Here is a 133,710-nt window from a genome sequence, read left to right on the forward strand (position 1 = left end):
GTAGGTAAAAAGACCTTTTTAAAAAACTGTTTCAGGAATATTACATAAAAGTACAGACAGCTAAGTGCCCGTCTCACCTTCCTGATCATGCAGGGGTCCTCTCCAAGTATGTGTTGCAGCGTGTCTTTCAGATGTCATCTTTTTTTTTTTTTTAAGATTTTATTTTTAAGTAATCTCTACACCCAGCGTGGCGCTCAAACCTACAATCTCAAGATCAGGAGTCACATGCTGTACTGAGCCAGCCAGGGGACCTCAGATGCAAATTTTGGATCACGATATTTTGTTCGTATTTTGGCTGGCTTTTACCTTGATTACTATGGTCTTCACATTGGCCTTCCTACGTTTTCCTGAACAAAATGCCACCTGAGCTTCTCCTTCCCTAAGAGTCCTTACCATGCCCGCATCTCTCCTTGTCTTGACTGCTTCCTAAAACCTGTCTTTAATGTATTCAGCTTCTTCAGTTGAGATCTGAAGGTCTCCAGTGAATCTACCTTTGCCTCTATCATAATTCTTGGTTCTTGACAAATAAATTTTTGTGCCTTTTGTCTTATACTTACTCATTTGTGGCTTTCTTGATTTTTTTTTTTTTACCCTTTTTCAATATATAGGATTTTGTGGCCCTGCTTTGTAGGTTGGAGCCTAATGACTCTCTCTAGAATCCCTTACTGGACCAATTTTCAGCTTTCTAGAATAGAAAATCCGATTGTTCTAAATTGATCAGAAATCTACTGTTGGGTTAGTCAGTCATGACTAGTTGGTTGGGCACCAGAATCTCATAGTACAGACACGGCTGCAGGGATTCCCATAGTCCCGTTCCTAGAAAAGGCAGGGTGTTTACTAGCCAGGCACTCACCTGGGGGTGCCTGCTACACTCTGGAGACCAATGTGTTGCAAAAAGTCATGACATCCTTATAAACAAGATGGAGAAACGAGCTGAAGCCTGGGGAGTTGAGCGAGATTATAAGCAATTGAATAATCAGATCCAAACGGTGGACTGATGTTTGCCTGGAGGAATGTCATTAGTGATAATCTCAGGGCTCTGCTCACCCTGTCCTAATTTTAGCATTTCTCTGGATGAGTCAAATGAGTTATCCTTTGGGTCCAAGTGTCCACATGAACAAAGACCATGTCCTGGCTTCCTTGGTGCTATTAGGGCCACATTAAGAAAGTAGTAGAGAGCTGCCTGGGTGGCTCAGTGGGTTAAGCATCTGTCTTCGGCTCGGGTCATAATCCTGGGGTCCTGGGATCAAACCCCATGATGGCCTTCCTGCTCAGTGGGGAGTCTGCTTCTCCCTCTCCTTCCCCCCCACACACCCCCCTCTCTTGACCTCTCTCTCTTTCTCAAATAAATAAAATCTTTTTTTAAAAAAAAGAAAAGAAAGTAGTAGACATTTGTCATTTTTGGCTTCCCTCAAGTCCCCTTCCTGAATATACCATCCCCCAGTCTTGATGGGACTGATGATGGTCCAAGAGGCCCCCCTGGGAAACAGGTAACGCTAGGATGTGGAGGGAGCTGGGCTTCATTCAGCCCTCCCCTCTCACTCCCACCTTTTCTCTATTTCCTTCTGGGATTCCATTTGGTTAACATTGGACTTCTGCATTTTATCTGTTCTTTCACATTTCCTCTCTTTATCTTAATTCTCTGGAAGATATCCTTTATGTTGTCTTATGATTTTAATTCGGAACATTTTATTTTAGCTGTTGCATTTTAAATCTCTAATCACTTTTCTGATTTGTTTTTCAAATCAACACATTCTCTGTTTTGTTTTTTTTTTTGTTTTGTTTTGTTTTTGTTTTTGTTTTGTTTTGTTTTGTTTTTGCAAGTGCATGAGGGTTTATTTGCAAGCTCGAGGTTGGGTCCAAGTATACCTGACACAGCGGAGCAGGGACTTGGACCTGTTTTTGTTTGTTTTTTTTTAAGATTTTACTTTTTTATTCATGAGAGACAGAGAGAGAAAGGCAGAGACACAGGCAGAGGGAGAAGGGAGCCCGATGCGGGACTCGATCCCAGGACCCGGGGATCATGACCTGAGCCGAAGGCAGACGCCCAACCACGGAGCTACCCAGGTGCTCCATCCTCTTCTGGTTTTATAAAATCTTTGTTAAATCTCTTTGAGCCAAGTTTTCCTCTATTCCATGATTATGTTTGATTCTACCAGAGTTTGTCTTGGTCCCTCTCAAGTTTCTGGATCTGCTAATATCTCAACGACATTTGTGTGTCTTGTCGTATTTCAGAAAGAAGATCCGTGAGCTGGGTTCTGTAGACCCCAGTGAGAAGTCTGACTGGGGGCTCTGGGCGTGAGGCCGGGTGGGGGCAGGGCGGGGCTCATTTTGAGTCTGAGGGCACCCGCCCGCCAGCCAGGATGAGGACTTTCCTGGGGGCCGTCAAGCTGAGGACCCAAAACCTTAGGCCCTACCACGAACTGTCTGACGTCCCTGGAGAAGAGGACTTGTTTGCACTCGCCTGAGGCTGAATGCCAGCTGCTTGTCCTGGCTGGGTGGGGGCGAGGGGCTGGGAAGTGCAGGGGTGGGTGGAGGAAAGCAGGTGAGGCCCCTCAGGCTGTGGCGCCCTCCTCTGCGGCCGGGCCTCCCCCAGTCACCCTCTCCCTCAGCTTCCTGCGCCTACCTCTTCCCTACCTGGTCCTCCCCTACCTGGTCCTCCCTTACCTGGTCCTCCCCTACCTGATCCTCCCTTACCTGGTCCTCCCCTACCTGCTCCTCCCTTACTTGACCCTCCCTTACCTGGTCCTCCCCTACCTGCTCCTCCCTTACTTGACCCTCCCTTACCTGGTCCTCCCCTACCTGGTCCTCCCCTACCTGGTCCTCCCCTACCGGGTCCTCCCCTTACCTGGTCCTCACCTACCTGGTCCTCTGCAGGGCTGCTCTCCCTCTAGCCTCCCTCACCTCATGCACTTCCGTTGCTTTAATACAGAGTCAAGGCCGAGAGCATGTCGGGTTCATTAACAAAAGTCAGAAGAAGCCACACATTTACTATTTGTTACTCCACAGGTAATGTTTCCAGCTAAACCCCCAAATATTAATGAAATATTTCCATTAAAATAAATACTTTGTCTTTTATTGCTTAAAAGAGTAAACAAGTAATGTACAAAAACATGCTCCTTATAAAAATGCAAACACAAAAGCACGTAGACTATAAAGGGAAATTGGCTTTTCCCTTCTTTTTCCCTAACCCAATTCTGCTCTTTGCCCAGGAATTAACCGCTGTTAATAATTGGGTGTACGTCTTACACGATTGCTAATGGATCCACATACCTCCGTCTGTCTGGTTGTCAGAGGATTTATCTTTGTCATTCAGATAGGATCCAGTTGTACGTGTTGTTCTGTGAATTTTAACTTGGCTGTATGTCTTTTTATGGCAGTGGATGTAAAGCTATGCTTCTTCCCCCTACTGGTTGACATTTAAGTCGTTTACGGCCTTTCTTTTTCCTAAAAATGGCAAAATCTATTACATTCCTGTAATAGAGACCCTAATGGAGAGACCTGTGTCATATCTGCAAAGAATCCCAGTAAATTGAACTAAAAAGCCTAATTGGAGGGACTACAGCAAGCGAACGCATCATAATATACGACAACGTTTGGAAGCGCAGTGCATGTTGCCCTGTCCCAGCTAAAACAAGTGGAACACAGTCAAATCACATTTATTTTGCTCAGAGTCCAGGAAGCGAGCCAGCGTGCAGGTCATCTCTCAAACATACTAATAACAAACACCCAGATTCAAGTGTTCTTGTTCCCCCTCTACAGTTCTCTTCCTACTATTTTATGCCTGTTTTTCTTAGTTTATTCTCTATGCTCCAAACTCTTAATTTACTATGTTTTTTATTTTTTATTTTTTTGCTATAGGTCTTGAAATTGGAATCACTTTAACCTCAAGAGGCCCATCAGGGTGTAATTCCCAGATGAATCCTATTTATAACAACGTGGCAGGAATATCTATCGACAAAAATACACCTTTTGGGGACCCAGGTCCCCACTTGTCCTGGAGAAAGATCACATTGTCCACTTTCGAAGAGCAGAAACCCTTGGCACGGCAAGTTCCGGCAGGACTTTATGGTTTTGAAAGTTCTACCACTTTTGCTCAGCACTGACTTCCCTCGGCTCTGCAGTAGAATTTCCTTTTCTTCCCATTTTCGTATTTCTTTGTCCTTAGAAGCCTGGTGCTTGCTCACTGACCTCCGTCTGCTAAGTCGGGTCCGGCTCCAGCTTTAACAGAAAGGACCTCACTTGCTCCCCTGGCTCTGACACCCCACGAAGCCTCCACTCCCCTCCCACTCCTGCATCTCCCGCTCCGCGTGTCCTGCATCCTGCGGTCTGGCGCGTGGCTTGCGGTCCCGCGGGAGCAGGTGGTGGGACTGGCCTTCGACTCCCGGCTCGTCGGCCTGAGCCTGTGCTCTTACTTGTGAGGCTCCGGCACCCGCTTCACCCCGTGCAGGGAAACCTGGGGGCTCTACCTCCTGGGGGGCCTCACGGGCTGGACTGGGCCCCAGGACGTGTGTCCCCGGCTCCCCACACTCCCGGGGGTGGCGCCAGGTAGCAGCAGGAGGACTTCACGGAAATGCCTACACGAAGGACCTTGAGATGCCGAGATCACGCTGGGTCACCGAGTGGGAGCCACGTGTGATGTCCCGACCGTCCCGCGCGGGATGAGGTGTGACACAGAGACCAGCAGCGAGCTCGGGGGGGGGGGGGGGCACGCTGAGCAGGTGGCCCGAAGCCCAGAAGCGCAGCAGCTGCCACCAGCTGGAAGATGCAAGGGACAGATTCTCCCAGGACCTTCCGCAGGCAGCACAGCCGAGGGTCCTGGCTGTGGGCCTCCGCCCCCCGAATCTGTGACAGGGTGGACTTCTGTTGCTTTAAGTGACTAAATCCATGAGAGTCTGTGACGCGGGCAAGTAGCCCCGGGATGTTGTGGCTCCTTTAGGCCACTTGGCTCCGCTGAGCGTGAGGTCATTAGTGGTAACACCGAGGGCCTGAAAGAGCTGGTGGCCGTGACGCGTGTGCCGGGGCTCCTGGTACGGAGCTCGGGTGTCCTCGCTGCCGCGGGCCCGGCGGGGACCGAAGGCCCCAGAGCACGTCTGCAGCCCGCTCCCCGAGGCCCGACCCCACCCAAGGGGCTCGCCCCGCCACCCTCGCCCTGCTTCCCGGCTCGGACCCCAGCGTTCGTCCCAGGACACGCGCGGCAGCTGGGCGGCCGGGGCGTGGTGCCGTCACCTGCGAAGGGACGCGTCCCCAGCCCCCCCGCGGGGCGCCCGGGCGAGTGACAGCTGGACACGCGCCCCGGGCCCGGGGAGCCAAGCCTCCCGCTCACGCAGGCTGAGGCGCCTGTGGCTGGTCGCGCTGCCCTGGGCCAGCTGCCAAAGCCAGAGCAGGAAGCAGGAGGCCACCCCCGGCACCAGGGAGACGCGGTGTGTGCGTGAGACCCAGGCCAGGCCAGCGAGGGGCTCGCAGGGGCCAGGGGAGGCAGGGAGGCAGGGAGGCCGGGGGCGGCTCGTGGGGATGTTGTCTTGGGTTGTAGCCGTTGACGGGCCACCTAACTGCCCACGTGTCCAAGTGTGTCCGAGTCCGGGATGGAGGCGAGGACACTGACGCGTGTCGCCGGGACTTAGGGAGCCGGTGTTCCCGACAGAGCCGTGGCCCATGGATGGAAGGTGGTATGTAAGTGCACCCGGCGACCGGGTGGGGTTTGGGCTTCCGTAGGCGCCTTAGGGGCACGGAGAGCCTCCAGGAGACGCTTTGAGGTCCCAGCAAACCAACCAGCAGCCGTGAAGGCCTGGGCTGCAGGTGTCTGGGGCGCTCCCTGCTTTTGTGCAGGTGGGGGGCTGCGTGTGTGACCCACACTCCAGAGCCGCCTTTCTCTGCGGGTTGGGAGTCGCACGTGGAGTGGGGGGCGCTTGCTTCCCAGCCGTGATGGGCCAAAAACCTGCTTGGAGAGACAAGTGCAGGGAGGGCTCGTTGCTCCTCCTGCCTGGGGTCTGCTCCTTGCGGGGAGGCCTCGGGCCGGTTCAGCCCCCCTGCTCCCCGCTCTCCGCTCCCCGGGGGCTGATGCTGCTTCTGCCACTGAAGCCCCGAGACAGTCCTGCTCCGTCCCAGGTTCATTCAACCTCTCCGGGCTGCATATTGTCTCTAGTGATGCCCGCGGGTCTGTGTAAATGGGGACTATTCTAGAAAAACAAAAAAAACCAACTTGTGGGATCCCTGGGTGGCGCAGCGGTTTGGCGCCTGCCTTTGGCCCAGGGCGCGATCCTGGAGACCCGGGATCGAATCCCACGTCAGGCTCCTGGTGCATGGAGCCTGCTTCTCCCTCGGCCTGTGTCTCTGCTTCTCTCTCTCTCTCTCTCTGTGAGACTATCATAAATAAAAATTAAAAAAAAAAAAAAAAAAAAAAAAAAAAAAAAAACCAACTTGTTTAATAACAGAAATAATCCACGTTTAAGATTTTGGAATAATTCTATAAAAGCAGTACGGCACATACAGATCATGTGCAAGTGTCACGCAGACGCACGCGGATTGCACCGTGCGTACCTGCTGGGTTATGACCTGCTTTGTGGTGGGGCCTCCACCTGTTGGATCCCGGGGCGGGGGTGGGGGTGGGGTGGGGGTGGGGAACAGCTCAAATCGCTGTGTTTCTGCAGCAGCAGGGGGTGCGGGTGCGGGGGGGGTGGGGGGGGGTGGGGGGGGGGTGGGGGCTCTTGCGTCTGTCCTGGGCTCCAGCTGGGGCGGGGGTGGGGCTGAGGACCTGAGGAGTTCAGCCTGCTCTTGCTTTCAAAGACTGTCAAAGACCTGCTCTCTCAGAGGTCACCCCACTTCCTTAGCGCGCCCGTGTTTTGGCAACAGCCGCGGCCCGGTAAACACTCGCTGGCTTTGGCTTCTGTGTGGCGGTGACCCTGTGCCTCCGACCCATCTGCGCTGCTGTCGGGCCCTGGGCTCCCCCTCCCCCCGTCTTTCCCCGCCAGCCTAACTCAGGCTTCAAAGCACAGCGACCTGTGGGCAGCACTCGGCCTCACAGCGCTCCCACACCCCCAAGGTGGCTCTGCGTCCTCTCTGATTCACTAACCGCCCCCCGTAACTTATTCCATACATTTTTTTAATATTTATTTATTTATTTATTTGAACCACAGGCAAGGGGGCGGGGGGCAGAGGGAGGAGCAGACCCCCCACGAGGCAGGGGGCCCCGACCCGGGCCCCTGGGATCCTGACCTGAGCTGAAGGCAGACTGAGCCACCCGGCGCCCCTACTCCACATGTGCCATCATGTCGTTTCCCAGCATCCCGTAGGATGGCCGTCCCGTATCCTGCTGCTTTGGGTCTGAACGTCTCTGCCCGATTCTCGGGTCCACCCTCCTCGGGGCCCTGCCTGCAGAGCCCTTGGGCCTCCGCGACCCCCCCGTCACCCGAGGCCAGCCTGTGCGCCGTCCCTCCCGCCGCCAGGCTCCTTCTGAGTCCTCCCAGGAGCGGCCCTGTCTTCAGCTTCCCCGGATCTCCTCCGTCCACCAAGGCTCAGCTCAGGCCCCCTTTCCTCTTCGCCGATTTTCCCCCAATGTCTCTGCCTCCTCCGCCACCTGCCCCAGGTAACTCGGGGGGGTTTCTGCGGAAACCTGGAGCCTCACAGCCTTGCCATCCGGGCAGCCATCGGGCCTGGAGCCGTGTCCCGCCCTCCGGGCCACTGCGCCCACTGCGCCCTCGCATCCAGCGGCTGCCCCCGTCTGCCACCCTGCGGCCCCAGACCCCGCTCGGTATGTGTCCCCCTTCTCTCTTGTCTGCTCTTGGCGCCTGCCCCCCAGGTCAGCCGCACCCTCTCTTCCGGGCCCCACGGTGCATCTTGTGCTCGGGCTTCAGACTCGACGCCCAAAAGCTTGACACCAGGCTTTCCTGAGAGGCTCAGGCTGGGCTGGACACGGAGAACTTGAGCAGGCCACGACGGGGTTCTTCTCGTCACATCGTGGGGACGTTGCCCATCACAGCCACGTCCCTCGAGCCTAGCAGTTGGCGAGCAGCGCCCGTTCTCTGTTGCTCCAAGGCGTTGATTTTGGCGCCACGCAGGCCACGTGAGTCAGGGTCCCGGGGTGACGCAGGCACGTAGGCGCCCGGGCCCCAAACCCCTGCCACCGTGGCCAGCACAGGGCCTGCAGCTGTAGAGCCAGGGCCAAGGTCCAGGTTGGCGGCAACTCCCGCGGGGAGGACGGGGACCACCATGCGCCCACCTCAAATGTGCTCGAGTGTAAGCAGGTGTGGACGCATCTTGCGGCCGTGGTGTCTGACCCATGGGAGCAGGTGGGAGGCCTGCAGGGTGGTGCAACTGTTGGCCGATTCGCGTGCAAACCATGTCCCTGCGCTGGTGGTGAATGCAGCCCGCGTCGAAGTCAGGCTCTAGGTGGGAGATGTGTAGGAGACACTCCTTTCAGCTGACGCCGACCCACCGTGTGGCCGCCAGAAAGTGGCTTCCCCTCCCTGGGCTTCAAATCCCGTGTCTACAAAATAAGGGGTGAGCCATGTGGCCTCTGGGGTCCCTCCTGTCCCTACAAGTGGCAGCATCGCAGGAGCTATAACCGTGGGTTTGGATCCGGCCCCGTGGCTTCCTCTGCGGCTTCGGGTGAAGCTGGGTGAAGGTCGTAAGCTTAGGTTAATGTCCCTCTGCACTTGGGGGAGCACGAGTCCTAATCTGTCCTGCGGGATGCAGAGACGGGTCCCTAAGATCCACAGCTACGGGTGCTCAGCACCGGCCGCCCGTGGTCAAACAGAAACGGGCAAACAGCAGCAGCTTTTCCTTTGCTGGGGGGGCGGTGCTCAGCATCCCCAGGCCGCGGGGCGACCTGGACAGAGAGGTCCCCTGGACCTCGGGCTGTGGGGTCACCTGGACAGAGAGGTCCCTGCGGGCCAGAGCCGGGGCAAGCGACCCGCAGGAGCCGCAGGTCCTGTTTTGCCCTCCAGCCACCTGCTCCAGCCTTGGGGCTGCAGGTCCTGTTGCTTCCTGAATAGTTGTCCTTAAGGGGCAGCAGCTGGGCCCCTGCCTGGAGATGACCAGGCCGTCGGCCAGTGTCCGAGCAGCGCCCCACCCCCCAGAAGAGCAGGGCCCTCGCCTTCCAGCCGCAGCCTGGAGGGCTCCCCGAGGGCGGCGGCATCTCCCAGCCCCGCGATCCTGGGGTTGACCTGAGGCCCGTTGTGCCCTGGGCTTGCGTCCCAAGGGGACACTTCCCTGAGCGCTGCAGGAAGCGGCCCGGGAAGCAGATAGCGCCTCGCAAACCAGATAAGCGCGTGCAGCCCCAGAGGCCCCTGGGGCCCAGCGGGGGCAGAGATAAGCGGAAATGCCAGGCTTATCGCGGCACCGAGCTCTGGACACGTCAGCGCGGCCCCTCGGCCCGGCCCACGGCCTCGGCACCTCGGGCTCCTGGGGCACCTGGGGCACCTGCGGGGGGGGTGGGGTCCTCGCAGTAAGGGCAGCTCAGGCCCCGCACCTGCAAGTCGGAGCCAGGACTCGGGGTCTTGGTGACAAGCGGCCCCAAGAGCAGGTCCTCCTGGGCCAGGAAGGCCGTGGGCAGCTCTGCTTGACGGGGGGCGGGGGGTGAGGAGGGGGAGGAAGGGAGGAGGGGAGTGGGACCTCGATGGAGGGGGGCCCCCCGGGGTGACCTGAGGGGGGCAGAGGCTCCTGCGGGCTGAGGCCTCGGCAGGGGAGGGAGCTGCGCTCTGGGCTTCCCCAGGGGGTCGTGGGGGTCCCGGGCGCAGCTGACCCTCCGCACGTCCTGGAAGAGGAAAGGCCTCCCTGTCCTCACCTACCGGCCTCCGCCTCCCGGGTAATCGCCACGTGTGATTTTGTTACAACCAGACCGTCGTCCGCAGAAGACCCCGACCCCCCCACTACGGCCTGTACCCCGACCCTGCAGGCCCCCCCCCGCGTCCCAGTGGCCACACGGGGTCATCCGGCTGTGCCCCCCCACCCCATGGCCCCTCCCCACTCCGCCGACTCCGCACAGGTCGATGCAAACCCCCGTCACTGAGACTGAGTCTCGCACTTGAACGTCCTTGTGCCCCCTGACACCGCTGCTGTCCCCAAACCTCTCCCCGACCCTCTACACCCAGCGCCCCATTGGGTTTTTGCTTTTGGGCTTTTCTTGGGTATTTTTAAAAGATTTTATTTATTTATTCATGAGATACAGAGAGAGAAAGACTCAGGCAGAGGCAAACGCAGGCTCCATGCAGGGAGCCCGACGCGGGACTCGATCCCGGGACCCTGGGGTCACGCCCTGGGCCGCAGGCGGGTGTTCAGCCGCTGAGCCCCCTGGGATCCCTCCACTTGCTTTTAGGGCCAGAAGTGTGATGTCATTCTGATTCTAGTTCTTCCTTGTTGATTTTTTTCTTTCTCATTTTGGAGAGTTTGGGATCTTCTCCTTACCCCCTTGTTCTAAAGTCGCACGACAACTCTACTATTTCCTTAATAAAGTCCTGCCCCCATTGTCTCTCCTCCTGGAATGCCGGACAAGCAGACCGGGGGGGGGGGGGGGGGGGGGGGGGGGGGGGGGGGGGGGGGGGTAGGGGGGATCCACTGTCTGACCTCTTACCTCCTCTCTCCCTCCGTGGGCCTCCTCATCTTTTAATTTTACTTTCTGGGATATTATCTTGACTGCATTTTCTCATATTTTTAATTTCCAAGACCTCTCCTGTACTCTAGGCCGCACCACCTTCTTCTTTTGTAGTGGCTGCCATAGCCCTTTTGCACTTTGCTGTAGCAACTAAGGAGAGCCTTTCCAGAATGTTCTTCTGTTTCCTCCGCTGTTATGTTTCTGTTTGGGGGGCCCCCCTTTTCATCCCGGGGGCTTTGGATACCCGGCGATCCCTTTTTATCTGTGCATATAGATAGAAGTGGGTGAGTGACTGAGGCACAGAGAAGTGCTGAGTGATTGAGGCTGGCAGACGGGCTGGCTTGCCGGAGACCATCGGACGAGGGGATCGCCGACACCGGTAACAGGCGGCCCGCACCCCGGCCCCACAGGACCTCCACCTCCAGGCAGGCCTCTGCTCTCCAGGGACGAGGGCTCCCCCGGCCGGGCCGCGCCCACTGTGAGCACAGGTGGGAGGAGGAGACTCACTGCCTGCCCCGGACTCCTTAGCCTTGCGTGGCCGCTCCCCTCTTACTCTGCCTGGGGTCTCGGGGTCCATGTGCCCCTGGGGCTGCACGGGGGACACTGGCTGTCCCCAGGAACACCAGGCCAGAGTCTGGGGTCCAGCGCACGCTGGTTGGCTGCGCCGTCCTCCCCAGGAAAGAGGAGGCGTCATGGGGCTCGCGTCTGCGCCCCCTGACTCGCCTGCCTCTGCCGCGGTCTGTGCCCACTGGACGCAGGCGGTGCCCTGCTTGTGGGGAGAGCCGCAGAGAAGCCTCAGCCCTGCCAGGACCCTCGTGTCCTCAGGGCAGAGAGATGAAGGGGATCGGGCAGTGCCAGGCCTGCACGGGTGGGGGGCACCCCAGAAGCTGGCTGGCACTGTGGGGGACCCGAACCCACTGTTGGGCTGTGCCCTGCGCCCCGGAGAATCCTCTAGGCTTCCCTAGAGTGCAATCCGACCGTCGATCCCAGAGGCTCTGGCCATGCGCTGGTCCCCTCCGCGGGGTGCGGTCCTGGGCGCATGGCCCTCCTGGGGGACAGCAGCTGCAGCCCGGGGGTCCCCGAATCTCTTTTTCCAAGAAGAGTCTGTTTACTCTTGTGTGTTTCACGGCACGTGTGCTCTGAGTTCCAGGCCGTCGTTCCGCGACGCCCTGGCCGCTCCCACCGATGGGTCCAGATAGTGCGTGGCTGCCTGGGGACCGAGCTGGCCCCATGGAGACCCGCGAGCTGGGGCCTGTGGTCGCCGCCCCCGGTGTGTTCTGTGATTGCTTCTGTGGAGGAGGCGGCTGCAGGGACATGGGAGGGGGGCAGCCGGGACACCGTGTCTCCCTCGGCTCCCCAGCACGGCGGCTCCCCGTGCCTCCTGGCAGCACCTGCGGGTCGGGTGGGCTGCGGCCTGTCTGCTCTGGGCTCGTCCCCTCAGAACCGGGCTTCGGAGGCTGCAGTGGGTGGAACCTGCGAGAAGCCGGGTCCCCTGCCCTCTGGGCTGCTGCAGCGGCCGTTTCGGCCTCTAGACATTGATGCCCGGTGCCTGCGTGGTCGGTGCCGGGGGGGGTGGGGACCCTGGAGATGTGCCCGGGGGGCTCCGTGGGGAGCACGGCCGAGGGGTGGCACCTGGCGAGGAGCCTGAGCTGCTTCCCTCACGTCTATTATTAGGCCCAGGCGCCCAGTGACCGAGGCCGTGGAGGGGACGGCCCACAGACCCACAGGCAGTCCAAGCACATACACGGGCCGCTGCAAGGTAGCCGCACCCAAAATTTGTTTTTAATTTGCAAAAGCATCAAACGCTTTGTCACGGGAAAACTCGGAACGGCCCCACATTTACTTCTGCTCTTGCTTTTCATTGTGAACGCGGCGTGTCTGTGGCAGGTGGGATCCGGCCGCGCGGCTCGGCGCTTTGGGCCTCTGGAGGCCTTATACGTTTCTTTTTTTTAAAGATTTTATTTATTTATTCATGAGAGACACACAGAGAGGCAGAGACCCAGGCGGAGGGAGGAGCAGGCTCCATGCAGGGAGCCCAACGCGGGACTCGATCCCGGGACCCGGGGTCACGGCCTGAGCTGGCAGAAGCTCACTCCGGAGCCCCCGGGCGCCCCTGGAGGCCTCGTGCTGCGCGGGGATCCCCGAGGCCCCCCGTAAAGCCCAGCTTTGTAGCTCATTCCTGAGGGGCCCCATGCCTCCAAGCTCCGGTCCAAGCACCCGAAGCCCTGCCGGCCTGGGCAGATTGTTAGAATATTTGCCCGTCAGCACCCTCTCAGGGAGGAATGCTAGATGCTGCCACCATGTCAAGGGGCCCCAAGGGGAAGGGCCCTGCCAAGCTGTCACTCACGCCGCGGCCGACCCAGAGATAAGCGGAGGCGAGGGCTCGCAGACGCCGGGCCCCGCGCAACCGTGCGGGCTGGGCTGCGGACTGTGGACGGCAATGAGCTGCCGGGGCCCCTCGCCCGCGTGAACGCCCGAGGCCGTGGCTTCCGTGACTCATCGTCCTCGCGCAGCCGCCTCAGGATGTCGGGAGCCCCCCAGGAGGGTTTGGAGCCCCGGGGGCCACCGGCGGCCGGCAAGGCCTGCCTGACCACCATGGACACGAAGCTCAACGTGCTGAACGAGAAGGTCGACAAGCTCTTGCACTTCCAAGAAGACGTCACGGAGAAACTGCAGTGTGTGTGCCAGGGCCTGGGCCACCTGGAGCAAGGTCTACACCGGCTGGAGGCCCGTCAGGTCCCGGGCCCCGCTGGGGCCGCCCGCACCCCCGCAGCCGCCGCGCAGGCCGGGTGGCCCGAGGTCCTGGAGCTGGTGAGGGCCGTGCGGCAGGAGGCGGCCCAGCACGGCGCCAGGCTGGAGGCCCTGCTCGGGATGCTGGTGGCCGTGGACAAGGTGGTGGCCGTGGTGGGGGCCGTGTTCCAGAACTCGAAGGTCGTGGACTTCATCATGCAGGGGAGCGTGCCCTGGAGGAAAGGCAGCCTGGCCGACGGCCCCGTGGAGGTTGGTGTCCCCCGCCCTAGCCCGCTGTCCCCCCCCTCCCCCGGGGCTGCAGGAACAGCTGGCCTGCCGGGGACACCTGGGACAGCCGGGCTGAGATGCGGGGGAGTGCTGTGCCCTCCTGGGCCACCTGCCCCAGCTGCCCGTGGGGTCCCCGGGCAGGTCCCCGGCCGGCCGCTCTTCCCGGGAAGGGAGAGGCAGTGGCCATGGGGCCCGTGGGCCTTGGGCCGCTTCAGGAGTGGGAGGACACGGGCCGCTCGGGAGGGGAGCACAGTGAAGCATACACATTCCAGGGACTTCTGTTGGTTCCTCTGTCCCTTCACACCTGGAGGAGGAAGCAGCGGGAGCCCATCGGCCCAGCGGAGCCCCCTCCCCGTCCCCGTCCCCCTCCCGTCCCCAACCTTGGGCTGTGTCCCCGAGTGGGCGAGAAGGCGGACGTGCAGCTGCCGGTTGGAAGCTGAGTGTTGACAGTGAGCCCTGGGGACAGGCTGAGGGAGCCGGAGCCCGGGGGTGGACGGTGGCATTCCTGGGGGCGGCTGTTCCCGAGGATTGCACAACCAGGGCTGCTGTTGTGAGAGAGGAGGCGGCGGCCGGGCCACACTCTGTTTGGGAACAGCTAAGAGTCGGCCACTTAGCAACCCTTGGGCCGCCCGGGGCCACCAGGGCCACCCAGGGCCACCCTTCAGACCCCGCGCTCGTCCACCAGGCGAGGGGGTGGGGCCTGCAGGTGGCTGGCTCCCCGAGGCTCCTGGGAGCGGGGTGCGGGGGCTCCCCCCTACCCGGCTGGGCCTCCCAGGCCTGCAGACTCCCCAGTTCCCTGCGCGTCGGGCCGCGGGCCAGGCGACCTGCTGCTTTTCCCCCCATAAGCAAACTTATCTGTATTTTTATTTACTTATTAAGGCTGCAGAATGAGGGCGGTGCAGAGGGACAGGGAGGAGCTCGGGCAGGCGCGGCGCAGGGCCTGAGACCCAGGCCGAGGCTTCCCTGACGGGGCCCCCGGCGCCCCAACAACCTCAGATGGCAGAGAAACTTCTGTAACGTTAAGGCGCTCAGGTAAAGCGGTCACGGGGCGCCTGGCGGCTCGGCCGGGAAGGGGTGAGCGTCTGCCTCCTGGCCTCCGCTCAGGTCTTGATCTCAGGGCGCTGAGTTCGAGCTGGCGCTGGGCCGCCCACTGGGCCTGGAGTTCACTTAAACAGGGCGGCCTGGGGCTCAGTCAGCTCAGTGTCCGCCCTCGGCCAGGTCGGCCCAGGTCGGCCCAGGTCGGCCCAGGTCGGCCCAGGTCATGGTCCCAGGTCCCGGGGTCGAGCCCCGCATCGGGCACCCTGCTCAGCGGGCTCTGCTCCTCCCTCGGCCCCTCCTCCCCTCCCTGCTCGTGCTCTCTCTCTTGCTTCCTCTTTCTCTCTCCCAAATAAATAAAATCTTTAAAATACGAACAGACCAACAGAACAACATCCACGTGGTATCAGAGCACCAGGTCCCTGCGGCTCCGGCCCCCGGAGTCGTGGGCACCAGGTTCCTACAAAGCCTCCCAGAGTCTGTTTATCCATAAGCATCACCTCTTTGGTGGAACTCAATATTATTCATGTTATGCTGGCCTTGATTTTTTTTTTAAATTAATGTGTTTTGGGCACTGTTTTGTGTTCTTACATAGGAAAAGCTTCCTCGTTCTTAAAGTCGCGCGGTCTGCAGCTCGGGGATGAGTCTTATTTGTTCACTGGCTCCACATCGTGGTTTGTTTATATCATTTCTCACTTTTAGTTGCTATAAATAGCCAGGTGGTGAATGCCCGTAGACGTGCGAGCTTATCTCCCCGATACCCTCCTGGAAGGGGCAAGGCCAAGCCAAAGGGTAGAGTTGTGGACATAAGGCCACACTGACCTTCAGAGGAGTTGCTGCAGCCCGGCGTCCCGTCAACGGCTTACGGGAGACTTGTTGCCTCCCCTTTGCTAACAAAGCATATTATCCCATTTCATCCTTTGCTCGTGTGGTAAATTGAAAACTGAGACCTGATCGCGCATGGGGGGTTTCCTTTAACATTTTCAAGAATGTTTGCAAAAAGTACAAAAATTTTTATATGAAGATTCTCAAACGTTTATAAACACAGAGATCAGTCTCGTGACCCTGTGAACCCATGACGGGGGCCAACGTGGCTGCATCTGCTCCCCACCTACTTCCCTGTCTCAGCATCATTTTGAAGCCAATCTGGGACAGCGGATCGCTTCCTCCATAAACGTTAGCATTCATCTAGAAGATAAGGCCTCTTTTAAAAAATGTAATTATCGGGGATCCCTGGGTGGCTCAGTGGTTTGGCGCCTGCCTTTGGCCCAGGGTGCGATCCTGGAGTCCCGGGATCGAGTCCCACGTCGGGCTCCCCACATGGAGCCTGCTTCTCCCTCTGCCTGTGTCTCTGCCTCTCTCTCTCTATGTCTATCATGAATAAATAAATAAATCTTTTAAAAAAATGTAATTATGATGCCATTTTCACGACTAAAAAGTAGACAGTAATTTAACATTACCAAAGTTAGTGTTTGGATTTTCCTGATTGTCTTTATGCTCGTTTCCCCTTACGTATGTTATATGCCTCTTAGTGTTAATTCTTTTTCTTTAATTCATAAAAAAATTGAAAACACTCCATTATGGAAAATTTTAGACATAACCAGAAGTAGATGGGATGATATACCTCATTGTAGTTTTAATTTGTATTTCTTTTACCAGAAGTTTGAGCATCTTGCACAGATTTAAAACCTGTATTTTTCTGTGAACGCTGCTCATGTCCTTTTCCTGCTTTACTTTTTTTTTTTTTTTAAGATTTTATTTATTCAGGAGAAACACAGAGAGAGAGGCAGAGACACAGGCAAAGGGAGAAACAGGCTCCCTGCCGGGAGCCCGATGGTGGGACTCGATCCCAGGACCCTGGGGTCACGCCCTGGGCCAAAGGCAGATGTTCAACCGCTGAGCCACCCGGGCATCCCTTTTCCTGCTTTTCTACTTAAGTTTTTTTCCTTATTGATTTGTAAGAGCTCCTTATATATTGTGAAATTAGTTACCAAACACTTTGCAGATATGTAGGCATTCGCAAGTAGGGGGAAATCGTAGAGTACCCGGAGTTCTTGCCCCCCGTCTTGTCTGTGCTGCTCAGCTGGCATGTGGCTGGCCTCTCCTCTGGTCTCCGTGTGGAGTACACCTGTTGGTAACCATCTACAGCTTTGAGTCTAGGCCCTGGTCAGCTCCTGGTCTGTCCTCCACACCAGGCCTCTACCTCCGGCTGCAGACGGGGCGGGCGGGTCTCACGGGAGGATCCGGAGAATGGGTATAGTAGCCCCGCTATTTAACCCTTTGTTAGTGCTGAAAACAGAGACTTTCTGGAGACCCTCTTCAAACTTCCTAAGAGGGTGGGGGCATAGTCATGATCGGTGGAATTGAAGCAGATCCTAGCATTGGCTCCTAAATTTGAAAATTGTGCCAGGACTATGGAATTTCAGAAACAAACAAGCCGAAGGGAAAAAAGAGAGAGAGACACAAACCAAGAAACAGACTCTTAACGTTAGAGAACAAATCGATGGTTATCAGAGGGGAGGGGGTGGGAAAGGGAGAGCACTTGTGATGAGCCCTGGGTGTCGTGTGGAAGAGCTGAATATTGGTTTATTTTTTATTTTTAAAATAAATTGTGTTTGAGAGAGAAAGAGTGAGAGCAGGAGCATGAGTGGGGGAGAGAGGGAGGGGGAGAAGCAGGGAGCCTGATGTGGGGCCCATCCCAGGACCCCGGGATCGTGAGCTGAGCTGAGCCCCCAGGCGCCCCTTGAATCCATATATTGTACATCTGGAACTAATATCACACTATATGTTAACTCTACTGGAATTAAAATTTTTAAAGATGTCTTAAAAAAAAAAGTCCAAAAGAAAAAAAAGAAAGAAAATGGTGCCAAGACTTCGTGAAGGTCCTCCTGGGTTTTCTGCACCCGGTGGTGCTCGTGTTGGTAACGATGAGTTAGATCATTACCGATACAGCTGCTCCCCTCGAAGGACAGGGTCAGGCCGGCCGAGGTGCTCAGAAGACGCCCTTCCTCTAGGATGCTGTGCAGCGCTCTTCTTCCTCTGAAGAAGATTTGGACAACACGCGACCCGGCTGTGTGTGTGGGTGTGTGTCTGCGTGTGTGGGGGCGTGTGTACGCATGTGTGTAAGTGTGTGTGTCTGCATGCATGTGCCTGCATGTGTGTCTGCATCTGCGTGTGTGCCTACATGTGTGTATGTGTACATGTGCATTGCCTGCATGCGCATGTGCCTGTATGTGTGTGCGTGTGCCTGTGTGTGCGTGTGCCTGTGTGTGTGCCTGCGTGCGTGTGTACATGTGCCTGCACGTGTATGTGTGCCTGCATGTGTGTGTGCCTGTGCCTGTGTGTGTGCGCGTGCGCGTGCCTGCATGAGCGTGTGCACCTGCGCCTGTGTGTGCCTGCGTGTGCGTATGCATGTGTGCCCATGAGCCTTTGTGCCTGAATGCGTGTGCCTATGTGTGTGTGCCTGCATGTGTGCGTGTGCGTGCGTGTGTGCGCGTGAACCTGCGTGTGCCTGCGTGTGTGCATGCCTGCATGTGTGCGTGTGTGTGCGTGAGCCTGTGTGTGCCTGAATGCATGTGCCTACGTGTGTGTGCCTGCATGTGTGTGTGCATGTGTATGCATGAGCCTGTGTGTGCCTACGTGTGTGCCTGCATGTGTGCGTGTGCGTGCGTGTGTGCGTGTGAACCTGCATGTGTGTGTGCGTGCGTGCCTGTGTGCCTACATGCGGGTGTGTGTGCCCGGGTGTGCCTGCATGTGTGTATGCCTACATGTGCGTGTGCGTGTGTACGTGCGCGTGTGTGTGCCCACAGCGACAGTGGGTGGGGGATGGCTGTGAGCCCAGCAAGGTCTGCCAGGGGACCGCACCTTTGCATCGCTGCCCACCGGGGTGAAAGCGGGAGGCATGGGTGACACGGCTTCCTGTCCCTGGCTCCGGGGGTGGCAGGAGCGAGTGTGCGCAGAGGCCCCGGAGCGGCCCGTGCTGAGTATGGGGATGCGGGGCACACGGCGGTAGCTGCGTGGCAGCACGTGGCTGGTGCCGGGCTAGGGGATCCATGTGTCGAACCCCCAGGGACGGACCTGCCGCCTTGGGTCCCACAGGCCGGGCAGGCGGTGGCTGGAGGCCCAGGCCCGTGAGGGGAGCTGCCCCGGGACCCCCACCGCTTGGGCCTACTGGTGCCGGGTCATCCGGTTTTCTTGAGGTGACTCTGGGAACCAGGGTTGTACCCAGGGGCATTAAGGCATAATTTGCACACGGTAAGCGGCCCGTTCGCACACTCGGTCCGTCCGTTTTAGGTACACGGCTCCGCACGCGGTTACACCCCATCAGCACCCACACAGTCCAAACACGGAGCGATCCTGAGCCCCCTGCAGGAACTTAGACATTTAATGTAGGGGTTCCCGGGGGGCTCTGAGGTGAGCGTCTGCCTCCGGCCCAGGGCGTGACCCCGGGTCCCGGGATCGGATCCCCATGGAGCTCCCTGCAGGGAGCCTGCTTCTCCTCTGCCTGGGTCTCTGCCTCTCTCTGTGTCTCTCATGAATAAATAAATAAAATCTTTAAAAAAAACTTAATGTAAAAGCCTTCTAGCAGGGCGATGCGAAGCTGTCGGTGGGCAGCTGCCTTTGGCTTGGGTTGTGGGATCGAGCCCCGCATCGGGCTCCGGGCGCAGGGGCAGCCTGCTTCTCCCTCTCTCTGCTGCTCCCCGTGCTTGTGCGCTCTCTCTCTCTCTTTCAAGGAAATAAATAAAACCTTCAAACACAGTCTACTAGATTCAAAGTGTTAATAACAAATTTAAAAATGTAAAACGCTGTGCAGGCCAGACACAATGTGTCTGCAGCTCCTTTTGGCTCCGTGTCAGGGCCTCTGTGCCAGGGCAAGGGCCTTCAGTGGCAGGTGCCTGTGGCCAGGGCCTCGGGGCTGGGACAGACCTGCCACGGTGTTAAGGACCAGGCGGAGTCAAAGTCTGGAAACCTCTAGAAGCACCAGAGGGCCCAGCAAGGGGTCAGGTCATGTAGGAATGGCCAGGCTTAGGGATCCTGGGTGCTCCCGCCGGTCAGGAGTGGGAGCACTGGCCCGGACGGACCCCTGCGTCAAAACCAGAGCCGCCCGGGCCCCTGGCGCCTGCACATGCAGCTGCCCACACAGTCCTGCCACGGGCGACCCCTGGCTCAGGCGGGATGTGATCCCAGAGCTATGGGGCACTTGGTGCGGGGCACACGCTTGTTAGGATTCCACAATTCACTCCCCCAGGCCCCTCCCTGACTCCGCAAGGCAGGTAGTATTATCCTTCCTGTTTCACAGATGGGGAAGGGGAGACACGCAGAAGTCATGGATCGTGGCCAAGGGGTCAAGGTGGGGTCTGAACCCCGCAGGTCTGGCCAAGGGTCGGAGAGGCGGCTTGGGATGCCCCCCATCCCTGGCCTGCACTGAGCTGACCGTGGCACTCCCCCGCCCCCAGCCGCCCCTTTACCCCCAAACCAGGGCACATCTGACGTCAGGGGCCACGTCAAGCCAAGCCTGTAAAGGCCGTGACTCACCAACCTGAATTGTCACCGTAAGACTGGATTTATTCTGCTTCCTTGGCCTAAGTTCCTGGAGGCCCGCTCTGTAGAGGAGCCCCGTCGGGTCTGCGCCGTAGCGGGATGTGACGACACATTAGAAAGGACTTGGCGTTGGCGACCTTGGGGAGGGGTCTTTATTGCTAGAACAACAGTAGCAATATCTCCCCTCGAGTATTCCCGCGAGACCACGTGAGGCCACCTGAGTCCTACCCGAGGCCCGCGGTGGGTGCTCAGCAAACGTCGGTGGCCGCACGAGTGATGATGATGGTTATGACGTTGCTCTTTCAGAACAAAGATCGAGTAGAAGAGAAAGGAGCCAAACCAAAGCATGCGCTGAGCACCAGAGCCGTGCAGGCCGAGATCAGGGGGCCCTGGGAAGGTGAGTGGCCCCACGGCTGCGATCATTATTGTCCGTCTCACAATAAAAATGCCAACGCCGCCGCCGCCGACAGTGTGGTCACTAGCAAACCACTGAGGCTCCTTTATCTTTTTCATGTTTTAACCCTTCGTGTGTGTCTCACTGTATTTCTATTTTATTTATTTATTTATTTATTTATTTATTTATTTATTTATTTATTTATTTATTTATTTATTTTTGTATTTCTATTTTAAAGTCACTCGGACGAGCTCCCTTCCATGTAAGCTGTGCCACCAGCCTGACCTCGGGCCTATTTCACTTTGCTTTAAATGTTCCTGCATCGCTTGTGTTCACGTTTCATCCTCTTTCACAATTTGGTGTAGTATTGACACGGTTCTAGAATTAAATCGACAAAACAAGGGATATATTAAGAGAAGCCCAGCTTCTATCCTCGTTCCTCCTTTATGTATGGAACCGCTCACAACATTTTTTGTCTTCTCTGTGTGTTTAGACCACGTTCCACGTGGTTCTACACACGCACCTGCACACGCGCACACGTGTCCTCCCTTCCTAGGGAGACAGAAGCACAGCACGGTCCCGTCACCCACGGCGCGTCCTGAGATCGGCCTGTAGCACATCTGGACATAGTCGCGTCTGTTTACGGCCGTGCAGCCGCCCGTGTGATAGGCCATGGCTCGGCCACGCGGCCTCCTGCTGAGGGTCACTTGGGTTGTTACAGACGCGCCGGCCGCGTGGCCTTTGCACGTCCCCGCAGTAGCTTCGGGACAGGCCCTCGGCCTGGGATGCGTTTTCATGGGCCTGTCTTCCCGCAGAGAGCCGGAGGGCGGCCCCGCCGGAGGGCCCAGCGGCCAGGCCGGCGCCCGTCAGCGCCTCGGGGCCAGGAGCAGACGTGTCCACGCAGGCGGAGGCCCTGCGGCGGCAGGAAGATGCGGTTCCTGGCCCGGGCCCTGAGCCCCCCGGCCTCCTGCCGCTGCCTGAGAGCCCGGGCACCGGCCGGGGATGGTCTGCAGCATCCCCTAGGCTCGGGGAGGCCCCCCGCACAGACCAGGGAGCAGCATTCGGGGGGCCTGACCTGCCACCAGGGCTGCCCAGCCCGGCCCCGGCCACGCAGGCCGCCGGAGAGCCGCCTCCCAGGTAAGGGGCGCAGGTCCTCGCTGCGCAGAGCCCCGGGGGAGGCCGTCGGGGGGCGGGGGGGGGGTGCTGTGGGCAGCTGAGAGCGCTGCTCCCGCCCGGCGCCCATTAGATTTACCCAAAGGAAGTTTTAAAATCCCAACATCTGAAAGTCTGACCTACTCCGTGTAGAGCGAGGCGCAGGTCTCCCTCCCCCTTTGCGGTCTCCCAAGCTCCTGGGGGGATCCTGGGGGAATCGGTGGGGAGCTCTCAGGACAGCCAGGCACACAGAGGCCCTGCCCAGGTGCCCCAGACCGCGCCCCCAGAGTGTGGGAAGCAGGGGAGAGGCAGAGATGTCCAGGGCCACACAGCGGGGGGCTCACAAAGCTGAAAGCCGAATCCGGGGTTCAGATCCGGAATCTGCTTCTACCCACTGCACCATCCTGCCTCCACCGATCAGCCTTTAATTAAGCCCCAGAGGGGATCCCTGGGTGGCTCAGCCGTTTAGCTCCTGCCTTTGGCTCAGGGCGTGATCCTGGAGTTCCAGGATCGAGTCCCGCATCGGGCTCCCTGCATGGAGCCTGCTTCTCCCTCCTCCTGTGTCTCTGCCTCTCTCTCTCTCTGTCTATCATGAATAAGTAAATAAGTAAATCTTTAAAAAAAAAAATAATAAAATAAAATAATTAAGCCCCAGATACCGAGGTGGGAGACAGGGACGGGGATTCAGAGGGAGGGGGTAGAGGCTCAGTCGGTCCAGGGGGGCTTTGGGGACGATTACACCGGGGCCTGGCGGTGGGGTCGTGCCCTCAGGTCCAGCCCTTGGCCCCCCGCAGGCCCCGTGCTGACGGCCAGGCCCCCCAGCTCCGTGCGACTGTGCATCCCAGGCCCCTGGATGTGCTGCTTCCCCCTCTGGAGGGGGCCTGTGGCCCTCCTGCCCCTGCCCTGGGTTGTCCTTACCTGTAACACAGCCCGTCCCTTCCTGAGACGGGGCAGGGGGTGGGAGGGGTGGGGGGAGGGCTGCTGACCCGCAGAGGAGCCCAGACCGGCTGTCTGCTTCTGTTCTAGAAGGAAGTGAGTGTCTGTGGGGCCTCAGCCAGCTCAGGGGAGGGGCTCCCGGCAGGCATCCCTGGATCCTGGCCAGGGCTGTAACTAGGGAACCTAGGGGTGCGGGTGGACACGGTGGGGGCCCCAGAGGATGCTGCGCGAGGGGCAAGGTCTCCCTTCAGCCCTGAGCTGGATGCATAGGCACCTGCCTCGGCCCGGACGTGAGCGAGCACCAGCGGCCCTTCCTCGGGGTGGAGGGGGGTTGCCAGGCCTGAGCCCTGCCCCCCACCCCCGGGCTGGGCGGATGTGGTGCCCTTGGCAGTGCTCTAACCCCGCCGTGCGGCCTCGGGGCCTGGGGTACCCGGCAGCATCTGGGCCCTCGCTCAGCCTGTGGGCGTGAAGCCTGAGGGGCAGCAGTGACCTTGGCCACCTGACCCCCCGCGCCCCTCCAGCCCTGGCCTTCCTGCCGCCTCCCACGTCCCTCAGCCAGACGCCCGACCCCGTGGTCCCCGCCGCTGGGGCTGCTCCTGTCCCGCCGAGGCCAGCGGAGGGCAGGTTCCTGGGCAGGTTCCCGGGCAGGGGCAGCCAGCGCGGGCGCAGCTCCCACGGGGCCTGCGGGCTCGGACGGGCCCTTCCTGCCACGGAGGAGCCTCACTTCTTTCCCGCGTGGTTCAAAACCACCTCACATAACCTTACCCACGCGACCACGTTTAAGTGTCCGGTTCGGAAGTCTTAAGTATATTCAGGTTGTTGTTGTGATCTCCAGAGCATTTTTTTTTTCTTTTTAAAAACTTAAGAAAGATTTTAGTACGTATTTGAGGGAGACACAGAGAGCTCTAGGGGGGAAGGAGAAGCAGGTTCCCCCGGAGCCGGGAGCCTGGTGCGGGGAATGAGGACCGAGGACTCTGTGAGCCTGATTTTTTAACAAGATTTTGCTTGTTGGGGGGGGGGGGGGGGGGGAGAGCGGAGGAGGGGCAGAGGGAGAGTACTTGAAGCGGATTCCATCCCACGACCCTGGGATGTGACCTGAGATGTGACCTGAGCTGACACCAAGAGGCGGATGTTTGACGCACCAAGCCACCCAGGCGGCCCACAGTTGCCTGGTTTTAATAAAATATGTGGCACCTGGGGTTCCAGGGGGATATTTGACTTGGTTCACCTTTACTCACTTAACTGAGAGGAAGACCGAGGCCTACGGGAGGGAGGGGGGCGCCCAGTGTGCTGCCTCTGGGCTCGGGCCTCCTGGGCAGAAGAGGTTTCAGGGACTCGGGAGGGTTTGGTGCCTCCAGGCGTCCCTCCAGGTCACTTCGGGCCTCCAGGCCCCCGAGGGCAACCGGGATCCCATCCGGGGCAGTCTTTCCCTGAGGCCTGGGTCACGGGTGGGCTCTGCCGGGTCTAAGCACAATCTACGTTACTCCACCACGACCCATGGAGCCCTCGTCTGGGTGAGGAACTGAGGCCAGTGGGCCCGTGATCGCGGGGGCGGCTTGACCGGGTCACGGCGACTGCAAGTCCGTGCTCTCAAGGCCGCGGGTTCCCCTGCCCCAGGCTCGCCATCCACGTGCAGGAGACGGACACGCCCGGGGAGCTGCTTGTGACACGCGCGGCCGGCCTCAGCCCCGCACCCCCCGTGGAGGCCCCGGCTGCGGCCCGTCGGGGGGAGCAGGACCCACCTGGGCCCCCCCTGCGGGCCCCCGCCACCAAGTCAGCAGGCCAGACCCCGAGAGGAGCCGGCGGGAGGCCCCCACCGCGGGAGCGCAGCGACGCCGAGGGGGAGCAGGTGCCCGGGGCCGAGGCCACCGGGGGTCCGAGCGGGGCCGGCGCGGCCAGAGGAGGCGACGCGGGGGCCCCGGACGGGCCGCAGGACCAGGGCTCGGCAGCAGGACAGCCCGAGCCCGGGGAGGACCGCGCAGCTGGAGACCTGGGCAGCCGAGCAGGACGGGGGCCCTCTGGGGCCCAGGCTGGCGCCGTGGTTCTGGGTAAGTGAACCCCCGCTGTGCGCCCCAGGTCAGCGGGCTGGGGGGGCTGCTCCCCGGGGGCCTTCCCGCAGCTTCCAGGGACCGAGGACACGGGTCTGGGGGAGTCCCCGACCTGGAGCCACCCGCCAGGCCTCTGGAGGTGGAGAGGGAGGCCCCGAGACGCCGCGGGCTGAGCTGGGGTGACACGTGGACGGAGGGGGAAGCCCTGGGGCTCGACGGGTGGATGCTCTCCGCCACCCGTGTCGCTCCGGGTGCAGCCAGGGAAGGCCCCGTTAGAAGGAGCACCAAGTGCCGGGCGGGGTGTTGGCCGCGCCGTGAGCCGCGCAAACGCCGTCCATCCCTCCAGCGCCGGGGGCCGCCTCCCTCCGGTCTGAGCCCCCTTCCCACGTGCGGCGCGAAGGCCACCTTTGCTGGAATTTCGGGAAGTCCCTGAGCAAGGGCTGCGCAGTCCGCAGGTAACCTGGGCCCCTGCCCCTCCTGGGCTCTGTGGTGGCCCCATCCTGGTGGCATCTCCCGCTGTTCCCTCGCCGCCTGTGACTGGTCCCAATGTGGACCAAGACCAACCTCGATTCCTGAAACCAGCCTGAGACTCCGGAGTCTCTTCTGGGGCCTAGGGCGGTGATGAAGCCACCGTGAACTGAGGGTGGCCTATGGCCCGAGCCGGGGGCTTTGTGCCGGCCTTGCCCCTCGCAGGCTTGGGGGGCAGCAGGAATGGAAACAGGAGAGGCTAAGGAACCCGCCCAGGGCCGCGGAGGCAGTGTGGACACGGCTAGATCCGACCCGGGCTGTCTGGCTCCAGAAGCCTGCGTGCAAACCTCGTGGCTCGTCAGCCACTCGGGACAGAAGGCACCGAGGGGGCAGAAAAGCAAACTTCAAGCCCAACTCTAGATTTGGAATCTTTGAGACACACTCACAATCCTGGAGACACACTGACCTTTCCAGGCTCCCAGAAAAACAGCAGCATCAGCAGCCCAGACGTGTCACCCTTGGGGCCCGGGGCCCAGGTCCGCCCTCGCAGACACGAGAAAAGAATGAGCCATATTCTCTCAAGGCAAATTCAAACTTCGACTTTGGGGAGCAACGAGCTGCTCTTCTTAAGATGAACTTAGAGAAAATAGCAGTGTTTTCACCGCACCTGCTGGTGGAGCGCCAAGTGACCATGACAAGCCCAGAAAAACCCAACCAAGCCACCGACTTCCCGCCAGAGTCTCCCAGGCCCTAATACATAGAGCAGTTTCGGTCGTTGTGGCTGTTTTATTCCTTTACTCTGTTTTGTGCACCATTTCTAGGCTCATACACCTCTGGACAGCAAGATTTTTCCAAAATACTTAGACTATTTTTATCTTTCCAAGTGCTGGTGTCCTGCCCCCTCCAGGCCAGCGTCCCCAAGCTGACCCTCTAGGGCTACCTCACGGGCTGCTCGCCCCGTCAGGACGTGAGAGGGTGCAAAGCAGAGCGGGGGGGGCACTCGATCCTCCAGCCGTCGCCCTGCACCCAGCCCTGGCGGGGTCGCAGCCCTGCCCCTACCTGCAAACAGAGTCCCATCACGAAGTTCTGCTTGATGGCCCTGCTCGAGCGAGCCTCATGTTTCCTGTGGGCTGCACGGATCCACCTGGGTCCCCTCTTAACTTTAGGGAACAGACTGGGTATAATTGTCCATCTTGCCAAGAGCACCATTGGAGGTGATGGGACACGTGGGTTTGTCCGTCTGTCACTGCCTCGCTGTGGCCGTTGGGCCAGGGACCTCACTTCTCTGAATTCAGCTTGCCCCCCTGCCGCGTGGGTGACTCCCGTGAGGTGACCCTTGGGGAGGACCAAGCGGGTGGCTGAGAGTGGCGGGCTGTGCTCAGGGGGCTCACAGGCTACTGTCTCCGAACAGATGACAGCCCAGCCCCACCAGCCCCTTTCGAACACCGGGTGGTGAGCGTCAAGGAGACGTCGACAGCGGCCGGTTACACAGTGTGCCAGCATGACGTCCTGGGAGGGTAGGTGGGCTTCCACCTCGATAAGGGGCAGGGGCGGCGGGGGGGGGCAGAGACCCCTGGAGACCTGACCTGGCATGCTGCTGGAAGCTCTTGGGAAGGGGTCGATCAGGAGCCAAGGCCAGGAGTGGGACACACGGCACGGCGTGCAGGTGACGGGATAGTCCACAGAGAGTGGGTGAGTGCAGGAGGCCCACACAGTGTGGGCATGGGACTGCGCCCTGGAGGTGGTAGGGCCATCTGGGTGGTGTGGAGTGAGGGAGACAGTCCCTGGGGTGCAGGATAGACCACTTATGATAGGGTGAAGAAGGTCCTCTCTAGGTATCAGGATAACCCATGTGGTGTGAGTCATGACTATAGCACCTCCAGGGTGCAGGGTACTCTCCACGGTGTTTAGGAACCAAGGGCAGGACCAGGAAGCCCAGGGTGCAGGACGGCCCACCATGTATGGAGGGGGCCTGCGGGGGCTCTCAGCCTGCCGTACCGTCGTGTCTCTGCAGGGGCCGGTTTGGCCAGGTGCACAGGTGCACGGAGAAGTCCACAGGCCTCTCGCTGGCAGCCAAGATCATCAAAGTGAAGAGTGCCAAGGACCGGGTGAGGCATCTGCCCTGGGCCAGCCGGGATCTCAGGCCAAGTTCAGGGCTCCTGTACTTGCCTCCTGGCCCCAAGCCACCCCAGGCCCCTGCATGCTGCTCAGGAACCCTGCCAGCTTCCCTGCCTCTTTTCCATGACTCCCACACTCTGGGCAGCAGGGTCCCTCTGTACCTCCAGCCTTCCTTCTTTGGGCCTGAGGTTCCCTATCTGTAGGAGGGTGGGTTGACCTACGGTCCCTTCTGTTGTGAGAATTTGGTTTGGGTGATGAGTTGGAGACTGAGGTGAGAGCAGGGAAGGAGGATGTGGGCATGCACGTGTCTTGGGGGACATGGCTGGCTCATCTTCCTGACCCATTTCTTGGAAACTCCTGTCCCGTCTGACTCCGCAAGGAGGACGTGAAGAATGAGGTCAACATCATGAACCAGCTCAGCCATGTGAACCTGATCCAGCTCTATGACGCCTTTGAGAGCAAGAACAGCTTTACCCTCGTCATGGAGTAGTGAGTGTCTTGGGAGGTGGAGCGGTGACTTGTCTGCGGGCCAGGACTTAGGGCCCGGGGCCGGGGCCTGTGGTTCTAGGCAACACTCTCCCTTTCCCTTCCCCTCTCCGCGACATCTAGGAAATGTCATCGCCTCCAGTATGGAGCATGGAGGACAAAGCCATTTGTCATAAACCAGCAGTGGACCTGACTGACCTATACATGTGTGTCAGTTTGGCCTACACAATTTTTAATGATTTTGATTTAGGTGTTAAGAATTGGAAATTGGGAGATTTCCACACTGAAACCCAGATATCTTGCTTTAAAAAAAAAAAAGTGAAAGATCTAGTAATGCTGGAGCTGCATTTCCAGCTGGAAACGGTGCTGGAGCTCCTACTGGCTGATTTTGTAGACCAGGCAACCAGTCTCCCATTTGCCACAGTCCCCACCATTCCCAACTACCCCGAAGCTGAGGCCGGAGGCCCAGAGGCCATTTATTTACTTATTTTTGTGCTTGTGTTGCTATTTTCCTTCTGGTAAGATTTGTCCTGTCGTGTCGCAACCAAGACTGGAAAAACAAGAGATAGACGAAGGGCTGTATTTCACAAAAACGTTTGTCTCACATCTGGTCTTATTTCCCCATTTTGAATTCCTGCCATGTAGGTGCTAATTGGCCCCTGTAGACAAATGAGTTTATAATCTTGGCCCAGAGTATCCAGAGTGAGCCTGGATTGTCAACACTGAAAACAATCCCCAGTCGTCCCTTTGGCCCATCGATTCCTTTTTACCACCTGCACTCTGAACTGAGCTGAGAACAGACCAGAACAAAGATCTCCATAAGACCTGGAGGGCAGTGGCACCCTCAGGTTTCCTGGGTTGGCCTCCCTAGACTCTTGGTGATAAGAGTGGACAAGTCCTCCGAGAGCCTCACTTAGGTCAGTGCCTGCCTCTCTTTGCCCTGGCAGCGTGGACGGGGGTGAACTCTTTGACCGGATCACAGAGGAGAAATACCAGCTGACCGAACTGGATGTGATCTTGTTCACCAAGCAGATCTGTGAGGGTGTGCATTACCTCCATCAACACTACATCCTGCACCTGGACCTCAAGGTCAGGCTCCACCTGGGCACGTGGTGGGTTGGCCCCCAGGGCTCCTGAGCGTCTGCTACTCTCTTACCTTAAGAGCTCTATCAACAGACGATCTTGGCTTCCATTCCTGGCTCTCTGCCATCTCCTAGTTCCGGAATAAATGAGTCATGCTGGCTCTCTGAGCCTCAGTTCTCTCATCTGTAAAATGTGGATAATCGTACCTCTTTCAGTGTTATTTGAAGATTAAATGATACGATGACCTTCTTTTCTTTAAAAATATCTTGAGCGAGAGAGAGAAACCAAGAAACAGATGCTTTAATTATGGAGAATGAACTGATGGTTACCAGAGGGGAGGGGAGGTGGGGGGTGCAGTGAGGTAAATAGATGATAGGAATTAAGGAGGGCACTTGTATGAGCGCTGGGTATTGTATGTAAGCGCTGAATCACTAAATCGTATACCTGAAACTAATCTTACACTGTATGTTAGCTAGCTAGAATTTAAATTAAAAAATTTTAAGATTCATTTAAAAAATTAAAATAGAAACATAACAAATATATATAAAGTACAGAGTGAAAGTTCCTCCCATCCAGTCTCCATGCTAAGAGGTCTTCTCTATTAGCAGTTTGACATGATACATACACAGGTGCTCATGCTACACATCTTGTTTTTAAACTTACCTTTTTTTAGTTAACAGTACATCGTGGACATCTTTTCTCATTCTCTTTAAGGGCCATGTGATATTGCATTGAATGAATGCATTACATTCTCTTTCGTCTACTAGGATGGTCTTAGGAGTGCCATGTGCTGGGTGCAGTGCCTGGCTGGTAGTCAGGACTTGGTACATGGTGCCTGTTTCTGTGGTTTCCCACTCTGCTGGGCCAACAGGAAGGTGTTTCTCTATAACACCTTCCAGGAATTTCAGTGGCTTCCCACAGGAGGTGTGCAGTAAGTTGGACAGACCTGTGTGGGTGTCCATCACTTCTTCTGAGCATCTTTTCTGATTGACTTCAGACTGTAAGGTTGGAGTACTGGGAAAAAATGATGGAGATGGTAGGGAATTGGCCTCAGGCTTCCTAGATCACTAGAACTGATTTCAGAGCTTCTGGACAAGCTGCTCTGTGAGCTTGGCTGTTAGGGAAAACTCAGGCTTCTGCTCTGTGGTCCTGGGTCAAAGACCAGCCTTTGGGGCAATACTTGTGTCTCTGCAGCAAGAGATAATCATTACTAAGGCCCATTTCCCAGCCAGGAACAGGGCATGTGGTGGTTTAGTCCCTTTCTGGCCATGAGATCTTGGGTAAATTCCTTGATCTTACTGATTGATCTTACATAAGCTCATCGATTGCAAAATGGGGAATCAGCATCTACCTCTTAGAAGTGTTATATGATTTAAACATGGAGAAAGAGCCCCAGAGCTACTGTTTAATACAATAACCACAAGCCCACGTGTGGCTATTAAACACCTGAAATGTGGCTAGTGTGACTGAGGAACTGAATTTTAAATCTTATTAATTTTAATTTATTTAAATTTAAAAACTGACACTCTGGTTATTATCATACTTTTAAGTATATTTGGAATGACTTCAATATGTGAATTTACTTTTCAACTATAAATTTCATGAAATCTAAATACATCTAAAATATTTCTGATGAAAATTTAGTATCTGAGTTGAGATGTGTTGTAAATATAAAATACATGCTAGATTTCTAAGTCTTAATATAAAAAAAGAATGGAAAATATCTCAATGTTTTTCATATTGATAACCTATTGAAATGATAAAATATTGGGCATATTGGGTTACATGAAATATATTATGGAGTTAAGTTTTAGAAAATACTTTAAGATGAATGAAAATGAGAACACAATATACTAGAACTTATGGGATGCATTTAACCCAGGAGGAAATTTGTTGCAAACCCCAGTATTAAACAAGAAGAAATATCTCGAATCAGTAATCTAAGATCCCACAAAGAAGAGCAAGTTAAACTCAATGCAGAAGAAGAAAGGAAATAATAAAGAGTAGAGCATAAATAAATGAAACAGAGAATAAACAATAGAGAAAATCAGTGAAACCAAAACTTGATTGGTTGGAAAGATCAATAATCTTTGTGATTATTCTCAATAAGATATGAGCAAACTGAATACAACAACATGTAAAAAGGATTATACATATGACAAAGTAGGATTTATCCTAAGAATGCAAGGTTGGCTTAACATATGAAAAATCAATCAATGTAATATGCCATATCAATAGAATATAGAACAAAATCACATGATCATTTCAATAGATGCAGAAAAAAGACTTGACGATGTCAGACAACTTTTCATGATGAAAACAGTAAACAAAGTAAGTGCAGAAGAAACTTCTTTAACTTGATAAAGGCCATGTATGGAAAACCCACAGCTAACATTATACATAATGGCAAAAAGTTGAGTGCTCTCTCCTTAAGATCAGGGACAAAACAAGGATGCCTGCTCTTGCCGCTGCTATTAAACACTGTACTTCATGTTCTAATCAGGACAGTTAGACAAGAAAATAAGTAAAAGGCATACAGATTGGAAAGGCAGAAGTAAAACTCCGTTCTCAGATGACATGATCTTGCATATAGAAAATGTTGAGGAGTTGGAGGGAAAACTATTAGAACAAATAAGTGAGTTCAGCAAGGTTAAAGGATATAAGACAAATGTGTATCACTTGTAGTTCTATACCTAGTAATTAATAATCTGTAAATAAAATTAAGAAGAATCCATTTACAATAGAAGAGTCCTCCCTCTTGGTTTCCTTTTCCATGGTTTCAGTAACTTGTGGTTGGCCACAGTTCAGAAACAGATGATCCGCCTTCTGATGTACGGTTAGAAGGTCAGTAGTAGCCTAACACTAAAGCACGATTCCTACATTATTCACCTCACTCCGCATCACTGGGCATTTTGTCATTTCCTGTCATCCCAAGTAGAAGCCTGAACGTAGTAGAATAAAATATTTTGAGAGAGAGGCCACATCCCCATAATTTTTATTATAGTATATTTTATTTTATTTTTTATATACATTTATTTTTATTGGTGTTCAATTTGAACATATATTGCCAACATATAGAATAACACCCAGTGCTCATCCCATCAAGTGCCCCCCTCAGTGCCCATCACCCAGTCACCCCCACCCCCTGCCCACCTCCCCTTCCACCCACCCACCCCCAGTCGTTTCCCAGAGTTAGGAGTCTCTCATGTTCCGTCTCCCTTTCTGATATTTCCCACTCATTTTTCCTCCTTTCCCCTTTATTCCCTTTCACTATTTTTTTATATTCCCTAAATGAATGAGACCATATAATGTTTGTCCTTCTCCGATTGACTTACTTCACTCAGCATAATACCCTCTAGTTCCATCCACGTTGAAGCAAATGGTGGGTATTTGTCGTTTCTAATGGCTGAGGAATATTCCATTGTATACATAAACCACAGCTTCTTTATCCATCATCTTTCAATGGACACTGAGGCTCCTTCCACAGTTTGGCTATTGTGGACATTGCTGTATACATATTTTATAATTGTTTTGTTATTAGTTGTTAATCTCTTACTGTGCCTAATTTATAAGTTATTTATAAGTTAATCATAGGAATGTATATATAGGAAGAAACATAGCATATATAAGGTTTGGTACTATCTGTGGTTTCAGGCATCTACTAGGGGTCTTGGAATGTATCTCCCATGAATAGGGGGGTGCTACTGAAATATCAAAAAGAATAAAATATGCAGGAATAAATTTAACAGATGAAGTGCAAGACTTGTGTTCTTAAAGCCACAGAACATTATTAAAAGAATCTAAAGAAGACCTATAAATGGAAGCATAGCCCATAGTCATGGATTGGAAGACTTAATTTTGTTAAGATGGCAATAATTGATCTACAGATTGAACACAATCTCCATCAATATTGCAGCTAGCTTCTTTACAGAAATTAATGCATTGATCCTAAAATCCAGATGGAAATTTAGGGGATGCAGAATAGCAAAAACAATCTTGAAAAAGAAGAGCAGGGCAGCCGCAGTGGCTTAGTGGTTTAGTGCCACCTTCAGCCCAGGGCGTGATACTGGAGGCCTGGAATCAAGTCCCACGTTGGACTTCCTGCATGAAGCCGGCTTCTCTCCCTGCTTCTCTCTTTCTCTCTCTGTGTCTTTCATGAATAAATAAATTTTAAAAAAAGAAAGAAAGAAAAAGAAGAGCAAAGCTGAAGGACACACATCTCCTAATTTCAAAATTTACAACTAAGCTACAGAAATCAAAACAATGAGTTATGTGTATGAGGATGAATAGATAGCTCGATGGCATACAGTTGACAGTCCAAAACCAAACCCTTATATTTGTAGGATGTTGATTTTTTGATAACTGTGCCATGACAATTCAATGAAGAGAGAATAATCTTTTCAATGGACACCAAGCTTGATACCCACATGCAAAAGCATATACTCATACTATAACCAAAAATTAACTCGAAATGGAGTGTAGACTTAAATGTAAGACCTAAAATTATAAAATTCTTAGAAGAAAACATAGGAGTAAATCTTTGTGACCTTGGATTACTAGGCAATGATTTCTTGGGCATGACTCAAAGCAAAAGCTAGAAAAGAAAAATAGATAAATTAGACTTTATCAAAATTAAAAACCTTTAGGCTTCAAAGGATATCATTGTGAAAATGAAATGATAGCCCATAGGATGGGAGAAATATTTCCAAACAATATATCTGATAAGGGACTTATGTCTATAATATGTAAAGAAATCTTACAACTCAAAAATTGAAAGACAAATTTTTGAATAGGCGAAGGATTTGAAAAGACATTTATCCAATAAAGATATACAAATGGGCAATAAGCATATGAAAAGATTAGCAACATCATTAGTCATTGGAGAAATGCAAATAAAAACTGCAGTGAGATACTATTTCACACGCATTAGACAAAGTTAAAATAAATAAAAATGACGGGGACACCTGAGGGGCTCAGCAGTTGAGCATCTGCCTTTGGCCCAGGGTGTGACCCCAGGGTCCTGGGATCGAGTCCAGCTTCGGGCTCCCTGCAGGGAGCCTGCTTCTTCCTCTGTCTGTCTCTGCCTCTCTCTGTGTGTCTCTCATGAATAAATAAAATCTTCAAAAAATAAAACTGGAACTCATACATTGCTGATGGGATTGTAAAATTGAGCACCCACTTTATTTTTTTTAATCTTTTTTTTAAAGATTTTTATTTATTTATTCATGAGAGACACAGAGAGGGGCAGAGACACAGGCAGAGGGGGAAGCAGGCTCCATGCAGGGAGGACTCAATCCCGGGACTCCAGGATCGCGCCCTGGGCCAAAGGCAGGCGCTAAACCGCTGAGCCACCCAGGAATCCCCAGATCCTAAAATGTTAAATGCAGACTTACCTCATGACCCAGTGATTTAACCTCTAAGTATGTACTCAAGAGAATTGAAAACATAAGTCAACACTAAAACTTGTACGTAAGTGTTCTTAGCAGCATTGTGCATAATAGCTCCAAAGTGAAAACAACCTGAATATTCACTAACAGATGAATAGGTGCACAAAGATGGTATATCCATACAATGGAATAATTTTCAGCTGTGAAAAGGAATGAGGGAGGTACTGATACATAGTACAATATAGATAAACCCTAAGGATATTATGCTAAATTAAAGAAGGCAGATGCAAAAGGCTGGCATTTGTAGGATTCATTTATATGAAATGACCAGAACAGGTAAATTGAAAGAGACAGAAAATACATTATTGGTTACAAGATTTAGGGAAAGGATGGAGAGTGACTGAAAAATGTTCTAAAATTAGATAGTGATGATCATTACATAACTGTGAATATATTAAAATCCACAAAATTAAAAAATAAATAAAATCCACAGAATTATATACTTTAAAATGAATATTATATTATTTATTATTTATTTTCAATAATGCTATTATAAAAATTAAGTTCATTTATTTCTTTTTTTTCATTCCTTTTTACCGTTTTACTGTAGCTGCTAGAAAATTTTTAATTATAGATATAGTTCACATTATATTTCCATGGGACAGTGTTGCTCTAGACCTTAGAGAGAAGATATGGAGACTTCGAATCCCCATTCTCCTGCTCTTACCTGAGGAGCTGGATGACTCCATTATAACATAAATAACAATAAAGCCTCCTGTTGGGAGAATAGTACTGACATTTGCTTTGAAAGCTGTACAGTATTTAGCAGCATATGTGTGACTCGATCCTTATACCCTCCCAGGAGGAAGGCAGGAAGTCGTTATTACTCCCATTGCACAGGTGGAGATACTGAGGAAAGAGAAGGGACTGGCCCAGGGCCACGGATGCAGATAATAGACCCCTAGACCTCGGGCGCTAGGCCTCGGTCTCCAAGGCTTTTCTACCATAAACCCTCCATGTGCATCCACCCCAACCCCATCCAAATTTGTTTGGCTCGAGAAGCAAGCATCGTGCCAGGCTCCCCCCAGGCGTCCAAGCTAATCTGAAGAACTTAGAGGAGAAGCGTGTCAGGACCACCACCTCCATCCCTTGGGTCACCGCTGTCATCACAAAATGGGGGATTGACATTGAGAGCTCTGATCTCCTGACCAGATTCCTGCAGCATTGGTTCCCACCCCCGAGATTCTGCTGTCATGGGTCAGGGTTGGGCCTGGACATCAGGACCTTAGAGCTCCCCTGATCATTCTAATGCACAGCCGACTTTCAGAACCATGACCCCGAGCCGACAGTCTCCAACAAGAAGCTTGTGGGCCAAGTCTACATCACAGGGATGTTCTGTTTGACTCCTGCACATGGGACGTATGTTTACATTTGGTTGTCAATATTTAAAAGCATGGAATTTTACATAAAAATCTGTAGTCTGGCTTCTCTCGAACAACCGGGCCTGCATTCCGTGTGGTGACCACTGGCTGGAGCTGCTTTACACAGGCCAGAAGTGCCCCCATTCTCTACAAGCCATGCCACTCCCTGTTGTCTCAAGCCCCCCTTCCTCCCGTTTACGATCTACATATCCCTGTAGGACTGTCCTGTCCCCTTGGCTCTCCTGGAGGCTGGGAAACTGCGGCCTATTGACAGAAGTGTGGCAGGTGCACACCTTGGCTGCCGGTTGAGCTAAGCACATGTCTCTCTCTTTCCCAGCCGGAGAACATACTGTGTGTCAATCAGACAGGACATCAAATTAAGATCATTGACTTCGGGCTGGCCAGAAGGTAAGAGAATTGTATCTGGCACTTTGACAAAACTCCTCGGGGACTCCTTGTGACTGTCTTGGATGTGCCAATCCTTGGGTTTGCGACTGACACAGGACGCTCTGTCACGGAGCGGCTGGTAGCCTTTGCGTATGCAAACAGGCCTCAGAGGACCCTGGGGACTGGGGTGGCTTCACGCTGCAGACTCTGCAGGCTTCCAGGGGCAGGGACGGTGCTAGATGTCACATAGCTCGGCACACCCTGGCTCCAGGGCTGCGGTGGGGACAGACTGGGTCTGAGGATGCCCATGCAGTGGTGCTCTTTGAACTGTCACATCCTCCCTGCTCAGACGAGGTTTGAAATACAATTAATCCCACAGCCTGTCAAGGAGAAGCAAGGACTTCTGCCTTATAGCAACAGTCTACAAACAGGGGTAGTTGTATGTCCATCCTCCAGGCTTTCTCCAGAATTCTGTTTCCACCGAGAATGACATTTCTCTGAGAATCACATATTTTCTAGGTACAGCTGAATTTTCTGCTCTTCAAATTTTCTGTCGCCCTGGTGGTCATTTTCCCCAAAGAAGTTGTCTTTGTCGCCTTATAAGACTAATGGTGTCCTCCACTCCATCCACAAGGGGAAGAAAGCAAAACCTTGTCCCAGGGAGACAAAGCCACTCAGCCTCTGGTGTCCAGACCTGCCTCCCAGAAACAGTAATCAAAACCACAGAGCGTCTTCCTGGGTCCCTCTCCCATGGGGTGAAGTGGTAAATGTACTTACCTCTTTGTAGGGGTAAAAGATGCATTTCCAATGCCCACATTAAGGATGGGAGGCCAAAGGTGAGGTCATGAGAGTAATGGCAGAGGGAAGTGTATATAACCCTACTGAACTTCAGGGTCCCCATCACCCAGTGGCTGGTTTTTCAGGAACAATACCAAACCCCCCAACCCAAATGCTTCAAAATCACATTCAATCCATAATGTAAAAAATTGCTTAATGTTTTCCTAAATAATGTCTTATAAGGTTTGGCCACATCCTCTACACTTGCATGTCCTATATGCTAGAACGAGGTCTCTGTTATCACTTTCCAAAGAGCCTTTGTGGACATTTCTCCCCTCACCGCGGGCCCCTCCCCATGAAGCTTAATGCCGCAGAGGTCCTTTGTGTCTGTCCTGTGTCCTACATGCAGCTGAAGTCCTATGTGCCTGCACCTCTGGAGGGCCACAAAGCCCTGTAACGGCTAAGACTATTTTTTTAAAGTTTTTATTTACTTATTTGTGAGACAGAGAGAGAGGCAGAGGCAGAGGGAGAAGCAGGCTCCCCGTGGGGACCCGGGGTCATGCCCTGAGCCCAAGGCAGATGCTCCCCCGCTGAGCCACCGGGGCCCCAGCCCAGACTTCTCCGCCCTTCCAGGGGGCAACGTTCAGGCAGCGGGCAATTCTGTTCCCCCTGAATGCGCAGCCTCCCCAGGGCATGTGGAGCGCCCCCACCCCAGATGTCCAATCGCCAGAGGAGCATGTACAGTGACAAACCGGATTCAGGCAGAGTTAGCAGCGGGGGCTTGGAGTCTGGGAAGGAGGACCCAGCAGCCTAGGGGGGCAGACTGGGGGGCGGGACGGGAGCGGGGAGGGGGTGTCCTAGGGGATGCAGGCTCTGGGGGGGATTGAGGGAAGAGGGCGCGGGGAGAAGGGGGGCTAACAGGGAGCCGGACGTTGCCCCGGGCCGCGCAGTGTGACCTGGGGCGTGAGAGGGGCCGCGCGGTCAAGGTCCACCCCCGACTCTCCTGAATTTGCTCACCTGGTCACAGGCGTTAGTGGCAGTGATTTTGCCGATGGGCCCGGGGCAGAAAACAAGCGCGGGAACCGCATCGGCGGGAAGGCCGCCCACGGTCCGCGGCCAGGCAGGTGCAGGTGCAGGTGGCACTTGGGTTGCTCAGGAGCCCATCCCGCGGGCGGGCTGCCTGCTGGGGCTGCAGCCGGGAGGTAAAAGGAAAACATCAGAAACATCCGCAGCAGCCTGGCAGACTGGCCTTGGCAGAAGGATCATTTGGCAAAGTGGGATTTGCCACATCGGTCTGCTCCCTGGGGAGCATGAGGCAATCAGAGAGGAAGACTCTTGGGGGAATGTGCGGGGGGTGGGGAGGGTTGGAGAGCCTGTTTTATACCCCGAAGAATTAAATGTAAAGAGGGAGGAAAAAGCCAGCTGCGCCCTATAATACACACTGTAGAAAGCGAAGGCGTATTTCTGGGTGCAGCGATTAGGAGCAGCGGAGACTTGCAGTGGGTGTAGGGCCTCCAGTCACACGGGAGAACTGCAGGTCTTCAGGGGCCCTGACCTCCAGCAAGAGGGACCAGCACCACACCGGGTGGGGCAGTGAGAGCCATCGTGGGTCTAAATAGGGACATGTCAAGGGTCAAGGATGGGGCTGGAATGGGAAGGATCTTCTTTGAGATTGGTCTCCAGAATTTGGGGTGCAGGGTTGTGCTTCCTGACTGCCAGTCGGGTGCTCAGATTGGAATCCAAGCCCCATTTCATCAGATCCTTTGGCAGGTCGAGGAGGTGCCCACGCCGTTGCTGTGGGGCTGCAACCCCGTATGTGACCCTATGATCACAGAGGGCCTTATGCTAGGAATTTGGAGTCGGGATCTCGGTGGCTATTTTGGCAGAGCTGTGGGGTTGGGTCCTGCCACAGTACTGCTGTGTAACGAACCACCCCAGATGGCAGAGGCTCAAGACAGTCATCTATTCTCATCTCCACTTCTGCGACCCAGCTGGGGGACTGGTATGCTGGACCCACCTCATAGCCGCTCATGATAGGCAGCCTTGTAAACAGTTGTCAAAACACACCACTGATTAAAAATTAAAATTGTATAAACTTACAATTAAAGAAATTATATTAAAAACAAAGATCAGAGGCAGCCTGGTGGCTCAGCGGTTGAGCACCTGCCTTCGGCTCAGGGCGTGATCCTGGGGACCCGGGATCGGGTCCCACATTGGGCTCCCGTGGGCAGCCCGTTTCTCCCTCTGCCTGTGTCTCTGCCTCTCTCTGTGTCTCTCATGAATAAATAAAATCTTTTAAAAAATAAAATAAAAATAATAATAATAAAAATAAATAAATAAATAAAAATAAAATAAAAACAAAGATCACATTTTCAAATGTTAAAATCCTTGCTGCTACTTTTGCTCCTGGAGTTACCTGCGCCTGTCGTACCCGTACAGCGGAAGGCCGTGGAACGGTGCGCCTGTGGGCACATCTCTTCCCGACTCCGCGTTCAGTGGCGTCATGATGGGGGTTTGAAATGAGCCGTGGTGAAATCAGTATTTACACCACTGAGAGTGGCCCCTGCTGCCAGTCAGGCTCTAATCAGACAGCTGGTTGTTCCATATTTACCCAAGTGCCACTGGTTGGGAATCACTGGTTCCCATTCACTGAGCTGACGTGGGCTTGGATCCAAGATGCGGGTCAGTGAGGACAGGTCTGCTACGCGCGTCCTCTCCTCATGGTGATGGCAGGGGAGCGACAGCGCAGGCTGGGCTGGGCCCACTGTCGCTCCCCACACAGCCCTGGCGGCCAAGCCCAGCGTCCACGGGAGGGCAACATATGCTGCCGCAGGTGCAATGAGCTGCAGTCCCGGATCAGGATGCGCCTGTGGGGCAGGACGAAGCAGGGAAACACCGCCCAGGCCCGCAAATGTGCCTTCCAGGGGCTGAGAGCCTGGGTCTTCTCTTTTTTCTTCATTTACAGGGGATGGAGAAGCTTCAGATCTTTAGTTGTGAAACAAAACATGCATTTTAGAAGTGAGAGTATACCCTGAAAACGTACATTTATATCACAAAGCCCTGCCCACCTCACAGCTGCAGACACATTTGCTGGAACGTGCGTATCCGCGCTCGTATTCAAAACAAACCAGTTTTCATTTCTTCCCAAACATTAACGTCCTGTCAGTAGTGATAGATATTTTGCACCTTTTCAAAAGAAAACAACACACTATTTTACAACAAAACCCAAATGAAGATCTTCATCAAGGCCTCTGCATCCATTTATTTAACAAAGGTTTTTCCCCACATGATGAATCAAATACTGTTTCGCCCTCTTCTTATCCTCGGCCCCGAGGTGCTGCAGGACGTTGCGGCTTCCCTAGGACGCGTCAGGGCCTCGCAGGCTGCGTGCTCTGGGGCGAGCTGTCCCTCTCAGCTCTGCTCCTTGGCCCTGGGTCAGTGGTCAGAGGGCAGCGGCGTGTTGCCAGAGGGTTCCCGCTCTCCTCCCGCCCCCTGCTCCCCACGTAAGGCCACCAAGACGACCCTTGCAGCTCTTCCACTGGGAGAATATGGGCCGTGTTGCCCGAGGGCTGCATTGACCTGGCTCTCGGCAAATTTCGAAGAGAAAACTCTTTGACCAGTCGCCTCCTTGGTTTAAGGGAAGCAGGGCACATTGGCAAAATATTCATTTTATTCTCAATTGCCGTATCTGCAAGATGGGGACAGTAATCTTACAGACTTCATGGGGCTGTTGTGAGAACGAGAAGAGATTATATATGTAAAACTTTTAGCCTGGCCAATCAAAAGTGCCCATTACATTTTATAAATTAATACTTTACTATTTTTTTTTAGAGCCATCTTAGGTTCACAGTGAAATTGAGGGGAAGGTACAGAGATTTTCCATGTGCCCCTTGCCCCCTGTCATGCCTCCCTGACCAGGGTTATATTTGTCACCATTGATGAACCTACGCTGACACTATCACTCGGAAGTCCATACTTTACCGTTCGCTCTTGGTGTTGGACACTCTATGGGTTTGGACAAAAGTATCATGACGGGTGTTCATCGATGGTGCCGTACAGAGTATTTTTAAGTCCTACAAATCCTCTTTTCGCCCCGTGTATCTCTCCTTTGCTCTTCCCACTCCAACCCCTGGCAACTGCTGATCTTTTTAGGTCTCCATGGCTTTGCCTTTTCTGGACCGACATGTAGTTGGAACCATTACAGTATGCAGCCCACCCAGGCTGGCTTCTTTCACTTAGTACTGTGGACTTGTTTCCTCTATGTCTTTTCATAGCTTGATAATTCTTTTTATTTTATTTTATTTTTTAAGATTTTATTTATTTATTCATGAGAGACAGAGAGAGGCAGAGACACAGGAGGAGGGAGAAGCAGGCTCCATGCCGGGAGCCCAACGCGGGACAAGATCCTGGGACTCCAGGATCGCGCCCTGGGCTAAAGGCCGGCGCTAAACCGCTGAGCAACCCAGGGATCCCCAATTCATTTCTTTTTAGCATTAAATATTATTCCATTGTCTGGATATACCACAGCTTATTTATCCACTCACCTACCAAAGGACATCTTGGTCGTTGCCCATTAAATTTTAGCTAAAGGCTTTCTAAAAGTCTAGAAGTTCTAAAAACCACCTTTGACCACCCCCTTTCTCACTCAGCCATTAGTTCTCTTTCTAGCCTTTATTAATCGTGCTGTCTAGAACCTTTTTTCTAATTCTCTTTCTTTTTGTAATTGTGTAAAATACACATAAAACTTACCATCTCGACCATTTTTAAATGAATTCATTGTTGTGCAACCAATCTCCAGAACTCTTTTCATCCTGCAAAATGAAATTCTGTACCTATTAAACAGTAACCGCTCAGTTTCCTCCTGCCTCCAGCCCCTGGAAATCATCCTTCTACCCTCTGTCTCTGTCTTTGTACCTTATCAAAGTGGAACCATACAGTATTTGTCTCTTTGCTGCTGACTTCTTTTGCTCAGCATAAGGCCCCGGGGGCTCACCCAAATGACGGCGTGTGCCAGAACTGCCCCGTGTAGGGCTGGGCAATAGTCCACGGGATGTATCTACCACGTTTTACTTGTGCGATCATCCATCGATAGACACTTCCTTGAGTTACTTCCTCCATCTGGCTACTGTGAATAGTGCCGTGAACGTGGGTGTATAAATATCTCCTCAAGATTCTGCTCTCAATTCTTTTGGATATACACCAGACGCGGGATTGCTGGATCACGTGGTAGTCCTATTTTTAATTTTTTTGAGGCCCTGCCACACTGTTCTCCATAGTGATGGCACCACGTTACATTCCCACTGGCCAGAGTTCCAATTCTCCACATCCTAGCCGACTCTTGCTACTTTCTGTTCTTTTGTTTGGTTGGTTGTTTTATAGCAGTCACGATGTGCAGTGTACGTCTTTGTGGTTTTCATCTGTGCTTTCCCGATGAGGAGTGGTCATCATAGTTGCATGGTTACTTTTTCTAGTACTCACCAAACACTCGTGCCACGAGGGCAGCCCTCCACGGACAGCTGCTGTCAGCGTGTCTGCGCTTGTTCACGCGGCGGCAAGCTCAAGGAGACATGCTGATCGTCTCTCCTTTTCACACTGTAATTGCTTGGAGGAAGAGGACCGTGCTTTTCTGATTCTCCCCAGGGACTCAGGAATGTCTAGAGTTGGGGCCGGGGGGTATGATGACCCAGGAAAGCACTGGGTGGTGTGGTGGGAGGCGAGGTCCAGCCAATGCGGCGGACAGGAGTCTGGGAACGTCGGGCTCCTGCCTGAAGTCGTCCCAGCCTCTACACCGTCTCTTGGGGCTCGGCCCACGGTCCTCTGGACCCTTTCTTCCCCAGGTACAAGCCTCGGGAAAAGCTGAAGGTGAACTTCGGCACTCCAGAGTTCCTGGCCCCGGAAGTTGTCAACTATGAATTTGTGTCCTTCCCGACGGACATGTGGAGCGTGGGGGTCATTACCTACATGCTGTGAGTGCCCGGGAGCCTGGCTCCCAAGGGGTCCGGGGCCGGCGGTCTTGGCTTGGGTCTCCTTAGGAGCAGCAAAGGTTTGAGTGCGAGTCTTATTTGAGAGATGTTCCCGGCAGAGGATTAGGGACACGAGACGGAGGAAGACCCCAGTAAAGCACGGCTGCTGAGTCATCCTGTGGGCACCTGGAGTTCATCCTGCCGGGGACGTCTGGGACCCACTGAGGAGCAGCCCCTCCATCATTCTATCTGAGCAGGGGCAGGACTTAGGGCATTTACACACCAACTCTTAGCGGTCGCTGAGCTGATTCCGGGGGGCACTGGTTCCCTGAAACTTCTGGGTGGGCCTGCAGGTGCTGCGGCACAGGTGGGGCAGGACGGGGAGGGTGGGTCGGGCAGGACGCCGGCTGGGGCATCTTCTACTAAGCTGTCCCCCCTGCCCCGTGCCCCCTGCTTTCTCCGGACCGAGGAAGCAGAGTTGGGGTGCCCCAAGGGGAGATGTGTGGCCTCCCTTGGCTTTGCCTCAGAGGCCCCGTCAAGGCATGTACTTTGCTCCCGGGCCACACCCCCATACGTGTGTGCTGCCTCTGGAGGGGGAAGTTTGAGGCCCAAGGCAGCAGGTAGAGTCCTGTCTCTCTGCGCTCACTCCAGACAGGCTAATGCACCAGTTTTCCTTTGGTCCTGTGGCTTGGGCTGGGGTGAAGCTAGCCAGGCTGTCTCAGAGACTTGAAGGGTATGTGTAAGTCAGGATGTACCTGATAAATGGACAGTCTGGACTGGGTCTCAATTTATCCTCCACTTCAGGCTAAAAGCCAAGTAGGTGAGCACAACTGGGGGTTTATCCAGACACTCTTCATGCCTCCAAATTTTCAGTCCTGCCACCTCCTCCCCTAGCAGAACCCTCTGGACTATCTCCGGGGGGTGCTTTTCTTTTGAACCCTCTTGGTTCTGGTTAATGCTGCTTGACCTTGGGAAGACCTCTCTCCCATTGCTGCGTGTCGGCAGATGCGGCTCTGCGCACTGACGGTCCTCTCCCTCTTCTGTAGACTCAGCGGTTTGTCCCCGTTTCTAGGGGAAACAGATGCAGAGACCATGAATTTTATTGTGAACTGTAGCTGGGATTTTGATGCTGACACCTTTGAAGGGCTGTCGGAGGAGGCCAAGGACTTTGTTTCCCGCCTGCTCGTCAAAGAGAAGAGGTACCCTTCGTTGCTCATCAGGCGCAAACCATTTTGATGGTAACCGCCCATCTGGGTGCTGTCAAGAGCGGGCTGGTGCTGGGCTTCCTCTGGACCAGTTGTGTCCAAGATTTCTTAGTCTGCTACCTCTTTGGAGCAAAAAAATTAACAGGAAGAGAGATGAAAGAAATCAACTGTTAAATAAACAATTTAGGAGCATAAACTCTTGATAGAGTTTTAGAAAAGACCACGTATATAAATTAGTACTATTACCAAGTTATCACTTTTAATAGGTTAATGTTGAATAAAAGCTGAGATATGCAGATATTATTCCCCAGAATAAAGGCCAGAAAACCTCATTTATTGATAACGAAGGCCTATTTAGTTTTCAGCAGCCGTATCAAAGCCATGGGTGGAACCATGGAGTTTTCTGGTACTCATCAGACATAAATACTTGCAAATGGCCCAGGGTGAGGCCCAAGAGCCTGGGCTCTGAGACAGCCCATAGTTCCCTGGCCTTTACTATCTCATTCTTTCTGATTGTGAAAAGTCATGGGAGGAAACGTATTTTTAATTTAGATGAATGAAACTGACATTTTTCTCTGGAACGAGAGACAAGCTTCTTTCAAGGCTCATGTTCTTTCAAGGTTTTGTTCTTTTCTTAAGAGCATTTCCAGGCTCGGCTGGCCTTCCTACTCCCTGTCCTGATTCCCCAGCTCTCTCCGGGAAGGTGATTAATCACTGAGATACATTCCCTCTACAGAGGGCAGGGAGCATTTTGCTGATCTCGTTCTTGTACTTCTAAGGAGGAGAATTTTAGATACGAAGAGTTCCTTTTCAGTATGTGGCGTGGATCTGCCCGAATGATTAATCCGTTCCACTGACTCAGGCTTCCTACCCGGCTGAACCAACTTCTGGACAACCCGAAAAGGCAACCCTAACTAAAAGTTCCAACTTCTGTTTGATTTCACAGCTGCAGGATGAGTGCCACACAGTGCCTGAAACATGAGTGGTTGAATAATTTGCCTGCCAAAGCTTCAAAATCCAAAGTTCGTCTCAAATCCCAATTACTACTGCAGAAATACATGGCTCAGAGGAAATGGAAGGTATCTTTTTTCCTAGGAAAGGTGGCATTTGTCTTTTTAATGTGTCCTTTGAAAGAAATGTAGCTTTTACTTACATTTTCATTCTAAATAGAAAAATTATTTAGAGGAAAAAAAAATGTCTTATGTCAAAACCTGTTTTCTTGATTAGAAATGCCATTGACCAAAACCAACTGGCATAAAAGTTCATACTTGGGTGGACACTTGTAATGACAGACTCAAGTCTGAGCATATGTTCTCAACGACAATAGTAGTGGAGTGCTTGGAACTTCCTGCCTGCAGCCTGAGGTCTGATTCCTTCATGTTTCAGAAACAGGAGCTGGGAAAACCATACTAAGTTTCTAAAGCTTTGTAATTTTGTTTACAAACAGAACTCTTTGATACCATGGACATAAAATCTGTCTCAGAAACATCTGTCCTCCAGGAAAGTGGCTTTCCAACATTTTGATATCAACTCGGATCCTCACTAAAAAACAGAAACAAACAAAAACAGAAACAAAAGCCCTGACCTAGAGAGATCCAGTATACATACATATCCATACGAAATAAAAATACCCTAACTTTTGCTAAATGGAGTGCGATGCACTCGGGTATTTTCTATTCTATTGATATTTGTTTTCATTCAAAAAAGTGCTGGTCACGACCCACCAATTTGACTTCATGACCCACTGGTAGACTGTGAGCCACAATTTGAAAACCAGTGTTCCAGTGGGCTCCATTTTTCACGTGAAAAGGACAGGATACCATATTCTCTCACTTCATACTCACTCCAGGATGCCCCAAAGTTGTGTGGCAATTCCACTAGAACTTTGCCACAAAGTTGTTTTCTCCATTAGATCCTCATCTTTGAATAATCCCAAGTGGCTAAACTTGCTTAAGTCCTTTTATTGTTTCTTCTTAAAGCAATTGGTCTAAAAGTATATTTTTTTCTTCTTTTTTTCTCTCCTTAACAAGAAACATTTCTACGTGGTGACTGCTGCCAACAGGCTAAGGAAATTTCCAACTTGTCCCTAATTCTCAACTCTGCTGCTCCCGTGGGTCCAGAAGTTATTGAGACTGGTGGTGAAGTGATGACTCAAGGTTTTTGATAATCCGGTCTTGTACTAATATTGATTCCACTTATTTGTAAAGGAAGGTTATGGCTGTTGCCTTCCTCATGGATGAAAAGTGGCTGTAAGGAAAGTGACCTACAAAATTTTTTCTGCCTTCTGAGATCATACTAAGTTGAAATGCGGTGTTTACTTTTCAAGTATACCTGCTTTGGGTGATAAGCATAGGCATGCTTTAGGTAGGTAGGAAAGCTTCTATTTCGTATATGCCCAATTTAAAGTCTAGACTTATTCTGATTGAAGAACTCAGTAGACTATTACACGGGGACATTCAGTGTTATTCCCTCCAGCACAAAGAATTCTTAGAACTTGGATTTGCTCAAGTGTGAGCTGACATCTTATTGTACTACCCTGTGCTTGTGGAAAGCAATGTGGATTTAGGGCAATGATCCCCAAACTTGTTTTAACTTGTGCTTCCTTTTGAGAATGAAGCCGCACATCCTTTAATATTCTTTGAAACTTCAAAATATACCACTTCTCATGGCTAAATCAGAACAATGATCATTTTGAATGTGCTTTTAAAATCTATACACACATCCACCTTCTCCTAATCGGCCCTGTGCTGCCATTGGTAGTCTTGGTCCTGATCTCCCTTCCCTGGTTATGAATTTATGGTCTAGTAAGTTTGGAACTGATATGCAATATGGAAAAGAGAGAGTGTAATGATGTGGGATGCCTGGGTGGCTCAGTGGTTGAGTGTCTGCCGTTAGCTCAGATCGTGATCCCGAGGTCCTAGGATTGAGTCTCACATCAGGCTTCCTGCAGGAAGCCTGCTTCTCCCTCTGCCTATGTCTCTGCCTCTCTCTCTGTCTCTCATGAACAAATAAATAAAAATGTTTAAAAAAAAGTGTAATGATGTGCCGCTGAAAGAAACGCCAATGATACATCATGAGACAATAAACTGCTCTGCTACTGCTTTATTAAGGATATACCACTTTTGATGTTGTCAGTTAACTGACCTATAAAATGAATAACACGAAGTACTTCATTATTTGAAAGTAAAGAATGCTTTTAATTTCCTCACTTCTAACCTGATTTTTGTGCTATCCCCATGAACTTCTCAAGTCAGCAGTCTTAATAGTATAACTACTATTTTTAGTTAAGTTTAACTACTAAAACTTTTAGTTTTTTGGGTTTTTTTTACTTTCAGTTTTTAATTAGCCATGCAATAGTTTCACAGCCTTTCAGGATTTTTGTTCAAATAAAGACCCCCTCCTCCTGCTTTTTTTTGGCAGAGGACACGGGTGTGGGGAGGGAGGCAGAAGGTGGCGAGGTGAATCCCGCTGCTACAGTTCCCAAACTGTAACTTTTCTCCAGGAAGCTAACCCTTGCTAGGAACTAAGATTCTCAGTACCGCCACATCTAGGCCTTGCTCCAAGCTGGCCAGCTAGTGGATGGACGTCGGAGGAGACGGCTGCTGAAAACCTCCCCTTCGTGGGAGAGTATGGTGACTTGGTAAAATGCCTTATTTTAAAGTGAGTTACTTCTCTGAAAAGGTTTTTATGAGCGAAGCCTCCAGAAGGAGCCAGAGGGGTTACCTTATAATTGTGTCAGGTACTGTGATTCTTACCTCCTTTGGGACTTCAGGCTCTTGGGAATGCTGTGGATCTTCTCCCCCAGAAAAATGTAGCTACGTTGATCTAGAGCAGCACTGACAGAAATATTATATGAGCCTTATACACAATTTTAAGATTCCTAATAGCTCTTTAAAAACCTGGTAAAATTAACTTCAATAATTTAACACAGTAAGTTCAAGAACATTGTTTCAATTGGTAATCAACATGAAAACTATTAATGAGATAATTTATATATTTTTTTTCATACAAATCTCCAAAATCTGGTATTTTACACTTAAACATTTCAATTCAGGGCGCTTGGGTGGCTCACTCAGTTGAGTCTGCCTTGGCTCAGGTCCTGATCCTGGGTCCTCGAGAGAGTGCTGCAGGGGGCTCCCTGCTCAGCAGAGAGCCTGCTTCTACCCCTCCCTCTACTTCTCCCCCTGCTGGTGTGTGCACAAAATCTGTCAAGTAGATAAATAAAATCTTAAAACAAACAAACAAACAAACAAACATTTCAATTCAGACAGTAGATTTTCATCAACATGCTTGTTTAGATTTAGATTGCAGGAAACTTACTGTGGAAAAATATATTCAAGTTGTTTGAAACACCTCAAATGTTTTCTAATAATTGGGTTTCCAATTTTTACATTTAATTTAAATAAAAATAGGAATCCGGTCCTACAGTTGCATTAACCACATTGCTTAATAGTGCTTAATAGCCACATGTGGTTAATGGCTTCTATATTGGGAGGCAGATATAGAGAGAATCCTTTGCCTGCCAGATTTTAATCCTCCCCCCAATCCTCACACCAAGAGTCCCCTCAAGGGCTTTGTTTAGGTCAAGCCCACACAAGAGAGAGGTAATGGGATTTTAGCCTCCCTTATCTGAAATTTTAAAGCTTTAAATTTACAGATATTTTCAGTTCTCTGCTTTGCTGGTATTTTTAGATTAAAACTGTGCTGGTACCAACTATTTCTAATGGATTCTCCATCTGAATGAATAAATAGTCATTGGAAACTGCTGGGCAGAGAAACTCTAAAAAGCAGTCAGGACCCACTTTTTTCACCTGTTAGATTGTCATGCTTGTGGGAAAAATGGAATTCTTCCACTTTCGATGGGCATATATCCAAAAAAAAGTCATACCCACAGTTTCACCCAGCAATTTCATTTCTAGAAATCTCTCAGCAATACTTGAACAAGTGGACAGAAATCTATGCAAAATGTTTACTGTAGCACTGTTGCTAATAGCTGAATGAAAACAATCTCACATGCTTATTAGTAAGAATTTTGTTAAATAAAATTTGCCACATCAATATAGGGAAATACCTTGCAGCTATTAAACAGATGTAGATATGCTGACAGCCATCTTTATTACAGGAAAATTATAGAACATATATTTGTCATCATCCCATTTGTGGAGGGACACATGCTTATACATGAATTAAAATTTTCTAGGATATGCAAGAAACTTAGCAATGGGGTGTGGAGTGTGGGTGATGGGGAGAGGGGAATTCCAGTTTTAACTTTATAACTTTCTGATTAACTTGAAATTTTTTTTAAAGATTTTATTTATTCACGAGAGAGAGAGAGAAGCAGAGACACAGGCAGAGGGAGAAGCAGGCTCCTTGCAGGGAGCTCGACGTGGGACTCGACCCCGGGTCCCCAGGATCACACCCTGGGCTGAAGGCGACGCTAAACTGCTGAGCCACCGGGCCGCCCTGAATTTTTTTTTTTTTTTACGAGTATGTATTGCTTTTATAATTAAAAATTAGCAATACGATGTCAAGTGGGGACCTTGTTTTGATGCTGATATGAACTAACAATAAAGATATTTTAGAGACATTCAAGGAAATAAATTCTAAATTTTATATTTAATAATACATAGAATTACAGAGGTGCCTGGGTGATGCAGTCAGCTAAGCATTGGACTCTTGGTTTTGGCCCAGGTCATGATCTCAGGGTCCTGGGATTGAGCCCTGTGTCAGGCTCCACACTCAGCATGGAGTCGGCTTGAGACGTTCTCTCTCAAATAACTAAATAAATCTTAAAAAAAAGAATAGGGCAGCCCCAGTGGCGCAGCGGATTAGCGCCGCCTGCAGCCTGGGGTGTGATCCTGGGGACCCTGGATCGAGTCCCACATCAGGCTCCCTGCATGGAGCCTGCTTCTACCTCTGGCTGTGCCTCTGCCCCCACCCCACCCCCCGCCCCTCTCTCTCTGTCTCTATGAATAAATAAATAAAATATTAAAAAAAAAAAGAATAATACATAGAATTACTCTTAATTTTGTGAGGTATGATAATAGTAATGTGGTCATGACTAGGTTAAATGACTTCAGGAAAAAATGAATACAGTTAAGCAAGCGTAAGTTAAGCAATCTTTGTTAACTATTGGGTAGAGTGTTTCATTATACTGTTCTCCTTACTGTTCTATACATTTGAAAATTCTCATAAATTTTTCAAATCAGTTAAATGAATAAATACTATGAGGTGTTAAAGAACAGAGCTTCCACAAAATCTCTACAATAGTACTGAAACATACTCACTAGGTAGTAAGCATCCATCACTGGGAATGTAAATGTGTTAGAAAACTGTTGTCAAAAGAATTGCTGCCCTAGGAGGGCACTTGGAAAGATTGCTTTAGGCAATCCCCGCTCCTCCACCCCAATTTTTAAAAAATATTTTATTTATTCATGAGAGACACAGACAGAGGAGAGAGACAGAGAGAGAGGGGCAGAGACACAGGCAGAGGGAGAAGCAGGCTCCATGCAGGGAGTTTGACGTGGGACTCGATCCCAGGTCTCCAGGATCAGACCCTGGGCTGAAGGCGGCGCTAAACCACTGAGCCACCCAGGCTGCCCTCATGCCTTATTTCTAGCAGATAAAATGCACCCACTAGTATTACTGATATCATTCTGAATAGGTTTTTAAAATTTGGATGTAGTCTTTTTACTACATTCTTTATGGAAATAATTAGACCATGTATTCTTAATTTTAGTTAAAATCATGCCTAGGGGGATCCCTGGGTGGCTCAGCGGTTTAGCGCCTGCCTTTGGCCCAGGGCGCGATCCTGGAGTCCCGGGATCGAGTCCCGCATCGGGCTCCCGGCATGGAGCCTGCTTCTCCCTCCTCCTGTGTCTCTGCCTCTCTCTCTCTCTCTCTATGTCTATCATATAAAATAAAATAAAATAAAATAAAAAAAATAAAAAAATAAAATAAAATAAAATAAAATTAGTGCCTGGCATGATGCCTCAGAGCCGCTAGCAACTTATTTTCCACAAAGGCCCTTCCCTATAGTTTCAAAATAAGGAGTATTTAATAAGGTTACATTCTTCAGTAAGGGAATGTCAAAGAAAATAACCCTCGTCCATCTGACTTTTTACTAGGCTAGTGTGTAAATCACCACGTGAGATATTTATATGTGAATTTCTCTCTCCAGTCTAACATTTGCTAAACACTTACTGGTTTATACCAGGTACTGTGCTAAATAAATGTTTTACATGTATCAGCTCAGATATACCTGTAAATTATGCTATGAAGTGACACCATTTTTAGTCCTACTTATAGAAGAGGCATAAAGAAGTTAATTTGTTCAAGGTTTCACAGGTAGCAAGTGGTTGAGCAGGGTCTTAAGCCAGGAAGTCTGATTTCAGAGTCTGCTTTGGTGAGCAATATGGTTCAGCATATAGCTTTTTTCTACTAAAGTAGACAGCTTTTAGCATAGCAATGATTCCCCCAAACTGATGACAAGGGTGACATGAATGCATACAAAAAGAATATTTTATTAACTTAGGCTTTACCACATATTGATTTAGTCAAACAAAAAATTTACACAAAAACGTTAAGTAAAATCCCCAAGACTCCATTCAGCCTGAATTTTATTCTGGATAGGACAGGGAACTGTCTCCTGAATAAACAAAAGAGCAAAATGGCTCCAATTCCATTTTGTAGGAATGCAGACCTGTGGGGAGCCAAGGCCAAGGCAACCAGGCACCGTGCCTGACCAACAAGGATTTGTTGCTCGTGTCACCAGCCAGCCTGCCGCCAAGAGCTTAGCCCCAGTGCTGGCTTCTTTGCTATTAAGGCAACAGTCTAAGGATCCTTGTTATAATAGTTGAAACAAAATTCCAAAGCCCTCACATCTTCAGTGAGGTGGCAGATGTACTGTTTGCAGCCCATAGCAGTTTGGAAGCTGAAATCACTCTGCTGTAGCCTTTTGTGCTTTGGCAGCATTTTCCAAAATTTTCCTTTTCCATTCTTCATAATCCTGTGTCAGATCTTCATCTTTTTGCAGTTTACATGGGCTCTCTACTATCTTCTCTGTTTCTGGGAGAGAAAATTTTCAAGTGTTTCAAATCTTTCACTGACAAGAAAAAAGCCAACTTGTTTCAAGTGTCTAATTAGTTAATAAACTTGTTTCAAGTATCTAATTAATTAATAAAAAATAGGGATTATCATGCTGAAACAAAAGGTGCAACCAGCAGCTAACATCAGCTTTTTGCTCTCTCCTCCTCCGAGCACCCCACAACACCCTGAAAGTAGCTGGCATTTATCAAGCACTCATCTTGTGCTTCAAGGCACTGTACCAAGTACTTCAACAGCATCATGTCATTCAACTCTCACCACAAGTCTATGAAGTGGCTGCTAATCACGACTTTATAGACTAGGAAATTGAGATTTACAGAAATTAAGTGACTTTCCTAAAGTTATGGAGCCAGTAGATGATAAATAATGCAGGATTTGAACCTAAGCAGTTTGGCTTCAGGTGTGTTCGTATTTACAAGCTATTTTTGTTTACTTCTGTAAATGACTGCTGAGAAAACTGGTCTCACCAAACGATTGTCCAGATTTATTTAAAACCTGACTCTTGGGATGCCTGGGTGGCTCAGCGGTTGAGAGTCTGCCAGCTCCCGGGATCGAGTCCCGCATCGGGCTCCTTGTGGGGAGCCTGCTTTTCCCTCTGCCTGTGTCTCTGCCTGTGTGTCTCTTACGATTAAATACATAAAATCTTTAAAAAAAAACAACAAAAACAAAAAACCCGACTCTTGTCAGGCAAGTAGCACAGGACTAGTTACCATATTAAACCCACTGCACACTAATCCCATTGCACTGATTTCAAAGTCTGTCCAGTGTTAGTTCACCTTACCCCTTGCTGGAGTCTCAGCCATTGTCTTCTTTTTCTTCTTTGGTGGAGTAGCTGAATCGCCAGCCTCTCCTTCAGGGAAAAAAAAAATATGTCATCAGGGCTAAATTTTCTGATTCTTAATTTTAGTAGTTGGGCTTATTTGGGATCACAAGAAACAATTAGACACCATGACTGACCAAATACAAGGTTAAGGAGAAGGTGAATAATCTTGCCCTTGGTTTCTCTTGTCAGACCTAAGAATCTTTCCTGTTCCAGTTTATGTATATGGAGGCTGGCATTCAAACTGGAGCATGTTAACAAAAAACCTATTTTTTAGGCATGCAGTCATACAATCACGGGTATTTTAAAAGTTATTAAGCTACTTTATTTGAAAAACAAAAAAATTTCTCACTACCAACTTACCTGGTCCACATTTTTTTTTTTTATTTATTTATGATAGTCTCAGAGAGAGAGAGAGAGAGAGAGAGAGAGAGAGAGGCAGAGACACAGGCAGAGGGAGAAGCAGGCTCCATGCACCGGGAGCCGACGTGGGATTCGATCCCGGGTCTCCAGGATCACGCCCTGGGCCAAAGGCAGGCACCAAACCGCTGCGCCACCCAGGGATCCCCTGGTCCACATTAAATACAAAATTCAGAAAGCAGCCATTTTGCAAGTTTGAAAACATTTGTTGTTTACCAGCTGGTTTACATTTTCAAATGACACATTCTTGAAATATGGAATGAATACTCACTGTCAGCTTGCTGCCCAATCTTCTCTAATTGTTTACATAGTCGGTCAAATACAGCCTTTTTTACGCCAGATGTAGCTACCATTTTATTTTTATCCACCTTTAGCTTTAGAATTCTGCAAAAGAATTTGACAAATTGGTTTTTAAGACCAATATAGTTATCTTCTCTGGCCAACCAGATTATCAACTTATTTCCTTTCTACCCATGCCCTAACTGTTTAGTTTTCCCTTTAGTCCAAACATATATTATTAGGTATAACTATGTATATTTGCCTTTTAAAGCTAGTTATTTATTGGACTGAGTAAAAATATATATGAGATTTGTTATGTAACAAAAGGGGCATATAGAAGACATCTGCTTTAGTGCTTCGTGCCTTAAAGAATCCTTTCTTTGTGAATCTCAGATGTTACTGATTTGCTGAATGACAATCATAGCACTTTTAAATGTTCAGTTCAGGGATGCCAGGCGGGGCTCAGGGGTTGAGCATCTGCTTTCAGCTCAACTTCTGGCAACAGTGGTTCCAAATTGTCAGCTATATTGTGGGATAAACAGAATCTGGTCACTTGGCTACTATTTCTAATATTATTTATATGGGAAAATATGTTCTGAGTTGAAATCACTGAATTAGAAGTCCTCTTTGAGAATGAGCAATCTATTTGGAAATTGTGGACTCTTCTCAATGTTAAAAGGCACACTTACTTGCATGCTGAAAGTAATGCAGCAGTGGTGAAAAGTGGCCTGGATAAGTCGAGATCCAACTGCTGTGTTTGTGGAAGACTGGATTTATAGCTAAGAAAAAGCAGTGTTTGTAGAATTATTTGTTAAAAAATATTATTTCAAAGAGACTTAAAATATAAATCAGAATTTATAAGCTATTTAAATGCATGAGATATACATTATGCCACCTTACCATATCAGTTATTTTTTAAGACTGAAAATAGAACATAGATAATTCTGCTTAATGTATCAGTACAAATTTAGTACAAATTTTTAATTAAGGTTCTTTATGCTTCATACCTTTGCAATATCTTTGAAGCCATGTTCACTGCTTCTGTACAGCTAAACTGTACTGCTAGGTCTCTTATTCCAATACTTGATTTCAGGCCCAGTAAACACTCAAAGGATTTAAGACAGCTCTGATACATCTTCTTGTTCAAGCCAGAAAGTTTAATTAAATAAGCCTTTGAAAGAAAAAAAAAAGCACTTATCATAAAAATTATAATGATAATCATTCTATACATTGGTGCCCTTAAACACTTGTTTAGTAAGTCAATTTTTCAAAATTAATTCTATGACAAGTGGCTGGGTCTAGCTAACCATTTAGCTTCATTTAGTCAAAAGTCAGTAATCATGTTAGGCAGAGCTGAGTTCTGCTCTCAAGGGGTTCACACTAGACAGTAATGCATAAGCACAGATAATTTAAAAAACAAGTGTTAGTACAGCCAAGCTGTGAATAAAAACACAAGAGATATATACACGGTCATCTGTTTTTCAATGAAAGTGCCAATGAGGAAATCGCTGGGAAAAGGAAAGAAGGAAGTATCCGGAGTAGAGGTGGGAAGGATGAGTGTGTAGAGGAGGGACGAGAGGGGGAAACTGGCAAACAACAGAGGGAAAGCAACTCTAACAGAAAGTCAAAAGAAGCTTCAGAAAGGATGTAACAGCAAGGCAGGGTCATGTAAGACAAATTGGAGCTTGCCAGAAAAGAAATGCAGGTAAGAAAAAAAAATAGTTGTATTTACAAAGCTGTGAGTCATTAAAGTACATGGTCTGTTAAGGAAATATATCGTGTAGCTTGAGGTTAGTGTTCAAGAGAAGCTCGAACTAATGGGGAGCCAACCCACTGGGAGCTAATGGGGTTTTTAATGCCACCACTTAATGAGTGTATCATTAAGTGATATGCACTGTTAAGTGTACTACATATGGTTTAATCCTCACAATCTAGTGAAATGGATACTCTTATCCCCACTTTATGAATGAGGAGAGGAAGCTCAGAGCTAATAACTGGTAGTATTGAGATTTGGTCTCAACATCTAACTCTTCCTGACTCCTAGCTTGTGCTCTCAACCACTGTGATGCTAGAAGAAAAATACACATTTTTAAAAAATATTTTTATTCATGAGAGACACACACACAGAGTGAGAGAGAGAGAGGCAGAGACACAGGCAGAGGGAGAAGCAGGCTCTACACAGTGAGCCTGATGTGGGACTGGATCCTGAGTCTCCAGGATCACACCCTGGGCCGAACGAAGGCAGGCACTAAACCGCTGAACCACCCAGAGGTCCCTAAAGTGCATGCTTTAAAACCCATGTGTATTTGGGGCAGCTCGGGTGGCTTCACGGTTTGGCACCGCCATCAGCCCAGGGCATGATTCTGGAGACCTGGGATCGAGTCCCACGTCGGGCTCCCTGTGTGGAGCCTGCTTCTCCCTCTGCCTGTGTCTTTCTCTCTCTCTCTCATGAATAAAATCTTTTAAAAAAATTAAAAAACAAAGCATGTGCTTTAGCACGATGCTAGCAGCGACATGAAAGATGGTCTTGAGTAAAGAAAGAAGTGGCCAAGGAAACTAGATGGTAAATGGAATTTTCTGCCAACTCTGAAAATGATTTTAAACCTTATCTAGAGTAATCACACATGACAATAGCCAGGAAAATTCTAAAACAAGAGTTCTGGGATCTGGGACGCCTGGGTGGCTCAGAGGTTAAGTGTCTGCCTTTGTCCCAGGGCCTGATCCTGGAGTCCTGGGATGGAGTCCCACTTCGGGCTCCCTGCGTGGAGCCTGCTTCTCTCTCTGCCTGTGTCTCTGCCTCTCTCTGTGTCTCTCTCTCATGAATAAATAAATAAAATCTTAAAAAAATAATAAAAAAAATAAAACAAGAGTTCTGAGTTTAGTCCAAAAAAGAAATTAAAGTGCATACGTAAGTTTCAATGTTGGGGCACCTGGGGGTTAAGCATCTGCCTTGAGCTCAGGTCATGACCCCGGGTCCTGGGACCAGCCCCACTTCAGGCTCCTTGCTCAGTGGGGAGCCTGCTCTTCTGTGCCCCCTGCGTGTTCTCTCTCTCTCTCTCTCAAATAAATAAATAAATTCTTAAAAACAGTTCACCGTTGCAGCAGGTTGCCGGCGGCCGGCAGCACCTACTCACTCTGTCCAGGGGGCACTTCCCGCAGGACGCCGCGAGGTCCAGGCACATGACCGCGCTGCTCGTTTCCGTGGTGCGTGCCGACAGGCCAGCGCACTTCACCTGGGACAGTCGCAGGTACTCCTCTGCTTTCCTGGTTATAAGGGCGACACGCTCGCTGTGGTGAACGGCGGAGGCAGCGGGGCGGCCCGCACTCGGGGCCCAGGCGCGGCGAGGCTTACACGGGGTGGGACGGAGCCTGCATCCTTGGGTTGGACGGCGCTGTCCTGGGGGATGGAGCAGCCCTGACCCCGGGCACCACCGAGCTCAAACGCTTTAGGGCAAAAGTTAAGTTCTTCGGTTTCTTGAAACAAAAAGCACCTGCTCTCGTTCCTCCGCTGCGGCGCCCTGAAGGCTGCCAGCTCCCCCGAGGTCGCTTCCTTCCGCCGGTTCCTCGAAGCCAACGGCACCCAAACTGCGGGGGACGAGGCGGCCTGGGGCCTTCCGCCGCCACAGCCGGGTTTCCGACCCCGTCCCGCACGGGCCGCCCCCTCACGCCCCCCGAGCCCGCACCCGCACCCGCACCCGCACCCCGCTCAGGCCGGAGACCGCCTCACACGTCCGTCAACCTGACGAGGCGGCCGCTGCCGCGAGAGCGGCCGGCAGGGTGCGCCCCCGCCCCTCCGCCCCGCGGCGCCCGGCCAGGTGTCCGCCGCCGCGCACAGGCCGCCGGGAGGCTCCGCGGAACCACCCAGGTCCCGACTCCCCTCAGGCCGCGCGGCGCCCCGCACGCGGTTCCCACCGTCTACGAGCGCCCCGTCCTGCGGGTCCCCGTCGGCCGCCGCGGGAGGCGCTCCTGGGGGCAGAGCCTCACCGCCCCGGCGCCGCCGCCAGACCCACCTCAGCACCTCCGGCTCCGCGATGCCCAAGCGCGCGGCTAAACACGACATCAGCCCCGACGCCATGGCGCCGACTCCCGCTCGCGCGAACAGCCGCAACCGAACGAAAGCCGCGCGCAAACCCCGCGCCTGCCAGTGAGGGCCAGGCCCCACCCCCTGCCGCATCCGGATTGGCTGGGACGGAGCCCTGCTGCATCCGGATTGGCCGGGACCCAGGCCCCACCGCTGCTGCATCTGGATTGGCTGGGGCAGAGCCAGGCCGCACTCCCTGCTGCATCCAGACTGGCTGGGACGGAGCCAGGCCCCACCCCCTGCTGATCCGGATTGACCGAGACGGGAGCCAGGCCACACCCCCTGCTGCATCTGGACTGGCGGGGACCACAAGTTGAGAGCTCTCCACCATCAAGCCGTCTTCCTGTCGCGCGTGCGCACCGCGGCTGCACGCTCCCGGGCAGGGGAAGCTGGACCGGCCGCGCCCTCTCCTTCCATTCCTCCCGTCGTAACAAATTCTCAGACGACGCCTTTACTTCCTGCCGCCGAGAGATACCCCGCTGCCCCGCCCCCGCCCGCCCCCCTCACACACCGCGGACGGACTGGCCGGCGCTCGGCCCGTCCCTCCACGGGGAGTGGCAGGAGCCCATAAACACGCGAGACTTGAGTTCCCAGACGCGGGCCAATCGAGGAGCCGTCTGCGGGGCCCGGGGGCGGGGCTAAGGAGGGCGGGGTTTGCAGCGGCCGCAGCGTCACCTGACCGCGGGAGGCTCCGCGCGGGGTGGGTGCTGCTCGCTGCAGGCTCGGGGAGTCGCCATGGTGAGTGTCGAGCGGCCGCGGGGCCCGGTCGGCCCTGCCCCCGACCCCTGCGCCCTCCCAGCGCCGCGGAGCCGCGCGGGCGGAGCCGGAGCCCCGCAGGCCGGTCGGGGCCGGGAGCCGCCGGGCTGGGCCTGCGGGACGAGGGCAGGCCGGGGAAGGCCGCGGGCGGGCTGATCCGAGGCCGGGGTGGGCGGTGGCTGCCGGTTCTGAGGCGTGCCTGGGCCTGCGGCCGCCCGTCGCGGGGGTGGGTCCGCCGCGGTGAGGGGCCGGGGGCCGCCCGGAGGTCGCGCCCCGGCCGGCGAGCGTTTCCGGCGTGGCGCCCTCTGGCTGCGCGAGAACCACCTGCCGGAGGGTCGGAGCGGCGCCCTGGTGTTCGGCTCTTCCCCGCGGCGTCCGCCGGCGAGCTGCGGGGCCTGCTTACGGGGGCGTCCCGTGTGGTGCGCGTTGCCCTGACGGAAGGGCGACTTGTTTGCACCGACCCTTGTTGGCCGGCTCCGGGTCGCTCGCTGCAGCGGGCCCCTGGGCTGCGGCCCACACGCCTGCGCCTCCTCAGCGGGGCCGCGTCCTCAGGCGGTGCCCGCGGCCTGTTCGCCTCCCGGGGACCGGCTGCTCCGCGAGCCGCGCTGCGAGGCGGGGCCCCGTGAGGCGCCCGCGGCCGTCAGGGCCGTCCTGCCTCCGCGGGGACTGGGCCCCCGAGAACTCTTACGGTCGGCGGCTGGTGCGAGGACGATGCAGACGTTTGACTAGGATGTGCCTGTTGTGGGCATTCGTGAGGTGACGGTCACGGGGTTCATTTGTTTTTTATTTTTAAAGATTTTAATGTATTTATTCGTGAGAGACACGAAGAGAGGCAGAGACGCAGGCGGAGGGAGAAGCAGGCTCCACGCTGGGAGCCCGACGCGGGACTCGATCCCGGGACCCGGGTCACGCCCTGGGCGGAGGGCGGCGCTGACCGCCGCGCCCCGGGCGCCCCAGTCAGAGTTTTGGCCGCCTGCGCCTCGGCCCTGTGCAGGGTGAGCCCGCTCGAGGCGATGAGCTGGACGCAGCCCCGCGCTCGCGAGCACCTGTGAGAGGAGCCCGGATGCGGACTTGGGCGGGTCGCTCGTCATCCTGGAGTCTCCCCTTTGCGTCTGGAAACAAGTGTTGGCTCCAAGGATCTGGGAGCCGGGTCACTTCAGGCGTCCTGTGGCCTCAATGCGGAGCGTGCCGGGCGCTGGAGCGACGCCGAGAGTGAGGCGGGAGCGGTGCTTGTGGGCCCGGATGTAACTGTGAGGGGCGCTGTGCGGGCGCTGGAGCCCGGGCTGCGGGGCCGGGGACCTGGGAGAAGGGCGCGGTGACGCGATCGCTCCCGCGAGGACCTGCGAGCGACGGAAGCAGAGACCCTCCCGGGGGAGCGGCCGCGGGGTGGCCTTGGTCTCAGGTCATGATCGGGGTCCCGGGGTCGAGCCCCGCGTCGGGCCCCCTGCTCGGGACAGTCTGCTGCTCCTTTTCTCTTCTCCTGCTTGTGCTGTGTCTCAAACAAATTAGCAAAAGTTTGAAAAAAGGAAAAAAAGATTCTCCAAATGGAGAAGAATAAGTGTCGCTAATAGATGAAGCTGGGACAAGTGAATGTTGTTCGTGGCGTGTCCAGCCTAGAATTCCTGGGGAGATGTATTGGCAGATGAAGCTGGAGCCAGGTTAGTGTTCAAATCATATTTTGAAGTTGCCAAGCTCTCATCATCCTAAAGCTCCCTACTTCAATTGCAATCGTGTGCCTTATAATTACAAGAGTAGTACTTAACGTTGAATATGATGAAGTTCTGTATCTGTGAGATTTTCCTCTTACAGTTGACTTACAGCGTGTTGGATTACAGCTACAACCTACCAGTGAGGAGATGGACCAAATAAGTGCTTAGATGGCTGGAGATAATGGCTTGTATCTAAGGGGAGGTATAATAATAGTGACACTTATAAAGTGCTTGATTACTAAGTGCTAGGCATATTCTGAGTTCTATCTGTATCATTTCATTAATTCCTCATAATAGTAATATAAGTACTCTTACTGTCTCTGTTTAATAGAAGAGGAAATGAATACACGTGGTTTGAATGGAGAGCAGTTTTATGAGTGATCCACTCATGGTGGATCACTTTCTCTGAGCCTGACGGCTATGTAGACTTCTTGGGAGTACTGTTTGGCCTGGGTCTCAAGCTCAAGAGAGCCTAATGTTAGTTTGATCTTGATTCTGTAATGTTTCCATTTTTCTCTCATCCATGTAACCTTTAAGTACATTAAGTACAAAGCCGTTTGTAAATGGGGAACTAGTTCCATAAGTAAGCAGACATTGATTACCTGGCTTGTGTTTAATGAGACCATGCAAAAATAAATAAACAAACAAACCATGCTCACAACATTTCTTACTGCTCTTGCTCTATGTGACACTTCCCAGGAAGAACCTCAAGACACTCCCTTAGAATAGCCATATAATGGCTACATTTGTATAATAGCTACATTGCCTTGGGGAGTAATTTCTAAAAATAACATTTCCTTATTATAGTTTTAGTTCATTTGTAGCCTACCTTGTAATAAGTCTGTAGTTTCCTATATTATATGTTTATTTTAAACCCAGCTGATGCAAAATAGAAGAATTCTGCTGAAGTTTTCTTAATAGATCAATGAATCTATTCAGTTTATAAAAAAATTTTTAGGTTTGTAGTCTCTTTGTAACCACAGTTTTATTTGCTGTATTAAGGTTATTATACACCATAGCCAAAAGGTGGAAGCAGGCCAAGTATCTCATCAATAGAAAAATAGATAAAATATGGTATATACCTACGATGGAATATTATTCATCCTTAAAAAGAAAGGAAATTCTGCCATATGCTACAACATGGATGAACCTTGAAGACATAATGCTAAGTTGAAATGGCTAGACACAAAAACATGTAATTCTACTTATATGAGGTACTTAGAGAAGTCAGACTCAGAGAAAGCAAAATGGTTGTTGTGTGGGGTAGCACTAGAGAATGGAGGGTTATTGTTTTATGGGTACAGATTTTCTCTTGGGAAAGATGAAAGACTCCTGAAGATGAATGGTGCTGATGACTGTACAAGAATGTGAATGTGCTTAATGCCATGGAACTGCACATTTGAAAGTAGTTAAAATGGTAAATTGTATGTTATATATATTTTACCATAATAAAAAAGTAATTATAAAAATTTCCTGATGTATCTATATTTATCTCTGAACCTAATGAAGTCCATTGATTCTAATAATTGTTAAATCTGTTGCATCTAGAGATAAAGGGCCAAAAAAATCCAAACCTTAGCTTGGTGTCACTGAATTTCTCAGAGAACCAGTCCAGGATGAATGGTGAATTTCATGAAGTCAGAATCCTCAGATGCTGGGGTTGTCTTTGCCTCTGAGACATTTTAACACTAGTAGTTCTGCTGTATAAATTAAGTTTCCCTTTAAATTTAGTTTAAAAGACGTACGTTTTTCTTTGATATTTGTATATGCTTGTGAAGAAGTGTGGTCATAGGGAAGCACAGGTTACTAGAGTTTGCCATTGGGAAAAAAAAAATAGAGACGCTTGGCATTTATTATTAATTTTTTTCCTCTTTCCAAAATTAGACCAAGAAAAAGTTTTCCATTTTTATAAGTGATTCTGATTCACAATGGTTTTTTTTTTTTTTAAGATTTGTTTATTTTTTTATTTTTTTATTTTTTTTTTTTTTTAAGATTTGTTTATTTATGATAGAGAGAGAGAGGCAGAGACACAGGCAGAGAGAGAAGCAGGCTTCATGCAGGGAACTCGATGTGGGACTCGATCCCGGGACTCCAGGATCACGCCCTGGGCCGAAGGCAGGCGCTAAACCGCTGAGCCACCCAGGGATCCCCTAACTTTTATGTTTATACATAAGTCTTTGCCTTCCTCCTTTCCATCTCATCGTATAGAGGCATCTTACCTTTAGTCATTTTTATTAAGGTGAAATTCATATAAGATTAGCCCGTTTATGTTTTTAAAGATTATTTACTCTAGAGGGAGTGGAGAACAAGTGAGGGGAAGGGCAGAGGGAATCCTCAAGCCGACTCCCCACTGAGCGCAGAGCTTAACTGGGGCTCAGTCCCAGGACCCTGAGGTCATGACCTGAACTGAAATCAAGAGCAGGGCACTTAACCAACTGACCTACCCAGGAGTCCCAAGAGGAACCATTTTAAAGTGAACAATTCAGTAGCAATTAGTAAATTTGCAGTGTTACACAACCACCGTTTCCAGTTCCAAGACATTTTTATCACTCCCAAAGGAAAACCTGTACTCATTAAGCAGTTATTCCCCCACTCTCTCCTCTGGTAACCACAAGTCTACTTTCTTTCTATGGATGATTTGTTTGGGGCGGGGGGAGCATTTCATATGAATGGACTTCAGACCTTACATGGTCTTTTGTGCCTGGCTTCTTTCGCTTAGCATAATGTTTCTTAGTTTCATTCATGTCACGTATATCACTACTTTGACCTTTTTATGATTGAATAATATTCCAATATATATATTTATGTATATGTGTATACTATAACTTAACCATTTGTCTGTTGATTTTTTTTTTAAGATTTTATTTATTTGAAAGAAAGAATCTGCATTTGGAGGGAGGGGCAGAGAGAAGCAGAAGCCCGCTGAGCAGGGAGCTGGATGCGGGCTTGATCCCAGGACCCTGAGTTCATGACCTGAGCTGATGGCAGATGCTTGACCACCTGAGCCACCCAGGCACCCCCATCTGTTGATTCTTTAGTCATTTTTTATTAAATATAAACCTAAACATTCTAAAACCAGCTCATTTCATTCATACACTGAGCATTTATGAAGCATCTGTTATGTGTTAGGCAGTGTGTTGGGTCCTGAGGACATAAAAATGGCCATAATTTGTAATTACAAAATAACACATGCTGCAGTAGAGGTATAAACACGGTGTTTATACATGTAAAGGATCGCGTGGTTAGTTCCGTTTGGTAGATCTAATTAATTTTGCAGGCAGGGTTTTGCTGATAACAAAAAGAAGAGTATCTAGGTATCCATTATAGCTGTAGACCTCTCTACATTAAATGGTAAGGTAGGGACTTGAGGAGAGTACTCCTTGTGGTCTTCTGTCAGTCACTAATAATTTCAGCTATTTTATTTCTTAGTTTTTTAGTCTCGTTGTATATTGTCTGAGAAGGTCAGTGTTTCATAAACTAGTCTAGATGAAAAGTAGTATAGAGCAAAAAAGAGGCTTTTAGAGATTTTGTTTAGGCTATACCTATCACAAGGATTCAGATTGGTTGTATGGCCATGTTCTGTTGTTGGATTCAAACTAACACCATGTTTTTTGGGACCAGCCTGCTACAGGAATGTTGAGTCAGTTTCTGAGAGTAGAGATTCTCTACACATTACTGTTCCCCTTCAGTATTATTATGCTATTAATTTGGGTGACTCGGTATAGCTCTCGGTTCAATAGTTGTCAAAAATAGGGATCCATGGGTGGCACAGCGGTTTGGCGCCTGCCTTTGGCCCAGGGCGCGATCCTGGAGACCCGGGATCGAATCCCACGTCGGGCTCCCGGTGCATGGAGCCTGCTTCTCCCTCTCCTATGTGTGTCTCTCTCTCTCTCTCTCTCTCTCTCTCTGTGACTATCATAAATTAAAAAAAAAATAGTTGTCAAAAATAGATAAATGGGTTTAAGATCTAGGACTGGAATGAGGCTTTTATGAAAGCCTTGGGAAAGGGCTATGGCTAGAACTACAGAAGTAGCAGATTTTTTGGAAGAGAGTGCTAATGAGACATTAATGAAAGTTTTTTGTTGTTGTTGTTGTTTTTTAGCCTACAACACAGCAGTCACCTCAGGATGAGCAGGAAAAGCTCTTGGATGAAGCCATCCAGGCTGTGAAGGTCCAGTCATTCCAGATGAAGAGATGCCTGGTAAGAATGTCAACGTGAGAGGCAAAATTGCAGTCTGTGTGTTTTGCAAGGTTGTATAGCACCACTGCTTCTGCTGAATGTAATCTTCAGTGTCCTCTGTCCCATGTCCCTCAAGCACTGCATGGAGCAATTTCAACAGGGAGCCCTGTTTACTTGCATTTGCATTTATGATTTGGGATTGTCTGTCTTCCCTCTCAGAATAGAAGCCCCACGAGGACAAGAAACCTTACCTTCTATCGCCGTGCCAATATCTGACCTCGGTTACTGGTCTCATTGGTTCTATACCTCAAACCTGAGGAGTACTTGACATAAAATGGGTGCTGAATAAATATTTTTTGAAAGAATGTATTTAAATGCTTTCATTTTGGATTATTCAGCTTTTTTCTATCTTGAAGGCTTTTGTTTTCATCCTGAATGGACATATATTTTTGCAGCAACCAGCTTGAAAATTTCTGTGTTTTCATATTCTAAAAGACAGAGTAGGAGGTAATCTGTGTAGAAACTATAGATTCTCTGCATTAAAACTTAAGAAATAGAACCAAACAGGCTGGTACTTCAAGTTATAAGTTGCTCTGATGATGATGATTTTACCTTTGTAAAGTGCCTCACAATTTCTAAAGCTTAGTGATAAGCTGTTTTAACCAATTGTATGTATTGTATTTTTTTTTTCTTCCAAAAAAAAAAAAAATGTCTTGGCATAGAGAATATGAGTGGGTATGGAACTTGATATTGCTTGTTTTTGTCTCTTTCTGAGTATGAATATTGCTTCCTGTATCTAAAGGCATTGTCATAATATGTGTTTAGTGGGACACATGGGCATTGTGAGGAGGAAAGTATACTTACAGGGATGGTCATTTCAGACATCTCTGAAGAGTCTTTACCTATGACAAAGTCATTGTCAGGATAGTAACTTGCTTTAAAAGAATTGGTATGCCAGCTCTCTCGATTGCAGGCGCATGTGAATTCATGGCGCTAGTTTCATAATCATTAGGAGTTGAAAAAATTAGTTATGCCAGGAAGTGTGTAGTCTTAGGTACATAAGACTTGCTAAGCTTCACAGTCCTGGTGAGAAACCATGAATCTTTTTCTTTCAGTAGGAAGAAGGCAAGGTGAAACTAAATCTGATTGTTGGGATGCCTGGAAGGCTCAGGGGTTAAGCATCTGCCTTCAGCTCAGGGCGTGATCCTGGAGTCCCAGGATCGAGTACCACATTGGGGTCCCTGCATGGAGCCTGCTTCTCCCTCTGCCCATGTCTCTGCCCCTCTCTCTCTCTCTCTCTCTCTCTCTCTCTGCATCTCTCATGAATAAATAAATAAACTCTTAAAAAAACAACAAAAAAACCTGACATGTGATTAAAATAATTTAAGTTCTGTATACTGTGTAACAAATCCAAGTTATATCTTTATTTAAATTAAACATTCCCCTCCATTCTCTTGGTATTTCTGTAGGACAAAAACAAGCTTATGGATGCTCTGAAACATGCTTCTAATATGCTTGGTGAACTCCGGACTTCTATGTTATCACCAAAGAGCTACTATGAACTTTGTATCTTTTGAATGTTGAGGATTGACCATTTTGATCGTACTTTTTTTTTCTTGATAAGGCCATATTTTGTTTTTTCCTTGTTGCGTTTTTCTGGTGTTACATTATTTTTCATTGTCTTAACTAAATAGTACTCCATGTAGATTTTGTAAGCGAGGAAAAAGAAAGACTTAATATCAGAAACCCTTTATGCTTAAATTTCTTTGTTGTTGTATTTCAATTTTTAGTTCCTTCATGAGGGGTATTGAGGCTGTTAGGCAGTTGGTTCTTTAATGCTTAGACATTGTCATGCATGACTCAAATGAAAATGAATTCAATGATTTGCCATTTCAAAACCCTCTAGTAGTCTGATGGGCATTCCTTGTTTTTACTGCTTTGCTTTACCAGACATCTTTTAAAAACCTTATTTTATCTTTTTTGCATTTTATTTTATTTATTTTTTAAGTTTTTATTTTAATCACCTGGTGTTCAACAAGTGCCCTCCCTTAATCACCATCACCTATTTCACCCATCCCCCCACCCCTGTCCCCTCTGGTAACCATCAGTTCTCTGTAGTTAAGAGTCTGTTTCTTGGTTTGTCTGTCTCTTTTTTCTTTTTGCTCATTTGTTTTGAGTGAATAAAAACCCTTATTTTAAAATAAGGAAAGCCCAACTGAAATTCTATCTTCATTTAAGGTATCTGCCCAATAGTTTAATGACTCCCAACAAATTCCAGAGTATTGCTTACGTTGGCTTGGCTTTATGTCAGTCCTTAATCGTAATTAAAAGATATGGCTATTTCTGATGAACTACACTACTTGGAGGTCTACCTGACAGATGAATTTGCTAAAGGAAGAAAAGTGGCAGATCTCTATGAACTTGTACAGTATGCTGGAAACATTATCCCAAGGCTGTAAGTAACTGAGAATCTGAGGGCTTTTATATCTGCATTTTCCACTTTATGATATAGCCTTTAAACTTTGATTTTTAAAAACCAATTTTAAGGTTATTTAATTTCTTAGCAAATTGAAATTAGCATTTTGGTAGATATTCTGAGTTTTCTTTTAAGGCTTTAAGGTATAATTTTACTTTTTATATAGAAATAGAAAAAGCAGATATACTATTTTGTTTAGTGTTTTGACTACTAGAAAAATTAATATGACATTTAATCTCTTACTAGTATGCTTAAAGATGATAATGATACTTATGTATGTATATGTGTATGTGTGTGCAACATATACTTATATATACACATATATTTGTGTATGTGTGTAAGTATATGTGTAATTTGTATATAAATATATGTACAGATTGGGGAGAGGGTTAGTGAGTGGTTGCATTTTAAATTAGATATATTTTCATTGTAGAATGGAATGTAGAATGGTCCATCTTGCTTTAATATGTTTGGGTTCAATATGTTTGTACATAATCAAATTCTTGACTTGAGTCTGTTATTTATTTATGAATATTTTAATCCAATGTTTCCTCATAATTCCCCTAGTTACCTGTTGATCACAGTTGGAGTTGTATATGTCAAGTCATTTCCTCAGTCCAGGAAAGATATCTTAAAAGATTTGGTAGAAATGTGTCGTGGTGTGCAGCATCCCTTAAGAGGTTTATTTCTTCGAAACTATCTTCTTCAGTGTACCAGAAACATCTTACCTGATGAAGGAGAGCCAACAGAGTAAGTGATTTTCTTTTCTTTTCTTTTTTTTTTTTTTTTTTTTGTGATTTTCTTTTTTGATTTAGTTCTACTTTTTTGTTGTAGACTATATAAGAAGTATAGAAAAGTGTATAGAAAAAAACAAACAGTATTTCTCCCACCCACAGGACTTGGGAGAAGTACTACTTCTTTCCTCCCACCAGTACTTGTAACATTTCAGTTGGAGATTTCCTTTGTGATGTAGAATTCTTCAGTATATGTGGTATGATGCAAAATGTACTCTTCTAGGGACACCTGGTGGCTCAGCGCAGGACATGACCCTGGGTCCCGGGATCGAGTCCCACATCGGGCTCCCTGCGTGGAGCCTGCTTCTCCCTCTGCCTGTGTCTGCCTCTCTCTCGGTGTCTCTCATGAATGAATAAATAAATCTTTAAAAAATAAATAAATAAAATAAAAATTATGTCTGGTTTATTAGAACCTGCTTTTTTCATTAAACATACTTTTATGAGTATTTTTCCATTACATTAAGTATTCTTTGAAGATGTGACTTTTTAAATGAGTTATATTTTGAAATTATATTTGTAGTGAAATACTGACAAATGCTTAACTTTTTCCATGAGCTAGCTAATTTTCATATTGTTTTTTGAGTGTGTTATCAATTTTTGTCATTTATGGACTGCTAGATGCCCTGGATAGAAGTGATTTAAGTTATCTGTGAACACAAATTGCATATTAACTCCAAGAGAAAAAAAAAAAGCCTTTGAGAGCCCTGTCTCTTGTGACCAATATTCCAGTATCCACATCCATTTCACTTGTATCCCACAATAAAGATAGATGGTCAACCAGCTGTGGTCTACAACCAACTAGGTGAACTATTTATATGCAGATTTCCTAGATTGAGGACCTTAATTCCTTTTAAGTTTATTTATTTATTTTAAAAAACTTTTTTTTTTTTTTTTTTTTAAAGTAATCTCTACATGCAACATGAGGCTCAAACCCCAGGACCCTGAGATCAAGAGTCGTATGTCCCTACTGATTGAGCCAGTCAGGCACTCATTGTTTAACTTTACTTATTCATTTGTTTCTAAGGTATACAGTTCAGTAATTTCTAGTGTATCTGTATCAATTTCTTTTTAAGAGAAAAAAATATAAAAATTTACCATGCATGTGATAAATGATATAGAAAAGGTAAAAATTTAACAATGCTGAGAAGATAATGAGGTTGTTTTATTATGATTTGACTGTCAATTTTGAGCATTTAATTAGGCAATCATTAAAAAAATTTTTTAAAAAGCCTATATTCCCTGTCCTATGAGATGAAAAATCAGCAGGAAATATATGGTCTCCTCCCTCACAAAGTTTATATTCTAATTGAAAATGTTCAACAATAAAATGATGTAGTTAGGGCATCTGGGTTGCTCAGTCAGTTAAAGATCTACCTTCAGCTCAGGTCATTATCCTGGGATCCTGGGATTGAACCCTGTATCGGGGTCTGTGCTCAGCATGGAGTCCACTTGTCCCTCTCCCTCAGCCCCACCCTTCTATTTGTGCTCTCTTTTTCTCTCTCAAATAAATAAATAAAATCTTTTTTTAAAAATGGTGTAGTTGGGGATCCCTGGGTGACTCAGCAGTTAAGTGCCCACCTTTGGCCCAGGGTGTGATTCTAGAGACCTGGGATCAAGTCCCACGTCCGGCTCCCTACATGGAGCCTGCTCCTCCCTCTGCTTGTGTCTCCGCCCCTCTTTCTGTCTTTCTCTCATGAATAAATAAAATATTTTTGGGGATCCTTGGGTGGCTCAGCGGTTTGGTGCCTGCTTTCAGCCCAGGGCATGATCCTGGAGACCCGGGATCGAGTCCCCACATCGGGCTCCCTGCATGGAGCCTGCTTCTCCCTCTGCCTGTGACTGCCTCTCTCTCTGTCTCTCATGAATAAATAAATAAAACCTTTAAATATATATATATGTATATTTTTTTTAATGGTGTAGTTAGCAGTACGTTATGCGTATCAGGTTTTTTTTAGGCTTTTTGAATTAATAGAGTTGCTCTGAGAAAAGTTGGGCCAAGGTAGGGAATGGGGGAAAGTGTTTTGTTCCTTTATACTTGCACTGTGTCCTCTCCCTGGTATTTTTTTCTCTTGAGTCTGTTTCCCTTGAGGTTGAACACTAAGCCAATGAAGTTGAAAGTCTTTTCTGTAAAGTATCAATGTATTAAAGGGATAAGAAGGAAACGTACAAAGGAGAATGGTAACAATAAGTTGGTCCTATAGTGTAAATAGCAGATGTAAAGATTTTTTCAACTCTCTCTTTGCAGTGAAGAAACAACTGGCGATATCAGTGATTCCATGGATTTTGTACTACTTAACTTTGCGGAGATGAACAAACTCTGGGTGCGAATGCAACATCAGGGACATAGCCGAGATAGAGAAAAAAGAGAACGAGAAAGACAAGAACTGAGAATTTTAGTGGGAACAAATTTGGTGCGCCTCAGTCAGTTGGAAGGTGTAAATGTGGAACGTTACAAACAGGTTTATATCCTTTTACTTGTTACCTTTTCTTACATCATGAGATAAATTTGAAGCCTGATTTTCTTAATTAAAATATTTTTATTAAATATTATTACAGTGGGGATCCCTGGATGGCTCAGTGGATCCTTGCCTTCGGCCCAGGGTGTGATCCTGGAGACCTGGGATCAAGTCCCACATCAGGCTCCCTGCATGGAGACTGCTTCTCCCTCTGCCTGTGTTTCTGCCTCTCTCTCTCTCTGTCTCTCTCATGAATAAATAAATAAATAATCTTAAAAAAAAAAAAAAGGACCAGGTAGTAAATATTTTTGATTTTGCAAGCCTTGTTGTCTGTAACTACTAAACGACAAGTTGTGGCAAAAAGCAACAACAGACAGTATGAAAGTGATTTACAAAAGCAGACATTGAGCTAGATTTGCTCACCCCTGGAAGAGATAATCCAGGATAGTGTCACACATATGTAATGAGTTACTTTTGACAAAAGCATAGTGGTAACCTTTTCAACAAATTTTTCTGAAACAGTTGGACATCTCTGGGCAAACAAGATCCTTGAATGGTGACCCATTCTCGCCATATAGAAAAACTTAAAAAATGGATCAGAGACCTAAATATAAAGCCTAAAACTATGAAACTTCTAGAAGAAAACACAAAGGAAATCCTATAATGTTGGATTAGACAAAGATTTCTTAGGATACAAAAGGCACAAATTATAAAAGAGAAATGAATTTGATAAACGTCTTAAATGACTTTCTAAATAGAAGTCCAGAATTTAATTTTTTTTTTTTTTTTTTTTTTTTTTTTTTTTTATTTATGATAGTCACAGAGAGAGAGAGAGAGAGAGAGGCAGAGACACAGGCAGAGGGAGAAGCAGGCTCCATGCACCGGGAGCCTGATGTGGGACTCGATCCCGGGTCTCCAGGATCGCGCCCTGGGCCAAAGGCAGGCGCCAAACCGCTGCGCCACCCAGGGATCCCCAGAATTTAAATTTTTATTTAAAAATTCCTCTATGAGGGATCCCTGGGTGGTGTAGCGGTTTGGCGCCTGCCTTTGGCCCAGGGCGCGATCCTGGAGACCCGGGATCAAATCCCACGTCGGGCTCCCGGTGCATGGAGCCTGCTTCTCCCTCTGCCTATGTCTGCCTCTCAATCTCTCTCTCTCTCTCTCTCTCTCTCTCTCACTATCATAAAGATTAAAAAAAAAAAAATTCCTCTGTGAAATGTTAAAGTTTCGTTTAAAAACTATGGGTTGGAAAAATCTTAAAGATTCATGGGCACCTGGGTGGCTCAGTGGTTGAGTGTCTGCCTTTGCCTCTGGCCATGATCCCGGGGTCCTGGGATCAAGTCCCATGTCAGGCTCCCCACGGGGAGCCTGCTTCTCCCTCTGCCTCTGCCTCTCTCTCTGTCTCTCATGAATAAATAAATAAAATCTTTTTTTTTTTTTTAAGGAAAAATCTAAAGATTATCAAATTAGTAGCTTAAATGTTATTAGAGGCGTGGCTTAGCATTTAAAAATGTTTTAACTCTTACTCTTTTCTTTTAGATTGTTTTGACTGGCATATTGGAGCAAGTTGTGAATTGCAGGGATGCTTTGGCTCAAGAGTATCTCATGGAGTGTATTATTCAGGTAAGTGAGAACATATATTGCATCTTTTAAAAGGACTCATTTTATCTTAAATAGTTTTGTTTTGAAAAAAAAAAATCTTGATAGAATAAAAAATAAACTGTCCTCGGTGCCTGGGTGGCTCAGTCAGTTGAGTGGCTAACTCCTGATTTTGACTCAGGTCATGATCTGGGGTCCTGGGATTGAGCATGCTGGTCTGGGCTCAGTGAGGAGTCTCCCTCTCCCTCTGCTTCCCTCCCCAGTTGCGGGTTCATGTTCTCTCTCTCAAGTAAATTTTTTTTTTTTTTTTAAGATTTATTGATTTATTCATGAGAGAGACAGAGACACAGGCAAAAGGAGAAGCAGGCTCCTCACAGGGGGTCCGATGCAGGACTTGATCCCAGATCCCGGGGTCACACCCTGAGCAGAAGACAGACAGACGCTCAACCGCTGAGCCACCCAGGCATCCCAAATAAATTTTTGAAAAGAAAAATAAAAAATAAGCTGTCCTGAGTAAAGGATTCTTTTCTCTTACTGATGACTTGGTCTTAGTATTGATGTGTTTTTCCCTCCAAAATGTAGGAAAAGAGTAGCCTCTAAGTTCTCCAGTTCTTGTTAGTTTTAGTTTAGTTGTAGATGTATTTTGGTTAGTGGAATATTTATCTGAGCTTTAAGGAAGCTCAAAAGTAATATATTTGAATTTAGTTGTATAAGATTAAAACAATTATTTCTACAAATATGAACTTTACCATAAGTCCAAAATATAATGTGAAATACATTTACTTGTATCAATTAATTATTATTTGATTTTCAGGTTTTCCCTGATGAATTCCACCTTCAGACTTTGAATCCTTTTCTCCGGGCCTGTGCTGAGTTACACCAAAATGTAAATGTGAAGAACATAATCATTGCTTTAATTGATAGGTAAGTGCTTCCAACACTAGAGGGCAGTGTTCCAACTTGGGACTAATGAATTTAAAACATTTTTGTGAATTGCTTATTTCTTTTACATCTTTTTTATATTAATGATTGTAAAGTAATTACACTTATGAACAGTTTAGTTCTGTAAGTATGAATTTCTTCCAGGTGATTGTCTAGCTTAGGCAGGAGGCATGGAAATACATTTAATTGGCAATGTCCTACAGATCCATTATTTAAATCTTAAAATTCAAAGAATAAAATGTATTTTTTACAATAATGAATGTTACCTTTTAGTGGGAACTGATTTGATTTGGAGTTTTTTGTTTTTTTAACCAAGTAGCTATTAGATGTATGATTAAGAATGTTTAGGTAATCACTCTATTGTCACATTTTTTAAAAGAAGAATTTTGAAGTATTAAATATGTTTAGAAAATTCCCCTTATGTTTGAATTTTACTATTTTAGGCATTCATCTTGGTTAAAAGTATAAAACTTGGCCTTTGATAATGGCTTTAATGAGTACCTGCTTGGCAACCATACTGAGTGCTAGTATATAATATGTGTCCTGCTCGTTTGCTTACACATCATTGACATCGTGAAACCAGGAGCCCAAGTGAAGATATATTTCTGCAAATACCTTTTGTTACATTTTAAATACCTAAGTTATTAAAGTCTGAGAATTTATATGGCACATTCTCCAAATTATCAGTTTAAATCTGGGCAGCAAGAATTATATGCGAATTGGACATATTCTTAATGGAGGCTAGTTAAGATTTATCTTTTGAAGATTTCTCTTTCAAATCATGGCTGTTAAAATACATTTGTCACTAACGAATTTTTATCCCTGTCTACTTGAATAAGCTTCAAAAAATATTGCAAAATCAGGCTGTTGAAAATTATTTATGGGGGGATCCTTGGGTGGCTCAGCAGTTTAGCGCCTGCCTTCGGCCCAGGGCATGATCCTGGAGTCCTGGGATTGAGCCTCGCATCGGGCTCCCTGCTTGGAGCCTGCTTCTCCCTCTGCCTGTGTCTCTGCCTCTCTGTGTGTGTGTGTGTGTCTCATGAATAAACAAACAAAATCTTAAAAAAAAAAAATTATTTATGTATGGTGTAAAATAGAACATATTGTAAGAATACAGTAAAATAAGACATTATTGAAGAAACTGGTTAAAAATGAATTGATCACTTTCTTATACCATACACAGAAGTAAACTCAAAATGAATTAAAGATCTAAATGTGAGACCTAGAACCATAAAAATCCTAGAAGAGAGCAATTTCTCTGACATGGGCCATAGCAACATTTTCTTAGATATGTCTCCTGAGGCAAGGAAAATAAAAACACAAATAAACTATTGGGACTACATCAAAATAAAAAGTTTCTGCACAGTGAAGGGAACAGTCAACAAAACTAAGAGGGAACTTAATGAATAAGAGAAGATATTTGCAAATGACCTATCCACTAAATGATTAGTATCTAAAGTATATAAAGAACTGACCAACTCAACACCCAAAGAGCAAATAATCCAATTTAAAAATTAAAAAAAAATGATCGACTCCATTCCAGTCCTTTTTAAAATCTTTTTTAGTGTTCTAGGAGAAAAACCTTGTAGAAAATATAGAAAAGTATAAAGAACAAAATGTCATCCATGATCCGACTACCTAAATCCCTGTATTTGTTACAGATTGTTTTCTTTTTCAGATTAGCTTTATTTGCTCACCGTGAAGATGGACCTGGAATCCCAGCAGATATTAAACTTTTTGACATATTTTCACAGCAGGTGGCTACAGTAATACAGGTTTGTATGGCTTTTCTCCTAAGTTCTTAAAACTTTGGAACTTCTCAGGAGGTAGACCCTTTTGTGATTGTTTAAAATAAATTCTGTGGTTTTCTAAATATTTCAGTCTAGACAAGACATGCCTTCAGAGGATGTTGTATCTTTACAAGTCTCTCTAATTAATCTTGCTATGAAGTGTTACCCTGATCGTGTGGACTATGTTGATAAAGTTCTAGAAACTACAGTGGAGATATTTAATAAGCTCAACCTTGAACAGTAAGTCAAAGTTACATTTTTATAAAAACCCTCATAAAGCACTTATTTAATTCTAGATTAGTTTTTCTTAATTGCTTTTTGAAATGTTTACATTTGTCTTAAGCATTTGTTAGATTGATAATGCTTGGTATTAATCAGGGCAGAAAGTAACAACCAATATGTTGGTTGTGTACATGATCAAATAGTGGCATTCATGGACTCTTAAGTAGTCTTCATGGACCAGAGTCTCTCCATTTCAGACCCCTTTAATATATGAATACGTTTTCAAACTGGTAAGGGAATTAGCAGTTGACCTTTGAACAATGTGGAGGTTAACCTTCTGCGCAATTGAAGAACTCTGCAACTCCCTAAAATTGACTATTGATAGCCTGTTGTCCAGAAGCCTTACCAGTAAGTTGATTAACACATATTTTGTACATTCCATGTAGTATATACTATATTCTTAAAATCAAGTCAGCTAGAGAAGAGAAAATGTTATTTTAAAAATTACAGGAAGAGAAAATACATTTGTAGTACCATACTATATTTGTAGGAAAACATCCATGAATAAGTTGGCCTGCACAGTTCGAATCCATGTTGTTCATGGGTCAGCTGTGTTTATGTTAAGCAGTATTTTCATAGGAAGTGATTTTCTACAGATGAATAAGTTGTAAAAAAAAAATTAGGAGCATATATATTTTTTTTGTTTTTTTTTTTTAAGGTGAAATTAAATTGGTTTAAAATATCTTTCTATTTTGAGCTTTGTTTTTGATACCATCAAGGAAAGTCCATTTTGTTGCCAATAGTTGGGAGCTTCCTCAACTGTGCTTTCCTAGTCTTTGGCATCCTCTAGTGGCCATTGTGGGCATTTGTGATCCCTTTACCTTTTCCCCAGCAGTCCCCTTATTGTCCCATCCTCCACTGCACGGAGTACTCCGATAAGCTGCTACCTTAAATTCAGCCTGCTTTTCCTAAATCACCAACATCTGATGCAGAAGAAGCAGTTTTTTTCCTATTTTGTGGAGTTGCTAGTTTTGGATGAATTTTTCTCCCTACTGATTTTCATCATGAGTATACATCATTTACTGGGTGCTCAAGAACTTAACTATCACTTAAAATATGTTCCTAAAAATGTCAAATTCTAGACAGTCATTTTAACTCCAGCTATATAACCTGTTCGATGTTATGTCTTATTTTGTATTAATAGAACATTAAGAGATGAGTACATGTTTGTATTTAGATAGGCATCGTTATCTTCTTAGAAGGAAGTCATTGGAGTATTTTGAGGTGATGTAATTCACTTGACCTGTTTCCTTTAACGTGAAAATGAAAATCTTCAAGTTTTTATGCAGTGTATTTGTATATATAGAAAGTTAATTTTACTCATTAAAAGGCTGTTATTTTTCTTTTTTGTAGTATTGCTACCAGTAGTGCAGTTTCAAAAGAGCTCACCAGACTTTTGAAGATACCTGTTGACACTTACAACAATATCTTAACAGTCTTGAAATTAAAACATTTTCACCCACTTTTTGAGTATTTTGACTATGAGTCCAGAAAGAGCATGAGTTGTTATGTGCTTAGTAATGTTCTGGATTATAACACAGAAATTGTCTCTCAAGACCAGGTAAGAGAATACCAACATGCGGTATTAGGAAAACAGAAACAATATAGTAATGATTTTAGACTTTGAGGCAGACATATGAAATGGGAGAAGAGGGTAATTTAATACTAAAAAAGATTACAATGAGTTTATTCATTATATAAATTAGAAATTAGAGGTGTATAAAGAAGAAATTATAAAACTATAATCTGGGCAGCCCCGGTGGCGCAGCGGTTTAGCGCCGCCTGCAGCCCGGGGTGTGATCCTGGAGACTCAGGATCAAGTCCCACATCGGGCTCTCTGGATGGAGCCTGCTTCTCCCTCTGCCTGTGTCTCTGCCTCTCTCTTTGCTCTCTCTGAATGAATAAATAAATAAATCTTTAAAAAAAATAAAAATAAAAAATAAAACTATAATCTGGGATGCCTGGGGGGGCTCGAGTCATGCGTCCGGCTTCCTGCATGGAGCCTGCTTATCCTTCTGCCTGTGTCTCTGCCTCTCTCTGTGTCTCTCATGAATAAATAATTTTTTTAAAAAATCCTAAAAAATATATACATAAAACTATAAGCCCACCAGAAAGAGAATAACTACTATTAGTTAATATTTGGTGTGTGTTTTTCTACTCTTGTCTATATGCACATCAATATACATCAACCTTCTTACAATAAAAGGAATTATGTTTTTAATACAACAAAAGCAAATGAAACTTTAATAGCTAAGAGAAGGTAAAGAGTTTGCTCCTTGGGACTTTACACAACTAGAAACGCTTTGACAGTGACTTTATATGCTGATGGTTTCACTTCAGTGGTTCCTGCATCTCTCATGTTACAGGTGGATTCCATAATGAATTTGGTGTCCACATTGATTCAGGATCAGCCAGATCAGCCCATAGAAGACCCTGATCCAGAAGACTTTGCTGATGAGCAGAGCCTTGTGGGCAGATTCATTCATCTTCTGCGGTCTGAGGACCCGGATCAGCAGTACTTGGTAGGAGTTAACTCAGTTATCACATACTGTCACGGCTCCTAGGTCGAAATTCCATGTAGATGTACCTAAAATGGTCTGAAACAGTTCTGGTCTTACAAGGTTTTGAAAAAGTTGCAGCTGAATAAGAGATTAAGTGATACCCATGGAGTTTGACTTTATATAGAAATGCATAATTGTGAGCTTATGGGAAATATATTGGTTGCTCTAGTTTCTTTGAGGACTTAAGAATTATAGAAAGCCCATCTTCCTTAGTTGAGTGGATAGTACTTCTTCATGTTCATTTTCTTTTTTAACTATGCTCCTTTTATCCAGTTTGTCATAACTTTCTTTATCAGGATAAAACTTAGAGTATAAGCAGCAATCCGTATATTCAATTGTATTTATGTGCCTGAGGTCTGAAAATATAAGTTGACAAATTTAAAAATGTATGAAAAGACTTTAAAATTCAAATTCTTTTTCTTAACCTCTTTTTCCTGGTGAAGAACAATCAGAAGTTTTCCTTTCTTTATCATTAGTCCTCAATAAATCTTTGTGAAATGAATAGGCCTGAGTAGGAATATTGGTGATTGATGCATGATGATTTATTTTAATGGAAGTTAGCACAGATGGCAATCTAATTATTGTTTGGGAAAAGTGTAGTTTAACTTGTTGGATTTGTAGGCTGTTAGATGATGATATGATGGGGAACACTTTCATTTGAGGTTGAGTCCTGACTTTCTCCTGGTGACTTTTTTTGTTGTAGTTGACACTCTTGTATTCCATCACAAGCAGTGTGAAGAAGAATGATTTCTGTCGGCAGTGTGATACTCTTTGACTTGGCTTACTGATAAACATTCTGGGCAGGCCAGCGTCACACTCTGTGCGCTGTGTGTGATCTGTACATAGTGACTGGCTGATTGATTCCCTTATGTTTCTGTGTCTCACATACGTGCCTACGTGTGTTTTCATTTTTTGTTCTGTTCCAAATGTAGTAGTAGGAAGTATCCCTTCCACATGTAGCCAGTTGATTATGCCTGTGCACTGAGAGACCTTTACGGCGAGGATCAGTAGCTCTGACTTCCCCAAGGGAGAATGCATTCGCTTATCTATTATATCAGAGAAATTTTAAAAACCTGGATATGTCACACATTGTATCACACATATTAAAAAGTATTTCATGAATTCTTGCGGTTTTTTTCTGAGACAATATGACGTTTATTTCACAGTGGCTCTTTTAAAGTATATTGCCATTTCCTTTTACCTTAATTGTCTTTTTTCTCCAAATTAGCAGGTAAGACATACCAACAAAATACATATAGCTATTTTGCATTCTAGTAATAGCCAACATTTTCTAAGCCCTGGCACCCTTGCCTTGTGTCAGGTACTAGTAACTCTTCATGTGTATTACTTGATCTTCCCAACAACAAAAGCAAATGAAACTTTAATAGCTAAGAGAAGGTAAAGAATTTGCTCAGGGTCACTCAGGTAAGTAAATGTTAGTAGAAGTCTGTCTTCAGAACCTGCAATCTCTGTCAGAACAGCCGACTTTGTACATATGCATATGAAAATATGTTAACATGTATCTCTGCCTCTGACTGGTCCTGTAACCTTGGGCACATTATGTGGCCTCTTTGAACCTTCTTCATTTGTGAAATAGGGTTACTATCTGTTTTGGTTATGATGTTGGTTTTATTGACTCAGTGCAATAAGAAATGTAAGCATCTACTGTTAAGCCTGGTATAGCAGCAGATGCAATTAAAAATTGTAGCAATAACAATGATTAGAGCCCTCATTTAATTTTATAAATGATTAATCATAGTGCAGGAAAGATTAATGTTTGGGGGGGATTTTTTTTTTGGTCAGATTTTAAACACCGCACGAAAACATTTTGGAGCTGGTGGAAACCAACGGATTCGCTTCACGCTGCCACCTTTGGTGTTTGCAGCCTACCAGCTGGCGTTTCGCTACAAAGAGAATTCTAAAGTGGTGGGTTTACATTTAAGTATGTCACTACTTTTTTTCTTTTTTTTCTTCTTCTTTATGTGTATTTGTTATAGAATATTTCAAATATATACAGAAATAGACTATGGAATAATAAAATTCCAGTTTCAATAGATCAATTCTTTATACATCCTGTGTTAAGTTTTCCTAACCGTAGTGTTGGTAGATTGCATACTAGCTGAGGGATCACAAAAAACACTTAGAAATGAAAGATTAAAACAGTGTAAATTTATGCTAGAAGTTTTTCCGTATTTAAAGATTACTTGGAGACATTGATAAGTTTATTACAAAATTGGCTCAGAGTGCTTTAGTTTAAGAATGATTTTACTTTCTTAGAGTCTCTACCAATTCTAAAGTGATACAGTAATCTCAGCAGAGGTTGCAAGTACATAATAGGTGAGATCTAATTCAAGATAGTTTTGCCTGGCATTGCATAATAACCTCTCTCCAAAAGCCTGAAATTGAATAATTTTATGAATCATGTACTTTTTTTATGCACGTATTCCTTAAGCAAAATCATGGCTTAAATCTTCAATGATGATAGTTTTATAGGAAATCCTTCAATCTGATGTACCTAAAGTTGGACAGTCAAATTAGTGTTTAAAGAATAAAAACTCAGTAGACTTACTTTTCTAATATTGGAGAAACAAGATTTATTCAGTAGACTTGCCAGCATGACATAGCCGGTCAGTTTTTATTATGCCACCTGCTCATTTAGGACTTTTTCCAGCATTCCATGTATAGATTTTGGTGAATGTAACAATAGAAATAGCAGCTAGCATTCACTATGTGCCATATACTGTGCCAAGGATTATCTATATACTTGGATTATTGCATTTAATCCTTACAGCAAGTCTGTGACTATTACCCTCTTTTAAAAAATGAAAAGAACTGATTGCTTTAATAAGAAATTTGAATGGTCAGATATAGATAAAATATTTAACCTCACTGGTAATTACAGCAATGAACCTCTGTTTTAGAAATCAAACTGGTAAAGAGAAAAAATAAAGAAGGTTTGCAATGGCAATGGTATTATGAGAATGCATTCTCACCTAGTAATGGTGGGCATGTGACATACTACAGTCTTTGTATAAAAAACTGGCAATATGGAGAGCCTTAAAAGATCTAATAATTCCACTTCTAAGAATTTATACTAAGTAAATAATTAGGGATTCAAAAAAACCTTGTGTATATGGAACATTAGCATTCGTTGTGGTATTGCAGATTATTTCCAAAAGGAAATATTTAAGTAAATTATGCTATATCCAGTGTGTGGAATATTTTCTAGTCATTAAAGTGATTTCCAGGAACTTAGTATCGTGAGGGAGATTGTTATGACAAAATAAGTGAAGGAAAAGAAGTTTGATGCAAGTATATGCAGTATGAACCCAATTTAACTCATTCGATGAGTTACTATAAAGTAGAAAACAAAACAAGAATAGCGATCCCAGTTATAGTACATTTGCATAGGAAAAAAGATGTTAACATCAGAATGTTATCAGTGATCAATGCTGGGTGGTGGATTTAGGGATGATCTCAGTGTTTAAAATCCATTTGTTTATCTTCCTAATTCTGTCCAGTTGGGGTGTGTTTTGAGTTTCTGATGAGTAAAAACAAAATGCCAAATATTCAAAAATTATACAGCCAGTAACCACAAAGATACTTTGAGAAGTATCTGTGTTTGAGAAGATAGTAGATAGAAGTATCTGTTTGAGAAGATACTGTGCTTGATGGACTTGTGTGCTTCATAAATGAGATGAAGGAGGATAACAGGAGAACCTTGAGCTCAGCGCTCCTGCTTTCCCTGTTTGTTCTATAGAAGCTTCATAAAATGAATATTCGGGAACCCTGGGTGGCGCAGGGTTCTCCCAGGTCCTGGGAGACCCGGGATCGAATCCCACGTAGGGCTCCCGGTGCATGGAGCCTGCTTCTCCCTCTGCCTATGTCTCTGCCTCTCTCTCTCTGTGTGACTATCATAAATAAATAAAAATTAAAAAAAAAAAGAAAATGAATATTCTTGGGCAGCCCAGGTGGCTCAGTGGTTTAGCACCTGCCTTTGGCCCAGGGTGTGATCCTGGAGACCCAGGATCAAATTCCGTGTATCGGGCTCCCTGCATGGGGCCTGCTCCCTCTGCCCGTGTTCTCTGCCCCTCTCTCTCTCTCTCTCTCTCTCTCTCTCTCTCTCTGTATGTGTCTCATGAATAAATGAATAAACTCTTTAAAAAAAAAGAAAATGAATATTCTTGAGCTGGCTCATCTTGAAAGTAAGTAAGGTAATTTAAACTTTTTTCTCTTTTAGGATGACAAATGGGAAAAGAAATGCCAGAAGATTTTTTCATTCGCTCACCAGACTATCAGTGCTTTGATCAAGGCAGAGCTAGCAGAATTACCCTTGAGACTCTTCCTTCAAGGGGCTCTAGCTGCTGGAGAAATTGGTTTTGAAAATCATGAAACGGTAGCATATGAATTTATGTCCCAGGTAATTGTCTTTTCTCCTTTCTGTGTTGTCTGATCAGTTTTGCTGTGTGCAGCCACCTGTTGTAGGTAAGATATAGTGCACGTGGATTTCCTCTTCAGTGAATGTATAACCACCCCTTCCCACCGTCTTGGAACTCCTTAATGCTCTAGTTGCAATGATTGCAGGAAAATGGACCATCCACTAGGGGCTAATGAGATTTAAGATTTCTGGGTGGGTCTTGGTATAAGTGTTTGCTGGAGTGAAAAGCTCCTTTGTTAAATTTAGTTTGGGAACTCTGGGTTAAAGAAAAGTTAAAACAACTCTCTTGCATGAGCTGTGTCTTAGGACTCTCCAAGGGAGGGGTCAACGTGTGAAGGGAGTACAGAGCCTATCACCAAATGGGGTTTTGGTGGGAAGTACTTTAGAAAACACTCCAATAGATGGTGGTAAAGGTTTTTTCTACTTCTTGTTCACCAGGCATTTTCTCTGTATGAAGATGAAATCAGTGATTCCAAAGCACAGCTGGCTGCCATCACCTTGATCATTGGTACTTTTGAGAGGATGAAGTGCTTCAGTGAAGAGAATCATGAACCTTTGAGAACTCAGTGTGCACTTGCTGCATCCAAACTTCTGAAGAAACCCGATCAGGGCCGAGCTGTGAGCACCTGTGCACATCTCTTCTGGTCTGGCAGAAACACAGACAAAAATGGGGAGGAGGTAAGGAGGGAGGTCATTCCCGACCATGCTGCAGGAAGGGGATAGCTGCCATGGCCTTGTGCACTAGAGGTGAAACATCTGGAGGGCTTGGAAGCCTGACAAAGTTGCCTTGTTTATTAAGAGAAATAAAATGGGGGATCCCTGGGTGGCGCAGCGGTTTGGCGCCTGCCTTTGGCCCAGGGCGCGATCCTGGAGTCCCCGGATCGAGTCCCACGTCGGGCTCCCGGTGCATGGAGCCTGCTTCTCCCTCTGCCTATGTCTCTGCCTCTCTCTCTCTCTCTCTCTCTCTCTCTCTCTCTCTCTGTGTCTATCATAAATAAATAAATCTTTAAAACAAAAAGAGAGAAATAAAATGGACAATAATGTATAATGTGTAGAGTTACATCCTATGGTGAAGCGCCACTTTGAGTATATTATAATACAGTAAGTTTATACACTGCTTTTTAAAAAATATACATCTTAAACCCAAAACATTTAATTAATAAATACATAAAATAAATTCTATTTGTAAATTATAGCTGCGTGCTTTAAAAAAAAAAAGAAATGAAGAGATTTAAATTTGTTGTACACCTTAAAAAAGAGCCACTGTAGTGTTGTGTTTATTTCTTGGTGTGAAATGGGACATTTGTAATTCATTAATCTCTTTAATACTCTCCCCCTCCCCCCCCCACCTCACCCTTTTATTCTAGCTTCATGGAGGCAAGAGGGTAATGGAATGCCTAAAGAAAGCTCTGAAAATAGCAAATCAGTGCATGGACCCCTCTTTACAAGTGCAACTTTTTATAGAAATTCTGAACAGATATATCTATTTTTATGAAAAGGAAAATGATGCGGTAAGTAACTGTAATAAAATATTGTTACTGAACTAATATTTTTCTTTCCTGCTCTTCAGAGATTTGATACATAAAAAACTTTATCATCTTGATGCTTTCTTTTTTGTTTACAAGGGTCAGAGTTTGGAGAATGCACCTACTAGTCTCTGTTCATTCTTTAGTATTCTTTGGTTTATAGATGCATCTCTCTAAGGGAAGAACTCATATGTGCAAGAAAATTCTCATCTCTTTTGTTCATGAATATTTTATAATATTCATGGAATATTTTTTAGTCACTGTTTGAAAAAATATATAAATATAGTAGGCTTATTGGTTATCACATAAGTTTAGAATAATTTCTTATATGGGTTACCCTTTTATTTTTTATTTTTATTTTTTTTTAAGATTTTATTTATTTATTCATGAGAGACACAGAGAGAGAAGCAGAGACACACAGGCAGAGGGAGAAGCAGGCTCCAGGCAGGGAGCCCGACGTGGGACTCGATCCCAGGACCCCGGGGTCACACCCTGGGCCGAAGGTGGCACTAAATTGCTGAGCCACCCGGGCTGCCCTGGGTTACCCTTTTAGCACTAATACAGTGTTGGTCAAGATTTATCAGTTAAATAAAAGTTTGCTTTTCTTGTATTGGTACACGATGCTCTATTTTTTGTTAAGTTTTTGGTTTTTTTCTTTTTGTTGTTGTTTTGTCTTTTTTTGGTGAGTTGCCAGTAGTTGTTGCTCGAACCAGGCATCATGTTTTCATCTCTCTTTTTTTATAATTACTTTGATGACTGTTGAGAGTAACACAAGATCCTCAAAAATTCTTACTGAATTATCTTTTTTATATGGTACATGCTAGATTCTGTAACTGTACATGTTCTCTTGTAGGTCACAATTCAAGTTTTGAACCAGCTTATCCAAAAGATTCGTGAAGATCTCCCAAATCTTGAGTCCAGTGAAGAAACAGAGCAGATCAACAAACATTTTCATAACACATTGGAGCATTTGCGTTTGAGGCGGGAATCACCAGAATCTGAGGGTCCAATTTATGAAGGTCTCGTCCTTTGAAAAGGAAACAGGCTCACCCTACTCTTTTCCATGTACATCCAGTAAGGGTTTTATTATACTAGGTTTCCCTTCCATAGATTGTGCCTTTCAGAAATGCTGAGGTAGGTTTCCCGTTCTTACCTGTGATGTGTTTTACCCAGCACCTCCGGACACTCACCTTCAGGACCTTAATAAAGTTATTCACTTCATAAGTGTTCAATCTGTCTTATCACCCCAGGTGGCATGATTGATCTGCTATTTAAAAGTCATGTGGTCTGTAAAAAAAAAAAAAAAAAAAAAAAAAGGAAAGACAAACCACCTCTTAGCTACTAATGAAGCTCTTCTTCCTTTATTCTGTTTTGTTGGTTGTGTAATTTCCTTCATTACTTGGGAGTACTAACCTGAAAGTGTCTGTCTCTTTGTTCTCTAGTCCAATTTGAGAATAATTTAGAGGAAAGGGATACTACATATGTGAAATTCAGCTTGGGCTTTTCCCTAAATGCAAGATAAGGCCATGTGTAAAATTTTCCCTAAAACTAGAATATATTAATGCATGTCTGAGAATTCTAAAACACCATGGTCAATACCAAAAGCTATATTTTGCATATTTGGACTCAGTCATCCATTAAGAACTTATGTTGTCCTCTGGGCATATTTATCCAAATAATTTTGTTCTAAATATTAGTATAAAATAGAAAATTTGTGATCAATATAATTTATGTATAACCTTCATTATTGTAAATTTAGGGGGAAATGCATCGTACAATTATGTTTTTGTTTTTGTTTTTTGTTTTTTTTTTGCACCAGTGGAACAATAAAGTTGCTATTAACAATTTTGGACTTTTACCCTTTTGTACTAAATATGTAGAAGGAGCTAGTAAAATGCCTGTGGAGTTTAATACAAAGACATTGTTGAGTTACAGCACTTGCTTCTTCAAAGGCACCATCTACTCTTCTGTTTAGATCCATTTGCTTTTCTTTGGCCTTATCCTGTTCTCCTCGGCCTGGTGCCTCCACATAAACTTTCAGGAGGCTCACCACCTGTATCTATGATATAATAAATTATCCCAAAACTTAGTGTCTTGAAACAAGCATTTATTTCACCATCTTCTGGGTGAATCTGCAAGCAGCTTGGCTGGTCGTTGTGAAAGTTTGGTTGGGGCTGGCTTCTTAGCTCATTCACATGACGGTTATCTGGAGGCCTCTGTTCCTCTTCTTGTGGGCCTTTAAAAAGGGGCAGCTTGAGTGTCCTCATGATACAGCAGCAGATTCCCCAGAGGGACCCACGCGAGAGGGCTAAGAGGAGGCCACATGCCTTTTTATGACCTGACCTTGGAAGTGACATACTGTTAATTCTGTTAGAAGGGAGTCATTAAGTCTAGCTCATACTCAGTGGTAAGAGGAATTAAGCTGCACACCATGTACGGGAAGTTGCAAACTTATATTTTCAAATGACCACCTCACTTAACACCTCAACATCTGTCCCCCGCCCCTCATTCATAAATGTCTAGCCCTTGTGAAACACTATAATCTGAATGTTTGTGCCCCTCCTGACTCCCATATTCCTATGTTGAAGTCCTAACCCCCAAAGATGATGCTGAGTGGTGGGGTCTTTGAAAGGTGCTTAGGTCTCGAGGGTGGAATCTCATGAATGGGATTAGTGCCTTTATAAAGGAGGCAGAGAGCTTGCTTGCCCATTTCCACTTTGTGAGGACACAGGTTGGCAGTAAGCAGCCTGGGGAAGGGCCCTCCCTCAGCCATGCTAGTGCCTTGATCTTGGACTTTCTGTCTCCAGAACTGTGAGAACTAGACTTGTGTTTATCAGCTACCCAGCTTATGGCATTTTGTTATGGCAGCCTAAACAGGTGCCAGGTTTTATAGGAACAAGTCTCTATAAAGTTACAGAATTGGTACCATTAAAGTCTACCAAGTATGCTAAGCTTTTCTGTAGAATGCTATTCCAGCAAACCGTCTCTGTACTTTGCAGGTGTCACTTTATTCTGTATAAACCTGATTGTGGAATAGAAGTTGACATGTTCATTTTACTCACATGTTCTGTGAAATACAGCTGGAAAGGTAAAGCTGTGACTCAAGAATACTTGAATTGAGCTCGGGAAGGTTCAGAGGTAAAAGAATGTTAGCACGGGGTATAAAGTATTTCAGATTTTTTTTGGTGAGGTGAAGAGACCACATTTAAGAAACCAAAGCTCTGCTTTTTGTTTGTTTGTTTGTTTTTTGTTTGTTTGTTTTTAAGCAGAGCTCTGATTTAATCTTAATTTGCAGATTTCTTTATTGAACAAAAGCTGAACCCCTGCTAGGTGCCAGGCACAGTTAGGCACTGGGAATAAGGTGAACAAGATAAGGTCCCTAGCTTTGAGAATTTTCATCTGGTGGCAAAAACAGACCAGCAGTAATAGAAATGATGAGTACGTCCAAGAAAGCATAGAAGGGCTTAAGGAGCTAGGATGTCCAAGTAAAGCCTGGAGAGAGTTTTAGGAGTCCTCGTGTGACTTCAAGTCACAGGCAGGCAGCCTTTTCAGCCTCGTAAGGCTAATGCTTGACCTGCACTGCAGTCCCATATTTTATAGCTAGAGCTAGGCTATCCAGGTGTGTTCCATGAACTGAAATAAGTTAAACTTGTACCTATCTGTATGAAAGAAATACAAAGAAAATAAACCAAGAATTGACACACTTTTGCCAGTTTGACAATTTTATGTCCATGGAATCTAATGAATTGGGGCTTGTGTTTTGTATGTCTGTTCCCTTGGCCTCATTTTTCTTCTAGTTTTTGGTTTTGGGGGTTTTTGGTTTTTTTGTTTTTTTTGAGAACACAAGAACACATAGTATGGATTCAATAAATGGTAGCGTATTATTATTACTATTATTGTTGGCTTGGAAAGACCTAGAACAATTTGGAGTCAGATATGTAAATCAAATGCTATTAGGACAAGAGAATGTTGTTGAGGGAAATGTTCTTGGAGGTTATTGCTCTTTTAAAGGGCAATTAGGCACAAGCATTTTCTTAAAAATTTTATTTATTCATGAGAGACACAGAGGCAGAGACACAGGCAGAGGGAGGGACAGGCTCCATGCAGGGAGCCCAATGTGGGACTAGATTCTGGGACCCCAGGGTCACGACCCCAGCCGAAGACAGATGCTCAACCACTGAGCCACCCAGGTGCCCCAGACAGACATAAAGTTTTTAGTACCTATTCTTAAGCCATCTAAAGTGGCATTCTGAGCGGCCTCTGCCCAATACAGCAAAACTAATGCCACTGCCTGAGGATGCAGAAGAAAAGCAGCACAATACAACATAAAAATCAGAGCAAACCGCAGGGGGATGAGAAGACTGCGATTGAATGGGGCTCCATATTTGATTACAATAGACCCTCAGTTGCCATAGAAACAAAACCACCTCTCTGAAAAAAACGTGGATGGGGCCAGGCAGGCATACAGCTTAAAAAAGGGGGGAAAAGAAAAAAAGGACTAAGTTAAAAAGATGCACCGAACGCCAAAGAATGCTCCTGGAATTGCTCCATCTGGACAGATAAATGAGGACAGCATGAAGATGACAAGCAGGGTACAAGGCAGGTGCTTGGTGCGGGCTGACAAACAGCCTTCAAACTGCAAGGGAAACATGGTATTTGAGTCTTGGGCTCTTCCTCTGTGACCAGGCCCCAGGTGCTGGTTTCTGCTGGGATATCGAATGGCAAGCCTCTTCCTGGGGACTGGGGTCAGGCACCCTCCAAACAGGATTCTGGATAACGTGGTGGGAGAGAGAGACAAAGTGGGAGAGGAGGCAGGGACAGAGAGACAAAGAGGGGAAGCACACGAAGAGACGCAGAGACAAACTCCGATCTTGTTGATGTGGGAAACAAAGGCAGAAGAGAAATTAAGTTTCCTTACTGCTCACAGCCCATTGACCCCTGGCCCATTGACCCCTGGATGGAGGCAGAGTGACATTCCTCCAGGGGCTCGGCTGCCTCCCTCGAGGCTGGTGCTTGGCTAAGGCCAAAGGCAATCTGAGCGCAACCTCCAGGATCCTGTAAGTTGGTTTTAAGATGTAATAGTCCCTTTGGAAACTTCTTGATCTCCACCCCCCAGATACAGATCGGCAATCACCCCAAGCATATGACCCACCGATACACGTCGGAAGGGTCTCATGACTCAGGTTTCACTAGACAGTAATAAATGACCCTTTCCCAACAACAGCTAACCCTCAAGGTCCTGGAAGCCTTGCTTCCAAAATTCCTCAGACTTACGCTCTCCCTAACCCCCTCCCAACTTGAAAGTTTACAGTGGACCACTCCTCATGACCCTGGCTCTTTCTGCCCCTGGGGCCTGCCCCCTACTTTTTTTTTTTTAAGATTTTATTTATTCATGAGACACAGAGAAAGGCAGAGACACAGGCAGAGGGAGAAGCAGGCTCCTTAGGGAACCCGATACTTGATCCCAGGACCCAGGGTCACACCCTGGGTTGAAGGCAGATGCTCAACCGCTGAGCCACCCAGGGGTCCCTAAATGATAAAATTTTAGAAATGGAAGAGCAATTAGTGGTAAAAAGAGATGGGCACTGGGAGTGGGGGTGGGGTGGAGGAAAGAGAACAGGAAGGAGGGGGGTGTGGTTCTAAATGGGTGACATGGGAGAGCCTTGCAATGTTGGAACTGGTCAGTATCTTGACTGCAGTGTTGGGTATATGAACCTACATGGCTTATAAAATTTTATAGAACTTAGTATGTGCTCACACACACATATACACACATGATGAGATAAGTAAAACTGGGAAAATTGATTTAAAGTCAATGGATTTTAGGGACGCCTGGGTGGCAGCGATGGCGCATCTTCCTTCAGCTCAGGTCGTGACCCTGGAGTCCTGAGATCGAGTCCTGCATCGGGCTCCCCGCAGGGAGCCTGCTTCTCCCTCTGCCTGTGTCTCTGCCTCTCTCTGTGTCTGTCATGAATAAATAAATAAAGCCTTAAAAAAATAAAATAAAATTTTGTTATTTCTTTTTTTTCCTTTTAAAGATTTTATCTATTTATTTGACAAGAGAGAGACAGAGTTTGAGTGGCGGGGTGGCGGGGAGCAGGGGTGGGGGACAGAGGGAGAAGTCTCCTCACTGAGCAGGGGCCTGAAAATGGGACTTGATCCCAGGACCCTGAGATCATGACCTGAGCAGACACTCAAACGACTGAACCACTCTGACACCCTGAAATTTTGTTATTTCAAAAATGTTATATGAATGGAATTATACAGCATATAACCTGTTGAGATTGACTTTTTTCATTCAGCAAGATTCCGCGGAGAGTCCTCCCAGTTGCCCTGTGTACCAGTAGTTGGCTCCTTTATCGGAGCCTATGCTGCGATGATTAGGTGTGTGCGCCACCGTGGCCGGTACCCGTCATTCAGTTAAACCCTAAGGTAAGTGTCCCTGTGAAGGCACTCTGAAGATGTGGTTAGCATCTACAGTCACCGGGGTTCATGTGAAAGAGGTCACCTTGGTGGGGGCCTCATCTGATTGGCTGAAGTCCTTTAGGGCAAACACTATGGTTTCCCAGAGAAGAAATTCTGCCTCAAGACTGCAGCAAAGTTTAAAGTTTTACACAATCTGTGTGGGCAGGTAGCAAATGTACCCAAACACCAAAGTCTCTCTACGAGGCATTCTCCACACAGCAGCCAGAATGTTCCTGCCAGAGCACCAGTCAAATCACCTCTTCTTCCTTGAAGCTTATCAATGGCATCCTATTACGTGCTGAATAATATCTGAACTTTCCATGGAGCATCCTTCATAAGCCTTTGAGGCTGTGTTACCCAGCAGACTTCTTGGCAGCCACTTCCTCCGTCACTCTGCCAAAGCCTCACGGGCCATCTTCTGCTTCTGCAACACACGGAACTCTCTCCTGCCTCAGAGCCTCCGGAGCGGGGACCGCCCCCTTGCATCCCCAACTCTCCTTCCCGGATTCCCCTCATCTTCCTGAAACCCCTGCCACCTGCCACCATGGCTGCTCTGTCTTCTCCTGAAGGCTTCAGCCCAATAGCCTCCCCTCGGTGAGGTCTACCAGTGCAAAGGGGTTCCTGCTCCGGGAGTCTCTCTCCTAGACGGCGATGATTGCAGGTTCTGACTCTACAGTCGCCGGGTGTTCTCTTGCTTAGGGTGTCTCCCTCCCACTGGTCTGTGAGCTCCATGGGGAAGAGCTACATTGATTTGTTCCGTTCCCATCCCTAGAGCCTCCCACAAGGCCTAGAATCTCAAGAGGAAACTTGCAGAAAGAACTCCACGTTTTACCAAATGCTGAAGAGCTTAATTTCTTTTGAAAGTTTAAGCCGCCCTCTAGTGGAGAATACAACCCAAAATTCAGGTCTGGCTTTATTCCTTGGTCTTTGTTTTTGTCAACGGGGCCCCAGACTTTCAAATCAGAGTTAGCAGAGACTAGCATCTCACCTCTCCCGGCAGCAGAGTGGACATCATGGGATCCCTGCGCACCCTGGGCCCACGGGGGGCTTCCTACAGCAGCAGGTAGAGGGACAAGCTTCCCCAGTGGGATTCCTCCCAGGCTCTGGGGGCCCTCCCCACCTTCTGCGCTGGGCAGAATCTGCCGGTCTACCTTGAGTTATGTCTGCTCCCAGAAACTCATTCATGTGGATGCGCAGTTACATTCTGTGGTGTGGGACAGTGGACCTACAGCGGGCCCCTGTCTCCCAGAGGGTCAAAGCTCTCAGCTACACCATGAATCACCCACCACCTTAGACGTGTTTCTGTCCTTGGGGAAACTAGTGGGCTGGTCTAGGGGCAGGGGCCCCCAATACAGGTAGCCTTCAGTGACGCTGACTCAGGAAATAGGCTAATGATGAATCTATGATTCCAGGAGGCCTCTGGGTAGCAACACGGTAGGAACGGTCCAAACCACTTGATTCCAACCCTGAGCCTTTGGCTTATAGCATCGTAATATTACATTTGTTAAAAAACAAAATTCAACTGAATAAACCTTAAAGATCTTATGGGCATTATTCAATGGTTCATGATTCAGGCAATATCCTTTTTTTTAATTTTTTATTTTTATTTATTTATGATAGTCACAGAGAGAGAGAGAGGCAGAGACATAGGCAGAGGGAGAAGCAGGCTCCATGCACCGGGAGCCCGACGTGGGATTCGATTCCGGGTCTCCAGGATCGCGCCCTGAGCCAAAGGCAGGCGCTAAACCGCTGCGCCACCCAGGGATCCCAATATCCTTTTTATTAAAGAAATTTTATGTATCTATTTTTATTTGAGAAAGAGAGAGCACAAGGGGAGGGGTAGAGGGAGAAGCAGACTCCCTGCTGAGCAGGGGGCCCATGTGGGGCTGGATCCCAGGACCCCGGGATCCTGACCTAAGCCAAAGGTAGACACTTTACCGACTGAGCCACTCAGGTGCCCCTTTATTTTATTTTTAGTATTTTTCATAATAGACTCTTAATTGCTTTTTTACTTGTATCTTCAGTAGACTGTGAATTCCACGCAGACAGAGGCCTTACCTGTCTTGTTTGCCCATTTCCCTTGAATCTAGAGCAGTGCCTGGCACATAGCCTATATTCTCTGTTTATTATTTGTCAAGTGAATTAGCAAATCCACTTTCCCGTGTGCTCACAGTGATTGGCACAGTCCACACTTGGCCCTCTTCACACACTTGGGGTACCTCCTGAGACAGATGAAGTCAGGACATGCCCTTGGGAAACCCCTAGGTTTAGGGAACCAGAGGGGAAGGAAGGGGCACAAGGGCAGGAAGGAAGACTAGGAGAATGAGCACCCAGAAGCCAAGGGAAGAAAGACTACAGAGGTGAGGTGCTGGGCACTCAGTGCTCCTGGGAAGTGGAGGGCGATGGAGCAAGCCACTGGCCTTCAAGAATGCAGGATCCCTGGGTGGCTTAGCGGTTTAGTGCCTGCCTTCGGCCCAGGACATGATCCTGGAGTCCCAGGATTGAGACCCACATCAGGCTCCCTGCATGGAACCTGCTTCTCCCCTGCCTGTGTCTCTGCCTCTGCCTCTCTCTCTGTCTCATGAATAAATAAAATCTTAAAAAAAAAAAAAAGAACGCAGGAGAGGAAGGCACTACAGAGAAAGAAGGCATGTAGGCTCTATCTTAGGCTTGCAACTGCGCTTTGGGAAGATTTTGGGGAGGGCAGTTAGTTTTGAGCCCTTGTGTAGACATAACATAAGGACCTGGTGTTGGGAAAGAGAGCAAAGATATAAAAAAAGAGTGGGAGGGATCCCTGGGTGGCGCAGCGGTTTAGCGCCTGCCTTTGGACCAGGGCGCGATCCTGGAGACCCGGGATTGAATCCCACGTCAGGCTCCCGGTGCATGGAGCCTGCTTCTCCCTCTGCCTGTGTCTCTGCCTCTCTCTCTCTGTGTGACTATCATAAATAAATAAAAATTAAAAAAAAAAAGAGTGGGAATAATGGGTGCCATCCCAACTTAGGGAAGGTGGAAGGTTGAGATGGGCCACAAGTGGAAAGTAAGAAGGAAAAAAATTCTTTCCTTAGGATAAGGGGGAGGGGGCAGGGAAAGCAAACTCCCAAGGAATGTGTACACCTTCTAGGTCTCCATTTAGGCGAAAGCTCTAAAAACTTTCCATATAGTTACATAAGTAATGAATAAACACTGATGCAGGTTTGGAAATGCATCCAATTTAATAAATAATTTATCCTTAATGGAGTTTGCAGCAGCACAGGTATTATGTCTCGGCTCTGTGGCCTCCTACTCCTTTCTAAAACTTTCCCAGAAGTACTGGTTCAGGTAATATCTTAACAGTTGATGAAATATTTGGTAATTGAACAAGAAGAAAGCTATATTGGCTCCAGGGCTGAGGGAGAAACGTGAGGAGAAATCCTGCTACTTGTGGCATTTGTGGGTGGGAGGGTTAAAAGGGCAATGATGAGAAAGCTAGCTTTGTCTTCAAGGCCTGATGCTTGTCTTGATTTTATTGTTTTGTGTGTTTTCACCTGGTGGAACTCAATATTTGCTCAGTGAACGAATAAATGTTAGGTCAGGCGCTGCACACAAAAGTCAAAGAAATCATATTTCTTGGAAAAGCAAGTGGAATTAAGTGCAGGTTTCCACAGTTGCCTCCCCGGGCTCTAATTCCTTTTAGTCATAAGGCATCTGAGGGACTCCAGCCCAAGGTCTACCCTCAGGGCAGAAAGTGGGTACATTTTCCCCGTGACAAGACTGCACAGCCTGTCACAACCAGGCTCTTGGCTTTCTGTGGGCTCAGCCCACATCCTGGTGCTGGTAATCTCTGCTGTCCCCTGCCCACCACAGCCCCGAGTCAGGGCCCGGCTGAAGCCTAACGGGGTGGCTTCTGGAGTAAGGCTGGTTTGTTTATTTATTTATTTTAAAGATTTTATTTATTTGTTCATGAGAGACACACAGAGAGAGGCAGAGACACAGGCAGAGGGAGAAGCATGGAGTTCTCCCCTGTTTTCCAGACTGTGTGTGGCCCATTTTTAATTTAAGACTCACAGGAAGCAGATAATTTGTGGGGTAGTATAGTGACAAAGAGAAAATCTTACTACAAGGAGGCATTGCTGAATGGGCCCATACATCAAAGGTGTGTTGTCTCAGGAAAACCTTACCAGCTATCGCCTGCACATGTGTGAATTGCACTTGTGTACATGCATGTGTGCACTCACCCAGCTGCTCCTGTGGAAACCATGTGGATGAGGGTGCAGTTCTTAGCCAAGCTAGAGGATAGGCAGAGCAAAAAAAAAAAAAAAAAAAAAAAATCTATCCAGTTTAATCATCATCATCAGTGCAGTGTACATTGAAATTTGGATTCTATATTTTTCATATGAAGACCTATAGGAGCATTGCTGTAAATTTTCCTCAGTGCTATTTTAACGATCACATAATATTCTATCTATACTCCCCGCAGGGAGCCTGACGTGGGACTCGATCCCAGGACCCCAGGATCATGCCCCGGGCCGAAGGCAGGTGCTGCCCAATAAGGCTGGTTTATAATCTTGGCTGTGCTGGGTTAAATTGGGTGAGTTGGTTTACTTCTTGGAGACTTTGTTTCCTCAAATGTGAAATGAGGATAATAGGATTTTTCTGAAGGTTGAGTAACATAGTGCTCAGTTAATTTTAAACTGGTATAGAGTTTTAGTTTTGCAAGATGAAGAGTTCTGGAGATGGATGGTGGTGATGGTTGCACAACATTATGAATTTAAAACCACTGAACTATACACTTAAAAATAGGATGGTAAATTTCATTATATTTGTATTTTACCACAATAAAAACTTTTTGAAAAAAATCATGCCGCTGTAAACGTTCTGTACGCACTGATGTACGCCTTCATGACTTTTTTTGAGGATTTGCAAATGCCTATGAAAACACAGACTTTCCCAAGAGTGTATAATTGCTGATAGGTTTTTAAAAATTGAAATGTAGTTGATATATACAGCATAGTTATTCAGTATTTATATTAAGGAAGTGATCATGATGATAAATGTAGTCTGATTTCTTTCACTTAACATAATACCATCTAGATCCATCCATGTTGCCACAAAATTTTTGATGGCTGAGTAATATTCTGTTGCATATGTATACCACATCTTCTTCATCCATTCGTCTATTATTGAACACTTATTTCCATTTCTTCACTATTGTAAATAATATTGAAATGAACATAGAAGTGCATATATCTTTTTGACTTAGTGGTTTTTTTCCCCCTTTGAATACATACCCAGAAGTGGAATTGCTGGATTAAAAAAAAATTTTTTTTTTTTTGCGGGTAGGTAACGTACAACAGGACGGCTGCAGCTGACAGGTGGAGCATGCGGGAGGGTGTCTTGTGCACGAGGCTCAGTCAGTGTGAGCTGTTGTTACTGGAGGTAATCGTTGCCTCTGACCCTTATGGGTAAAAGCACACTTTTACTAACTTTTTTTTTAGTTTTTTTTTTTTCTTTTACTAACTTTGACCTTCTTTGGAAGTAGTGTGAGTGTATGAGGGCGTTGTGCACACACGCGGGGGCGAGGTGCGGGGGTGCTGGGGCGGGGCTGGTGCTCCGCCGGGCAGGTGCGCAGCCGCGAGCCCAGGTCACCGGCACAACCGAAGGTGACCTTGTGTCAAGTGGCTTAAGGCGATCCCACCGGTGGTGGCAGAAACAAGCCTACACGCTGTGTTCTGATCCCCAGTCCGGTGCCTTCCGTGCTTGGCCGACTTCCCGGCGCGGCTTGCTAGCGTTTCGGAAAACACCCCAAAAACCATGCTCCGGCTCAGCTTCGTGCACGTCGCTCCCAGAGAGTAGAGGACCCGGGGCCTGGCGAGGAGGCGGTCCGCCCGCGCGGTAGGTGGCGCTCTGCGCGGCGTCAGCGGGGCGGGGCTCGCCGGGGCCGCGCCGCGGACGCCTCCCTCTCATTGGCCCGCCGCCTCGGCCCACGGCCCAATGGGAAGCGCCGGCGTCAGCCTGTTACCGGGCGAGGAGACAGCCCGCGGAAATTTGAAATGGCGGACGGGCCGCGGGCCATGGCTGCGCAGCCGGGGCGCCGGGGCCGGGAGGACGCCGAGGAGCCAGTGGCCGCGGAGAGGGGTGAGCCCCGCGGTGGGCCGTGTCGTGGGCCTGGGGCGTGGGTGGGCCTCCCGGCGGCGCGGAGGGGACGTGAGCTCGCGGCGTGGGCGGGCACAGCCCGGCGCGGCCCCCTCCTGCTCCCTCTCGCTTTTTAAAGATTTTACTTATTTATCCATGAGAGACACAGAGAGAGAGACAGAGAGAGGCATAGACACAGGCGGAGGGAGGAGCAGGCTCCACGCGGGGAGCCCGACGCGGGACTCGAACCCGGGACCCGGGGTCACGCCCTGGGCGGAAGGCGGTGCTGACCGCCGACCCCAGGTGCCCCCCAATCACTGTCAGCTGCGCAGCTTAGAGGCGTTAGAGACACTCCCGTTGTTGTGCAGCTGCCCCCCCCCCCCCGTCACTCCCCCTTGTCACCGGGAATGCTACACCTGGCGATGACCCCCAGCCTCCCCTCCCCCACCCCCTGGCCACCGCAGGGCACTTGCCACTCTAGGCCCCTCGGGTCGGTGGCTTCCCGCTGTACTTCTCTTGCTGTGACTGTGTCCTCAGGGCTCATCTGTGGTGTGTGGGGTGTGTGTGTGAGCATTTCCTTCCTTTTTTAAGGCTGAATAATGTTCCTTTGTGTAGATGACACCTTTTGCTTATCCGTTCATCCACTTTGTGTGTAGATGACACTTGGGATGCTCCTGCCCTTTGCTGCTCTGAACATGGGACGTACAAATGTCTTTTGGAGATCCTGCTTTGTTTTTTCTTTTTTAAGATTTTATTTATTAGAGGGGCGGGCGGTGGGGCAGTCAGAGGGAAAAGCAGATTCCCCACTGAGCAGGGAGCCCGATGCAGGACTCCACCACAACCGGAGCTGAAGGGACACGTTCAACCTCCAGAGCTCCCCAGGCGTCCCATAGTAATTCTATTTTTATATTATTTTTTTAAAATTTTATTTATTCATGAGAAGGGGGGCAGAGACAGAGGCAGAGGCAGAAGGAGAAGCAGGCTCCATGCAGGGAGCCCAACACAGGACTGGATCCAGGGACCCCGGCGTGACACCCTGGGCTGAAGGCAGGTGCTCAACTGCTGAGCCACCCAGGCTGCCCAGTAATTCTATTTTTAAATTTTTGTAAAAATTTATTTATTTATTTATTTATTTATTTATTTATTTATTTATTTATTTATTTATTTATGAGAGAGAGAGAGAGAGAGGGAGGGAGGGAGGGAGGGAGGGAGGCAGAGACACAGGCAGAGGGAGAAGCAGGCTTCATTTAGGGAGCCCGACGTGGGACTCGATCCTGGGTCTCCAGGATCACACCCTGGGCTGAAGACAGCGCTAAACCGCTGAGCCACCCGGGCCACCCATTTTTAAAGTTTTGAGGGACCACCATACTGTTCTCCATTGCCCTGTACCATTTTATTTTATTTTATTATTATTTTTTAAAGATTTATTTATTTATTTATTTATGATAGAGAGAGAGAGCGGCAGAGACACAGGAGGAGGGAGAAGCAAGCTCCATGCCGGGAGCCCGACATGGGACTCGATCCCGGGACTCCAGGATCGCGCCCTGGGCCAAAGGCAGGTGCCAAACCGCTGAGCCAGGCAGGGACCCTGCCCTGTACCAGGGTTCTGTTTCTCTACATCGTCACCAAGACTCGTTTCCTTGATATTTTTCTTGTTGTTTTTTGATAATCCCATCCTAACGGGTGTGAGGCAAAAGTAGTATTTCTTTAATAAACATTTATTTATATTATTTAACAGGTACTATTGTGATCATGACCAACAAATTGATTAATCTTAATTTAAGTGAAATAGGCATCTATTTCCATCTTACCTTTATAGGACAGGAAACTGAGGCACAGAGACATTGCCACGCAGCTGGTGAGGTACTGATGTCCTCCGAGGCTCATGTGCATTGGCATTTGTGAGCAGTAGAGCCCTGAGTACCCTGTGGTCACTAGTGGGGCCTGAACAGAGGCAAAGAAGTTGAAGGAAGGAGGGAATACGAGTAGCAGGGGGTGCCAAGGTGGGCTGCGGTGGAGAGAAAGATACCCTCCCTGAAATAAGCTGTGGAGACCATTTTGCCAGCGTAAATGCTATCCTCGGCATTGTTTATTTGGTACTTGTTTTGTCTATTAAGAACATCGTATTATACAGAGTTAGATATGCCCCTGACCAAATCATGCCTCATGAAATGTCAATTACAGCCCAAACCTAATGTGATGAGCATTTTCTAATCTTTTCTCTAGACACAGTCACTGAAATTAGTGAGGAGGAACTTTTAACGAGGTGGCTTTAGTGAAGTAAACCTCATGCATTATTAAGAATCTGTTTATTGGAGGGCCATTGACAGACTCATATTGCAGAAAACAAAGGACGGCTTCACCTCATTTGCGAAGGAATGTAGGATACCAGCTCCTAACTTTAATGCAGCTTTATGGAATTATTTTGGGAAAAAAAATATCTGTAAGATATTGGACCATTATAAGTTGCTAGCTATAGTAAGAATCACGGCTTTATCCTTTAAAGGAGATCTTTGGTGATTGCCAGTGAATCAAAAACAACCCTTTCCCTCTGCCTTCTGAAAAACTTCATAGAACAACAAAGAATTAACCTATGAAAGATTTTAAGTTCTTATTGTTTTGAAGTAGAGCTTGGATTTTGAGGTGTTTTCAAGTTTGGAAAACTGATTTCTCCTGACAATGATAAAGGTAAATAAAGCATCACACCCAAATCCTTGTGTGTATTTTTTTTTAGGAATTTCTAAATGAAAATATGAAATTAGAAGCAGTCTGTAAACACTGAAGTGTCTGGGATGGTTAAGCCTGCTTATTTTCATTCTTTTAGGTCTGTTTCAAGATGAAGATTCATGCAGTGATTGTAGCAATCATGATAAGCCAGGTTCTAATTTACAAAGTTTTGTGCCCGAGGGAAAGACTCATTTCCCAGAAATATTCCAGACAAGTCAACTTTTGTTCTACGAGCGATTCAGAGCTTATCAAGATTACATTTTAGGTGAGTACGGTCTTGGGTTTTTTTTTTTTTTTTTCTTTTTCTTTTTCTTTTATCTTTTCAGTTTACAAGTAGATTGTCTCCGTCTCCCAGACTGCCAGTTGGTTCTGGGAAAGTGGATTTATGAACTTTTCTCTGCTTTATGCAGTCTCAATTTTTTTTTAAAGATTTTATTTATTTATTCATTCATGAGAGACACACAGAGAGAGGCAGAGACACAGGCAGAGGGAGAAGCAGGCTCCATGCAGGGAGCCCAACGTGGGACTGGATCCTGGGACCCCGGGGTCACACCCTGGGCGGAAGGTGGCGCTAAACCGCTGAGCCACCTGGGCCACCCTACAGTCTCCATTCTTAACTGTGTTTAATTTGTTTGTAGCTGACTGCAAGGCCTCTGAAGTAAGAGAATTCACAGCTGAGTTCTTGGAGAAGGTCCTTGAACCATCTGGATGGCAGGCAGTCTGGCACACTAACGTGTTCGAGGTGCTGGTTGAGGTAAATTTAATTCCATTGTTAAAGACATTTGGCTCTAGCTAAAAGCACTTTCCTTCAGACTTACAGCCAAAGTGCTTATTTTTAATTAAAGTTTATGAGCTGATTGAAAATAACATGTTTTTCACATCTAATTGTCATGGTGTCTGAAGTGTTCCACGAATTTTAAAGGTGGCCAAGGAGGAGCTAACAGGGAATTGAGGTGGTTAAACTTTCAGTGTCCTTTGACAGGCAGAAGTGGATTATAAACCTATGAGGTGGAGGAGGTATTTGAGACCATTTAAAAAATAAAGAGGCCTCATTATGAAGTCAATGTAGAAAGTTCAGTTAATTTTTTACCTTCTTAGTTGTAGCCCATTAAGTAGCTCAAACCAAGCAAGACTTTTAAAACTGGCTTATTTCTTGCCTAACAAATTTGTAGGTACTTGGTTAATTTCTTGATAATGTGTCGCATTGTCAAAAGTAAAAACAATCTTATTTTTCACCTGACTGGGACTTTTACAGTAAATTTGCACTCTAATTACAGCTGTGAATTTTTCTCAGTGTTAACTGGACCACAAAAAACCCCAGTTAATCTAAAATGTTAAGCCAGGGAGTGAGAATACAAGTTGTTGCTACAGCTCCTTTACAAAATGGCATCATTTACTGCAGTGATTATGGGCGAGGCAGTGGGTGGCAGCTGTTCCTGGTGGCTTAAATTTTTTATTATGTTACTATCTTTGGTGGCAGTAAAGTCCTATTAATTTTGTTGCCATAGTGTCGTCAGTGCCCCAGTCGTCCTGTCCACGTGCAACCCCCCACCTCCACCCTGACCTATTCCCTAAAAGTTGTCTAAGTCATGGACTTAAATGTGTCCTACCCCTGCTTAACACCTCTAATGCATTGCATTTACCGAAGCCCTGATGTTGGCTTCGTGGTTTCTCATTGTCTAGAGAACATAAAGTCCAAGCTCCTTCCAATGTCCTTTCTGTCCTGATCTCTCTGCCCTTTTCTCTCACTTCATCTCCTGCTGCCCCTCCCCTGCCCATTTCTTTCTTTTGATTCCAGTAAGAAATATTGCCTGTCTGCTGCTCCAGCAGCCAATCTTTTCTCTGCCACAGGGCCTTTTCACCTTCTTGCTCTTCAGATGGCTGCTTCTCTTTCATCCCGTACATCCCAGCTAAGAAGTGACTTCGCCAGATCATCCCAGCAAAACCAGACCACCACCCCTCTGGTTATACTTTGTCACATGCTCAATACTGTCTTGTCTTGTTTGTTTGTCTCTTCAGTTACAATGTAAGCTCCATTTGGGTAAGAGCCAGGCCCTTCTTGTTTATTTTTTATATAATGGAAGAAGGCTCCCTGTTGCCATTACATACTTAAAAAAAAAAAAAAAAATCAGGCTGTAGTGTTTTGTGTGTATCTTAATTTTGATTTCCATGTAAGTCACATTATTTTAATTTTCAGGTCACAGATGTGGACTTTGCAGCCTTGAAGGCAGTGGTGAGGCTTGCCGACCCATACCTCTGTGAATCTCAAGTGAGCTCTTTTACCTTGGAGTGTATGAATGAGCTCCTCGATCTGAAGGAACATCGGTTGCCCCTGCAGGAGCTGTGGGTGGTATTTGATGATTCTGGAGTATTTGACCAGACAGCCCTTGCAATTGAACATGTCAGGTAGGAAGAGAGGAGAAGGAGAGTTGATGAAAATAACCTCATGGCCAGAAATGTCAGATGAAGGGCAGTAATTCTGGTCTGCGTTATGTACCCAGATTTAAAACTCACACTGTAAAGCTGGTCATTGCAATATTTTAAAATATTCAAAGATAGAGAATTTTTTTTTTTTTAAGATTTGATTTATTTATTCTTCTTCTCTGATTTCATCTTGCTTTCCCTCTCAGTCACATTATAGTTGTTTGATCCTTCTCATCTCTTAACACACTCTCCTTCCAGCTTCTTGGTCATCCTGGCCTGCTCTTCCTTTCCTCCTCAAAACTTAAAATGTTGGAGTTACCCAGGATCCATCTGAGGCTATCTACCCTTCTCTCTCTTTAATCAGCCTTGGAAGCACATTAGAATCACCTGGGAATTGTTTTTATAGGTGTAGTCTAATACATGAAAAAGGATGATAGGATCAGAATATCAGTATTTTATAACCTGTAATAAATAAAATAAAGGTTCTAGGCGATGGTCATGATTAGCTGATTAAAAACTCATGGTAAACTTTGTAGTAGATGCATCAGGCAGGCTGACAACACCTGAATCCCCTGGTCATTCTTAACCTCATCATCAGAAGAGATGACCAGGTGTCATATACTTCCTGATTGGAAGTACATTGTGTCCCCCTTTAAGTATCCTTGCCAAAAAAATCTTCCCTACAGCTGACCAAGTCTTTAGATCTTACTATCTGTTTACCAGAAATAAAAGAAACAGATGCGATCAGTAAAATTCAGAGTATGGAAAACTCAATAAATTGCAAGGAGACATCAGGCTTCCTGCATGGAGCCTGCTTCTCTCTGCCTCTTTGTGTGTGTGTGTGTGTGTCTCATGAATAGATAAATAAAATCTTAAAAAAAAAAAAACAAAAAACAGGGGGGGATCCCTGGGTGGCTGAGTGGTTGGGGCCTTCAGCCCAGGGCATGATCCTGGGTTCCCGGGATCAAGTCCTACATCAGGCTCCCTGCATGGAGCCTGCTTCTTCCTCTCCCTGTGTCTCTGCCTCTCTCTCTCTGTCTCTCATGAATAAATAAATAAAATCTTAAAAAAAAAAAATAAATTCAGGGAGAAAAGGAGAGGGGATAATCTTTAGAATAAAAGTAATTTAATTAAGTACAATTGGATACCTATTTGAAAAGCCAATGATAAAACAATAGCAATAATATCAGAAGGGACAAACAGGGTAAATTCAACACTAACTGGATATTTGGATAGGAAAGAATTATAACGTTTTCTTAGTATAAAGATTTATTTTAGAGTTACACATTAAAATGTGTGAATGATGTTATATGTTTGACATTTGCTTTAAAGTAATCTGGTGTGCAGATGGTGGGGCTGGGGAGCAGAGAAGTAAATGGGTTAGGGTAGAGATGAAGTAAGATTGCCTGTGTGTTGATAATTGTTGAACCTGGGTGATACATACATGGTATTCATGATACTATTTGCTCTTGTATATGTTTGAGATTTTCCATAATAAAAATTTGTTAAATCACTTGAGGAGGTTTAAAAAATATGGATTCTGTATCTGATATCCTCCCCGCTCCCGATTCTGATTTATTGGTCTGGAATAGGTTTGAAAACTAGTTTTTGAAAGCTTCTGAGGGGACTCTAACATGCAGCCAAGGTTGAGAACATTTAATGCCATCAATATGCCGACAACTCTCAGATTTATATCTTTAGCCCTGACCTTTCTGGTGAGCTCTGGGCTTGTTTATTCATCTTCCCTCTTGACGTCATCCACTTGGAGGTCAGATAGGCATCTCAATTCACACGTGGAGAAAACAACTCTGTTTTCAACCCAAATCTGTTTCTCTCCCAATCTTTTCTATATTAAGAAATGGCACCACCATCCAACCAATTACAGATGGTCAGTAAACAGTTCTTATTTTATTTTTTTGTTTTATTTTATTTTAATTTATTTATGTGTGTGTGTGAGAGAGAGAGAGAGAGCATGAACTGGGGATAGGGGCAGGCAGAGGGAGAGGGAGAAGCAGACTCCTACTCAGTCAACCTGGGGCTGGATCCTAGGATTCCAGGATCATGACCTGAACCAAGGGCAGATGCTCAACCAACTGAGCCACTCAGGTGCCCTAATAAATAGTTCTAATTAAATAAAGGTCATAATGGAACCAATATTATAGAAAAACTACTTTAGGGGCACTCAGATCATGATCCCGTGGTCCTGGGATTGAGTCCCAAGTTGGGCTCCCTGCTTAGCAGGCAGTATGCTTCTCCCTGTTTCTGCCACTCCCCCTGCTGTGCTCTCTCTCATTCTCACTCTGTCAAATAAATAAATAAAATCTTAAAAACAAAAACAAAAAGCTTTAGCCAATCCAAAGAAGTTCTATTGACTCATAACTATCAAGCCTAGCATTTATGCATCATTCTCTATTGTGGCTAATAAGGTTGTTTTGATTTACTCTTTAGCTTGCACCTCTCCAAATCCCTAACACTGAGCCAGTGATTGAATTTGAATGATATGAATTTCCTTTTAGGTTTTTCTATCAAAATATTTGGAGGAGCTGGGATGAAGAAGAGGAGGATGAGTATGATTATTTTGTCAGATGTGTTGAACCTCGATTGAGATTGTAAGTTATTTATTAGTGACCTTGTACATGTTGGAAAAATAGCTACCCATGGTTTAATTTTACCTGTTTGGTGTATACATACTCCAGGGGCCCGCCCACACATAGAGCAAGCCATCATACAAATAGTTTAACCCATTGACAAGTTATTAAATGAAACTTGTGCAGGTGCCAAGAAGCCTACTTTTAGTTTAAGTAGTCTGCTGAGTCTAACAGCAGAGTTCAGGGACATTGAAGTTAAAGAGTTCACTGGTTTATAAATAAATAAAACTAGTTGAGCTAACATGTTTAAAAAAAACAAAAATCCTGTGTTAAATTCAAAGACAATTGTTTGAAAGATAGTGAAATTAGTGGAATTATACAAGACTTGTATACAATTATACAAGACTTCTTTTGCTTTATTTTTTAAAAATAAATAAAATACTTTAGAAAATAAAGTACTTTAGAGTACTTTAGAAAATATTTGGCTTTATTCTAAGTTCCTACAGCAAAACACCTGGTTAAACAGAATTATTTGAGGATGTACAGAATTATTTGAGGATGTTTTTGTCAAGTTCTTTTTTTTTTTTTTTTTTTTTTAAGATTTTATCCACTTATTCATGAGAGACAGAGAGACAGAGAGAGAGAAGCAGAGACACAGGCCAAGGGAGAAGCAGGCTCCATGCAGGGAGCCCGACTCGGGATTCGATCCCAGGTCTCCAGGATCACGCCCTGAGCCGAAGGTGGATGCTCAGCTGTTGAGCCACCCGGGCGTCCCTGTTTTGTCAAGTTCTTGTCCCTTAAGTCTTATTTGACAAATGAATGAAAATGCTAAGCAGTTAATATCGGTGATGCATAAAAATTTCCGGAATAGGGAAACACATTCTTCTAATTTGTCAGATTATTTTATTTTATTTTATTTTATTTTATTTTATTTTATTTTATTTTTTTTAAAATATTTATGTATGTATGTATGATAGACACACACACACAGAGAGAGAGAGAGAGAGAGGCAGAGACACAGGCAGAGGGAGAAGCAGGCTCCATGCCGGGAGCCCGACACGGGACTCGATCCCGGGACTCCAGGACCACACCCTGGGCCAAAGGCAGGTGCCAAACCGCTGAGCCACCCAGGGATCCCCTAATTTGTCAGATTTTAATAGGGAAAAATGCTTACATTACAAAAAGCCTAACTTAGCCATGCAGCCCAAGCACTGATTTTGTTAAATGTGGCATTCACATTTCCACGAGATGGAACTCTAAGACCAGGCAATTTTCCATGTATTCATGAGTGGTAATTTAAAGGCAGTGCTTCAATAAGAATAAAATTAGAACTTGCACTAAAAAAAATAAAAGAAAAATTGTAGAAGGTAATGTTTCTTTTCCCTATGTGAAGGATGATTTGGTTACATAAGATAAGGCAGTGATCCTTTACATTTTATGGAACCCAATTAGATTTAGTAAGTTTCTCTTAGTTTATATAGTAAATAATAAGTAAAAAATATGTGAGAAGTCTGTTTAGTGGTTCTACCTGATTTAGAATCATGTATAATTTCTGTTTAACCTTTCCAAGTTTTCCATCGTGCATTCCTATTTTCCCATAGTGTGTTCTATAAAATGCCAGAATTTCAAAAAGCTTGCATATCTTCTAGTTTAGGTTTTGATTGGAGTGAAATGTAATGGTAGGTGACTGTTGTGTATCTAGCAAATTTGATCTTGGAAAGGACTGTATTCTGACTTGACAGCTTTACATGTTCAAACAACAAATGATTTACATACACTGGCAGATGGGAAGGCATAAGGGAGTAATTGTTTTCAGTTGCGGAGAAGAAGCTATGGTACTCGATGGGGAAACTGGAATGTTATCAAATGTAGGGCAGACTCTTTATAAAAGGTCTCTGGGCAAAGATAGGAAGTAGTGTTATCAACAGGCAGGATTTAAAGGGAATCAAACCATATTGTCTTAATTTGGGAAGTAAATGTTTTTCCTTTTTAATGCAAGACGCTGTGCATCAAAGCTTATGGGTCTGAGACACAGATGTTGGTTCATGGCTTCCAAACCACAAAGTGTCACTTTAATGAGAAGAAATAAGCGGATTGGCATGGATATTGGAAATGCTAAGAAACTCATTTTAAAATTTGAGTCTTAAAAATAAATAAATAAATAAATAAATAAAATAAAATAAAATTTGAGTCTTAATCTTCATAACTTAATAGACCTGATCAAGCAGTCAGTGCAATTTTTTCTTTGCAAAGTGGATTTCTAGAATATCTTTAAAAGAGCATGGGTTAACCAAAGCTGACAAAATCCATGCTTTTCAAGCTTCACCTAATTCATTTACTTGAAAAGTGGAAAAAATGTATTTTTAATTCATTTTAAATACTGTTTGAATGTTAACTGTGATTTCTTGTAAATTTGTTTAGGATGTGGTTCTGTTTTTTTCCCCCCATCTTATTTAGAGCATGACTAAGTTAAAAAAACATCATCTAAGGCAATAGTTTTCAACCTTGACTGCACATTAGAATCCCCAAGGAACTTTAAAAAAACTTCTCTACTTCTAGAGACCAATTTAATTGGTCTGAATGGGGACCTGAGCATTTGTATTTTTAAAAGCTCCCAGTGATTCTAATATGCAGCCAAGGTTGGAAAACTCTGGCTTCAGGCCTAGCTAATATGCATACTTTTAACTGAGAAATAAGGCAATTATTGTAAAACTATATATGGGTAATGACAATAATATTGCAGTTTATTTTCAAATCCATTAATTTCACGTCCATTAACTTGATTGTACTACATTCATAAATTATTGCATCTAGAAATGCTTTTTGTTCTATGTATTTGAGAGGGTATATAAACTAATAAGTTGTAAGTGCCAATAAGGTTGTCTGGTACTTGTTTTAATCACTCTCTAGGAATGGCAGCTTTATGTTTTTTTTCTGAGAATCTCAAAGGCTTATGTTTTTGAAACATACTGTAATAATCTTCCTAAGGGAATATGCAGCATAATTTTGTGCTGTAGTGCTTTAAATGTGAGGAAGGACTAGAGCCAGTGATTGAATCATTAAAAATTTTGATTCTATAAATATGGTAATCTGCAACAATGTTATGAAACTATTGGGATACTTCCCTCCTCCCCTACCCCTACACCTCCAGTTTGCTCTCTGACATCTGCTTATGATTAAGATTTTGAATCTAATATATGAGAAAATAATTTTTCATTAAATAATGATTACAAATGGTAAAAAGTGAACTTTCAGTGTTTCTAAAGCATACATGCTTGGATCTGTGCAACTTCCCAAAGCAAGAAAAGTTAGTGACCTTAATGAAGTGATCCTTAAAACTTTCAATAGCTTCCACTTATAATAGAGTTCTATTCAGAAAGACGTTACGTGTATCTGAGTTGTGTAAGATAAAACGCTTTTCTTCCTGGTCTTTGAGGACTAAATGGGCTGTTTCAATGATAGGAAAATGTGTCAGAGGGATCCCTGGGTGGCGCAGCGGTTTGGTGCCTGCCTTTGGCCCAGGGCGCGATCCTGGAGACCCGGGATCGAATCCCACATTGGGCTCCCGGTGCATGGAGCCTGCTTCTCCCTCTGCCTCTCTCTCTCTCTGTGACTATCATAAATAAATAAAAATTAAAAAAAAAAAAAAAAAAAAAGGAAAATGTGTCAGAAAGTCAGTGGATTTCAATTTGCTTTTAAACTTTCAGGCATTATGACATCCTTGAAGACCGAGTTCCTTCAGGACTTATTGTGGATTACCACAATCTGTTGTCCCAGTGTGAGGAGAGTTACAGGAAATTTTTAAATCTGAGAAGCAGTTTGTCAAATTGTAACTCTGATTCCGAGCAGGAAAACATCTCCATGGTTGAAGGGTTAAAATTGTATTCAGAGATTGAACAGTTGAAACAAAAGCTAAAACTCATTGAGAATCCTTTGTTGAGGTATGTGTGTCTTTGTTTTTCTTAGTTAGTTGGCATCTTTTCTAACCAGCTATCTTACTAAGAACTGATTGGTCTTTTGGTTTCTCTAAGATACGTGTTTGGTTATCAGAAGAATTCAAATATCCAAGCAAAGGGCATTCGTCCAAATGGTCAGAAGGTCATGCATGTGGTCTCCTCCACCATGATGACTGGTCTGCTGCGGTCTCTGCTCAGGGACAGGCTTTCTCAGGAGCTTTGTAAGGAGGAAACAGAAATTCAGGTAAAAGTAATTTTTTGCCCACGTGGCTTTTTTTCTTCTACTTCACTCCAGGTTTTCCTGAATTCCACAGAGTGTTTACAGGAGCTTACAGAGTTGTTTTGTGTGTGTGTGTGTGTGTGTGTGTGTGTGTGTGTGTGTGTGTGTGATGGGTAGTAGTGAGAACTTTGCCTTTTATCAGCATTAGTAACTTAACAAGTGTGGGTTGGGTTCAGTGCAGTAGCTGAGGAGATACTTAAGTAAGCAGTTTTGGCTGCCTTTATAAAGTGAACATGAGGGTAGGGTACCTGGAGTGATACGTAGGTTGCCTTTTGGGGGGTGTATATTTGCAATCTGTTGTTGTTTTCTAGTTCCATAGCGATCCATTGTCTGCTATAAATGCCTGCTATGAAGGTGACACTGTGATTGTTTGCCCTGGCCATTACATGGTGCATGGCACGTTTGCCATTGCTGACTCCATTGATTTGGAAGGTGAGTCTGGAATATCATGAGACCAAAGTCTCTTGCATGATACACTTAAGAAAAAATAGTAAGTCACTGATCTTTTTGAAGCTCCAAGAATATGATTTAATCCATTTGATTTCAAATGAGTTGCCTTAAAATATTAAGAGTATTTAAAGTGTTTGGGGATTGACTCAGTGTTTGAGCAACTTGTTGGGAAGACAACATACACAAAGACAAAAAAGACCATTTAGGAAGAAGTATATTTTCTAGATTGTAGGTTTATGGGGAGGAAATCTCATTTCTAGAATAAAAAGTTTTCCTAGCAGTATTTTTTTAGAGTTTAGTATTTTTTATTTCCTGTCTACTCTTATTTCTTATATGTTACAGACATATTGATGCATGTATTTTTTGTTTTAAGTTTAACATATTTTTTCATAGGTATAGGTCCAACTTGAAAGTGGACCAAGAATCTTTATCTTATTAATTCTTTAAAAGCTTGCTGGGTGACTCAGTTGGTTGAGGGTCCAACTCTTGGTTTTGGCTCAGGTCATGATCTCAGGGTCTTGGGATCAAGTCCAGCTATGGGCTTCATGCTCTGTGAAGATTCTGCTTCTCTCCCTTAGCTCTTCCCCCAACTCATGCTCTCACTCTCTCTCTAGGGAAAAAATAAATGAAGCTTGCTGAATGTTAATTCTACACTTTGTATCTTGACCAAAGTGTACTTTCGAGAATATTAATATCAAAAGATTCTATTAAAAATAACTTTTTAACAGTCATATCCTATTGTACATTTTAAGTGTTTCCTAAATTTAGGTTACTTTACAATGGTTCATCTTGGTCCTGTGTATTTCCATAACATGTCAAATTTAGATGCACCTGTTCAACTATTTACCAAAAGAGCTTTAAGTTAGCAATAAAGCTTGTAATGCAAAAAATCCTTTATCATTTTGGGGCTTGTGCAGCTGGTCACAAACTGCTTAAGCTATGTTCTTTACCTTGTCAAAACTTCTTAATGGAAGCAAGGCTGGGAGTTTAATTTCCTTCTGTTCACTAGTACATCACCTCACCCCCTTTTTTGTTTTATGTATGTAATTTTTGTTCTTTCTCCTTTCCAATATTTGATATATAATAGATGTGTGTGTGTATAACATATCTGGAGGATAAATCACAGCAATAAAAATACTATTTTTTGGCATACTGAAAATAGCATTGATATTATAGATTGTGTGGTGGGTAAGAGATCTTCCTAGATTGGTAAAGATATTAATAATGAAATTGCAAAAGTGTAATAAATAACCATATAGAATTCTGATAGTTAAGTGTACAGATAACTAGATTTACTGCCAGAGGGCATTTCTGAGAATTTGGGAAATCCTATGGTATCTCTAGTGTGAATTTATGGAGTACTTGTTCATGAGTAATGTAAAAGGTTTTATGATAGCTTGTCTGATCTATAGCTAATGCTTATCACAAGAGATGTAATTGAGTATGTACTGTGTGTGGAGCGTTGACAGTAGTTGTAGGGTTTTACTTTCTTGTTTAGAATATATATTCACTTAAGTGATGTTTTTTTGTTTTAAACTACTAAGAATATGTAGCTTGTTTATGTAATAATCTGTTTTTTTTTCTCGGTATGACAATTATTTTTAAATTTTTTTGATGAGGGCAGCCTGGGTGGTTCAGCGGTTTAGCGCTGCCTTCAGCCCAGGCCGTGATCCTGGGGTCCTGGGATTGAGTCCCGCATCGGGCTCCCTACATGGAGCCTGTTTCTCCCTTTGCCTGGGTCTCTGCCTCTCTCTTTGTGTCTCTCATGAATAAATAAATAAATAAAATCTTTAAAAAAATAATTTTTTGATGATAAAAAACAATAGTTATTGTAGGAAATGTTCCAACTATAGACAGACACACAAAAAAAATCAAGAAAAAATAAATACATATAATCCAATCGTCCAGAGTCCACCACTGGCAGCATTCCTGGGTGTGGGGTCACCTTGCACTCTCCTCCAGTGCTCCTGAAGTCTTGTCTGTGTCTTTTGTGTTTTTTTTTTTTCTTAAGATGTTATTTATTTACTCATGAGACACACAGAGAGAGGCAGAGACACAGGCAGAGGGAAAAGCAGGCTCTCTGTGGGGAGCTGATGCGGAACTTGATCCCGGGACCCGGGCATCATGACCAGAGCCAAAGGCAAATGCTCAACCACTGAGCCACCAGGTGCCCCATGTCTGTGTCCTTTGAGTACAGAAAAACTTCACTGGTTTTGCCTTTAATGTAGTGATTGCTTTCATTTACTCATGCAAACAGTCTTCGACAAGAGTTATTTCTTACAGCTTTGTCTATTGGTTTTATTTTATGATGAGAGTCAGGCAACTTTGCTAGTTTTCTGATACTCCAGTTTTTTGTAAGCCCATTAAGAGGTCTGGCCTATATTATTAGTTTGGGATTTGTAGAGATCCAATGTTTTTTATTGGTTCACAAGGTAGACCTATTTTTTCAATAACAAATTGTTTTAAGTCAGTTTGTCAGATTCTATGTCAATCTATTTAAGAGAATACTAAAATTAGGAAATCTTGAGAAATGCTTAGGCTTTTTCAAACCAAATTTATATTAGAATAATAGAATTTTAGAGTTGGGAAAAAATTTACAAGTGTTAAATGCTTTAAAGTTTTTTTTTTTTTTTTAAGATTTTTTTTTCCCTTTTTTTTTTTTAATTTTTATTTATTTATGATAGTCAGAGAGAGAGAGAGAGAGAGAGAGAGAGAGAGAGAGGCAGGCAGAGACAAAGGCAGAGGGAGAAGCAGGCTCCATGCACCGGGAGCCTGACGTGGGATTCGATCCCGGGTCTCCAGGATCGCGCCCTGGGCCAAAGGCAGGCGCTAAACCGCTGCGCCACCCAGGGATCCTTTTTTTAAGATTTTATTTATTTATTCATGAGAGACAGAGAGAGACAGAGACATAGGCAGAGGGAGAAGCAGGCTCCCTGCAGGGAGCCCGAAGTGGGACTCAATCCCAGGACCCCAGGATCACACCCTGAGCCAAAGGCAGAGATGTTCAACCACTGAGCCACCCAGGTGTCCCTATATAGCATTTTTGTAAGCAAATTTAGTGCTGAGCTGGTCTGAGATGGTTGATAGGATAGAGTTCCTGATAACAGGGGCAGATTGAGGTGTGGTTATTATTTAAAATTGTATAGCCTGGTTTAAATTAAACAAGATATGTGAGGTAGATTTTATTTAAATGCAACTTGGTTGACTGGTCTCATGTCATTTGGGGCCATTTGAAATAGAGAGATCTATTATAGTAACTTTATGTTTAAACATTTCCCCTCACCCATCTTAAATACTCTTGTTCTCTTCCTTAGGATATGGTCTACCAGATGATATTGTGATAGAAAAGAGGGGCAAAGGAGATACTTTTGTGGACTGTACAGGTGTGGATATTAAAATCTCAGGCATAAAATTTATTCAGCATGATGCTGTAGAAGGAATCTTGAGTAAGTATCTGAATATTTCCTGTGTTATTTTGTTCCCGGCTTTGAGAGAAAACTTTACTTTTCCTAGAAGATGCAATTCAATAAACCACTCTTGAGTATATGGAAGGCTGATTATTTATGTACATAACATGATGACTTAGGAAGCTTATTCTGAAGTAGAAAATAGTTCAGCCTATTGAAAATTTGTTACTTTATTTTTTATTTGTTTTAAAGATTTTATTTATTTATTCATGAGAGACACAGAGAAAGAGGCAGAGACATAGGCAGAGGGAGAACCAGGCTCCCTGTGGGAAGCCCGATGTGGGACTCAATCCCAGGACCCCGGGATCACGCCCTGAGCTGAAGGCAGATGCTCAACTGCTGAGCCACCCAGGCGTCCCTGTATTGCCATTCTTAAATTGGGTCTCCTTTTCTTCTCCCAAGATCTCATGAAAGTTACTTTCTGATACTTTTTTGGAAAATTGCTCTTTAACTTGATTTTGCATATCTGAGATCATTTCATTCGGTTTTAAGAATGCTGCTTTTACATGTTAGTCATTGTTTTGTAAATTGTGAGTTTGTAATTCCAGTAACAAAGTTTAAATGGTAGCTAGAGAAATATTTAGTATTAGAGCTGACATTTCTAATATTGGAAAACACATTACTTGAAGCATTTGATTGCATGTTTTCATCCTAGTCATCCACCGTGGTAAGACCACGTTGGAAAACTGTGTGCTGCAGTGTGAAACTACCGGAGTCACAGTGCGAACGTCAGCAGAATTTTTAATGAAGAACTCAGATTTATATGGTGCCAAGGTAGGATAATCTCTTATCCTTTGGGGAAGTAGTTTAGGTTTAAGTTCTTTTTGTTTTTTTGTTTTGTTTTGTTTTTTTAAAAGATTTTATTTATTCATGAGAATACACAGAGAGGAGAGAGAGAAGCAGAGACACAGGCAGAGGGAGAAGCAGGCTCCATGCAGGGAGCCCAATGTGGGACTCGATCCCAGGTCTCCAGGATCACACCCTGGGCTGAAGGCGGCGCTAAACCACTGAGCCACCGGCGCTGCCCTAGGTTTAAGTTCTAAATAAGTAAACAAAATGTGGGACCAAGATGTAAATGCATACTCCTGTTCTCTTTCTTCAAAGAAGTTCAGACACTTTTATGTACTAAGCCGGATGTAGTTATATAAGGAAGAGAAATAAGAAATCTCAGTTTCTCTGTGATAACTTTGAGAAATTTAGACCCTTCACATTTGTTGACTTTATAAATGGATTTTGTAGCAATTGAAGCTCAGTTGCTTTTTTTTAAATTAGACTATTTATTTTGAGAGAATTGCTGAGATAACATGCTGTTGTAAGCAGTAGAACAGAGAGATCCTGTATGTGTGTTCTGTACTAGTTGTAACATCCTGTAAAACTGTAGTACAACAGCACAGCCAGATAGTCCATTCAGTCAAGTTGAGTATTACCATCACTTCAAGGTTCCTGCATGTTGCCTTTTGACAGCGACAGCCACTTGCTTCTCCGTCACACCTCTTCTTTAATCACTGGCAAACCCTGGTCTTGTCTCCATTTCTGTTATTTCATCGTCCCAAGAACGTTATGTAAATGTAAATCATCATAACCTTCTGAGGTTGGCTTTTTTTACTTAGCACAGTTCTCTGGAGCTTCACCCAAGTTGTAGGTACCAAGTGTTTCTTCTTTTTTTATTGCTATTTACTATACTATTTATAGTATTCCAGCATATGTTTGTTGCACAGTTTGTTTAACTGTTCACCTGTTGAAGGATATCTGAGTTGTTTTCAAGTTTTGGCTGTTGTAAATAAAGCTACAGCCAACATTTGTGTACAGGTTACTATGGGAAACGTTTTCATTTCTCTGGAGTAAATGCCCAGGAGTGCAATTGTAGATCATGTGGCAACTGCATGTTTACTTTTTTTTTTTTTAAAGACGTGGCCAGGGATCCCTGGGTGGTGCAGCGGTTTGGCGCCTGCCTTTGGCCCAGGGCGCGATCCTGGAGACCCAGGATCGAATCCCACGTCGGGCTCCTGGTGCATGGAGCCTGCTTCTCTCTCTGCCTGTGTCTCTGCCTCTCTCTCTCTCTCTCTCTCTCTGTGACTATCATAAATAAATAAAAATTAAAAAAAAAAAAAAAAAAGACGTGGCCAGGGCAGCCTGGGTGGCTCAGTGGTTTAGCGCCACCTTCAGCCCAGGGCGTGATCCTGGGGACCTGGGATCGAGTCCCGCGTCAGGCTCCTTGCATGGAGCCTGCTTCTCCCTCTGCCTGTCTCTCTCTCACTCTCTCACGAATAAGTGAATAAAATCTTTAAAAAAAAAAAAGTTAAAATTAAAAAAAAAAAAGACATGGCCAAACTGTTTTCTAGAGTAGTTACGTCATTTTACATTCCCATCAGCGGATGTTTGAGTGATACAGTTTCTCTATATCTTCCCCAGCATTTGATATTTTTACTGTTCTAATTTTAGCCATTCTGTTAGGTGTGTGGTTTTAATTTGCATTTACCTAGTGGTTAATGATGTGGAACATTTTTTCATATGCTTACTTGCCATCCTTCTCTTCAGTGAAATGTCTATTCATGACTTCTGACCATTTTCTAATTGGATTATTTGTTCTTTTTTACTGTAGAGTTTTGAGAGTTCTTTTTATATTCTAGATACTAGTCCTCTGGTGGGTATTTGCTTTGCATACAGTTTTTGTTTTGTTTTTTTCTCTATCCTGAGAGTGTATACACCTGTGAGGCAGGCAGGGAGGGACGGGAGAGAGAGAGAGGGAGAGAGAGAATCCTAAGCAGGCCTCCTATCCAGCTCAGAGCCCCAAGATCATGCTCAACCAACTGAACCACCCGGGTGCCCCTGCAGATTTTTATGCTAGTCTATAGCTTGTCTTTTCATTTTATTCACATGGGCTTTTATAGAACAGAGCTTTAATTTATGATGAAGCCTAATTTATTGGATTTTTCCATTTATGGGTAGTGCTTTTGGTGTTAAGTGTAAGGAACTCTATGCCCAGCCTTAGGTCGCAAGGATTTTCTCTTATTCTTTTCTCCTAAAAATTTTATGGTTTACGTTTTACATGTAAGTCATGATCCGTTTTTGAGTAAATTTTGGTATAAATGTGAATTTTAGGTTAAGGTTTATTTATTTGCCCATAGATGTCCATTTGTAACCACACCATTTCTTAAAAAGGCTGTCATTCCTCCAATAAATTCGTTTTGCACTTTTGTCAAAAATCATCTGGGAAATTTGTGTGGGGATTTCTGTTTCTGTGTTCCCTTCTCCTAATGTGTGGACCTGTCCCTCCACCAACACCTGCTACTGTAAGTCTTGAAATCTGATAGTGATTCCTCCCACTTTGTCTTTTCCAAAATTGTTTCAGCTATTCTAATTCCTTTGCCTTTCAATATATATGTTTTAGAAAAATATTGTCTCTTTCTACAAAAAGTCTGAGATTTTGATAAGAATTTTTGTAAACCTGTATATCAATTTGGAGAGGATAGACACCGTTGTTTTGTTTTGTTTTAAGATTTTATTTATTCAAAAAAAAAAAAGATTTTATTTATTCATGAGAGACACAGAGAGAGGCAGAGACACAGGCAGAGGGAGAAGCAGCCTCCCTGCGGGGAGCCCGACACGGGACTCAAGCCTGGGTCTCCAGGATCAGGACCTGGGCCAGAGGCGGCGCTGAACCGCTGAGCCACCCGGGCTGCCCTTTTTTTTTTTTTAAAGATTTTACTTATTTATTCATGAGAGACACAGAAAGAGAGAGGCAGAAACACAAGCAGAGAGAGAAGCAGGCTCCATGCAGGGAGCCTGATGTGGGACTCAATCCTGGGACTCCAGGACCACGCCCTGGGCCAAAGGCAGTGCTAAACCGCTGAGCCACCCAGGGATCCCCCTATTCACTTTTTTTTTTAGTGCATTTTTTGTCTTTTGTTCAGATTGGGTAGTTTCTATTCTTCTATCTTCCCAGTTTACTGATTCTTTGCTCTGTCTTTTCCTTTCTGCTGGTGAGCCCATCCATGGAGCTTTTTATTTCTGTCATTTTTGAGCTCTGAAATTTCCATTTGGTCCTTTATATTTTCTGTTACTTTGCTGAGCCTTTCTGTTAATTTGTGTGCCTTTCATTTTTCATTTAAGTATGTTCATAATTGCTCATTAAAGCATTTTTATCATGGCTGCTTTAAAATCCTTGTCGGCTAATTCTAACATCTGACAGTTGGTCTTGGCATCTGTTGACAGTTTGACATCTTTCTGGCTCTTGGTTTGGCAAGAGATTTTCACCTGAAACCTGGATATTTTGTGGTATTATGAGAGCCTGGATCTTCTGTTTTAACTTCGGTGACACCAGTACAGGAAGGGTTGAGGTGGAGGGTACTGCCTCGTTACTGAGAGGTGCAGGGAGGGAGAAGTCCGGGTTCCCCATTTAGCTTCCATTGACACCCAGTTTGAATGGGGGAGCTCTTTGTTACTGCTGGGAGGGGGTAGAAATTCTGATTTCTTACATGATTTCCCTGATGCCACGGCCCAAGGCAGTGGCCTTGTTACACTGGGCAGTGGTGAAAGGCCAGGCTTCCTGCCAGGCCTGCTCTGGTACCACCCTAGTGGGGAGGAGCAGTAGCACTTTGACTGTCGGGTGGGAGTGCTGGCGCTTTGGCTGGTGGCTTCCTACTTGGCCTTCTCTGACACCACCCCACGGGGAGAGTTGCGGTGCCTGGTGATAGTCTTGAGAAGGATGTTTATGTTCTCCTTTCGGCATTTGCCAGCATGTGTGGGGACGGTCCACTGTTTTTATCTGTGGTGTTTGGCTGGCATAGAGCTATAATTGTCTGAAAGTTTTCTGACTTTCCAGGTTGCCTGGTTCTTTGGCTAGAGAGAGCAGGCTTTTCAGGAGGCTTCTGGTCTGTGTCTGGTGTTCGTGGATTGCCAGCTTCTTCAGCCTCAAGTCTGGGGAAGAAAGCCCAATTAGCAGATCTTTTTACCTAATGGAGAGTTAGATTGGTGTGTAGTGGGTCATCTGGGCATATATGTTCTCCTATCCCTAAAAGGGATATAATAATAAATTTTTCTCATGGCATACTCTCAACATACATACAGTAAATGTGTTATAAATGGTTAATAGCAGTGTTTCTTCATGTATGATATTATATATGAAATTATTCCGAAAATGATTTCTTAAATAACTAGAGGTTTGAATAAATTATTTTTACTTCCCAAAGTGCTTAGTATAACTTCAGTAAATAAATGATTCCTGTTATTGTTACTTCTTAATTGATACCATGTAGTCCCAAGGAATAATGTGAAAGAATTGTTCCATGCATGGATCTTTCTGGTTACTTTGTATAAATGATACACTTGAATTGGCTGCTAATTTTAACATGTGTGTAGTAGTGGAGGCCATTAATTCTTTAGCTCATACTGATTTTTAAGTTATGTTGAGATGTTTTAAAACTGATGGGTTTTAAAAAATATCAGGTCTATTTTCTATCCTTATATTACAATATTTTACTAGACTCAAATACTGTTCTCCAGCTAATTGAGTATCTCAGAGAAGATGTTCATTTTAAATAATTGCAAAATTGTTAAATACTTTGTTCTTTTTCTTTGGCAGGATCAGAAAACTGACTTGTCCAGAATGAAAGGGAGTGGGACAGTAATCAAGTGTTGATAATCTTAGCCAGTGTTTTGTGTGTATATCTGTGAATCATTTTTGAAAGTGATAAATGATAGAGAATTTGCTGGAAATGGAGCAAATGGAAATGTTGATTAGAAATATCTAACAAAGCTTTCTGTAAAATACTTTGTATTTGCACTATGTTAAGGTTTAAGAAGTGATTGTAATAAGCCTTCTCTTGTAGTCTTGTCTTTAAAAAACTGATTGTAACACCTTAAAACATAACTTGTAGGGTGCTGGTATAGAAATCTATCCAGGGAGTAAGTGCACCTTAAGTGACAATGGGATCCATCACTGCAAGGAAGGGATACTCATTAAGGTGAGTGCTCCTGCTAAAACACCCTCTTTCCAAAAGTTAGTTAGAATGGTTTCATACAAGAAATAATTGTGTTTCATTAAATTCTCATGTTGAGTTCTATTGTTTTCTGGTTTTGAAAGCACAAGCAGTATATACATCTTAATAATCATCTTGATATCAATAGTTGGTGATGTTCTTTTGTGAGAATATGTTGCTGCCTATAGATCTGCAGAAATGACAGAGGAATGCTATGTCACTCAGCTCGGACTGCACTACCACTTATTAATAAGCATAGCCTTCTCCTTTATTTTTAGAATAGCCGGGAAAAAGTGAGATTTTAAAAATCAGGTGGTGTTGAATGTGACAGTTCCTTAAAACATTTGTTTTCAATGTCACAGGACTTCTTAGATGAGCATTATGACATTCCCAAAATATCCATGGTGAATAATGTCATACATAATAATGAAGGTTATGGTGTTGTCTTGGTGAAACCTACAATCTTCTCTGACCTGCAGGAAAATGTCCAAGATGAAACCGAAGGTATGCTGTATTTAGTGATTTTTAAAAATAAAAACTGGATCTAGTTTGCTTTATTTCAACATTGAACTCTGATTAAGGATCCAAGTCTTCCTTTCCTTTAACAAAGATAACTGGCATATGCTTGGACTTGGGGTTGAAGAAGCTTGGGAAAGCTATAACATTGCAGACTCCCAGGGTGAAAGAAACTTTCAAGGTCAACTAGTTCACCTATTCCTTCTAAACCTTGGTGTGTGGTTGTAATAAGAATATTATTTGGTCCTGTAGTTCCCTTCTTTTTTTTATTTTTTATTTTTTTATTTTTATTTATTTATTTTTTTTTTATGATAGTCACAGAGAGAGAGAGAGGCAGAGACATAGGCAGAGGGAGAAGCAGGCTCCATGCATCGGGAGCCCGATGTGGGATTCGATCCCGGATCTCCAGGATCGTGCCCTGGGCCAAAGGCAGGCGCCAAACCGCTGTGCCACCCAGGGATCCCGTGTAGTTCCCTTCTTATCATGCTTGGCTTTCTGTATATTTATAGAATAAAGCTGGACATATGATGGCAATGGTAGCTCCTGCTGGCGTTTGTTAAGGGTGGAGGCAGAGAAGTGCGTGTGCCAGTCTGCATTTGCTGGAGGGGATCGTGAAGTTTGTTTCTATTTTTTATTGGCAGAAGTAAATGCCTCCCTGTCAACTGTCTTTCTATGGCAGCAAAGCTGAGTTAAATCGTTAGGAAATTCATGACTTTCAAGCCATGACCCAGATTACTATGAAATCTCAGTCAGAGAGGGATTAAGCATTGGCATGGGTGAGGAAAGTAGTCCTCATCATCCTCAAGACCCACTCTAGTTATCTGTGAGTTCTTTTTCTTCACACAGTTCTGTAGTTAGACGTCCAAATGGGCTTGTCTGCATTATGTACTTAGGGTCTCACAAGGGTGAACACAGAGGTGAGTGGGCTTTTGTCTGAGAGTTCTGGGGGGAAGGTCGGCTTCTGAACTCATTCATATCATTGGCAGAACTCATTTGCTTGGGCAGCCCCAGTGGCTCAGCGGTTTAGCGCCTGCCTTCAGCCCAGGGCGCGATCCTGGAGACCCAGGATCGAGTTCCACATCGGGCTCCCGGTGCATGGAGCCTGCTTCTCCCTCTGCCTGTGTCTCTGCCTCTCTGTGTGTGTGTGTGTGTGTGTGTGTGTGTGTGTCTCTCATGAATGAATAAATAAAATCTTAAAAAAAAAAAAAAGAATTCATTTGCTTGAGGTCATAGGAATGAGGTCTCCATTTTTTGGCTATATTGGCTGGGGATTGTCCTCAGTTTCTAGAGGCCAGGCTTGGCCTATAACCCTCTGTATCTCCAACTTTCCTCAAGAGAACCTCCCTCAAGGCAAATGTTGCTCATGCTTCAAATCTCTCTCACATTATGAATTTCTTCATGCTTTCTTTTCCTTCTTTTAAAGAGCCCCTATGACTGGATTAGGGACACCTAATTATCTTCTTCAAGTCAGCTGCTTAGTAACCTTAATGACATGTGCAAAATCATTTTGCCATTTAGCAGTCATGAAGGTAGCACCAGGGGTTGGGCGTTGCAGGAACCATCTAGAATTCTACCCCAGATACCTACTCACTGAGAATGCTGGCATCAGCTGCTGGAGTGGAGTTCCTTTAGGAAGAGTGGCACTGTCTTATTAATCTTTGCATCTAGCCCCTAAAGCCATGCGTAGTAGGTAGTAAATACTCAGGAAAGGTCTGTTAAGTGAAGGAGATTCTAGGGTAAAAAGAGAAAAGAATTCAAAATTGGTAATCCTTTTGAAAGGAGAGTCAGAAAGCTTTGGTACAAAGAGGAAAACGACTACTCGTTGAGCTACTTACAGCAAAGAGTTTGTAGAATCTACTCAGATGATGGCAGGAATCCTTGGCAGAAAAAACTTGAAAGCTCTCACAGAATATAGAAATATATATTTTTTTGTGGAGTTATTTTGTACATTTAACCTTATTTATTATAATTTATTTCTCCAGAAAATAGAGCACTTAAAGTTCCAACAAGTGAAGAGGCAGATACAGCAGAAAGGATAGATTTAGAGGAGCTGATTCAGTGTGCAACTGGCAAAATGGAGCTTTATGCAAGATCCAGCCTTTCTGAGCAAGTTGAAGGCAACTGTGAAATTGTGAATGAACTAGTTGCTGCCTCCACACAGAAGGGCCAGATGAAGAAGAAAAGGTTGAGTGAACTGGGGATCACGCAAGCTGACGACAAGTTAATGTCACAGGAGATGTTTGTTTCAATTGTGGGGAACCAGTTTAAGTGGAATGGGAAAGGGAGTTTTGGCACATTTCTTTTCTGACCACCATGATGTAAATAGATAGAAAAATAGTGGATTTTGCACATGCTGCCCTAAGAGTCACTGCTGCTGTGGTAGTTTGCTTCATGTCTGTATTTCACATTTGATATATTTGATTGGGTGTGAGTGAAATGACATCTATTTCTGTCTGCAGGTGTTGCACAAGAGACATTTCCTCTGTATAAGGAAGGTCATAAAAACATATAAAATAGAAATATAAAATAGAAAATGAAGATTTCTTATCTGGAAAGTCTTGCTTTCTCAAACACATCCTTCTGTCGTATTATTAAGCCTATCAGTAACTTTCTAGTATAAATACACTTTAACCTAGCACTTCGGACACGAGGAAGACAGAGAATACAAGATGAGTGCACAGAAATGCAATAGGTGTCAAATGTGCAGTGTTCTTACACTTGTCTTTTTCTCCCAATTAACAGCAAGTCTGATTTCCATGCTGCATTTGCATAATACTTGTCTTAAAATAAAAGCTTTTATGATTGGGAGGTTATCTGTGTAATCAGACTTATTGAGAATCTGAGTGTGATGCATTTTTATGTTGAACTATGTAATCATCAAAACAGTAATAGATAGCATGGCAGGTTTGAAACATGAGATGTGTTATTCAGAGCCAGTGCATAAGTAGAGCATTTTCACTGTTGCTGAATATGAATGATTAAAAAGAAGTTTTTTTTTTTTCGCCATAACAGTATTCTGATCAAATTTCAAGTATCTTAGACAAAGTGATTACTTTTACAACCTATATCAGCTCTGTGTTCTTGAATATCATATTGTAAAGCACAGCTTTTAAAATATTTATATTTTTAAAAAGTGTATGTGTCATTACTGATTAAAATTAAAATGATGAAATAAAAAATTGAATCTTGTTATATTTTTTCCAGATGCATTATGGGCCATAGCATATGTGTAGCATATGTAGCATGTGTGGTCCTTTGGAATGTGCACAAAGTTTATCCTTTTAGTGTTTTTTTTTTTTTTAATGTTTCAGAAAGAGTATTAAGGTTGGGGATCCCTGGGTGGCTCAGCAGTTTAGCACCTGCCTTTGACCCAGGGCGCGATCTTGGAGTCCCAGGACCGAGTCCCACGTCGGGCTCCTGGCATGGAGCCTGCTTCTCCCTCCTCCTGTGTCTCTGCCTCTTTCTCTCTCTCTCTCTATGTCTATGATGAATAAATAAAGAAATCTTTTAAAAAAAGGAAGAGAGTATTAAGGTTTTCCTTCAGTGTGGTTGGTTCTTAAATTGCATAATACTAAATGTGGAAGAATTTATGTTGGATATCTTGTCTGACTATTGAAAGGCATTTTTCTTTTACTCTTTTAAATCCTGTTGCAGAAGAAATGCTAATTCTGCATTAGTTGGAGCCAAATACTGATTTAAAAACCATTTATTCAACTTTAAAAAAAGTCAAATTGGTTTTCCAATCAAATTTCCACTTTATCTTGGAGTTTAGATTTCATATATTGTAACTGGCTGGAGTGAGTGTCAAGAGAATGACAAGTAGCAAGGTAAGTTAATACCTTCTTTATTCCTTTTTATAGCAGGATAGTTTTTATTTTATTTTATTTTTGAAAGATTTTATTTATTCATGAGAGACAGAGGCAGGGACACAGGCAGAGGGAGAAGCAGGCTCCATGCAGGGAGCCGATGGGTGACTCGATCTTGGGACTCCAGGATCACATCCTGGGCCGAAGGAAGACCTCAACCACTGAGCCATCTAGGCGTCCTGCATGATAGTTTTTAGATTTCATTTCTATCTTAGTTTAAATTTAAACTTACATTAATTTTTATTCTCTGTGTTATTAGTATGCCTAATGCATTCTCGTCTAAGTTATGTAGAGTACATTTGGCTCAGTTGTGAAGATGACTTAGTACAGGGGATAGGGAGAGAGTTCTGGAAGGGTGTGGATTTGACGTTTGAGGTGGAAACACTGACATGGAAGAAGGGCTGTCTTCAGTGTTGATTGAATTATATGTCCTATCTCTGTGGTCTGTTCTTAGTGTAATCTCAGATTTATGGCAGATATCAAAGATACCTTGATTTCAGTATTTTCTTTGAGATTCTCTAGAAGTATCTCCTTTGGTTTTTTATTCTGGTATTATGCCGCAGATATGTACATGAACGTATTTTCATTCATTCACCCAGAGGTCATTTGTGCTCAAGTGTGTCCATACCACTTTCCTAGAACTTCTGCAACTTCTAGTTGTAGGAGGTTGGAGAAATCCCCACTTAGCAGATTTGGGTCTTTAGAGGGAGGTTGAAGAAACTTACCAATAAAACGTTGATTTTAAGATTTATTTATTCAAGAGAGACATAGAAAGAAGTGAGACACAGGCAGAGAGAGAAGCGGCTCTGCAGGAAGCCCCATGTGGGACTCGATCCCAGATCCCGGGATCACGCCCTGAGCTGAAGGCAGACAGATGCTCAACCGCTGAGCCACCCAGGCGCCCCTAGACATAGCATTTAATTGTATAACATTTTATTTTATTCTATGACTTAAAAATTACCTATGTATACAAAAATTTGTAAGTCTTAATATGTGTTAAAGTGAACATTCTCTTTTCTTAGTTCTCACTGTTAATAGAAAAATCTATATTCTTTAGAAATAATAAAAAAGGCATAGTATATAATCAGAAAATTAACTGTTTAAAACCTACTATAGAAATCTATATTTTTTGTTGTTTGTGTTATACTCCATTGTCAGAATTCTTTTATTTATAAGTGATAGGAACCCCACTCAGATGAACTGATTAGGTTGGTTCCTGCAAGTAGGAGGTCTGAAGACTAGAGCTGATTTGGGGCATGGTTGTGTCATTCTGTCCTTTAATTCTGGCTTTCCTGGTGTTGGCTTCAAATCCTCAGGTTGGCTTTTTCCATGTGGTGGCAAAAAGCCCTCAGTAGCCCCAGTTTTTATGTCCCCAGAAGGGGGAGAGATCTAGCATTTGGTTGGTTTTGCCAGTGTCTGCTTGTCTTTGACCAGTCACTAGAAACCTGAGGGATGGCGCCATCTGCTCTCATTGAATCACTATTAACCCCATGAAGAGGGGTAGAGTTTCATGATTGACTCATTCTGCAGGTGGTGAAAGCAGTTTCTAGAGGAAAAGTGTTCTGTTTCCAGAAGCAGATGGAAGGGCGGCTTTGGAGGCAAAAACATAGATGTCAGGCTAGCAATGGATGAGGCATGACTTAACCTATTCCCCCATGTTGATGGGCTTTCAGGTTTTCTTTCAATTTTTCATTATTACAAATAGACACATAAAAGGATGCTCAATGCCACACATGTGACTTCTCTAAAATTTTTTGTGGTTAAATTATTGGATGAAGATTTTTGGGTTGAGGGTTAAATTTTGATAGTTATTGCCAGATTGTTTTCTAAGAAAATGAGCACTGGTTTATACTCCTGCCCACAATATATGGAAGTGACAGTTTTACCATATTCTGATAATACAGTATATTGTCAATTTAAAAAAAATGCTTGGGGCGCTCTGCTGGCTGAGTCAGTAGAGTGTGCAACTCTTGATCTTGGTGTTGTAAGTTTGAGCCCCATTTTGGGTTTAGAGATTACTTAAGCATTTTTAAAAGATTTTATTTTTATCACATGAGTGAAAAAATCATTTGGACTTGTGTTTGATTACTATTTGATATTTTATCATTATATTTTCAACATCTATTTTTCTGAAAATTGCCCATTGATATCCTTTGCCTATTGGATGGTTTGACTTTGTTATTAACAGGAGTTTTCTATAGGGTGCTTTTTAAAATCCTTTATATTGCAAGCATGTATACTACATACATACATACATACATATGTATGTAGTGTACATGTATATATATATAAAATCTCGAGCTATCTGAGCTTTGTTGATATATTTTATTTCACTGAATTTTTAAAGTTTTATTGTCAAATTCTTCTGAGTCATGTGACTTGTTTACATAGAGCTTACCTACTGCCAAATTATAAAAATATTTCATATTTCAGTACCTTTGCAACCTTTAAATTTACATTTCTAATCCATCTATAATATGGTTTTGTGTTGAATATGGTGTAGAACTTTTTTTCACTAGATGGTTACTGAGTTCTCTCCATACATCTATTGATTCTTTCCCCTCTTACTTGGAATCATACTAAGTTCCCCTGTTTGTCTACTTCTGACTCTCTGGCTTAAGTACTACTGGCTAATAATCTCCACCTAAATGTATATTCTGTTACCAGGATCCAAATCACTAGCACTCAATCAAATGTGACTGGAAAAACTTTCCTGGCTACCCTCCATATAGCAAGATGTTTCCTAGTAAGGTGACTTGGGGGAAATGTACTCTCATTCCCTCCCACACTGTGTTCTTATTTTTCAAAACCTTGGCTATTGAGGTTTTTTTGTTTGTTTTTGTTTTGTTTTGTTTTTTTTTTTTTGCTCCTATTGGTTTACTGGATACCAAAACATCATCAATTTTAAGTATACAATTCTCTGGGTCTTGGCAAACGTATGTAGTTGTGTAACCATCTACAATGTTGAATGTTTCTATCATTTCTAAAATTTCCCTCACTTTCCTTTGCAGTCAATCTCCTCCCCCAACACTTCGACCCTAGAGATTGTTGATCTGCTTTCTGTCTATATATATTGCCTTTTCTGGAGTTATATAACAAAAAGAATGACTCAGTATGTAATATTTTGTGTCTGTCTCCTTAAGCTTAGCATATATGCTTAAAATAAATAGATATTCTTTCATGTGTCACTAGTTTGTTTCTTATTTACTGTTGAGTGGTTTTCCATTGTGTGAATATAGAGTATTGTCTATTCATTCACCAGTTGTTAGGTGACATTGGGTGTTTGGAGTGTTGGGTTATTTATAGATAAATTGATGAGACTATTTGAGTGAAAGTCTTTGAACGTAGGTTTTCATTTTTATGGAGGTAAACACCTATGAGTGGGATTGCTAGGCTATATAGTACCTACACATTTTACTTTGTCAGAATGTCCCAAATTATTTTCCAAGTGGCTATAGGTTAGGGTTAGGATTAGGATTCAGGTTAGGGGCAAGGGATAGGGATAGAGTTAGGGTGGGGTTCCGGTTTGGGTTGGGAGTTAGAGGGTTTGGTTTAGGTTTTAGGGTTTAGGGTTAGGGGTTTGGGTGAGGGTTGGGGTTAGGGTTTAAAGTTTGGGTTAGAGTAGGGGTAGTATTAAGGTTGGAGCCATGGTTAGCGTTAGGAGTTAGAGGTTAGGGATAAGGGTTAGGGTTTAGAGGTAGGGGTAGGGGTAGGGTTATGGTTGGAGCCAAGGTTAGGTGTATGGATTAGGGGCTAGTGGTTCGTGTTGGGATTTCAGTAGTGATAGATCTAGTGTTAGGCTAGGTGAAGGTTAAGATTAAGATTAGGGTTAGGGTTATTGTCTGTATACAGGTAGAGATTGGATCTGGTCATGTGCCTGGCACTGGGACTCCCAGTATCTTCATGGGTTAGTTTTAAGTGTTTTGTTTAGGTTTTGGGTTAGGGTATGTGCCTGGCATTGATCCATTCAGAGGTCTCTCCGGAGAATCAAACTCCAGGCTTCTCTTGGGGTGAGAATAGCCATGGCAGGCATCTTCTGAGCTGAGATAAGGAGGGGATTTGTGGCTCTAAATACTCTTTATTTGGATTTTCAGCTTCCTTTCTGTTTTTATCTCTTATGCGCACCCATTTCATCAATACTAACAATTATTATTTTAAAGTTTTACTTGAATTCCTGTTTGTCAACACAGTATAATATAGTTTCAAATGTACACCATAGTGATTCAACCCTTGGATACAATGCCGAGTGCCCTCCATCATCCCCATCCCCCATTTTCCTATCCCCCCCGCCACACACACACACACACACACACATTCCTCTGGTATTTATTAGCTTATTCTCTATGGTTAAGAGTGTGTTTCTTGGGCAGCCCGGGTGGCGCAACGGTTTAGCGCCGCCTGCAGCCCAGGGCGTGATCCTGGAGACCCTGGATCGAGTCCCATGTCAGGCTCCCTGCATGGAGCCTGCTTCTCCCTCTGCCTGTGTCTATGCCTCTGTGTGTGTGTGTGTGTGTGTGTGTGTGTGACTATCATGAATAAATAAATAAAATCTTAAAAAGAAAGAAAAGAAAGAAAGAAAAAAAGAAAAGAAAGAAAGAAAGAAAGAAAGAAAGAAAGAAAGAAAGAAAGAAAGAAAGAAAGAAAGAAAGAAAAAGAAAGAAAAGAACAAAAGAAAAGAAGGGATCCCTGGGTGGCGCAGCGGTTTGGCGCCTGCCTTTGGCCCAGGGCGCGATCCTGGAGACCCGGGATCGAATCCCACATCGGGCTCCCAGTGCATGGAGCCTGCTTCTCCCTCTGCCTATGTCTCTGCCTCTCTCTCTCTCTCTCCGTGACTATCATAAATTAAAAAAAAAAAAAAAAAAAAAAACAAAAGAAAAGAAAAGAAAGAAAGCAGAGCTTCCCCGGGAGCCCCGGGAGCCCAGGGAGCGGGGGCCCACACACGTGACAAGTTGGCCATTTCCTTGACCAGGAGTCATTTGACTGCCGATTTATTTAAATTGCTATTCAATGGCGAAGGTCGTTCTAGGATGGGGATACAGCGAGAACGTTCTAGGTTCGGAGGTAGCTAAAGTTCCCCGTCATGGACTCGATGTCCGCCCAGTTGGGTGCAGAGATAGGCGAGCCAGCAAAGAGATGAGAAACATGGCCCTGGGGTGCCTGGCCGGCCTGGTCAGGGGACCTTGATCTCAGGACTGTGAGTTTGAACTCCATGTTGCGTATAGAGATGACATAAAAATAAAATATTTAACAAATAATAAATGGATGAACAAATAAAGAATGACATCGAAGGTGAGTGCTCGCTTCAGGACAAACCTCAAAGTGGACTATGTCTAACCTGGAACCTGTTCTTGATCGCCCCGCTTGCACTCCTTGGCCCAGATGACGTCCTCCACGAGGGACGGTCCCGCCCCAGTGGGAGTGGGCTTCCTTCCCTGTAAGGCCCGTGCCTCCCCTCGTTCTGCAGGAGAGAAGAGCCGGGAAGGCAGGAGCTCGGGGGATCAGCATAAACCTCAGCGATGATCCTTCCCGATCCCGGGAGCCAGAGCTCGGCCTCCTTTTGGGACCCGACGTCTTAACGAAGCCCGTGTGGTCAGTGGCTCGGATGCAGGGTGGAGGCGGAAGGAGAATCAGGAAGAACAAAATACGGGGAAACAAGAAGCTGAAGGAGAGGAGGACAGATGTCAGCATCCGGAGCCTTCGCGGGGACCCGGCGTCCTTTCCCAGGAGGGGCCCCCCTCTGTAAGGTGCTTCCCGCCGCCCCGCGCTCCCCGTCGGCACCCGCAGGCACGTCCCCGGGCCTCCAGCACCTCTGCAGCCGTGGTCTGGAGCGTCCTCCATGCGTCGTGTCTGTAACCATCTGGCTGCTGTCTGACAACAATCAGGGGATTCCGACGTTTGTTGGGTTTGGGGTGTGTGTGTGTCTGTCGCGGTGCTGCGATCTGATCCTCGGGCCTCGTCATCCTGACGCCGAAATGGTTGAAACACCATCATTTCTGGTGCTGGCGCCGGGCGGCTAACTGGGTTCTCCTGGCCCACCCGGGCTCCCTCGTGCCGTGCCGACCCGCCGGAGGGTCAGCTGAGCTGGAAGGTCCGGCTCGGCCACATTTCCGTGGGTGGCAGTGGGTCCCCGCCGAGCGCCGGCTGTTTCTCTTCTCCCCGATGCCTCTCCAGCGGGGAGCCAGACCTTGGGGCCGCCCTGGGGGGAGCTCCTGAGGAGCCGGCTGCCCATGGGGGGAGCCCTGGGGCTGCCTGTGTGTGGGAGTTGGGGCGGGGATGGGGCTGGGGTCCCTTGGTCCCCTGCGCTGCCTGCCCCCAGGCCAAGCCCCACGCTCACCCAGCCCCTACTCTCTAGGGCGTGCAGGGTGCCCTCCACACTCTGGTGCGAGAGATCCAGCACAGGGTGGCCCAGGTGTGAGAGCTGCAAGGGCCTGCTGTCCTGACGTCCCCTCCAGGGCCACGCTGACTGCCCTGCAGGCCCTCTGTGCCCCAGGTGCACAGGCATAGGGCGGGGAGGGGAGGAAGCGCCCTGGAGCCTGGGCAGCCCAGGCCACCTGAACAGAGAGGGGTACAGACCTCCCAGGGCGCTTAGCACAGACCCTGGTGAACTGAGGCTCCCCGACTGTCACTCTGTCCCAGGCCCGTCCTGGCCGTGGGCACAGGCTGAGTCACAGTAGCCTGTGGGGTCCTGACCCTGGCGTCTGGCCGCCCCTGGAAGGCACGTGGGGACGTCAGCTGTGTGTGCCTGGCGGCACCCCTGCAGGGGCTGGTCGGGGCCTGGGCGGTGCCCCTCCTCCTTTCTGGGGGTGTCTCTGCACCCCGTGCACAGAGCTCCGGGAGACGCAGAAACGAGCCGGCCGTGCATTTTCACACAACACTTTATTGAACTTGGAACAGCAAACAGGGGCTCAGAGCCGAGGGTGCGCGCCTTCCCCTGGGAGACCTTCCTGTCCTTAGAGGAAAGCGGGAATCCCACAGGGGTGCGGGTGCTGGAGTCCCCCACCTGGGAGCCTGTGTGGACTCCGGATGGGGGCGCGTGTCCTGAGGTTGGGGCGTTGAGAGGCGGTTCTGGGGACAGCAGGGCTGACCTGGACCTGCGGCCGATGGGCTCCTGCGCTGGGTCCCCGCAGGGCAGCTGGACCCCAGCCTCGGGCCCCCTGGGGCCGGGTACTGACTGCTGGAGCCCCAGCACGTGGAGGAGCCTGCCTCCTGGTGTGGATGCGGGTGGGGCCCACGGGCCTGCCCCTGCTGCCCTGCCCTGGGGTGTCCTGGGATCCCCAGGGCTGCCCTAGGTCAGCGACCTGGATCTGTGGGGCACGCCCAGGGCCCAGGAGGCCACATCTGGCTGTGAGAGGACTCGCTCAGCCCGGGGCCAGAATGCATGCCTCTTCGTGCTGGGCCTGGCAGAGTCGCCCCTGCCCCCACAGAGTCCGGGGCCAGGCCAGCCCAGGTCCCTCTGGGTCAGGGGCTGGTGTCCTGTGCGGGGGGTGCCGCCCTCCGGGAGGGACAGTGAGACGAGGCAGGGCACGGTGACGGCGGGCCAGAGCCTCCAGGCCCCCGCACTCACCGCCACGCTCTGCCCCTGAGGCCCGCGAGCATCGAGCTGCCCCGTGGACGGGGAGGGCAGAGGGTCCTGGGCCTATGCAGGGCTTCGGGGCAGCGGGCTCAGCGCCGCCCTGGCTCTGCCCTGGCTGTGCCCGTCACTGCCCAGCGAGGGGCACGAGCCGCAGTGGCCACGGGGCAGGAAGGGTGTCCTGGGCCCGACAGCGTTGTCCCTCGGGGGCTGGGGGTACCTCGTGATGGGAGTCCCGGGGGTGCTCCAGGGCCTGGTCCGTCGCGGGGCCTCTGGGGTGGCCCAAGCAGGTGCCGAAGGGAAGGGGACCCCGTTTTTTTACTTCAAGCCCACCATGTCTGGGGGCCACTTGCCTGCACCGTCTTGTTGCACTGGGAGGATGGGGAGGGAGTTCCATCGCTGGGGGGGATGTTGGACGATGGCCTGGCCGGGAGGGGGTCCGGGCGGCTCAGGCTGGGTGGCTGGGCCCGGGGAGGCCGGCTCCTCCACCCTGGGGGGTGTCTCAGAGGCCGGAGAAGAGAGGAGAGGCCCGGACACCGGGGACACTTGCTCCAGGCCCAGGGGCCTCGTGGGGAACTCCTCAGGTCCTGCTGGAAAGAGGCCGACGGGGTCAGCGTCTCCAGCAGGCTGTGTGTCCCCCACTGGGGGCCCCGGGGGTCCTCACGACTCCCACGTGGCCCCCCAGCCTGACCCTGTGTTCAGCCCCCCACACTGGTGCCCGGGCCCTGCAGTGGGTGCCCGCCCGCCCAGGCTGGGCCTGGGGTCCCCTGGCTGGAGCAGAAGAGGAGAGCCGCAGAGATGAGGACGGGGGCCCCGGGGGCTCTGTCCCCTGTGGGCGGCCCCAGCAGGCCGAGTCGGGAGGGGCCGGGGCCCTGAGCCCACCTGGGGGGGCAGGTCACACCGCATCCTCCGGAGCTGGGTCATGGAGGCCCGAAGGCGTCTGAGCACCGCCTCGTCCTCCAGGGCCCAGGGCTGGGCCAGTGAGTCCTGCAGGAACTCCCGGAGCCCTTCCAGGGGCAGCTTCAGGAGGCGCTCTGGGCGGTGGGCGAGAGTCAGACCCAGAGGGCCCTGCCCTGTGGCCCCCGGTGCCCCCAGGCCAGCGGCTGGGGTCCTGCTGTGCCCAGGAGCGTCGTGGGCAGTGCGCTGGCGGGGTGGCCCCTGCCCGCTGCTCCTCTCAGGGAGCCCCGCTGCACCCGCCTGCCCCACCGTCCCCCCTCCCCAGGTCTGTGTGCTGCTCAGAGCACAGGGTCACCGCCCCTGCCCCCCCCCCGGCACCCCTGGGCTCCCAGGGGCTCACTTACTCCTGTGGCCGTGAGCACCCGCGCCCCATCCAGTATATACGCATCCCAGAGCTTCAGGGTGAGCGAGAAGGGGATCTAGGGGACAGCGGGGTGGGAGGAGCGGCCTGAGCAGGGCCCCTGGGGGGCTCGGCTGGGGCTAGGCTAGGCCTGCCATCTGCCCACAGCCCCTGCCGCCCCCCGGCTGCCTCCGACGAGGCCCCACAGCCCCCCCGTGCGTGCCCTCCTCCCAGGGAGATCAGGGTCCCGGCCGCTCCGGGTTCCGACCCCGGCCAGCACCGCCCGCACCCCTGGGGGCACAGACTCTGCCCCCACTTGACGACATCACGCCTCGAGAGGACCCCAGGCTGGCCGCCCGATGGGCCGAGGGCCCGTCCACACCCCGGGCTGACCCGGCCTCCCGCGGGGGAGCTGAGGCAGAGACGGCCCGCCCCCCGGAACCTCGTCCAGGGACCCTCTGGGCTTCTCCAGGACGGGCTGGGCTGCGAGCCTCAGCCTCAGGGCCCCGGGGTCGGGCCTGGCTCGTCTGGAGGGTGGGGCTGAGCTGGGCCCTCCCCGAGGGCAGGGGGCAGGTCCGGGAGCGGGGGTCCGGGGGGCCTCACCCGGCCGAGGAAGCACTGCAGGAACCACTTTGGGGTGTAGATGCCGGTGGACATCTGCTCCTCGTCCTGGCGGGAGGGCAGGAGGGCTCAGGCCCCACGCCGCGGCCCCTGGAGCCGGGTGGACGCGCTCCCCACGGCCCAGCCCAGCCCCGAGGGTGGCCCCGGGCCCCAGGGGAAGGAACGTGACCCCAACTCTGGGCAGCTCGGAGGGCCGTGCCCCCCACCGCCTGCCCCGGGCCCCGGGGACGGAGCCTCCGGAGCTCCCACTCGCCATGTGCTTCCTCAGGTCGGGGAGAGCTCTTTCGAGGACGCGCTCATGATGAGCCTGGAACCTGAGGAGCTTCTGGAAGCCTGGGACGAAGAAGCCTGAGAAGGCCCCAGGCCCCCACGATCAGGGCCTCCTCCTGCACCAGGCGGGGTGGGGGTGTCGGGGCAGGGGCCTCCCCCCACACCCTGACCCCCGCGTGCCCACCGCCCTCGGAGCCCTGACTGAACCCGCTCTTCCCAGAGGACAGGGCTGCCTCCCAGGCTGGGGGTGCAGGGCCCGGGGACCCTCGTCCTCACAGAGACCCCGCGGGGCGTGGGCTGGGGGCTGAGGACCGCCCGGCTGACCCAGCACCCTCTCTCCTGCAGGGGCCGCCGTGGAGACAGGCGGGTCCCCAGCCCCGAGGGGCAGCAGGTGCAGGCCACGGGGAGGGTGATGGGCTTGCACGGCCCTCTGTGAGGCTTGGGAGTGAGGCTGGGGGCCCCCGGGAGGGAGAGACGCTGTCCCCTGGGCCCCGTGTGGCCGTGGGCTGGCAGGGGCCCTGGGGGGCAAGCAGGCAGCCGGAAGCGAGGCTGGGGGAGCAGCAGGACTGCGAGCCCGGCTTGCAGACAGTGGGGCGGGTGGCCGTGGCTCCGGGACCCCGTGGCCACCGGGGAGGTGGGGCCCTTGCCCGTCGGGAGGCGGGCTGGGGGGTCCCCGCCTGCCCCCCCCCCCCCCCCCCCCCCCCGTGCAGCAGCCTGCAGGGAGGCCCCCTACCGTGCATGGCGTGCCTGTCGTCGGTCATCAGCTGGGCCAGCGCCCAGGAGGCGTCCTCCTCGGGCAGGAACATGAGGACGATGGCCGCGATCTCGCTCGTGCCCTGGCAGTAGCCCTCCTCCTGCAAGAGCCAGAGCCCCACGGAGGGCGTGCCCCCCGAGGCCCCCTCTGAGCCCTCCCCGCGGGCGTCAGGCTCCCCCGGCTCCCTCACAGCCCGGGCTCCCGGAGGGGGCTCCCAGAGCACGGGGGGCAGGTGAGGGCCGCCCGGACCAGCTCGGGCGCCAGCACCCCAGGCCCCGCTACCGAGCCCTGCGGCCGCCGTGCCAGGGCCCCTGTCCTCAGACCAGCAGGAGGGGTCTCCGTGAGCTGTGCCAGGCTGCAGGGGACCCGCCAGGTCTGGAGAGTCCCCGGAGGGCAGGTCGGGGGCCTGACTGTGGCCCCTGGGAGGTCCCACGAGGGGGCGGGGCCGGGGAGTGTGTGAGCTGGGGTCCTCAGGGACCCTTCTGGAATGCGCCATGGAAGGGGGCGGCCTCCTGGGCGCCTCGGCCTCATGCCCTTCAGGGGAGTGGGAGCCTTCCCCGCCCGGGGTTCTCATCAGTAGTTCCGTCTATCAGGGTCCAGACCCGAGCTCTAGGACGGCCGCGGTGCACGCGGGGGCCCGGGGCAGCCCCAGCCCTCGGGCACCCAGGCCCTGCCTCCCCTGGGAGGTCTGCACCCCGCCCCCTGCCCGTCCCGGAGGAGAGAGACCCTCCCCGGCACCTGGGGGCCGTGGAGCTGGGGCCCTAACTGGGAGTCCCGCTGGTCACCAGCTCTCAGGACAAGGCCGCCCGTGGGGCAGGGGGTGGGGGCAGGGACACTCACGGTGTCGTACACCGAGTAGGCCGCCAGCACGTGGAACAGGGCTCGCTGCCTAGGAGGGGGGACAGCGGGGGGCTCTGCTCAGTCAGCCCCCGCCCAGCGAGGCCGCCGAGTTGCCGACACCCACCTCGCAGGCTCCGCGGCCCTCAGGGCCCCTCCGCGGGGGCCCATCTCTGGGGTCAGGTCTGCGCACGGGGACAGGCGGCGACCTCACACGTGCAGCGTGCCGGGGGTTCTGTGCACCCTGGGGTGTCCGACGCCTCCGAGCGGCTCCTGCTGTGGGGTGTGCAGCTCCGGGCTCCCCC

General features: G+C 46.9%; 5 protein-coding genes across 12 annotated transcripts in view; 3 read left to right on the top strand and 2 right to left on the bottom strand.

Moving 5' to 3' along the window:
* The first annotated feature begins 12,676 nt into the window (after positions 1-12,676).
* On the top strand, positions 12,677-47,218 carry MYLK3 (myosin light chain kinase 3). Its single transcript, XM_038557979.1, has 13 exons — positions 12,677-13,591; positions 20,492-20,582; positions 21,395-21,716; positions 24,285-24,715; positions 26,595-26,700; positions 27,198-27,291; positions 27,681-27,790; positions 28,735-28,876; positions 36,016-36,086; positions 42,680-42,808; positions 43,852-44,004; positions 44,957-45,089; positions 46,041-47,218. Exons 1-13 carry the CDS (start codon positions 12,881-12,883, stop codon positions 46,098-46,100), a joined length of 2,553 nt encoding a protein of 850 aa, XP_038413907.1. The 5' UTR covers positions 12,677-12,880; the 3' UTR covers positions 46,101-47,218.
* A 4,295-nt stretch (positions 47,219-51,513) lies between these two features.
* On the bottom strand, positions 51,514-58,180 carry ORC6 (origin recognition complex subunit 6). Of its 6 annotated transcripts, none has more exons than XM_038557982.1 (8): positions 57,646-58,180; positions 56,988-57,220; positions 56,770-56,899; positions 54,643-54,806; positions 54,325-54,414; positions 53,628-53,740; positions 52,898-52,966; positions 51,514-52,077 (listed from the first exon to the last, which is right to left on the bottom strand). In XM_038557982.1, exons 1-8 carry the CDS (start codon positions 58,045-58,047, stop codon positions 51,950-51,952), a joined length of 1,329 nt encoding a protein of 442 aa, XP_038413910.1. In that variant the 5' UTR covers positions 58,048-58,180; the 3' UTR covers positions 51,514-51,949. The 6 variants fall into 6 exon arrangements, with proteins under 6 accessions (XP_038413910.1, XP_038413911.1, XP_038413914.1 ...); XM_038557983.1 differs by having other exon boundaries at positions 56,988-57,079; positions 57,646-58,178; XM_038557986.1 differs by having other exon boundaries at positions 57,996-58,171.
* Positions 58,181-58,305: 125 nt separating this feature from the next.
* On the top strand, positions 58,306-85,070 carry VPS35 (VPS35 retromer complex component). 2 transcript variants are annotated; one of them, XM_038557980.1, is made up of 17 exons: positions 58,306-58,454; positions 64,284-64,382; positions 65,831-65,927; positions 66,693-66,816; positions 67,405-67,587; positions 69,877-70,090; positions 71,627-71,710; positions 72,501-72,610; positions 74,307-74,403; positions 74,510-74,658; positions 76,054-76,261; positions 77,067-77,222; positions 79,065-79,187; positions 81,502-81,681; positions 82,138-82,377; positions 83,067-83,210; positions 84,079-85,070. In XM_038557980.1, exons 1-17 carry the CDS (start codon positions 58,452-58,454, stop codon positions 84,256-84,258), a joined length of 2,391 nt encoding a protein of 796 aa, XP_038413908.1. In that variant the 5' UTR covers positions 58,306-58,451; the 3' UTR covers positions 84,259-85,070. The 2 variants fall into 2 exon arrangements, with proteins under 2 accessions (XP_038413908.1, XP_038413909.1); XM_038557981.1 differs by lacking the exon at positions 58,306-58,454 and adding an exon at positions 59,962-60,130.
* A 10,613-nt stretch (positions 85,071-95,683) lies between these two features.
* Positions 95,684-121,374, top strand: SHCBP1 (SHC binding and spindle associated 1). Of its 2 annotated transcripts, XM_038557988.1 has the most exons (13): positions 95,684-95,804; positions 98,626-98,793; positions 99,167-99,282; positions 100,726-100,934; positions 103,469-103,561; positions 107,248-107,481; positions 107,572-107,740; positions 108,088-108,208; positions 111,541-111,672; positions 112,349-112,467; positions 117,573-117,659; positions 118,037-118,178; positions 120,173-121,374. In XM_038557988.1, the coding sequence occupies exons 1-13, from the start codon at positions 95,720-95,722 to the stop codon at positions 120,496-120,498; spliced, it is 2,001 nt and encodes a 666-aa protein (XP_038413916.1). In that variant the 5' UTR covers positions 95,684-95,719; the 3' UTR covers positions 120,499-121,374. The 2 variants fall into 2 exon arrangements, with proteins under 2 accessions (XP_038413916.1, XP_038413917.1); XM_038557989.1 differs by lacking the exon at positions 117,573-117,659.
* A 7,539-nt stretch (positions 121,375-128,913) lies between these two features.
* Positions 128,914-133,710, bottom strand: part of LOC106557501 (USP6 N-terminal-like protein) — an 11,402-nt gene continuing 6,605 nt past the window's right edge. Inside the window, exons 9-15 of the mRNA XM_038557990.1 lie at positions 133,409-133,457; positions 132,548-132,668; positions 131,798-131,892; positions 131,527-131,592; positions 130,928-131,002; positions 130,509-130,660; positions 128,914-130,213 (exon numbers count right to left, since the gene is read on the bottom strand). Coding sequence (XP_038413918.1) covers positions 130,649-130,660; positions 130,928-131,002; positions 131,527-131,592; positions 131,798-131,892; positions 132,548-132,668; positions 133,409-133,457 — 418 coding nt within the window. The 3' untranslated portion in view covers positions 128,914-130,213; positions 130,509-130,648. The remainder of the gene's footprint in view (positions 130,214-130,508; positions 130,661-130,927; positions 131,003-131,526; positions 131,593-131,797; positions 131,893-132,547; positions 132,669-133,408; positions 133,458-133,710) is intronic.

The sequence above is a fragment of the Canis lupus genome, chromosome 15 (genome assembly GCF_011100685.1).
Source record: "Canis lupus familiaris isolate Mischka breed German Shepherd chromosome 15, alternate assembly UU_Cfam_GSD_1.0, whole genome shotgun sequence".
In the NCBI taxonomy this organism is placed as follows: Eukaryota; Metazoa; Chordata; class Mammalia; order Carnivora; family Canidae; genus Canis; species Canis lupus.

Coding starts and splice junctions, on each gene's coding strand:
- MYLK3 (XM_038557979.1), top strand. CDS start 12,881: ATGCTGCCACCATGTCAAGGGGCCCCAAGGGGAAGGGCCCTGCCAAGC. Junction 20,583..21,394: donor GATCAGGGGGCCCTGGGAAG/GTGAGTGGCCCC, acceptor GTCTTCCCGCAG/AGAGCCGGAGGGCGGCCCCG. Junction 44,005..44,956: donor CTGCTCGTCAAAGAGAAGAG/GTACCCTTCGTT, acceptor TTGATTTCACAG/CTGCAGGATGAGTGCCACAC.
- ORC6 (XM_038557982.1), bottom strand. CDS start 58,047: ATGGTGGAGAGCTCTCAACTTGTGGTCCCCGCCAGTCCAGATGCAGCA. Junction 54,415..54,642: donor GCTTCAAAGATATTGCAAAG/GTATGAAGCATA, acceptor GCTTTTTCTTAG/CTATAAATCCAGTCTTCCAC. Junction 52,967..53,627: donor GATTGGGCAGCAAGCTGACA/GTGAGTATTCAT, acceptor TTTTCCCTGAAG/GAGAGGCTGGCGATTCAGCT.
- VPS35 (XM_038557980.1), top strand. Junction 65,928..66,692: donor AAAGAGCTACTATGAACTTT/GTATCTTTTGAA, acceptor CGTAATTAAAAG/ATATGGCTATTTCTGATGAA. Junction 66,817..67,404: donor GGAAACATTATCCCAAGGCT/GTAAGTAACTGA, acceptor TAATTCCCCTAG/TTACCTGTTGATCACAGTTG.
- SHCBP1 (XM_038557988.1), top strand. CDS start 95,720: ATGGCGGACGGGCCGCGGGCCATGGCTGCGCAGCCGGGGCGCCGGGGC. Junction 98,794..99,166: donor TTATCAAGATTACATTTTAG/GTGAGTACGGTC, acceptor ATTTGTTTGTAG/CTGACTGCAAGGCCTCTGAA. Junction 107,482..107,571: donor ATTGAGAATCCTTTGTTGAG/GTATGTGTGTCT, acceptor GGTTTCTCTAAG/ATACGTGTTTGGTTATCAGA.